The sequence below is a fragment of the Aphelocoma coerulescens genome, chromosome 8, assembly GCF_041296385.1.
Source record: "Aphelocoma coerulescens isolate FSJ_1873_10779 chromosome 8, UR_Acoe_1.0, whole genome shotgun sequence".
Taxonomy (NCBI): domain Eukaryota; kingdom Metazoa; phylum Chordata; class Aves; order Passeriformes; family Corvidae; genus Aphelocoma; species Aphelocoma coerulescens.
The window spans coordinates 31809468-31917252 of NC_091022.1; the positions used below are offsets into that span (position 1 = coordinate 31809468).

At 51.3% G+C, this 107785-nt stretch overlaps 2 protein-coding genes across 4 annotated transcripts; one reads left to right on the top strand and one right to left on the bottom strand.

Moving 5' to 3' along the window:
- Positions 1-19305: 19305 nt before the first annotated feature.
- On the bottom strand, positions 19306-22877 carry LOC138114327 (uncharacterized). 2 transcript variants are annotated; one of them, XM_069023642.1, is made up of 3 exons: positions 22305-22877; positions 20631-21270; positions 19306-20215 (listed from the first exon to the last, which is right to left on the bottom strand). In XM_069023642.1, exons 2-3 carry the CDS (start codon positions 20666-20668, stop codon positions 19306-19308), a joined length of 948 nt encoding a protein of 315 aa, XP_068879743.1. In that variant the 5' UTR covers positions 20669-21270; positions 22305-22877. The 2 variants fall into 2 exon arrangements, with proteins under 2 accessions (XP_068879743.1, XP_068879742.1); XM_069023641.1 differs by having other exon boundaries at positions 22300-22877.
- On the top strand, positions 20209-106037 carry PDE4B (phosphodiesterase 4B). 2 transcript variants are annotated; one of them, XM_069023638.1, is made up of 15 exons: positions 20209-20655; positions 46728-46922; positions 48740-48776; positions 48864-48934; positions 53149-53198; positions 78119-78231; positions 93602-93695; positions 97205-97383; positions 97758-97856; positions 97973-98137; positions 98374-98473; positions 99179-99333; positions 99425-99547; positions 100941-101123; positions 104013-106037. In XM_069023638.1, exons 1-15 carry the CDS (start codon positions 20609-20611, stop codon positions 104376-104378), a joined length of 1977 nt encoding a protein of 658 aa, XP_068879739.1. In that variant the 5' UTR covers positions 20209-20608; the 3' UTR covers positions 104379-106037. The 2 variants fall into 2 exon arrangements, with proteins under 2 accessions (XP_068879739.1, XP_068879741.1); XM_069023640.1 differs by lacking the exons at positions 20209-20655; positions 46728-46922; positions 48740-48776; ... (1 more) ...; positions 53149-53198; positions 78119-78231 and adding an exon at positions 80373-80538.
- The last annotated feature ends 1748 nt before the right edge of the window (positions 106038-107785 follow it).

Sequence of the window (107785 nt, forward strand, 5' to 3'; positions counted from 1 at the left end):
ATCCCTGCCCTCTGGCACTGGGAAGCCATTCCCTGTGTCCTGGCCCTCCATGCCTTGTCCCCAGTCCCTCTCCAGCTCTCCTGGAGCCCCTTCAGGCCCTGCCAGGGGCTCTGAGCTTTCCCTGGAGCCTTCTCCTCTCCAGGTGAGCACCCCCAGCTCTGCCAGCCTGGCTCCAGAGCAGAGGGGCTCCAGCCCTGCAGCAGCTCCAGGGCTCCTCTGGACTCTCTCCAGCAGCTCCAGGTCCTCCTGGTGTTGTTGCTCCCAGAGCTGTCCCTGCTCAGTTCCATTGGGTATTTTTCACACATCGCTGCTTTCAGCAGTGCAGGTTGGGTTTGGGATGTTTCTTGCCATCGTTCCTGCTGGAATTTGTTTTCCCAGCTGTTTGTGCAGCGTTAGGAATTCCATGGCTCCATGTAATATTGATGCCCTCTCCAGGGGGAGAAGTGGAGATTTTCAGAAGGAAAACGTGTATCCAATGTGTATTCCTCCTCCTGAGGAATTCCACGTGGCACGTGGATGGGAATTACTGGAGTTTCATGGCAAGCTGAAAATTGGGAAAAGAGGCAAATGCAAAGGGATAAAGAAATCTCCTGAATTTTCTGATTTTCTGGATAAGGCTTTGCCCCAAGTCGTTGCTATTATTATAATTATTAATTAATATTAAGTATTAAGTATTAATTAAGCACAACACATCCTTTCTGCTGTTGGATTTTCCCTGTCTTGCTCCTGGATTGCATCCCTTAGACTTCGAAAAACTCTCCGAATTTTAGGGATTAAAAAATAATCCCAATAAAAGAATCCAGCCATCCTAAATCCCAGAATCAGTTAGGCTGGAAAAGACCTTTAGGATCACTGAGTCCAACCTTTAGGAATTAAAGGAATCAATATGAAATGTTAATTAGCTTTTGATTTAATGAATTTTATGGACACCACTCTCTGTTTTCTGGGAAAGAAGCTCTGTGAGGAAACCAGCATCATTAGGTCACAAAATCATGGAATTATTAAGGTTGGAAAAGATCTCCAAGCACCTCTAAATGATATTAAATTTTTATTTGAAAATATCCTTTCTTATATTTTAATAATCAAACTGTGTTTTCCATTTCCATGGAAATTCTGGGAATCATCAGGCAGCACTGCTTTATTGGAAGTGAAGGCTGGGTGCTGGAGCCAAGGGAAATCCTGATTAAATCCTGCCCTGTGGATTCCCATCCGAATCTTTGGCTTTGTTTCCTTTTTTTTAACGTATTCAACCCAAATCTTTAATTTAATTCGGTTTTTTTTAATGAATTCCAAATAATTTTCTCCCTCCAGTGCCTCTTCCAGTGGTTATTTTTTAGGAGATTCATCCAGATAAACTTAATTTGGGAAGTTTCTATCCAGATCTCTGGATCCAAACCAGCTCTGTTATTCCTGGAATATTTAATTCGCCTTCTCCTGGTGATGGGGGTCATTCCAAGCCAGGTAAATTCTTGGGTTTTGATTCCAGGATGGATGAGCTGTGGGTGGAATTGTGTTCACCTTCCTGGCAGTAAATCCTGGGATCTGGCTCTGCTCTTCCCAACCTGAATCCCTCCTCCTCCTCCTTTTTTCCTGGAATTGCAGCAAGTTTTGACATTAAAGGATTGGGAGGCAAGAGGTGGAATCTCACTTCTGGAAAACAAAGGGATAAATGTGTTCCAAACCTGATTCTCCTGGATTTCTCTGGGAAAATGGTGCAGAATTCCAGTGGTTAGGGATCTTCCTGGTGCTGGAAGGAGCCTTTTCCCAGAGGGAGTATCACTAAAAAAGCTGCATTTTGGGGAATAAGGGGGGGCTTTGCATGAGAGCATTCCATGAAAAACAGAATTATAGAGCACTAAGGTTGGAAAAAAATTCCAAGATCATGGAGCTGAACCACCCCTGCCAAGGCCACCCCTGCCCCATGTCCCCAAGTGCCACATCCACAGGGATTTTAAATCCCTTTGGGAATGGGAATTCCACCCCTGCCCTGGCCACACAAACCAATATAGGGAAGTTCTTTGGAAAGGAGGAGAAAGCCAGGCTGGAAAACAGGAATTAAATACTCTGGGTTTGGCTGGGGCAGAGTTAATTTTCTTCCTGGTGGGATTTCCAGGTCCAAAGCCGTGGGAAGAGGTTTATTTAATCCAGCAGACAGGAATGAATTATTAAAGCCTGGGAAATGGAAGGATTTTGTTTAAGTTGCACGTCAGGGGTGGATGATGGGGTTGTGTGTCCTGTCAGGGCTTGGAATTCCATGTCCTTGAGCCAGGTCTGGATCTTTCCTGTGCCTCCAGAGAGCTCCGAAAAAACCATGGATGTGGATGACAGCAATGGTGTGTCCAAGTTTTCCCAAGTTTTAGCAGAGAGACTGGAAAGGAGGTGGAGTTTGGGGTTGTTTTCCCATTTTGCTTGGGCTTGGTTGGCATCCAGGGGTGTCAAGAAGGGAAGGGATGCTGGGAATGCCCAAACATGAGGATATAGGGAATATTCCTCCTGCCTGGCTCCTCTCCACCCACTGGATTCCCAACTTCCTGCATTCTGGGATGGGTTTGTGCTCAGTAATCCCCATGTGGGACATGGCTTTGAACGTGTCCTGCTGGTGCATTTCTCATTCCAGAATCCCGGATCCAGCAGAATTTACCTTCCCCTATTTCTTTCCAGTTTCCAAGGGATTTTTGGGAGGATCAAACCAGGCTGGCTGACATTTAGAGACTCAGCCCTGAATCTGTTCCCAGGTCCCCAGGCAAAGCTCTCCAGTACAAACCATCCCTAAATCCTCATTTTCCTGTCCCAGTGACCTCCTGGGATCCCATCCCTGGGATTGGGATTTCCCCACATTCGGATTTCTGAAGAATTGTTCTAGGAGCCCACTCTAAGCTGGGCTCAGCTTCACCACTTTAACCTGAGCCAGATGTACCCCACAAAGGAGCACTGCTCCCTCGGACTAAATGAGTCCCTCTCCATTGGAAAACCAGGAATTCCCCTGGAAAATATGGCCTGGGAATGGATTTTTTATATTTAGCTAAATACTCTGAAAAGTTGATTTTTGCTTTTATGGCTTTTTATTCATTTTTTGCACCAGACTCTGGGGAGATTTTCATAATTCCCCTTTTCAAGTCGGAGGTTCAGAGCTGACCTCACTTCCCTGCCCTGCTCTGCATCATTCCTTATGTTCAGATCTCAATTATTCCCAGCAAATCCAATCTTTTTCCTGCTTTATCCCCAAACCCTTTGCTTTCTGTGCTCTGTCTGGGTGCTCTGGTTCCCTTCAGCAGCAACAGAGCTGATAAATATTTAGTGTGATATAAATAAGTACCTCGATCCCACATTAAACATTCCATCAATTAAATTCCCTGCTAATTGAAGGCAAAACTCATCAGTCTGAAGGAAAATAGTTCCATGTAGGCAGGAAAAATGGCATTGGGGAGGATTGGGATTGTTTTGGCAGCTGTAAAACAATTGCAGGTTTTTCAGACTAAATGTAAGTCTTTTTTACTCTTTTTAAGCCTTTTTCCATGCAAATTGAGGGGGAGACCTTGCTGGGCTTTGGGAATTTCCCTGCCAGAATCCATAAACAGGAATGTGCAAACTCCTCCTTTTCAGCAGGAAACAGTCCGGCTGTGGAGACAAAACAAAGGGGTTTTTAGATCGTTTTTTGCCTTTTTTGGTGGTGTCAGGAATGTCTGGGGTTTGTGACTTTGATTCCAATTGTTTCTGTTTGTACTTGGATTTGTGGAGTCAATCCCTGCTTTGGAATGCCAGAATCCTGGAGTGCTTTGGGTTGGGAAGGACCTTGAAGATGATCCCATGGGCAGGGACACCTTCCCATTACCTATCCCAGGTTGCTCCAAGCCCCATCCAACCTCAGACAAAAGCAGGAATACTCCATGTTTAATTTTGGAATTGAGGGAAAAATGGGAATTACGTTACACAGCAGATCTGCTGGAGCAAGAGGAAGGGGGTAGTGACAGGATCCAGGAAAAGCTGAGCATGAGGGAGCAAAAGAAAACGGGGAGCGGGAAGATCCACGAGTGTGTGGGCTGGCAGAAAATGGGGATCAGAGGAGATGGAGCAGTCTGGGTGGAGGGGACAGGGCAGGGATTTAAAGCTGCAGCCTGCCACTGGCACAGGGATTTGCTTCCCAAATTCCCAGCTCAGCCCCGAGTTGGCAGCAGGAAGCAGAGCTGCTGATGTGGGGCTGGAAGCAGAATTTGTCCCTGCAGATCTGCAGGGAAAATTGGGATTTGTGGTGGAGACCTGGAGTGAAGGACTTGGAGATGCCTGGGAAAGTCATAACGAGTCAAAACATTCCCGTTTCACATCCTTTTTCCTGGAGAAGAGCAAACAAATGGATATGGGGAGGACACAGAAGGTTTCCTGTGCTGGGATACGAGGTGGATTTGGGCTGATGAGTTCGCTGAGTCGGGGAAGGGATCAGCCTTGGAATTCGGGATGTTCCCACTGCTCCCTGGTGCTGCCTCTTGTGGGCCCAGGGGGATGTGTTGGTTTCCTTCCACTCCCAGAGCTGAACCTCTGCCCCAAGAAGGGGAAGAGCTGGGAAATCTCCAGCTGGGAATTTGTGCTTTGATCACAAACATTGCCCTGTGCAAGCAGGAGCTGGTTGGGAAGGAGCCTGTTCAGTCCATGAATTTATCCCCAATTTAGGCAGAGTTTCCTCCCAGTGTTCCCAATTTTTATGTAATTCTTGGTGGCTTTGGGAAGTTTCTTCTCGGACTCTGCTCTGGCAGTTGGTGCAGCTGGATATTTTCCATCCCAGACTGGTTTGGATTGGGAAAGACCTTAAAGCTCATCCCATCCATGGGCAGGGCCACCTTCCACCATCCCAGGCTGCTCCAGCCTGGCCTTGGGCACTGCCAGGGATCCAGGGGCAGCCCCAGCTGCTCTGGGAATTCTATTCCAGGGCCTGCCCACCCTCCCAGGGAACAATTCCTTCCCAATCTCCCATCCAGCCCTGCCCTCTGGCACTGGGAAGCCATTCCCTGTGTCCTGTCCCTCCATGCCTTGTCCCCAGTCCCTCTCCAGCTCTCCTGGAGCCACTTTAGGCCCTGGGAAGCTCCAAAAAGCTGGAATTCTGGAGCAGTGCCCGTGGGATCACTGCTCCTGGTGGAGGGGGCTCTTTTCCGCCTGCTCTGCCCTCGGGATCTGTGGAAGCACGGGAACGAGGCGAGGCTTTGGAGCTGAGCTGTCATTCCAGGCTCTCTCCGTGTTATCAATCTCATTTTGGTGTTATCTGAATCAAATCAGGGACAGCAGCGGTGGCTTTGTCACGGCGGGCCCAGCAAATCCCATTTTTATAAAGCCCAGCCGTTCCTGTTTGTTCTGAAAACTCTGAGGTGAATATTCCAATATCCAGAGGAATAACCCATTTTCTCTTGGAAAAGAGAATGTGTCCCTTATCAGGCTCAGCAGAATTCCGGGATCAGAAATGTCAGGTGGAAAAGAAAGGGGTTTTTTTTAATTACTGAGGCCTTCGGTGACGTCTTTAATCTCCAGCTGAAACTCTTCCATCTTTTATGGAAGGAGATGATTAAATATCCCTGCAAGGTGCAGAACAAACTCTGACTTGCTTCCACATAATTCCATGGGGTCAATCCTCTGGAATTCCAGCCCTTTCCCACAGCCCTGTGCTGCAGGAAGCCCACCTGGAATTCCATGTTTGAAATGCCAAGCAAACCCTTTAATCTCCAGCTGTCCCAGCTGCTGCTTCCCTGGAAGCTGAGGGGTTATTTTGGGTTCGTTTGGAAGGAATGTTTGGAAAATTTCAGGATGCTGTCTGTGAATCCAGAATCCCAGAATCACTGAGGCTGGAAAAGCCCTCCAGGACCACCTTCCTACAGCACCAGTGTGGAAAGAGGAGGGAAAAAGAGAGAAGAGGGGGAGGAAGCAGGTGGAATACTCTGCTGCATCCACATTATTCCATGTTCCAAGTGTTTCACTTGCGTGCCTGACAAATGTGGGATTTTTGGAGGGAATCTTGGTAAAAACGAGGCGAAAATTGGATTATTTCCATGCTATCCTGGAGTTTCCTTCCTCCACGGTGTTCTGGAGAATCCCTGGGTTATGGGATAGCTCATCCCACTCTCCTGCCACCTCAAAGCCCAGTAGATCCCACCTGTTCTCATTTCCACGTAAAAAGCTGGAGAAAATATTCCTCCTGTTCTCCCCCAATTTAATGGGATACAGAATCCCCAGTCCTTGGAAGAGGCTGTAATTATTTAGAGGATCTTCCCAAATTTAAAATGCCATCCAGGAGAGCTTTATTCCACTGGGAACCGATCCCCTCTTGGAAAAACACCAGGAAAAAAAAGCTCCTGCACTTCATCCATCCCTGCTGTTACTTCAATTCCTTTGTGTCCTGTTTGCACAGAAGCATCACAATTCCATTTGCTGCCTCCCACACGGAGCTGGTGCCTCCCAAATGCAGCAGATTCCTCTGGAAGCAGGAGCAAATCCACCTGGAATCCCCCAAAAAAGCCAGGAATTTTGTTTTCATCCTGTTATCTGAGTTGCCAGTGAGAGGATTTTTGGATTTTGGGATTGGATTGGAAGAGGCTCTAAATTGATTTTAGATGTCAGTTCTTGGAATTGAATATTTATTCTTTCCCAGAATATATAAAAACAATATATCAATATATAAATATTCATACATCAAATTTATTGAAGTGTTGTTTAGTTCTGGATTTACCTCCCACTTCCCAGTTCCCATTAAATTATTTATAAATTACTTTGGGATAGAAGAGCAGGGTTTGGGCTTTAGGAGTTGTTTCAGTGCTTTCCTTGCGTGTGGTTTCCATAATGTTATCTTGAATTTCATGGTTTGAAAGAATTAAATGAATTTAAAATGTTGATTTAAATGAATATAAGATATTGATTTAAATGAATAGAAAATACCGATTTAAATGAATAGAAAATACTGATTTAAATGAATATAAGATATTGATTTAAATGAATAGAAAATGTTGATTTAAATCAATATAAGATATTGATTTAAATGAATAGAAAATAGGGATTTAAATCAATATAAAATGTTGTTTTAAATGAATAGAAAATAGTGTTTTAAATCAATAGAAAACATCCATTGAATGCCATGAAATTGTCACCACCAAAATCCAGGAGAGGTTGTGGTTTATTATTGGGTTTGAGTGAAGATTTGATTTAGATTTAACTGACAATTCCTGTTTAAAGTGCAGCAACTCATCCCAAACGTTGGGAATTGGCAGATTCCATGGGATCCTGGGAGTGGCTGCCAGGTTGGAGAAGCCAAATGCGTGGATCCCATAATATTGGGGTGGGAATTTGATCCAGAGGTTGTGGATGGATGCAGGAATAGGAGATGAGGCAGGTGAACATTCCTGGGCAAGAGGAGTTGCAGATTTATGGGGATCCGTTTCTTGGAAATGAGTTTCCTGGGTTTCCATCCATTTCAGGAGCTGTTCTCGGGAATATTTTGGACATTCCTGGCACATGTTATGTGTCATGGATGGATATTGTGGACATTGGAATTGGAAGTGACAGCGTTTCGCTGGGTGGGATTCCTAATTAACTCCCTAACGAGCTGCTGGGGCAATTAGCAACGCCAGCGCTGTCAGTGAGTCCTGTCTCTGGTGCAGGGAGAGCTGGATTCCATGGATGTGGGTGGGGAAGTTGGGCTTGGAATTAAATGGGAAAAGCAGAATTGATTACTCAGTGTTTCATTGCTCCGTTGCTCCAGTGGGAGACATGGACCCAGTGATCCAGTGGGATTATTTTTTAGGAAAACAGGAGTTTATCCCAGCAGTTGCCTTTGGCCAGGTCTCCAACTGGTCCTGAGAGATCAATCCCTAATTTTTAGCCTCCCTGAGGCAGAGTTCCAGGGATAGGCTTTTAAACTGAAGGGTTAAATGGGATATTGGGAAGGAATTCCTGGCTGGGAGGATGGGGAGGCCCTGGGGTGGAATTTCCAGAGAAGCTGCCTGGATCCCTGGCAGTGTCCAGGGCCAGGCTGGAGCAGCCTGGGATGGTGGAAGTGTCCCTGGGCTGGGAATGGAGCTTTAAGGTCCTTCCAAGCCAAACCATTCCAAGATTCCCTGATATTCTAACAGGATTTCATTGGAGCCAAAGGTAATTGGATTAATTAGCTTCCCTCAGATAAGGAGAGAGTTGAAAATGGGAACAGAGGAGCTGAAATCCCAACAAATCGAACAAATCCGGCATTTCCATTTCCCACATGGGAAGGAGAAAATTCCTCATGAAAACTGGGACTAAAATCCATATAAAGGCAGATTTGTCCAACCAGCTGAATTATTCATGGACAGCTGCAATGGGAGGGAGGGGCTGCGAGGAGATTAATTAATTAATTAATTAATTACCCCCCTCAGCCTCGTTAGTGCCACTGGAACCCCCTCGGTGGAATTCCTGCCGTGTCCAATTAGCAGCTCATTAATCCAGCGATGACTTTTTCCTATGGAATCACATCCCATTTGTTCAGTTCTGATTTCCTTCACTGGATTCTGATTCTCACTCGTTTGATTCCGATTTTATTCCTTTGGGACCATTTCCAGACAAAACAATTCCCAGTTGCTCTCCAAATCCCAAAAAAATAAACATTCCCAGGCCTAAAAATTGGGTTTTCCCAGTTTTTAAGTCGAAACACACCAATATAGGAGGCCGAGGTTTTCCAGGTGTGGAGAGCTCCTCGTGTGGAGAACTTGGGAAAAAATCAGGCTCGGGCCAAGTTTTTGTTCTCCTAAATTCAGGAATAACCTTGCAGCTGAGTCTGCCCCCCCTTGGAGTGGTAAATCCTCAGAGGTTTTCAGAGCTTCACCTTGGAGGTTTTGGGGGAGCCTCTGGAAAATTTGGGTGGTATCCATGTGGAATATGTGCAAGAATGGTGGAATCAGGGAATATTCTTGCAAGGATCCACAAGGATCATTGATCCAACTCCTGGCCGTGGGACAATCCCAAAATCCCCCCACCCTGGGCATCCCTGAGAGCATTGGCCAAACTCTCCTGGAGCTCTGGCAGGTTTGGGAACGTGCCCGTTCCCTGGGGAGCTGTTCCAGTGCCCAGCACCCTCGGGGGGAGGGATTTTTCCCAATATTTAGACGGGAATCAGCTCCAGTAGCAGAATTGAGACAAACTGATCCTGGTTCTGTGCTCCCAGGGATCCACATTTCCCTTCCCTGCTTATCCATGGCTTCATCTGACTCCAGCCTTCCTTGTCATCCATCTATGGCACAACAGATCCTAAAATTCCCTGAGGACTGTGGGAATGCCAGGCATTCCAGCAGCTCTGCACCCCATCCTTCACAACCCCCAGCAGCTCTGGAGTTCCATGAGAAGCAGGGCAGGTTTCCTGCTCGGCAGCAGGAGGGGCTCTGGCAGGGAGCAGTGCCATGGTCAGGAGGAGAGGGATGCACGGGGATGGAATCAGGATCCAGCCCCACTTGGAATAATGGGATCTTTTCCCTGGGAGCAGTGGGAGCTGAGCTGGATCTTAATGAAGCATTCCTTGGGCAGGCAGAGAAATGTCCTGGGTCAGCTGGGAATTCTCTCATTTAGGGGACAGAAACCATCCCAGGATTGCTGTGTTGTGCACATCCTTTCTGAAAATAGGGAAAATCCCATATCCAAGCTGCTCTTTGGGGGAAAACATCAATAAATCCCATCCTGCTGTGATAATTGGGATTTCAGCTGGCTGGGAATGGCAGGAATGGGGGGGGTGACGCCTGTGGATATTTGGGATTGTCTTGCTTCAAGCAGGGAGATTCCCCCCCAAAAATAATTCCCAAAAAGCTGAGGAATTCTGGGATTTTGGGGTTTGTGCAGTGTCCGAGTCCCTTCCTTTTAAGGGAAAACACAACTGGATGAAGAAGGGAGAGGATTTCTCCTCCTCAAATCAACTTCAATAGAAAAACCAGGAGTTCTTGGCTTGCAGGGATTTGCTTCAGTCCACAAGGCACAAAACCTGGTACATTTGGGATTTGCAACCCCAAATCCTGGTCTTTAAAAGGCCGGACTCTGTGGGATTGAGAGGATCAGAGCAATGAGCAGATTTCTGTCCAGGCTCTCCGATTTTCTTGGATCTTGTGGCAGTTTCAGTTATCCAGAACTTCCAGGAACAGTAGATTCCATAACTTTTCCAGTAGGAACTTCAAGGGGATTCTCATCATCTTCTTGTCCCCATAATCATAAGGTTATAAACTCCTGGGATGGTTTCTGTTGGAAGAGCCCTAACGAGGTTTTTCTGCCCCAAAAGCTGATAAAATGCTGTCCTAAATAGGAGAAAAACTCATTCCTGCTCAACAGGAATAAAAATTGCTGCTGTTTGGGATAATGTGGGGGGAGATCTGCAAAAGCACATCCAAATCCCACCCATGGAGTCTCTCCTTGCTGACTCAATTTTTTGTGGATGGCACGAGGTGAAATTTAGTCTGAAATCCCTTTTTCTCCTCTTCCCTCCCCTGATTGCCATGAATGAACATTCCCTTTTTTCCTCCTGTGAGTTGCCCACTCAAGATCTGCTTCTGGTTTTCTGTGAATTATTTGAGGGGTTTTGCTGCAGTCAGAACCCAATAATTTCCTTCAAAAGGACAGTTCAGACCCCCCAAAAAATTCAGAATTTCCGTCGAGTTTTCTATTTCCAAATGGTCATTCCAGATTTGGCTCCTCTCAGTGGCTGCGATGGTTCCCGGGGCATTTCTTTGGTGATGAAGAGATTAAAACTCAGTTTTAACAAGAAATTTCAGCTCATTTTCAACATTCAGCACAATAATCTTTACCCATAAAAGCCTTGAAGTTCCCTGCCCTGTGCTTCACCTCAACTGCTTCAACTCAAAAGTGTTGGGATGCTTCCTTTGATTGAAAATTCCTCGATTTATGGTGGAAAAAACCCCCTAAAATGCGATGTTTACTCCAAAGCCGTGATGGGCAGAGGATAAATCTTCCTCATTTCCAAACATTTATACAAGGGAAAGGAAAATCCATCCAAATCTGAGGGAAGAATCTCCAGAGAACAAATCAAACTTCAGGGCTGTGGAAGGATTTCACTCCCGGGTTTGTTTTTTTTTTTGCTGTGTAAAACACGAAGTTGGGATTTTGGAACTGTTGTTTTTCTGCTCATTTTTAATTTGATAAAGTTGTTTTTAATGTTTGATTTCCCTGAGCAGCCCAGCAGTGCAACTGAACAGAAACATTTGATGATCTGCTCAGAGCACAGCAAAAATACCCTGGAATTTATAAAAGTACCCAAGGATCCAACCCAACAGTGGAGCTGGAGAATGACCCAAAATTACAGATTTGTGGAAGAAACAATTCCCTGACTTTGGGTACTTTCTTAGGAGAAAATTGTAACTCCACAAAGGGTGAATTCTTTTAAATTTCAGGGTGAATTCTTGTAAATTCCAGAGTGAATTCGTCTAAATTGATCTTTCCAGGTGGTTTTTGAATAGAATTCCATTGGCATCTCTTTAACTGCAGTGCTACAGAGCTTTTCTCTGGGAAAACCAGCAAGGAATCATCAGCACAAAGGGATTGGCCAACATGTTTTCAGTTGAACTCTCCAATTCCTTGATCTAATTCCGTTATCCCAGAATCATTAGGGCTGGAAAAGAGCTCTGGGATCAAGCCCAAGCTCCAGGGACTGAATCGATTTTCCCTCCTGGTTGTTTCAGGTTTATCACCTCAAGTTTTTCTTTTAACCCTGCTGCAGAGGGTCCTAAAATCCAAATCTCCCAATTTATTTCGTATTTTCAAAGGGCCAAGCAATTCTTTTCCGTAGCACAATTCCGTGGGTTCATTGTTTGGGTGGATACAAAGATTCCCTCCTCCAATAATTGAGCTAAGTGTGTTTTCCTTGGGTTCCATTCCTAATAAAACAGTTGGGATTTCACATCTCGGGGGCTAAAAATAGCCAGGCCTTGGCTTTAATTACAGAGTTTTCTTTTCCCGAGGATTGTGTGCGCTGGAGGTTGGAAGGGTTTTGTTTCCAAGGAAACAAATGCTCTGCGCTCGCCGTGCATCCGATGGCTCCTGCAGGAAAACGCCATCGCCGGGCTCCCGGGACAGGGGAGGCCTGGGAGGTGGCATCACCTCTCTAACAGCACCTGGATCCCCAGGAACTGGGGATTTCCCAGGAACTGGGAGTGTTTGTCTCTGCTTGCTGTTGGGATTCCATGGAAAGGGTGGTGGTCCCATCCCAATCCCGGCCCGTGGGGTCGCTTGGTGCTCCGAGGGCTCTTGGGAGATGTGGGGCTGCAGGAGCATCGTTTACAGCTGGAATGACACCCCTGGGATGGATTCCAGCTCTGCTTTCACATGGAAGAGTAAATTCCAGAGTACAGAAAGGAAGTCAGAGTGGTTTTACACTTCTGCGTGGTGAGAGGACACCGGGAATGGCTTCCCAGTGCCAGAGGGCAGGGATGGATGGGAGATTGGGAAGGAATTGTTCCCTGGGAGGGTGGGCAGGGGCTGGGAGGGAATTCCCAGAGCAGCTGTGGCTGCCCCTGGATCCCTGGCAGTGCCCAAGGCCAGGCTGGACACTGGGGCTTGGAGCAGCCTGGGACAGTGGGAGGTGTCAGGGTTGAAACAGGATGAGCTTTAAGGTCCCTCCCAACACAAACCATTCCAGGATTCCAGGATTTTGGGAATGGTGGCTTTTCTGTGCTGCAGCTGTCAGGGGTACAGAACTGTGCCTTTGGCAGAGCAGTGCCAAGGGGAGAGGCTTCCCAATCCCATCCCCATTCCTCTGAAAATCAGGGAAATGGGAGCAATAAAAAACAGTGTGAAAATCACAGGAATGGGCAAACACCTTGGAAAGAGTCCAAATGCCAAAGTCCAAAGGTTTTTGTGTGAGTGGAGAGGTTTTTTGGGAAAACTTTGCGAAGAGCCTCTCTTCTCCCTCTTCTGAGCTAGGGATATTTAGAGGAGAAGGAATGTAAGTGCTAAGGAATTACAGTTAAATTCCTACATTCACCATGTGGAATATTCTGGGAATCAGGATTAAATCCCTCAAAGGACTTGAACCTCGCCCTGGAAACTGCTCTGGGAGCAGCCCTTCCTCAGCAGATCCGAAGGGGCTCCAGGAGAGCTGCAGAGGGACTTCCCAAAGCCATTCCTTTGTGGCTTGGAAGTTTATTGCTGAACCTCCTCAGAGAATAGGTGGAATTTGAAGGAATATCCACTTTTATTCCCAGTGGAGCAGCTCCAAGGCTCTACTTTTCTGTACTGGGGTCTGCATAACAAAGCTCAGCTTAACTGTGTGCAGCTAAGCCTGGGAAATGTTCTGGCACATCCACTCTTCCCAAATTATTTAAAAATTAGTGCTGTTGTGAACGTTCGCAGTTCCCAGCGTGCCAGAATCTCCTGGCTTGGCTGAGAGCATGGAGAAATGAATATTAATGAGCTGCTGGGGGTTGGAATGGGAGTTATTTTCCATGGAAAAATAACTGCTGTCAAGAGAAGTTCATTTTGTGGCAGAAATTTAAGGTAGAATTGAGAGGGGAGCTTCAGTGTGTCGAGGAAATGATCCCAGAATTCCAGACTGGTTTGGGTTGGGAGGGATCTCAAAGTTGATCTCACTCCTTGGGCAGGGACACATTCCAACCTCATCCAACCTCATCATCCAAAGGATGTATGGAACTAAGTCCCAGCATTGGTTGGTTTTTCAGTATTTTCACTTCTTCAGTTGTCAGAAAGGCTTTGGGAAACGGAAGATTCCCAACTTTTCAAGGCTTAAGAGCCATCTTAGAGAGAAAATCAGGGCTTGGAGTGTTTGCTAAAGGAGGATGAAGAGCTTTGTCCTTAGGATTGGAAGTAGGACCCTTCCCTCTGTCCTGCTCCGAGGCACGGGGGCCTCGTGTTCCCAGCTTTTCTTTGGATGCTGTAGGGATGGGGCAGTGGCAGCACCAGGCAGCCTTCAGGAGCTGCTGTGGCCGTTTGCAAAGCCTTGGGATCTCCTCCTGGGATTCCCCTGGGATCACCATGGCTGAGGCGGCTGTGGAGGTTTAAGTGATGAGGAGTAACCTCTGGAAAACGGGATTCAATTCCCCTGTCTGCTCTGGGCCTTCCTCCCCACCACAAAATCCGACGGAATGGGAAGTGTTGGAAAACCTTTCCGTGCGGGTGGGTTTGTGCTCCGAGGAGGGAGCTCCGGCGGGAGCGAACGCCGGGGGACGGAGCAGAAAGGAGCAGAGCGCTGCTCTCCCCGGATCCTGGCAGGAAACCCAAATTGTCAGCTGCTTGTTTTAACACAAAATGTGTGAAAATCCAGCCCTGCCTCGCTCCAGGAGATGGGAAAGCTCTGGAGAGAGCTTGGAGACAGGGAGAAAAAAACTGTGGAGGGCTATAATCACAATATTATGACCTATTCCAGAGGCAGTGATTTTATTCCCGTATAACTCCATGCTGTGGAGGAGGTGCAGGGAAACCAGGAATGTTTGGGGATGCTCAGGGCCTTCCCACCCCCATCCTGTTCCTTGTTCCCTGGCTGGAGATCCGGATCTTTGTGCTGGGACCTGAACCCAAGCCCAGCTTTGGATGCTCCAGGCTGGAAACGCCGTGTCAGAGCCCAGGGCTGTTCGTGGGGGTTCCTTACTCATCCAGAAGCATCCAGGGGCTCCACTTCCCTTCGAGCCTGCAGGTGGGAGTGGGAAGAGGAAAGAGAATTCCAGCAGCTGCTTTTCCAGATGGTTTCCCTGGTGGAGGGGGACCCGGAGTCAGGGCTTGGAGAGCTTGGGAAGCCTCAGGATGCCGGATAGGAGAGATGGCTCATCCCTGATCATCCCACAGGGGTCCTGATCCACAGGGAATTTGCAGCTGGACAGAAGGAGGCTCAGGGGGGACCTTGTGGCTCTGCACAAGTCCCTGACAGGAGGGGGCAGCCGGGGGGGTCGGGCTCTGCTGCCAGGGAACAGGGACAGGAGGAGAGGGAATGGCCTCAGGCTGGGCCAGGGGAGGCTCAGGGTGGACAGCAGCAGGAATTTCTGCATGGAAGGGGTGCTCAGGGATTGGAACTGCCCAGGGAGGTTTGGAGTGCCCATCCCTGGAGGTGTCCAAGGAAGGGCTGGAGGCAAGGGGGGGATCGGGCACAGCTTGGGCTCGATGACCTTGAAGGGCTTTTCCAACCTCAATGATTCCATGAATTCCAGCACTTTTCCCTGTTGCTTCATTTAGTTTCATGCAGAGAACAGGCAGCACTGCTGCTCCTCTAGCTGAGGGAATATCTGCACTCCAAAGATGTGGAGCATCAAAGGAATTTCATTTCAGGCCCCAGGTCCGTGGTGGTTTCTGCTCCTGTCAGGTGGAGGGGGCCGGGTTTTCCAGGAATCACTTCCATGCTGGGAACCCACATCCCTGCAGCAGCTTCTCCACAACCTGTGGCAGCTCCAGAGGCTGGAAGGAGCCAAAGTGGAGCATAAAAGATGCAATAAAACGGGAGGTCAGGATCTGATCCAGATGGGAACCTGGGAATGTGCCGGGAGCGCGCGCTGCTCATTCCCAGCTCCCGGGTTTGCCGTGCTCCCGTCAGTGTGCGCCGTCAGGATGTCAGCAGAGCTGGTGTTGATGGAAAATAGATCCAAACATTCATTAATTGCCAGCTCAGCGAGTCCCAGACCCCTTTGCTCAAAGCAGCTGCCGCTGTTGAGTCATTTGGTTGGAAAATTTTCAGGAACTTCGCAGGGAGGAGATGGTTTTCCTTCTTCTCTTTCCATGCTTTCGTTCCCTCTGCTCCTGGTACAGCTTTTCCTGCCTGTGTCCCGCTCCCCCCCCCCAGTCTGGTGGCTCTGTCTCTCAGTTTAGCCCCTCTGGGTGAACCTTCAGTCTGCTTGGAAACGCCTCCTCTTCCACGCTGAGTTCCTTGGATAGAGTGTTACCCACTGGAAAACGGGATTTTATTTATGGGAAGAGGGGAGGGGAAGTGTTGGTGAGAAAAATGCAGGGGATGTGTTGGCTTTGGGAAGATGAAGGGTCCTGGGGGCACTTTGGGGTCGGATTTGTGGAGCACAGATCAGGGCTGGGTCGGGAGCAGTGCTCCAGAAACGGCAAATTCCTGCTGAAAAATGACTTTTAGGGATCCCATTTTTGGAGAACATCAAGTGCTTGTGCCACCTCCTGCCTGTTTTTATCCAGAGCTCCATAAACCGAGAACAACCTTCTGGAATGAGTCCAGAGGAGACCCCGGAGCTGCTCCAGGGCTGGAGCCCCTCTGCCATGGAGCCAGGCTGGCAGAGCTGGGGGTGCTCACCTGGAGAGGAGAAGGCTCCAGGGAGAGCTCAGAGCCCCTGGCAGGGCCTGAAGGGGCTCCAGGAGAGCTGGAGAGGGACTGGGGACAAGGCATGGAGGGCCAGGACACAGGGAATGGCTTCCCAGTGCCAGAGGGCAGGGATGGATGGGAGATTGGGAAGGAATTGTTCCCTGGGAGGGTGGGCAGGCCCTGGCACAGGGTGCCCAGAGCAGCTGGGGCTGCCCCTGGATCCCTGGCAGTGTCCAGGGTCAGGCTGGACATTGGGACTGGGATTGTGGAAGGTGTCCCTGTCCATGGAATGGGATGGGAATTTAGGTTCCCTTCCCACCCAAACCATTCCAGGATTTAATGATTCAGCACCCGGCACACCAAATCTCCTGCAGGTTTCAAGCCACCCTATAGCAGGTACAGCTCATTAATCTCTGCATAGAATTCCAAAATTTCTGGAAAAAATAGATTCTGAGAATCAGAGTTTGTGAGCGAATTACCGTGAGTGGGTCTGTGTTCTGTGAGCTGCAATGAGTGTGTTTTTCAGGATGTCGTGGAGAGTGGGGGTGTTTATTGTAGGGTTGGCAAAATAATATTCCTGGAGCTCTTGGGCAGCCTGTTCAGGAAAAAGAGGGGAATTAGAATTGCAAATCAGGATTTCATCATCCTCAATCAGCGTGGCCAGCAAGGAGGGATGAATGAAAAGCTGCTCAGGAGCCCCAGCAATCGCTGCCTCCCCACACCAATCAATGGCTTTGTGCTCCCAGAGTGCCACTGGCATGGGGCAAAAAACCCAGGAATTCTGATATTTGGGAAAGGGTTGATGCTGCCCTAGGGAACAGAGAGTAAAATGCCAGGAGCAGCATGGGGGAAGTTCCTTTGGGGTGGTGTTCGTGTCAGCCGGGGTGGTTGTGTTATCCCGATCGTTCCGTAATTAGCAACGAGGAGGAAGAAAAACATCGCCCAAAACAAATGTGGGATTTATTTATCTTCCATTAGTGCAGGTCTTTCCTCAGGGGGGACAGAGCACTGAATACACACCTACTTTTATATTCTCTGCTCCTGGTTTGTCTCGAAAGTGCCAAAATATCCACTGCTGCTTCCCAGGCTGCTGGGAGGACAGGGAGCATTCCTGAGCCTCCACAGGATCCTGCTGCTGATGGAGGGAGTGAAGATGCCCGAGCGCTGAGGGCCTGGAGAGTTTCAAGGCAGCAGCAGAGCAGGGGCTGCCTTATGTAACTTTGCTGAAAGATGTGGGAAAAAAACCCATTCCGGGCTGGTTTTCCAGTTTTGTGTGATTTTTCAGGCAATGTCTGAAGTTTCCCTGGAGGAGCATCAGTGCTGGGGCTGCCAGGCTGGCCCGGTGGGAGGAGGGCTCCTCGTTAGCGCGGCTTGCGAAGGCTGCTTAATAAACAGATGGAATCTGGAGGTGCGGCTTTGGATCCAAATGGACAATTTGGGGATTTGGGAAGAGCGTGGGAATGGCAGGGAGGGAGGCCCAGGGGGTTCTGATCCCAGCCCTGGGAGTTTTATCCATTTCTGTCCTGTTGATCCTGCAATTCCTGCGTTTGCACTCGGGATAATTATTGAACTGTCTAAGAAACTACAGGAGAAAAATCCCAGGGAATGATTATTATCCTTCCCAGCCAGCCACCCTGTGATTACTGCCACGCTCCCTGCAATTAGCCACGTCAAATTCAGGATGCTGGATGCAGGGAAAGGCTGGATTGTGAAGGGAGACGCCAGAAAAAATGGGAATGGGGAGGGAAAACGCACAAACTCAGCGTGGTGGGGTAGGAAAAACCAACAGCTCGTGGAAGTGTCTGCTCCAGAATTAGCAGGGAATTAATTTGGGCTTTTTTTCCGAGAACAATGAGGAGAATGTTGGTGGCCAATGTGGCAGATGTTCATTCCTCGGGGTGGGGTTTTCCAAGGCATGGAGGGACAGGACACAGGGAATGGCTTCCCAGTGCCAGAGGGCAGGGATGGATGGGAGATTGGGAAGGAATTCCTGGCTGTGAGGGTGGGGAGAGGTGCCCAGAGCAGCTGTGGCTGCCCCTGGATCCCTGGAAGTGTCCAAGGCCAGAGTGGACACTGGGGCTTGGAGCAGCCTGGGACAGTGGGAGGTGTCCCTGCCCGTGGAATGGGATGGGATTTAAGGTCCCTTCCATCCCAAACCATTCCATGATTTGGATACGTCTGTGTATCTCTGTATTTACCTCTATCCATGGATGTTCAGCACCTTTTCCATGGATAAGATGCAGAATTCCATGGTCTCCACAAAATTCTTCACCACTGAGAGTAACACTGGCTCCTGCCAAACCAGACTGGAGATGCAGCAAGGCCAAGGAGAGGTGCAAACTTTCGGAGCATGGATTATCCATACTCCATCCTGACCTTTTCCTTATACCTTTAGTTTGCCCCTATTTTTATAAATATTTTGTATTTTTATAAATAATGTCAAGAGAAAAATATGAATAGAAATGAATAATAATGAATAGAAATGAATAATGAATAGGAAAATACAGATTTATGTCTCATCTCCCGGTTAGAGGAGAGAACCACACCATTTTTCCAGTCAGGAAGAGCCTTTCCTCAGCTTTGAGTGCGTCGGAGCAGCCTGGGAGTCTGAGTGGGGATGGAATGACACTGCCTCTCTCCCCCTTTCCTGTATTTTTAAATTGGATTTGGCATCTTAATTGCTCAAACAGCTCCTCATTCCTCCTTTCCTGCTCGGAGTTACCTGCAGGGATTGGGGCTTGGATTATGGATCCTCTGAGATCCACGGGGTGACCCCTGTTCTGTCCCCTCCTGTCCCCTGCTGTCCCCTCCTGCTGCTTTGGCACCCCTTCCTGGGGAATAGGGAATGTTACGGATCACTGATGGCTGATGGAATTTACCCATCACCTATAGAAATCCCGCTCACACATCACCTGTAAAATGCCATTTATCCGTCACCTACACAGATGCATCACCTATAAAAGTCCCCTTTATGCCCGTTTCCCGACACCTCCGATTCCAGCTGATGGATAAAATCCCTTCCCTTGGTTGTCAAGGTGAAACGCCTGGAGGATTCAGGGCCAAAGCCAAACGCGGCGAAGGGAGAATGTTGCCGTGCCTGCGGCGCGTTCGGTGCCCCTGAACTTTGCGCTCCCCGGGCTGGGGAAGCGCCGCAGCCGCGCGGCCCCATCGGGTCCCTTTGTCAGCCCCGCAAGGTGCGGGCGGGGCAGGGCGGCGTGGGCAGCTCCCTGCCGGCCTTCCCGATCCACCGCCCGGCGCCGCTGGAAGCGCTCTCCTTCTCCTCCATCCCTCCATCCTCGGCTCTCCCAGCCCTGCCTTTGTCCCCGGGTCCCCTCCCGGCTCCGGCGGGGGCGCGGGGGGGGGCCGGAATTTCGGGAGCCGCTCCCGGGCGGATGCAGCCCCATTCCCACCCACCCCTGACGTCTCCATGCACCAGGGAGCCGCGGCGGGTTTGATGTGGAGCGGCGGGATTCGGATCCTGTAAATCTTGTAAAATTCCATTTCATGCAGACAGAGCCGCGAATCCGCCGGCGCTGCGCGGGGCGAGGCTGCGGCTGGTCCCTGCTCCCGGGATTTTCCCGCAGGCACGGCACCTGGAGCCGGGCAGGGATGGGCAGGGCTGGGAGCCCGTGCGGAGGCACAGCCCCGCTGCCGGGTGACAGGAGGGACAGCGGGAGTGACAGCAGGAGCGCAGGGCACTCGGCTCGCCGCTCGCAGTGACCCCTGGCAGGGAGCTGGCAGCTCTGGCAGCGCTTTCCTGCCGTTCCCGCTTTGGCGGGATGGAAAATCCAGGCCTTTTCCCACCAAGCCCCGCTCCCGGCTGCCTGTAACCCCTCCGCTGGAGCCGCATCCCTGCTGCACCCCGGGAATCTCATCCCTGTGGATGCTCCGCGGGAGGGACCCGCCAGCGGAGTTTCTGCAGCGTCACAAAACTTTCGGCTCTGAAGGAAGGAGGGATGTGACCTGGAAAGGAGAAACAGGAAAAGGGCATGTTGCTGCAGCTTGGAAAAGCCTTTCCCCCTGTGTCTCAGGATCACTGGAAGGGATTATACAAATGAGAGCAGGAAACTGCTGTCAGGGGGGTGCCAGAAATAGATTCATTTTCTCTTTCTCCTGCTAGAAATGAAGAAATTTGGGAGTCCATAGAGGCTGCTCCACAGGCACCCCCACTCTTTGGTTCCTCCTCTAGAAAGTGACATCCACCTGCAATGGGAGTTGCCATGTAATCCCAAAGAATAAAAACTCCTGGAAACATCTGCGTGCCACTGAGGCAACTTCAGAGAGACACAAATTTGGGATAAGCAGGACGTGTCCTGACTCTTCTCGGATGATAGAAGGGAAGGATCAGCCGGGAAGATGTTAAATATTAATATTTTACCCAACCGCCGCCATTCGTGGATTTGGTGAGTATGCCATGGGTTTGTCCGGATCGCAGCAGTTCTGGTGGGCACAAAAGCTTGGAAATCAGGATTTTTCCTGGCTGGAAAGCAGCTGCTGGAAGGGAGCATGGATAAGGGGGTTCCTGGAGCTGTGGGGTTGCTGAATATTTTCTTATCCGATCTTCCCTGCTCAGAGTTTGATCTGAGACGCCCTCGCGACGCCTCTGAAGGGGGACTGTGGGGACAGGGTGGGGAAAGGATGGGAAACTTCCTGTTGTCCTGGTTTATTTTCCTTCTCAGGTGTTTATGAACCTCAGTTTTCCTTTAAAAATTAATGAGTCCCCAAAATGTCCTTTCCCTGGAGCAATTCCATGGTGCCACCTCGGCACCTTCTCCGGGCTGTTGGCAGCCCCTGTTGCATTATAATGAGCAGATGGAGCAGCTGCTGCTGCCTCTTCTCCGGCCAGGGCAGCACGAGAGGGAGAGGACAGGGAAATTCCAGAGGCATTTCCCAGGTTGGGGTTGGGAGACAGCACCAAAACATCGTTTTATAGGTGAAGATCTGCTGGTGGAGTTCAGGGCTGGAGTCTTTGGGTGGTGTGATCCGTGTGGTCTTTCAGTGTGGATAATCTATGGAATCTGTGAGAATAGGGAGATAATTTTATATTTTAGACATTCAAATCCTGCATTCTGGGATCTCACCTCTGCACAGATACTCTGGTTTTACACAGAACTCATTCTCTGTGATCTCATTAGGGCTGACAATCGTTTCACCCTGGGATGAACCTACAGCTCAATATTTGTAGGTAGGAATAAAAATATCCAGGCTCTGAGCCTTGGAATGCTGCTGGGGAGGGATGGGGCTGGGTTGGGTTCTCCAGAGCACATCCTGCTCCTCAGGGACAGCCCTGTGTGGACTTCAGGGACAAGAGAACGGGAAGGGAAACGTTTAGAGAAGAGGAAAAATGCAGGGCCTGGATTAAAGTCATGGAATCCTGGAATGGGTTGGGTTGGAGATCATCTCATTCCATCCCTGCCATGGGCAGGGACACCTTCCACTATCCCAGGCTGCTCCAGCCTGGCCTTGGACACTGGCAGGGATGCAGGGGCAGCCAGGGCCTGCCCACCCTCCCAGGGAACAATTCCTTCCCAACATTTCTTCCTTACATCCAATCTAACCCAACCCATCTTGGAATTTTTCCCACAGCTTCCTTTGATGTTTTGCAGGGGCAGTTGTTGGTTTGGTTTGGGAAGTTCCTCCTGAGGAGGAGCCCCAATAAGCCAAGAAAGAGGAATATTGGGTGGGAAGTGTTAATTAATTTACCAGAGTTACAAATGAAGGGGAGAGACCGTGGGGATGAGTTATGGACAGCTGAGGGAATGAAGGAAAAAAGCGCTTCCTTTGGAGAAAGGAGAACAAAGGAGAACCCCATTTCTGTGGTTGCAAGAGAACAGAAATAATTTTAGCTCTAGGAACTGAAATAAACACTGACCAGCCCCGAAATCCCAGCAGGGGAGGTTGGCAGGGATGGGGCCTGGGACAGATCGGAGCCGTCGGCTCAGTCAGGGAAGTTCCAGGTAATGGAAGCTGTGCAGCTCAAAGGGAGCCTTGTCAGGGGATGGATTTAGGAAGGAAGGAAGGGATAAAGTTATCCCATAAAAACTCACCTCACCTGTGCCCAGGTGGAAACAAAGTCAGTTCTTCACCCTGTGCTGGCCTAGCTTGAGTCAGACTGAGCCTTGCTAATCCTGACCTGCTAATCCAGCTCCTGGTTGCTGTTCAGAGCCCACATCGTGGGTGGGACTCATTCATTCCTGGCTGAAATTTCTTCAGGGATTTCTTTCCTCTGGAATAAGTTTTTGGGCTTCTTGAGAGCTTCTTCCTCCTCTGTCCCATCATCCAAAAGGAAATTTTTACCTGGATCTTCACCCTGGCCTGGGGGAAGGTGTCCTGCCCATGGCAGGGCTTGGATTAGATGAGCTTTTCAGGCTCCCTTCCAAACCATTCCAGGACTCCAGGGATGGCCTTCAGCTTCCATGCTGTCCCCCAAGTTCAGGAGAGGAGCCGGTGCCCTCCATCCCCATGGACAGTGTGGGACATTGGCCACTGCTGCTTCTGGGGTGCAGAGGGGAGGGCTCTGCTCTGTGCTGAGGGCTGGGAGTGGGGCTTGGGAACACGTTCTGGGCACATGGAAACTGGGATTGCACCATGGAGACGTGGGAATTCGTGGTTGTTCACAGGGATGGCTCCAAACTCAGGGCTGGCCCCTGCAATGGATCTGCAGAGGCTGAACTTTGGTGGGGGGAGGAGGGAGCAGAAACTCTGTCCTGATATGAAGTGGTGGGACCAAATCCCAGGATTTCTGACAGCTCAGGAATCTTGGAGAGGTGCTCCACAGCTCCCAGATAGCAGCTGGAGTGGCAGGTCCTCCTGGAACACAAACAGAGTTATCAGTGCAATGATAACCACGGGATCCGGAGTCACCCTGACCTTGATCCCCTCAGCTCCCCTGGGTCTGGCTGAGGTGTTGCAGGTGGGTGTGAGCCTGGAAGGGTTTTCCATAATGTGGTACCATAATCAGGGAATTACTGAGGTTGGGAAAGTCCTCTGAGGCCATCGAGTCCCCCAGCACTGCCAAGGCCACCACTATCCTGTGTCCCCAAGGGTCACAGCCTCAGGGCTTTGAAATCCCCCCAGGGATGGGGACTCCACCCCTGCCCTGGGCAGCTGTGCCAGGGCTGGAAAGGAAGAAATTTTCCCAAATATCCAATCTAAACCTCCTCTGGCACAACTTGAAGCTGTTTCCTGTTGTCCTGCCCCTGTTCCCTGGAAGAAGAACCCGACCCCCCCTCACTTCACTGCCAAATTTCACTTCGATTTTTGTATTGAGTTTCAAAATACTCGAGGTTTGCTCTGGGAATTAACACTCTCCAGACCTGTGGGTTAAACCTTCCAGTCACCTTATTTCCATGGATTTTAGCTGGATCTTAAACCATTTTGGTTTTCCTCAAGGATTAATTCCTCAACCTCCTATAAATAGGCAGGATTTCCAACAAAGCCATGATTTATGTGCAGGAGGTAGATTTGAGAGACAGAACTCTGAAATCTGTAGGCACAATTTAGGAAGGAGAGGCCAAATATTTCTCCTGTGCTCACAAAGTGCCTGGAGGAAGCACAAAGAACTCGCTGTGTCTGCAGCAGAGACAATGCCTGCCTGGAAGGGAACTGGGGATAAAACGCTGGGATTTACGTGGCAGCGTTCGGCTGGGTGGGAAGCTGGATATGGAGGGATCCCGCTGGAGGGATGGGGTTGGCATTTCGTGACCTTTCCCTTCTCTTCAGGCTGGGGCTTTTCAAGTTGTTCCTGGCTGTGTTTTCCTGCTGCTTTTGAAAGGCAGCAGATAAGAGTTCGGGGCTGCTCCTGACGTGTTTACATTTCCATATTTCCATTCATTATCTGCACTTCCAGGGAGAGGATCTGGGCAGCTTCACTGGGATGGGAAACTTCTCAGCCACGTTCATGGACATCTCTGCCTGTCATGCACACTGAGATGTTTTTCCAGGCTGTTCCTCCTCCTCCTCCTCCCTGCCTTGTCCAAGAGTTGCAGTCTGAGTCCTCCCTGACTGCAGAGACCCTTGGGATGAGCCTGGATGGAGGAGCTGCTCCCCAGCCTGGCTTTGGGGGTCTCCAGTGAGCATCCCCTGGGACAGTGACAGCCAGGGATGAGCAGGAAGCCCCAGGATGACTTTCTCTGGGTTCATGTGACTCCAGAAGGATGTGGAGCTGCTGGAGAAATCCAGGGGAGGCCCCAGAGCTGCTCCAGGGCTGGAGCCCCTCTGCTCTGGAGCCAGGCTGGCAGAGCTGGGGGTGCTCACCTGGAGAGGAGAAGGCTCCAGGGAGAGCTCAGAGCCCCTGGCAGGGCCTGAAGGGGCTCCAGGAGAGCTGCAGAGGGACTGGGGACAAGGCATGGAGGGACAGGAATGCATAGTTAGATGGGATTTTGGGAAGGAATTGTTCCCTGGGAGGGTGGGCAGGCCCTGGCACAGGGTGCCCAGAGCAGCTGTGGCTGCCCCTGGATCCCTGGCAGTGCCCAAGGCCAGGCTGGAGCATCCAGGGACAGTGGGAGGTGTCCCTGCCCATGGCAGGGGTTGGAATCATGGAATGAGATGATCCTTGAGGTCTTTTCCAGCCTGAACCATTCCAGGATCCTGTGAATACCAACTCAGCTCTCAGCATTTCTAAGTTCGAGGCTTTTCCTGCTCTCACATCTTAGCAGGATTAGGGATGCAGATTCCTGTTCCGAAAGCTTGATCAGGATTTCTTTCCTAACCCTCTTCTCCAGGGGCTAATAACTGGGATGTGGATTTCTTTTAGCTCCAAGCTGCCTGGCAGATGAGGCAATCTCCGGCGCTCAGTGAGCACCACGATGGAAAAGGGGTTTCTTTTCTTCTTTCCAGCAGAAAGAAGCCAAATTTAATAAAGGAAATTTGGGCTTCCTGCTGCCCTGGGGTTTGTCCCACACAAAGAATTCCAGAAGTTGAGCGAATTGTTCTGTTTAAACACAGCCTGCACGGGCTGTGATCCCCAGCTCTGCCCTCCTGAGAGCAGCTCCCTGTTCCCACTGAGCCAGGCCCCTGCAATTTATCCCCTTGGAGGGGGGAATAATGGAAGAGCTTTTCCAGGGGCTGGGCAACATTCCCAGCCACTTGCTGTGCTCCAGTTCTTCTGCCCAGGATAAATCCAGGTGCTTCCTGTGTCCGAGTTCCCGTCCCAACACAGAGCAGGGCAGGTGGATGTTGGGACCTGTCCTCTGCTCCCCAGGCCCAAAGCTCAGCCCAAGTTTAATGCTAAGAACTAAACAAAGGATTTTCCGCTGCTTTTCCCTGTCCTGACTTCCACAGGAGCCTCCTCAGGACTTCTCCAAGGAATCCAGGTGTGATTAAAAACCTTTCTCCCCAAACTGCAACCCCGAACCTATCATCATCATCCCTCTCCTGGTCCCACTGCCCCGGGAATTCTGGATTGTGGCAGAAGGATTCGGTGCCTGGATGCCACCAGAGAAGAACTCTGGCACCAGACAGGGAACCTCTTTGCTGCTCATTTTGAGGGCAGCAGCTACAAAACAGAGATTCTGGAGCTTAGAATCGTGGAATCATGGAATAACAGAATCATGGAATCCCAGAATATCCTGGAATGACAGACCATCCTGAGCTGGAAGTGACCCCCGGTGCTAAGCCCAGCCTGTATCACAGAACGCCTTCACTCCATGCTTTCTGAAATGGGATTTTTAATGAGGGTTGGACAAATATTCCCGAAACCCTGAGAACGCCAGTAAAAAGAGCCACTCCGTTACCTCTGGAAGCACACAGAGTGTCCTTCACAGCATTTGCTTTGTCTTGGTTCAGTTTATCACAGAATCCCAGCCTAGGGTGGGCTGGAAAGAGCCTTGAAGCCCCTCCCGCCCCATTCCCCCACCACGGGCAGGGCCGGCCCTCGCTGCTTGTTCCGATGGCGTTTTGATTGATTTAAGCACTCGATGAAGGGTGTGGAGAAGGGAAAACAAACCCGCCGAAGGTTCAGGGCAGAGAAAACCACCGCGTTTCGCTGCTGCTGAAGGAGCCGCCAGGTTTTGCAGCCTTTCCTTGCTGAGTTCACCCAGACGTGCGGGGCTGCTTTGAAAGCTCCCACTGACGTCAATGGAGCGGCGGAATGGGAGCATCCGCACATCCCAGCCCTGCCCTGGCACCGCTCCAGCCCCGGGCTGCTCCCAAAAACCCTCCCCGGCACCCAGGGAATCGGTTCCGTCCAGTACAATTAACACTGGTGAGATGAGGGATGTGTTACAGTGCTGAAGCTGCTCGTTAAATGCTGGGATTTTCATGTTTTCGGGGGAGAAAAAAGCAAATTCCAAAGTGACAAAATTGTTGCTTGGCTTAAAAAGGGGTTTAATAATCATTTTACAGGCTCTGTTCAGCATTTTACAGGGTCTGTTCCTCCCCAGCCCCAAATACTTGTATGGTTTTGTTGCTTTTTTAATGTAAACTCTTATTTAGAAGTCTCAGGTTTTTATGTAACTCGAAATTCTAGGACAGAAAATGCCTGCGAGCCTTTCAGAGCAGTTTCGCTTTTTTTAGCTTTTTGTTGGGAGGAAAAGCCTGGGAAAAACGTGTTAATTGTCTCAATCTGGGAATGCTGCGAAGGAGCTCAGTAAGGAACCAACCCATGACACTGAGCTGATGAATTCCTGCTGGGAGGCCTCATCCCACAGATCCTTTGGTTTTTAAGGGATTGTGCCAGTTCATCCAACCTTTCTTGTTGAATCCGAGCACGGGACAGCATCTGCTCGGGCCCCATGGAGCACGGGAGTGGGAAATGCCGGGAGAAACGGGAATCAGTGGGGGAAATGTGGCCGGGATGAGGTCTCCGGGCACGGCGGGGAAGGGGAAAATCGTGTAGGAAGAAATCAGATGATCTTCACTCTCTGTAGCACTACGGAAAATTCAATTCCCAGGTTTATTCACCCTGCTGATGAGGGGAAGAAAAACGGGATACAGAAGTTGGAGAGCAGGGAAGGGCATCAGGAGACCTCTGCAAACTGGGGGAGCATCCATCGGATACCCCTGGCTTGGATGAAACCCTCGGAAGGCATTCCTGAATCCTGGAATGGTCTGGCTTGGGAATGACCTTAGAGCTCATCCTGTGGGCAGGGACACCTTGCCCAGCCCTGGGTGCTCCTGGTTTTCCCTGGGGCTCCTCAGTGTCCCTTGGGAATGCTGAAGAGGCTCCAGTCAGTGCCCGGGGCTTGGATTCCCTTCCAAAAGACCATCCGTGAGTCAGCCCGGGTGTTCTTCCCGGGAAGAGGCTGCTCCTGACTGACGCTGCCGGGGCTCTCCTGCCGAGTGGAAAATGAAACCTTTACAGGAGAGAAAACAAAAGAATCCAAAGGCCGCGGCTGCTGCAGGGAGCAGGGGGAGCTGGGGCAGTGCAGCTTCGCCAGGGTTTATTCCCGAAATCAGCTCCCTTCGTGCAGGAACTTCCCAGGCACATTCCAGGGTTTATTCCCGAAATCAGCTCCGTTCCATAGGAACTTCCCAGGCAGATTCCATCCCAAGCAGGGGGAGCTTGGCCGGCTCTGGCATCACCCCTGGGATTGCAGGGGGAAGCTTTAGGGGGTTTTTGCTGTGTCTCCCTCAGGTATTTCCATGGGAATTCCAAATAAACGTGAACAATTCAGGTGAGCAGCAACTACAGAACTAAACCTAATTCTGTGGGGGTTACCACAGCTCTGAAACTTCATAAAAATTCCCACTTTTCTGATGGAAGGTTCCCACAGTTCCTTTTCTGGCAGTTTAGGTTTGTCTGGATTGGACTTCAGCAGGAAATCTGGAGCTGTAATCAAGTGGCACATGTGGAATTTGGGATTAGGACAATTCCCTTGTGTCTCCCTTTGCTTCCCTGGGAGCTGCTGGATCACAGGGATTGGGGGATCCTATGAAATGTCCCAGGCTGTGCTCCTGCTCATTGTGAGGGAATGATGCTCAGTGTTCCCTGGAAGCTCCAGGATATTCCAGCCTGATGTTTGTCCCTGTTTTCTTAGATGGAGGCCATAGGTGTAGGTTTGCTGGTGGAATGAGAGTGAAGTGAATTAATCCAAAGGGTTGGGTTCCTTTATGAAATATTTTTAGAAGCCATGGATGAAACATGATGGGTCGATAGGAAAAACTTCTGGGATTATTGCATTATTTGATGGGGTTTTGGGTAGGAATAGGAAAAAGCAGAGAACTGGCAAAAGCAAATATGGTTGGAAAAGATGCCCAGGGATGCCCAGGTGTGGACTTTTCCTCTCTCAGGATTAAACTTTGCCATGGCTAGCTCCCAAAAAAGCAGATTTGCCCCACTGGAAGCAGCAGATTCCGTGGTGCCTCCCTGGCTCGGGAGTGTTTGGATTTCGGGGCTTTGGCCCACGCTGGGAAGCCCCAGCAGGAGCCGAGCACAGCAGCTGGGATCGGTGGGATTGTTTCTGGGAGTCGGGGAATTGGGAGAGGAGCTGGCTGTGGCAGACAGGATATTTTTGGCTTTTAGGAGAGCACAAAATACAACTCAGAGTACTCGAGTTGAGGCTCCCAACAGGAGAGCTCTGGCTGGGAGCTGAGGATGAGAGTGGGCGATCCCGGAGCATCCATGGGATCCCACAGGGACAGGCTGCTCCAGGAAGCCTGGGATCACCCCGCCGGGAGGAATTCAGGCGTGCAGGGGGGTGAGCAGGACCCTCAGTGTGTGAAGGTGGGAAAACGAGAAATAAACACTTGGTTTGCTGCGTGTCGGAGAAGCAGAGGGAGCTGGGAAGGGCTGGACGTGGGTAGCGGGAAAGGTGAAATGAGGATGAACCCGAAACTGCTGGGAGTAACATGAGAAATAACGTGGAGTCTGGGAAGGAGCGTTCGGAGCAGCAGCCTCGGGATCTGGGGCAGCACTGACGTCTTTCCTGGGAAGGCAGAGCAGCTCTCAGGAGCTCAGGGCTGGGAGCAGCAAACAAGGCAGACCCAGCACAAGGCAGCCTGGGGAGGGCTGGGGGGACCTGCAGGAGCCCCTTCAGAGGCCCCACCTGCAGAGCTGCTCCAGCCTCGGGATTCCAGCACAGGGAGGACCTGGTGCTGCTGGAGAGAGTCCAGAGGAGGCCCTGGAGCTGCTGCAGGGCTGGAGCCCCTCTGCTCTGGAGCCAGGCTGGGAGAGCTGGGGGTGCTCACCTGGAGAGGAGAAGGCTCCAGGGAGAGCTCAGAGCCCCTGGCAGGGCCTAAAGGGGCTCCAGGAGAGCTGGAGAGGGACTGGGGACAAGGCATGGAGGGACAGGAATGCATAGTTAGATGGGATATTGGGAAGGAATTGTTCCCTGGGAGGGTGGGCAGGCCCTGGCACAGGGTGCCCAGAGCAGCTGGGGCTGCCCCTGGATCCCTGGCAGTGCCCAAGGCCAGGCTGGACATTGGGGCTTGGAGCAGCCTGGGACAGTGGGAGGTGTCCCTGCCATGGCAGGGGTGGCACTGGATGGGCTTTGAGGTCCCTCCCAACCCAAACCAGTCTGGGATTCCATAATCCAGTTAAGATCTCTGTCCCTGTGTAATTAGCTATTAGCTACCTGTAAGTGTTCTCTGGCCTTATGTGCCACACCAGTGTGTTTGCCACTTTCAGGGAATATCAGGAGCCTTTGGGAATTGTAGGACAGACTCCACACGGGGGAGACTGACAGAATGACAGGACTCAGAAAGGCCTTTCCCCACCTGACTTCACAACCTCATTTCCAAACAGGTTCTGTTCTTTCATCTCCTGGTGTTTACGCACATCTCAAAGTGTGTCTGCAGCCTTCGCCTTCCAACATATTCACTGGAAGGAACATTGGGAACATCCAAAGTTTCTTTTTTGGATGAATAAAACTCCTCTCCCTGTGCATTATCACAGAATCCCAGACTGGTTTGGGTTGGAAGGGACCTTAAGAGTCATTTAGTTCCACCCATGATGGAGGGACACTCTGGGCAGGGACACCTCCCACTGTCCCAGGCTGCTCCCAGTCCCAATGTCCAGCCTGGCCTTGGACACTGCCAGAGATCCAGGGGCAGCCACAGCTGCTCTGGGCACCCTGTGCCAGGGCCTGCCCACCCTCCCAGGGAACAATTTCTTCCCAATCTCCCATCCATCCCTGCCCTCTGGCACTGGGAAGCCATTCCCTGTGTCCTGTCCCTCCATGCCTTGTCCCCAGTCCCTCTCCAGCTCTCCTGGAGCCCCTTCAGGCCCTGCCAGGGGCTCTGAGCTCTCCCTGGAGCCTTCTCCTCTCCAGGCTGGGCATTCCCAGCTCTCCCAGCCTCGACAGTCTCTTCCTTTTGCATTCCGTGTATCCCATCCCTGGGTTTGTTCCCTTGTGTTTCCCTGATTCCATGACTGCTTTTCTCTCTCAGTGGTTTTAGCTGCTGTGTGCAGGACCAAAGTGTGGGATCGGGAATCCTTCCCTGCAAACCCCTGGGGTCGGTTTAAGCCGTTCCAATCGTGTGTGATGGGCAGCAAAGCCTCCGGGTGGGGCGTGCCCCTTGCCCGGCATCCCAGCGAAATACTGCCCAGCTTTTGTTTTTATGGCACGGCCACACGAGTGCTGACCCCAGAGCTGTTGCACTGAGCAGTGAGCCCCTGCTGGCTGATTTTCCATGCAGCACACACAGGAGCAGGACTATTCTGGGATCAGATCCCGGGAACAGCGGTGACTCATCAGCTGCAGCAGCACAAGGAGATGAGGAGCTATTTATTACAGCTCTTCCAGGCTGTGAATTCTTCTGAGCAGCGAGTTCAGCTCGGAGTTATGTAATTATTCCTCCTGGATGATTTCTCTCATTGGTTTGTAATTACAAAATCTTCGCAGCACACTCCTGGATTTTAAAATGAAATCCTGGGAATGACTTAATGTGAGGAGAAGGGAGGGATTCGATCTTCCCTCGTTTGTTTTGTTTGGCAGGGATGGGTTTGTGGTGGTGTTGCACAGACTTCACCTTTGCTTGGTGAAACTTTCACTCGTCATTTCCTGGTTTGGAAGTTTAGAAGCAAACGTTTGGGGTGAAATCCTCTGGAAACTGGCAGGAGGGGAATTCCATGGGGGAGTTCCCGGCTCGCTGGGTGGGAGAAGGGCTGGAGCTGTAACTGTTGGAGGAGTTCTCCTTACGCCTCCCAGATGCCGGCTCTCCCCAGAGAGGGATGAGCGGATCCAGGAGTTTCTAGGGAGGGGTTGCTGCCCTCCCCCAGCCGTCCTTGTTTCCATAAACAGCCGGCATCGCCCGTACGTGCTCATCCCAGGAAAAACATCCCCACTCCTCCCCAGAAGTGAGAGGAAGATTATTGGCAAAACCTTTTTCCTAAAAAAAGAGAGGGAAGTGGGTGTGAAACCCTCCCCGAGGCTCCTGGAACAGCCTGGGCGTGGTGGGAGCCTGGAGCCGAGCTGGGGATGCTCCTGGTGCCACCCACAGCCCTTGGAGCGGGAGGGGAGCTCTGAGCAGCATTCCCAGCCTGCAGTGTCCCTTTGCAGCCGTGGGGAAGCAGATCCTCCACTCTGATGCTCAGGAGAATCAGGATCCTGCTCCAGGGCATCCAGGAGAGCTGAAAGCGGGGAATTGGGGATCTGTTGAACCTCACCGAAGTGCTGGCTCCTGACAGGCTGCACTCGTGCTTTGCTGAGGGGTTGGATAAATATTTCTTAGTTGTAATCCCCATTAAAAGAGAAGAAAGCCGCGTCCTGCTATTTGTCAGCTCAGAACTGTGCTATAAACTCATCACAGCCTGAGTATTCCAGAAGTTACAGAGAGGCTGAGCTGGCAGAGCTCTTGGAAAGCTCTAAATCACGTTTTAGTGTCCGGTTATCTTGGGGAAGTCTGTTATTTTTACACTGATCGTGGATAATTAGGCTTTAATCTTTACTCTGTGCTCTGTTATGACATTGCTGGCCAATTTTTATCACTCCCTTAGGAAGAGACGTGTAAAGATGGTTTAGCAATGGGTTTGGAAAGGGAGATTGATCCAAAATCGGAAGGCAGTGATGGAATGGGTCTGTCTTGGGTGTTGGGTGTTGGGTGTTTGGGTGTTTCACATTAGACTATTTTCTTTCCCAAGATCATGTAGGATCATGGAATTGTTTAGGTTGGAAAAGCCCTCTCAGACCATCGGCTCAAACCATTTCCAGCACTGCCAAGGCCACCAGTGCCCCGTGTCCCCAGGTGTCACATCCACAGGAATTTTAAATCTCTCCAGGGATGGGGACTCACCCTTGCCCTGGGCAGCTGTGCCAGGCCTGGACAACCCCTTCCATGAAAAAGTTTTCCCAATATCCAAGGTGGGTAAGGAATGAGCCATCCCAGTCCTGATGGTCTCAGAGTCGCTGATCCCAGCTCTTGTTCTTTCGGGAGCCATTCCCTCTGCCAGCCCCTTATCCCAGCCATGGCATCAGTGGCTCAGTGTCCCCTGCCCGCCTGTGTCTCAGCTCCAGAAACCCCTGGAACAATCTTTGGCTTCGGCTGAGCGTTGTGTGGGGTGGGATTAGGGGGATGGGAACAGGGCCAGCCATGAGCCCTGGACAAACTTTACCAGAAAAACCCCCAGGGAAAGATCCTGAAGGCAGCCGGAGGAAGCGCAGGCAGGAATTTCTTTTAACTCATCCGTGTGTCAGCTAAAAGGAGATTTCCCACACACGTCAGCGCTTCCCAGCTCCGGCAAAAGCCCCGGGGGCGTTGGAGCCCGGTGACATCACAAGGATCAGGAATGAATTCACTGCGAGGGTGACGCCAGGGAAAATTCCGGGCTTGGGCAGCTGAGCTGAGCCTTGCAAAGCGGGGCAGGGAAAGGCTGAGCGCAGAGAGGCTCCGTGTGTGTCTCAGTTTGATCTGAGCCTGGTTTAGGGGCTGAGAACACCTTGTTCTCCCAAACAAACATTTCCTGGTGGCCTTGAACGAGGAGCAGGCAGGATTCTGTGGCTCTATGGTCCCACATCGATCCTGGTGCTGGATGAATTGTCCAGTCCCCTGTGACCACCTCGGCAGGGCCCTGGAGCTCCTGGGGCTGTGGGACACTGGAGCTGGGGAGAGCTGCTGGATCCCAGCTGTTGGCACTTAGGGACACTCATGAGGACAGGGATTTACTGGGCCAGAGTGGCACTGAAGGAGAGGCTCTGTCTCCATCTCTCCGTTTAAGTCATAAAAGGACTTCTGGAAAATCCAGAGAATAAATATTGGCTGGAGGAATAGAGGTCTGAGAGTGAAGGCTTGAAGTGGGGCTGGATTGAATATCCCAGTTTCCCTCAGATCACAAAAGGCTGCCGACATTTTTCATCCATAAAGACAGGAAATTGTTTGGAGTGGAGGCTGGAAGAACAAGCTGACCCCCTTTTGCTTTGCTGCGTTCAAATTGTGCAGTGTAAGAACCATTCCATTAAACTCTGCCCTCACTGCTGCTCCCCCAGACCAGTTTAACTCCAGAAAAGAAAGCCCAGCTGATGACAGATGGAACATTATGGATTTACTTCAGATTAAAAGTGGGAAAAAATGGATTCTGGCAGGAAAAAGAACCTGTTTTCCTGAGGAAACACAGAAAATTGCCAAAGCTCTAAGAAAAGTGTCACCTTCCGTGAGGCCTGATGTGTCACACAGCAGCTGTGGAGGGAGGAACTGTGTGATGCTGACAAAGGTCAGCTCGTTCTTCATGCAGGCTGGGAGGGGCTGGGGCTGCACAGGGCGGGGGGAGCATCCATGGAATCATGGAATCATCTGGTGCCACCCTTACCATGGGCAGGGCCACCTTCCACTGTCCCAGGCTGCTCCAAGCCCCAGTGTCCAGCCTGGCCTTGGGCACTGCCAGGGATCCAGGGGCAGCCACAGCTGCTCTGGGAGTTCCATCCCAGCCCCTGCCCACCCTGACAGGGAACAATTCCTTCCCAATCTCCCATCCATCCCTGCCCTCTGGCACTGGGAAGCCATTCCCTGTGTCCTGGCCCTCCATGCCTTGTCCCCAGTCCCTCTCCAGCTCCCCTGGAGCCCGTTCAGGCCCTGCCAGGGGCTCTGAGCTCTCCCTGGAGCCTTCTCCTCTCCAGGTGAGCACCCCCAGCTCTGCCAGCCTGGCTCCAGAGCAGAGGGGCTCCAGCCCTGGAGTAGCTCCTTGTATCTTTATGGAATAAGAGATGGAGTTTTAAGTATTGACCAGCCCCTCATGTCACCCTTCAATAAACTCCGGAGTTCCATCCTCCGTCCCAAAGAGGTGGAATTTCTCAGGGTAGTGCTGCAAGGCTCCAGGCTCCCAGCTGGGGATGGTGGCAGCCAGCACTGCCAGCCCAAATCCTGTCTCTCTCTGCTTCTCCGAGTTTGTGCATTTGCCACTCACCTATTCTTATGCAATTTAATATCTTTTCTGTGCCTTCATTTTCCCTCCTGTTATTAGGGAAGCAAAGGAAAAGCTCTCCTGGGCATGAATGAGGAGCTGTGTAATGGGTTGCAATGGCTCCATCCAAACCATTGTGCTCTGTCTTGTGAATATCTATTTAATCAGTGCTTTTAAAAGACCTGATTTGTGCTAAGTGATTTTTCTTTCTTAGACTGCAGCAAGAATCTCATCCTCTTGTGAAGATGCAGCACAGGCAGCCCAGCTATTCTGGGCTTCAATGGCTCCATTGAGCCGGGAAGAGGTTCAAGTAGCAGACATCCTATTCAGATGATTGTGGAGCTGCTGTGAGGAGGGAGCACTGCAGGATGCTCTGCTGGGATGGAGTACCAGGGTTTATTAACTCATCCATCCCACTCAAGTCAATCAGCAGCTCGGTTATGTTTTCTACTCCACACATCTGCTGTGCTTTGGGAGTTAGGCCAGCTCTGGATGTCTTGGAGACATCCAGGTTTCAGCCCTCGCTCCTGCAGGGAACTTTGCTCCATCAGCCCTCACCCAGTCAGAGCAGTGGATTCTTGAGGTGGCACTGCTGCCTCTCTGCCACCTCAGGAGAGTCACAGGGGGACGAGACTGTAACCAGTGTGTCCATGGTTACGTTCTCTGGCTGTCTCAGTGGCTTTTTGCTTCCCCCTCAAGAGAAGGGATTGGGGTTCATTGTGCCTTTGCTCCCTGCAGGTATGAATTTAGCCAGAATTGGGGGTTTGTGAGTTAATGGCACACAGAGAAGCACTGATGGGTTTAGATTCAATCCCAGGGAACATTCCTTACAAAGCACAGTTAGAAGCCGTCATGAGCGTGTTGTGAGCAGCAATAAACCTTTCACCGAGGCAGGGTGAGCCCAGCACAGCTCCCCAGGCTGGCACACGCTGTTCCCCCCTCACTGCTGTCACTGAGCCCTGCACAGCCTCCCTGCCCAACTACAGCAGCACCTTGGCAGAGGGCAAAACCCCCAACTGTTCCGGGCTGAGTGCTCAGCACAGAAGCCTTTGACACGAGGGTTTTGTTGCCTCTCCTGCCACCCAGCTTATCTTGTTTGCTCCTCACATGATCGCCAGCAGGCCCTGGCTATCTGCGTGGCATTTGCTGTCCCCTGCTCAGATGTTCTGCTGGGTGACACCGGGGTATTAATAGAGAGCGTCACGTTGGGTTCTGGCTGAGGGATATCAGGAGAATCCTGTTGTTTGCCTCCCACCCTGGCTCTGGATGTTGATGGGTCCCAGATGCTGCTGGGACTGGCACTGATCGGCCTCTTGGCCAGCAGCCAGCCCCAGGGATAACCACACAGTGCCACAAAGGGTTCCTGACCCGAGAACCCAGAGCTGGCCCCAGAAGGACAAAGGAGGTGGATTTCTGCTGCAGGCAGGGTCACCCAGAGCTGCAACACAGGGACACATCCAGGTGGGTTTGGAATATCTCCAGAGAGAAACTCCATGACCCCCCTGGGCAGCTGTTCCAGTGCTCTGCCACCTTCAGTGTACAGAAGCTCTTCCCGATGTTCAGGTAGAACTTGTGGTTTAGTTTAGGGCCATTACTCCAGTCCTGTGGCTGGGCACCTCTGAAAGGTCTGGCACCATCTGTTCCAGCAGCTCCTCACCAGTTGCAGGTGTTTTTTTATCGGCTCCTCACCAGTTCCAGGTGTTTTCACCAGCTCCTCACCAGTTTCAGGTGTTTTTATCAGCTCCTCACCAGTTTCAGGTGGTTTTTTATCAGCTCCTCACCAGTTGCAGGTGTTTTTTTATCAGCTCCTCACCAGTTGCAGGTGTTTTCACAAACTCCTCACCAGTTCCAGGTGTTTTTATCAGCTCCTCACCAGTTCCAGGTGTTTTCACCAACTCGTCACCAGTTTCAGGTGTTTCCAGCAGCTCCTCATTAATTTAATGTGTTTTTTCTCCTCTGTTCCATCAGTGAACTCAAACATTTCCTCCTCCCCCAGGGAGTGACCCTTCAGTGTCTCCTCTCCAGATTTCACCACACCAAATGTTTCCACACAGTGAGTCAATATTTTTAAATGGATCCATTTTGGCCATTGATTACCTCTGCCCACTTATTCTTCATTAGCTCAAGTCAAACCCTTTATCAATACCCTTTATTAATACTCTTTATCAATACCCTAAAACACCCAGGATGGCTCAATTCTTATTAGCTCAGGAAGGAAGCTTTAACTGCAATCAGATACAATGATTTTGTGCCAGGCCCACACATTTGTGCTTATTCACACTGCAAACTTCACCTTCTGTGTAATTAAGCAGTAATTAATCGTAGCAAGTGCTCTGCTCATATTTATTCCAAATTTCCAATGGCTGTTACTGCTTTGTTGCCTTGTTTGAAGCTCCTGGACTTGATGACTCGTTTCAGATATTAGGTTTGGGGTGATTTCGCTCAGTGCCCCCACATCTCTTACTTCTTTTGAAAAGCTTTATGGTTTGGAGGAAGTGACTCCAAAACAGCGATTCCAGCAAGTGATTTTCAACATGAAACAGAGCTTCTAAAGGATCATTAATTAAGGAAGATCAAAATGAGCCCTGGAGCAGGTCTGGAGAAGTTTTGCAGGTCTAGGGAACATTAGCAGTGTTATTAAATGCTATTTTGGGTGCCAGCAGTTCTCTATCTCCTTTCACATCAGCGAAATCAACCCTTCCCAAGAGGGTTTTTAGGAGCTGGTGGAGGTGGGGTGTGAGGAGGCTGCAGGAGACTTTCCATGATCACCTGAGTTAGGGCTTGAGCAAGGAATTATTTGGCAGGGAGAAGATGGGGACTGCTGCCAGCACAGATGTGTTCTGGAGGAGTCACAGCGTGGTTGGGAAACTGGGAGGAGAGGAAGGGGCAAACTGGGTGTGTGCACTCCAGCAGTGCAGCAGAGATTCCTGCACCAGGGAGAGTGGGAGAACTACGGTGAGGATGGTGATCCAGGCTCCCAGCAGGGTTTGCAGGATTTGCTTTGGATGGAGGAGCTGGAAGGCTGCTGGAAAGGCTCAGGGGGAATGAAAGCAGATAAGGGATGTGTGTGCGGGGCGATGGTGTTCGCTTCTTCCTGAAGTGCTCCGTAGCTGTCAGACCCGCAAAGATCGATATCCTGAGCACACCTGGAAAATCCATGGCCTTGTGTTTGCTGCCTGACCCCACCATTTGGCACAAACCACATGAAATGTGCTGCAGGAGTTTTGCCCTGCCTAGATTTTTGGGCTCACAATCATTCCTTTAGAAGGTTTTGTTCCTGCTGCTCACCACCTCTGTCTTCTCTCCACGCTGAAGAAGCTTTTCCTTCTGCTAAATCCAGTTTGCTGTCCTTAGTGATTAAAGTTCATCGCAGACCGCATGATTTAATAGCAGAAAATCGAAATCTGGGCTTTAACTTGACCCTCTTTCCCCCCTTTTGTTTTGCAGCTGCCTGAGGAGGAGGTGGGGAGGTAGTGTGGGCAGGCAGAGCCTGTCTCTGCCGCCTCCTGCTGAGGGGTCCCTTCCGCCTCACTGGCGGTAGGAAAAATGCAAATTTATGGAAATACTGTCGGGCCTGGCAGGCTTTGTGTTCCTGGCTCTGCCTGCGCCTGAGCTGGGCTGGGCATTTCACAGGATCGTGGAATCATGGAATGGTTTGTGTTGGAAGGGATCTTAAAGCTCACCTTGTTCCTGCCATGGCAGGGACACCTCCCACTGTCCCAGGCTGCTCCAAGCCCCAATGTCCAGCCTGGCCTTGGACACTGCCAGGGATCCAGGGGCAGCCACAGCTGCTTTGGGAATTCTATTCTAGGGCCTGCCCACCCTCCCAGGGAACAATTCCTGCCCAATCTCCCATCCAGCCCTGCCCTCTGGCACTGGGAAGCCATTCCCTGTGTCCTGTCCCTCCATGCCTTGTCCCCAGTCCCTCTCCAGCTCTCCTGGAACCCCTTTAGGCCCTGCCAGGGGCTCTGAGCTCTCCCTGGAGCAATGTTCCATGAATTACGCTATTAATCCCACCAGGAATGTCATCAAGTTGGTGTTTACCCCATCACTCCCACGGGAAAGCTGTTCACTGCTCTGGCTGCTCTCGAGGCACAGATTTCCCTCTGATTTCCAACCTCAGTTTATTCCTGTCCATTTTATCCCCCCTTGTTTTCACACCAGCACGAAGATCCTGTTTGCTTTGGTGGCCTTTGCCTCTGGCACTTGTGACCTGCCTCCATGGGGGAACAGCAGGTGCCATTCCCAACATCCCTGTGATCCATGTGCCAAACCCCTCGGACAGAGCAAACACTTCATGCCAAAGGGCCAGGATTTTCCATCCTTAATATTGTCCCCTCAAACAGCACCAGGTGGCAGCTGCTCATGATTTAGATGAGGCAACTTGTGCATTGAGCTTCTGCTGGCCCTGAAATGATCAATGAGAGCTATAAAAAAGATTGTCCTTGGAATCACATCTGTGGGCTCTGACATTTGCTACCGCAGTGTCCTTTCCCATGGATAGAAAAGATGGAGAGTGCAGGCATTTGAGAGATGAGAAGCAAGGAAAATTTTGCTGAAATGTACCAGACTGGATTAATTCTTGTTAAAGGCTGAGTCTCCAAAGGATTTAATGATCTGAATACCATCTTAGGACATTTCACTGTCTTTTTACTGACAGGCTCCACAGATCCCAATTATGGAGATAAATCCAAAAACCAGGTCAAATAATTATTCCATGAATCAAGTGGAAAGGCTGGATGCATTTCCGAGCGCAGCAGCTTTCCACGCGCTCACTGCTGGACTTTTGGGTACTGTGGAAGGGCTGGGGGGAGTTTAAAACATTAGTGCAGAGAACGTGTAAATCTTCCACCTGAAAGGCTGCCTGTGCAGCTCAGGTAAAATGGAAACTCTGTGGCGTCTGTGAGTTGTCAGCACGGTTGTCACTTTGTTCCTGTCTCCAGCGTGGCTGACAGCAGATGAGAGGAGCTCTGTGAAGTGGGGCCGGACGGAGCAAAGCAGCTCTGAGCTTCCCCCCTGCTTGAAAAGGCAGAAGTGCCTCTGGACTCATGCCAGGAGATCCTCTGTTTAAGGGCAGGATGGAATAAAGCCTGGCTCTGGCCAGCAGCCTCCTGACGCTCCGGCTCCGTGCGGATCCGGGAATGCTTTCCTGAGTGCTGGAAGCAGAGGTCATTTGTGGATGGGACCCTTGAGACTCCTGCTGAAGGCTTGGCTTTGCCATCAGTGCTCTGGGAGGGGAGTTAAGTGCAGATTGCACTTAAGAGGGGTAGGAGATACTTGAAGATGCATCAATAAAAGATGGGATATAGGACTGGGATTCCCCTTCTGCTGCCGGTAATATCCCGGTGGGGAAAAGGCAGGGCTGGACCCCGTGTTCCCACTTGCTGGGTGGAATTATCCCCCCAAGCTGGTTCTGGGCAGGGAGCAGGGCTTGTCCAGAGGCAGAAGGGCTGGAAGGTGTCCTGGAGCCCCACCAGAAGGCACCAGTGTCTCTGTCACACGAGCCAGGCCACCCTGGGCAGCCTCCTCCACGGGAGGCAACATCTGTGTGCTGCGGATCGGGAGAGGCAGTCTGAGAAATGCTACAGGGCTTAGCTGGGACTGGGGGAGCTGGAAAAGCTGAAGTGACACTGAACAGAGCAGCCAGGCCAGGCTGGGATAAACACTGCCCTGGAGCTGGCATGGAAACATCTGTGCCGTGGGACAGCGGCGTTTCACAGAGCAGGTGCTGCCAAAATCCAGCGTGTGGAGCACCGTGCTGTCCCTCTGCCACCTGTGCCACTGGCCACAAGCCATTCCAGACTTTCCAGCAGGGAAAAGTGGCAATTTTCCCCCTGGGGAGGATCAGCTGGGTTCTTCCATGCAGCAAAAGCACAGCTCATGTGCTGGAGATTTGGTCCTGGTGAGCTGTGGGTGGGTGGAGGGTGCTGGGCAGGAACACCTGGAAGGTGAGGAGAGCTGTGAGTGCTGCACAGGGAGGGGCAGCAGAGAATCCTGGGATGCTCTGGATTCGGAGGGACCTTAAAGCTCATCTCCTCCCACCCCCTGCCATGGGCAGGGACACCTTCCACTGTCCCAGGCTGCTCCAAGCCCCAGTGTCCAGCCTGGCCTTGGGCACTGCCAGGGATCCAGGGGCAGCCACAGCTGCTCTGGGCACCCTGTGCCAGTTGTACGTGATTATACCTTAGCTGGGCAGGAAGGGAAGCAACTGCTCCATCAGTTGTTAGCTGGAATATTTTCAGGAGCAAAAAGCCCTTAGGAAATGGCATTGCTGCCCATGTTGGGAATGATCACTCTCACATCCATATGTCTTTCCAAGCTCTGGAAGTAAAAACAGAGGTGGGGTGTCTGGTGTCTGCTGTGTTTGACTGTGCCTTGCATTTTCCAGACATTAATGGCAGTGAACCATTGGAAGAGGATAAAATAGCCCAGGGTGTACATTTGGAAAAATAACAACTGGATTTTTGCACTCAGGATTCCTTCTCTGGGGGACTTAAACAACCCCATGATGTTCACTTGTTACAGGATAGTGTCAAGCTGCTTATCTGTGGTAAACATGAAAAGGATTACATTTTTTGGAACCTTTCGTGCTAAGAGAGAATCCAAACTCATTTTCACCTCCCGCTGTACTTTTCCAACCATCTCCTGGTGGCTGCTCCAACCTGGCACAGTGCTGGATGCAATCCCTGACATTTGCTGTGCAAACCAGGAGCCTCCCCAGGGTGCTGCTGATGAGTTCTGAGAGCTGGGAGGGCTCTGGGGACTCATTTTTATCTTGGGGCTCTGCTGAAGGTGGATTTGGGTTGCAGAGGGAGCAGCAGCAGCTCTCAGGTCTGTTTTGGGCTCTGGGTGGGAGCAGGGCAGGGGCTCTGGTTGTTCTGCCTCTGTTGGACCCATTGAGCAGGAGAACAGCAACAGAGAGTGAATTAATGTCACAGAATGGTTTGGGTTGGCAGGCACCTTAAAGATCATCCAGTGCCACCCCCTGCCAAGAGCAGGGACACCTCCCACCAGCTCAGTTTGCTCCAAGCCTTGTCCGACCTGGCCTTGAACTTCTTTATTCAGAGATTACAAAGTCAAGTAAACACATATTTTTGCTTCTGGATACATGCAGAGGCTTAATGATGTGTTTAGCAGCAGCTGACAGTTTCTGTTGCAAACACTTCAGTCAGTGCTGCCGGGTTCCTGTGCCAGGCAGCTGTGACAGCACAGGGAGGGGCTGCAGGGGCTGCTGGCACTGGGTGGGGACACCGAGCTCTGGAGATTGCAGGATCCTGGAACCACAGAGCAGTTTGGGATGGATGGAACCTTGAAAATCATCCCGTTCCACCTCTGCCATGGCAGGGACACCTCCCACTGTCCCAGGCTGCTCCAAGTCCCAGTGTCCAGCCTGGCCTTGGGCACTGCCAGGGATCCAGGGGCAGCCCCAGCTGCTCTGGGCACCCTGTGCCAGGGCCTGCGCACCCTCCCAGGGAACAATTCCTTCCCAATCTCCCATCCAGCCCTGCCCTCTGGCACTGGGAAGCCATTCCCTGTGTCCTGTCCCTCCAGGCCTTGTCCCCAGTCCCTCTCCAGCTCTCCTGGAGCCCCTTCAGGCCCTGCCAGGGGCTCTGAGCTCTCTCTGGAGCCTTCTCCTCTCCAGGTGAGCACCCCCAGCTCTGCCAGCCTGGCTCCAGAGCAGAGCGGCTCCAGCCCTGGAGCAGCTCCAGGGCCTCCTCTGGACCTGCTCCAGCAGCTCCACGTCCTCCTGGTGTTGGACTCTAGGGCTGGAGGCAGCTCTGCAGGTGGGGAATTGCCTGGATAAAAAAGTTAGGAGCCACATGAGGGACAAATCCAGCAGAAGGATTTGAACTCTTAAGAGGTTTCTGAGAACAATGAGGTTTTCTCTAAGTGGGAGAAGTTTGGAAGGGGAAGGAGGTCAATAATGCCTGTGGAGCTGTGAGCTGTCACCCCAGGGAGCCCATGCCAGGGCTGTGCTCAGCTCTGTGTGTCCCACCCTGGGCCATTAAGTGCTGATGGTTTCAAGCTCAGCCCTTTCCACATGGAAGATCATTCAGGAAAAGCAGCAAGCTGTTCTGATAATGGGGAACAGGTGCACACCATTAGAGAGCGGCCAGGCAGTGGAAGGAACAGCATTTTTCCTTTCTTACGGTTTTAAGAATGCTGAGGGATGTCTTGGTAAGATTCACAAATCTCAAAAAGGATCTTTATAATTAACAAAGTCTGCCCAAACCTCTGGAAATATTTTGAAAACGTACTTGATATCATAAAGGTGGTACTGTAGTTTGGAGATGGGGAGTGATGTCCTCAGAAATGACTCTGGGAAGGCAAAGCAGATGGTGAACCTTCTTGGAGAGTCAGTGCTGTCATGCTCGGGAAAAGTGTAAATTCCCAACATAAACAAAGATCCACGAGCCTGCCTGGGCTGCTGGGCTGAGATGTGTTTGTGTTTCATACTCCAGAGCAAACTGTGGGGCGGTGCAGCTCTCATGGAAACCACTTGACTTGCACTTGACTGTTCAAATGACTCTGAATTGCATCCAAATCATGGCACATTCCTGTAACTCAATCTTGTTGCTGAGTTTTGCCATGTTCCAAGACTACTGGTGGGCAGTGCTAGTCCAGGGACATCAGTTCCTGATGCTGGTGAAGGGTCTGGAGTGGAACCTTATGAGGAACAGCTGAGGACACTTGGGTTGTTCATCCTGGAGGAGACTGAGGGAGACTCACCAGGGTTTGCAGCTCCTCCCGAGGGGCAGTGGAGGGGCAGGCACTGATTGATTCTCTCTGTGACCAGGGACACGATCCCAAGGAGCGGCTGGAGCTGTGCCAGGGAGGTTTAGGTTGGATATCAGGGAAAGGGTCTTCCCCCAGAGGGTGCTGGGCACTGCCAGAGCTCCAGGAGCGTTTGGACAGCGCTGCCAGGGATGCCCAGGGTGGGATTGTTGGGGTGTCTGTGCAGGGCCAGCAGTTGGATCCGTGATCCCTGCGAGTCGCTTCCAGCTCAGGATATTCTCTGATGCTGTAGCTGTTTTACAGGAACGCTGCAGCATTTGAACAGTTGGGGGTTGCTGTTATGATTCCCTTTGTTTGCAGAGTGACTCACGAAGCCTCGCTGTGTTGTACAATGATTTCTCCTGGCTCGCCGTTGTCTGTTCATTACCGTGCCTCAGCACAGCTTAGCACGGGTCCAAGGCCGGTGCTCTCTCGCAGCTAACTCCTGCCACCTGCTGTCTCCTTCCTCCTTCCTCGCTTCCTTCAGATCCCGGTTTGCTTCGGAATGCTGAGGGATAGAGGAATGGAGCTGCAGCTGCCCCGCGGCTTGGGCTGAGCACTGCTGTGCAGCCCCTGCCGCTCCCTCTGCCCGCCCTGCGCCTCCCCTGCTCCACCATCCCACCGGCATCGCAGACAGCCTGCGTGTGGAGTCCCTGGAGAGAAACCCAGGGAAAGGCCACCCTTCTTCCCAGCTCTGCGGTGCTGACAGACGGAGTGGCTGGGTTAAGGCCCATCCCATATGGATCGTGGAATCACTTAGTTTGGAAAAGATCTCTGAGATTATCAAATCCATCCATTCCCACCACTGCCCCATGTCCCCAAGGGCCACATTTACACGGCTTTTAGGTCCCTCCAGGAATGGAGACTCCACTGCTGTCCTGGGCAGCTGTGCCAGGGCTGCTGTCACCTTTCCTCCTCTGGAGGCAGTTTGGCTCTGGCAGGGCTCAATTCCCTGGAATTCCTTGGTGGCCTCCAGACACACGGTCACCCCTGAGAGTGTCCCAGCACTAGGAAACGTTGGTAAACAGATCTGATAACCCAGGGAATGGCGTCAGCTCCCACGTGTCTTAGATCTGCTACGGAGACAGGGATTTCGGAAGGATTTATAGGGACCTTAGATACCACATTTCTGGCCCATATGTTTAGATAACACAGTTTATATCACAAATGGGGTGTCTTGCTGTGAGTACTGTCGCTTGAAAATAAACTGCAAAGGAAATTTTGGGTTTTTTGGTGCTTTGTACTCTGCCATCCTTATTTTAAAGTAGGAAAATGCAGCTTTTTTTCCACTTGGACAAAGCCTGTAGGGTGTGCAAACTTTGGAGAGGACCCTCACAGTCTGTGCAGTGTTCTGAACATGATGATGAAGTTTTTCCAGCAGAGCTCAGCAGTTAACTTCCAATAAAAAAATTTAAAAAAAAAAAGAGTGGGAAATGCAGGTCTGAGAGGGCAGCTTTAGAATACAGTTGCAGTTCTTACCAATTACAGAAAATGTTTGTTTGGGGGATTTTTTTGGCATCAGGACACAGTTCCAGGTGGGTGTTGTGCACCAAGAGTAACTGGTGACAAACACAAGGTTAAGCTCTTGCTCTGTGTATCTCAGGTCACATTTTCCTAACGTTGGATCATCCAAGGGGAATAGTTTCCCATATTCCACTTCTTGTAACTATTAAAAAGCCATGGAAGCAGAGTTATTCCTGGGTTTTGAGGATCTTGCTCACACGCTCTACCTGCGGGAGTGCCTGTTCACATGGAATACTCCTGCCAGAGGTAACTCCAAACTCTGGTATCTGTCACTTTTTGGGGAATTTTCTCTTAACTTCTGGCTGAGCACATGGGTGGCTGAGTGCTGGATCAAGGCCGAGGAAAAAGAGCCTGAGGAACGCTGGCATGGCTGCACGTTGAACTTGAGGAAAGGAATAAAAGCACTTTTCAGTTGGATTAACCACGTGATCCGTACGGCAGCGTTCCAGGTGCTGGAGCAGGGAGCACGGGAAGCAGGCAGCCAGGAGCTGCAGCAGCCACAGTATTCCCAGCTGGGCATTGGCTGTGCCAGGCGTCTCACGGAGGCAGCCTGGATGTGTCCAGCTCGTCCCAGTGCTGTAGAAATGGGGAAAACTTGCAGGATTCAGGCAAGTTCAGGGATTAATACTTTATGTGCTCTTCCTGCCACAGTTAAAGCACTCTGCAGAGGAGGGAGAGCTGGGGTCTTCCCTGCCACTGTGTTCAGGGAATCTTCTGGATTAAAGGGTGGAGGGATGGAGAAAGGCATGGCAGGTACCACAGCCTGGTGTCCCGGTAGAGTGGCATCGGGCATGGCAAGAGGCACTGGAGAAAGCACTCAGCTCCTACTGCAAGGAGACAAAGCCTGACTTCCAAAGGCAAGGAAATTCCTCCTGAGCGTGGCCATACCTCACTTGGCTTCGCTGGGCCACGGTCACACAGCTGGTGTTTCTATCAGGCCCCAATGCCCAGGCAAAAGAGGCTGCCTGCTCATTTTCAGTGTTTACGAGGGGTGTCACTTGCTAGAGTGGCCAGGGTGACTTCAGCCGCAGGTGGCAGCAGCCAAGTTATGAAACCACAAGGAAGTGGGTGTAAAATGGAAAAGGACAGAAAGTTTAGTGCTTTTTTTTTTTTTTTTTTTTTTGGTTTTTAAACAGCCCTTCATTTTGCAGCCCAGCTGTTTAAAATTCACTGAACTGATACCTTGAATGGCTAAAACACGATTTGGGCATCCAGCTCCCACAGCTGCCAAGTGCTTGCCCGTCTTGCAGGATTTCAAAGGCTTGGCTCCAGGGCTGGGCTGAAGGGTGGTGTCACTTTGTGGTGTCTTTAGTCCCTGTTGTGCTTGTAAGGCTTGGAGTGAGGTTTGGCAAATTGAACCCCAGGGCTTGTGTAAACGGCCTTGAGGGTGGAGTGGGGTGTTTAAAACCCTGGAATCCTGGAATTGTTTGGGTTGGGAGGGACCTTAAAGCCCATCCCATTCCAGGGACACTTTCCACTGCCCCAGGCTGCTCCAAGCCCCAATGTCCAGCCTGGCCTTGGGCACTTCCAGGGATCCAGGGGCAGCCACAGCTGCTCTGGGCACCCTGTGCCAGGGCCTGCCCACCCTCCCAGGGAAGAATTTCTCCGTCATCTCTCATCTAACCCTGCCCTCTTCAGCTGCTGTGTGGTCATGCTGAGAGCTGTGCTGAGCCGGGAGAAATTCATGCTGAAGGCAGCGTGAGGAGGCAGTCAGGACAGGAGCCTCCGGGTAAATGTGTACGGTCCCGCAGAGTCCTGCTTGCACACAAGAGAGACGTGCCAGCGGGCGGCTCCGGTGGCCGCAGGCCGGTGGTGACACGGTGTGAGGCGCGCTGAGGTGACACATGCCCTGACAGCCCTCTTGTGGCGACGTGTGACACGCAGTCTGTGTTCCGTTCGCAGCTTCGATGTGGAAAATGGCCCGTCCCCAGGGCGCAGCCCGCTGGACCCGCAGGCCAGCTCCTCGTCGGGACTCGTCCTGCACACCACGTTCCCGGGCCACAGCCAGCGCCGGGAGTCGTTCCTGTACAGATCCGACAGCGACTATGACCTCTCACCAAAGACCATGTCCAGGAACTCCTCCCTCCCCAGTGAACAGTAAGCATCAAGTCAGCTCGCATTTTACACTCTCTGGGAGCTTTCCGTGCTGCTCTCATCCTCAGAGCTCTGTTAACAAGAGCTTATGGGTGGTACACACACATTTCGTAGCTGGAATGCACAAAACAGGTGCTGATCCAGCATCCTCTCCCATCCTTCAAATATTCCCGTTTTCTCCAGAATTTAGCAAAAGAGCTTTCAAAGCTGTATCCTGGGATAATAGAGAAGTTGTGCTGTACTGTTATTTACAGGATTGCTGTTACTCCATCCTGTTTTGGGGGCTGTTCCCTAGAACCGAGAGGAAAACAAGCCAAGACAGATGGCTGAGCTCGAGAGGATCAGTACCCACAGAGAGTCCTGGATTCCCAGCTCTTTATTTTGAAAGGCACAATTTAAAGTTTTAAAGTGGTCATTAAGTGATAAAAAAGTGCTCATAAAAAGAAGTTGAACCGTTGTGAAAGTTTTGTCACGGAATGGAAATCTGAATATTAGCCAGATCCATGAGAATTTGGCAAGAAAATATCCCTGCTGTGAGTTAAAATGGAGTAAATATTTATTGAAGGAACCACTTCAAATTATGCAAATAGTGTTTGGTGTAAACGGTGGGTTGTAACAATTCCCGGCAGTGTGCAGGGGTGGGGGAATCCCATAATTTCCCCCAAATTCATGGCTCTCTGCAGAAGCGTCCATCCACTGTGGGCATCGAGGCTCTGTTAGCACTCGGGAGAGAGTCTCCATCAGTGTGGAGACAATTTTAATTAAGTTGTGGACTTAATAGCACTGATACCCGAGGCAGGACAAGGGGATGAGCTCTGTGGCAGCACAGCAGGGACAATTCCTCTTTGAAGGACACCTCTCCAGAGGGTCCTGTGGCAGCCTGAAGCCGACTGCTGCCCCCACTTAATGAATCCTGTTATTGATTATGGGATCAATAATAGAATTGTCTACAACACTGCTCCTAAGAGTGCCTAAAGGGGCTCCAAAAGAGCTGGAGAGGGACTGGGGACAAGGAATGGAGGGACAGGACAAGGGGGAATGGCTTCCCAGTGCCAGATGGATAGTTGGGATATTGGGAAGGAATTCTTGGCTGAGAGGGAGGTGAGGCCCTGGCACAGGGTGCCCAGAGCAGCTGGGGCTGCCCCTGGATCCCTGGAAGTGCCCAAGGCCAGGCTGGACATTGGGGCTGGGAGCAGCCTGGGGCAGTGGGAGGTAGCCCATGGCAGGGGGTGGGACTGGATGGGGTTTAAGCTCCCTTCCAACCCCAACCATTCGATGATTCTGTACTCTGCCATCTCTCAGTTAGGTGAATCATAAAGGATTTTCCATACACGCACAAGTACCGTATATAATACAAAAAAAAAAAAAATTCCCTCTTATTGCTGGCAATGGTGTATTTTGCTCAGAACTTCTGCTCAAATCTTCCATGATGAAAACAGCCGGACAAAACCCGGCGTCTGAACAAGATTAAAGACTGCGACAGAGATCAACAAAAGCCAGGAAATTCAAAGGTGACCTTTCCCCACACCACTGCAGTTGGTTTTTTTCCGCCGCGGTGCAAGCGTGAGCCTTAACTTTTGAATTTCCTGGCTTTTATTGCCTGGCGTTCCCGGTCCTAACGCTCGCTCCCGCCGGTTGTTTTGGATATACACGGTGACCGTTCCATTAGGAACAAGTTTTTATGTGGTGTTAACTAAACGCTGCATGGGTTCATTCGTGAGGAATACCCCTTCGGGAAACCGCTCCTTCCCTGAGGTGAATTTCACTGTTTGAAGGTAAATTTATGCAGAAATTTATACATTTTCTCCGTTTTTCCTTAGGCATGGTGACGACCTGATTGTCACACCTTTCGCCCAGGTGAGTTGGTGGCATATTGGCCTCTAAAATAGTTTTTATAAAGCACTTACATGGAGAAGGTGATGCCTGCGGTTTTGTCTCCCTCAGGTGTTGGCCAGCCTAAGAAGCGTGAGGAACAACTTCACACTCCTCACCAATTTACACGGCACCTCCAACAAGTAAGCCTGGCTTTTTAAGCTCCTTTCGTTCACAAGAGGAGCCGGCGGGGGCTGAGCAGGGGCGGCGGGGGCCGGGGAGCCGCGGCCGCGGTGCCTCAGGCTCCGCCATGGCCTCACGGCTCCGCCGCGGCTCGCGAGGGACGCCAGGGGGCGCCGTCTCCTCTCCCCTCATGGCGTCCGTCCCCTCAGCCCTTCGTCCCCTCGTCCCCTCATCGCTTTGTCCCCCCATCCCTTCATCCCCTTGTCCCCTCAGCCCTTCGTCCCCTCGTCCCCTCATCGCTTTGTCCCCCCATCCCTTCATCCCCTTGTCCCCTCAGCCCTTCGTCCCCTCGTCCCCTCATCGCTTTGTCCCCCCATCCCTTCATCCCCTTGTCCCCTCATCCCTTCGTCCCCTCCTCCCCTTGTCCCCTCATCCTCTCAGCCCTCAGGTCCTCCCTGAGGAGCCAGCGATGTGTTTTGGCTCGTGTGATATCTACTGCGAATCATGGGGGCAGTTTGGGGCCCTGTGCCACAAAAAAAAAAAAATTGAGGGGTTGGAGAGTAAGAAGGGAATGGGTCTGGGGAAGGGTCTGAAGCACCAGGAGCAGCTGAGGGAGCTGGGAAAGGGGCTCAGCCTGGAGCAAAGGAGGCTCCGGGGGGACCTTGTGGCTCTGCACAAGTCCCTGACAGGAGGGGGCAGCCGGGGGGGTCGGGCTCTGCTCCCAGGGAACAGGGACAGGAAGAGAGGAGATGGCCCCAGGTTGCACCTGAGGTGGTTTATTTGAATATCAGTAAGAGTTTCTTCCTTGAAAGGGCTGTCCAGCCCTGGCACAGCTGCCCAGGGCAGGGGTGGAGTCCCCATCCCTGGCAGGATTTAAAAGCTGTGTGAATGTGGCACTTGGGGACATGGGGCAGTGGTGGCCCTGGCAGTGTTGAATTGGACTTGGTGATCTCTGCCAACCTAAACAATTCTGTGATCTTCATCACGTTGCCACCTTGGCTGTCCCAGGTGTTCCACAGGTGCCCAGCTCTAAGCAGAGGCATCATCTCTGTTCAAGCTATGGTCCTGCCCTGCATTTCCACCATTGCTTCACAGAGCAATAATAATCCCAGAATTGTCCAAGTTGGAAGGGATCCAGCAGAATCAAGTCCAGCTCTTAACTGAATGGCCCATTCAGGGATGAAACTCGCAACCTTGGTGTTATCAGCACCAGGCTCTACCCAACTGAGCTGATCTCATGTGAGTTTTCATGGCCAAAGGGCAGATGCCAAGGCAGGGGACATCCCAAGTGTGAGGCTCTGGGGACAACAAGGATTTCCCAGCAGGACTGGCAGCAGCATCCTGGAGCTCAACTCTGAGGGGGCTGACCAGAGAACCGAATCCCACATCACTTCCTTTGACACTGATTGCTCTGAATGAGGAAGGTGATGCACTTGGGAGGAGGATGTTGTTTTTTCTACCTGCTGAACAGGAGAAACCAAACAAACTCCTTTTTATGCCTTTGTCCGGAACCACCGCTTCCCCTTGGCTATTTATACTGAGCCAGTCATCGTCATCCTCTGGCCTGCTTTGCCCCAGGAGAGCTGTTTTGCCTCAAACCAACATCATTCATTCCTGGCGAGATCTGGTGTGCACCCACCCATCCCACTGATCCCACCCTGGGACCGGCAGGCGCTGCTCACACCAAGCGTCCTGCTGGCTCCAGAAGGGCAGGATGAGGTGCAGGTGTGAGTGGCATCACCTGGTGCCCACCACCATCCCACAATCTTTATTTTACATAAAGCCCAGCAGTTTATCCAGGAGTGAAGTTTTCCTCCTGTTGATTCCCATTGGCAAATTTTGATGGGAAGGAGCTGCTGCCTTCCAAGATGGAGGTTAATGAAAAACCAGATGGCTTAAATATTCCTTTTTTTTTAAGCTTTGCTTTTTTGGACAGCTTGGGCATTTTGGCAGTTCCTAATGAGGAATCTGAAACTGGATAGGGCCAGAAGGAAGTGAGGGCGTAACCTGTAGGACACAAAGGCATCTTACAGTGTCCTTTGGAAAACATTCCCAGATTTGATTGAGGAATAAAGTTGTTTGCCCAGCCAAAGTAAAAGTCACTAAATTTTTAAACCATCCTGTGGCAAACATCCCAGTCCATGGCGGAATGTGCTTCCAGGTGCCGCGGAGCTTCCCGCACAGTTTCCAAAGAGCTCTGCTGGGTTACAGCCATGCTGCCAGCTCATGATTTTATCATCTGTCTTATGATATGTGATATCTGACTTCAACTTCTGCTCTGGGGACCATGAGAATCTCAGCTTTTCTTTAACCCCTCCTCTCCACTCTTTTTTCCTCCTCCTCCTCCACCCCTCCTGGCCCAAGCAAGGAAAAAGAGGATGCTGTCCCACATATTTGCTGGAAAATATGAATGCTAAGGCCTGGAGGAAAAGAAAACAACTGGCAGTCATATTTTTTGGACTTTAACGTCAGGGTTCTTGAGGCAGTTTCCTGATTGGAAAAGAGGAGAGGATGATTAATGGGTTTGGAGTGCCGGAGTTTGGCAATTGCAGCCCAGGACGCGGTCAGAAAGCATCCGGAGCCTGCTCCTTGTAATCCCCTGCGGCAGGAGGGAAGGAGCGGGCAGCGGGAGCCCTGTCCACTGGAGCACAGCGGTGGCTGAGAAGGGACAATGCTGTCAAAATCCAGATCTCCAATCCTGCACCCTGGCTGCCTGGAAAACAGGATGGGCACGGCCAGGACATGGATTTGAGGATGGCAGGAGCGGTGCCAGCTGTGGAGCGGGGAATACCCTAGAGAACAGCAGCTCATCCCTCCCCACCCCCCCAAAGGCATGTCTGTGCAGCTCAGGGTTTGGAGATCCCTGGAGCATGGATCCCTCGGTTCTGGGAGTGCTGCAGCCATGGCGTGGTGTCCCTGTCGGGGAGTTTCTGTTTTTTAGAGATTTCAAGATCTGGCTTTTCAAAAAAGGCTCGTCAGAGGCAGGTCGGGGCACATTTGCAGGGAATTCAGCACCCAACGTGTGTGCCCTGTGCTGAACCTTTCAGAGAACCTGGGTCCTGCACATCCTGCCAGCACAGCCTTTGAATCGCAGGGAGGCTCCTGCTGGGAGCAGGCTGTGGAGCCCGGTGGGGCGGGAGTCGGGACGGAGGGCTGGAAGCAGGGCTGGAATTGCGCTCCTTTCACGCAGACCTCACCTGGGCAGCGAGGCCTTCCCAGAACACTTCTGAAGAACCCCCCGGAGCTACAATTGCAGCACAATTGAGCCGCTCTGCCTGCTTTGATTCAAGCTTCAAAGGAGAGCTGGCGAATAATGGATGTTGCAGTTCAGTGGCTGACTCCGAAATTTGGGGTTAGGAAGGAGGTTGGCGAGGGGAGAGTGCAGGGAAATCTGGCTTCAGTTAAAATGGATCTGAAACTTCTTAGGGAAGCAGAAGCCCAAAGTTTCATTTTTGGTCAACCTGAAGTACTGCAGTCAGTCCAAACTGAAGTATCTTGATTTTGGTGTCAACTCTTTTAAACTCCTTTAAAAAACAAGTCTCTGATGATGGTTTCAGCTTGAAAAATTAACAGTTTTGTTTGGCAAGTCTCACAGGGAACTGTGTTGACATATGGAGAGGATCTGCACCTTTTTCCAGTCAGACCCTGTTGGCTTGACTTGAACCAATTTTTTCAAATAGGTTTTGGCCCCTCCAAAGTCCAGGAATTGCTGCTGAAATTGTTGCTCAGAGTCCAAAAAGTGTCCTTCAGCTGTTTCAGAGCTAAACAGTAGTGACTGCAGCATCTTCTTCCTCACTTCAGGAGCAATTCCAGTGTTAACTGGAAGGTAGAAAGACACATTTCTGACCTTACCTGTAGCACTGCCTTGCAGCAGTTTGAGATCACTTCAGGGTCCGTTCCAGACTCTGTAGGGAAAAGCTTTGTGGGAAAAGGCCTTGACCATGGGGGAGCCACCAGAGCCTGGCCCTTGCTGCCTTCTGGCAGATTTTGAGCAGAACATTGCAAAGGCAGCATGGGATGGTGGCACATTTCTCCTCATTTCCAGCTCATGGGACAGGCAGGGAACAGCCATCTCTGGCTCTTCCTAACACATCAATCAATACTGCTCAACAAATCATTGTGAAGTGTTTGGGTTTCTCTGGGAGAATGAAAAAGGATTTTTAACTGAGGGAGCTGGCAGGGTTTGGAAGGATAAAATCCTACCTCTTGACAGAGTGTTCTTTATCCCTCTTAGGAGATCTCCAGCCACGAGTCAGCCCCCTGTCTCCAGAGTGAACCTGCAAGGTACGTGTGGGATTTGGGAATCGGCTGCCAGGCCAAATGCACACAACATTCATTGCACAGTTCTGCTCACAGCTGCTTCTCTGCCCCCTCCCTGGTGCAATTCTGGGTTCCTCCTGCAAAACCAATAGGAGAGAACTATCAGGCTCCAAATATTGTTATTTTAATTGTTTGGTTTGGGGTTTCTGCTGGTATATTAGCACAGGAGATGAACATGATTTTGGTTTGATAGTCATGGCCACAGTGGCTGCTGTTCTTGTGAGTCCCTGTGTGCACAGGCCTGGACAAGCCCCAGCCTACGAGCCTTGAACAGGCTCAGACACAGCTGGATCTTTTTTTTTTTTCTGTTTATTTCAGTTTGTTTCCATGTAATCTGTGTACTCAAACCTTTCCTGGGTGAGACTTCCTTGGCTTCCTGCTGGGAAGGGGGTGTCATGGCAAGGTGGGGTAGGCAGCACTGTGAGGGCTGCTTGGGCAGAGGGAAGGATGAGGGTGAGCAGCCAGAAGCTGATTACTTAGGACAGGTTTATTCATTTTAACAGCTGGGTTTAGCCAAGCGGAGGGTCTGTAGAACCCCTCTCAGGATCAGAGCTGGCCCTATTTGCACTAATCCAAAGGTTGCTCCAGAGAAAAGGAGATAAGATTTGGAGCAGTGCCCATTTGTAAGGTTTAATCTCAGCCTCTCCAATAATTACATGCTTGGAGGGACTAATAAAGCTTAATTTTTACAGCGTGTGAAGCCTGGATAGCTATCATTTCCTTTCCTGCTGTGTGTTATTTGCTCTCAGGGGACACACAGAGTCCTGGACACTTCCAGATTAGGTTCCTCCAAAATTGTTAATGGGAGGTGGAAACCTCTGATGCAAAAACAAAACTGGACAACACAAACTCCTTGTCTTGCTGTCAGAGCCAGCAGGAATGCAGCTCATCACCTGAATTAAAGTTGGGTCTAGCAAGGCTTTGAATTTGTGCCTGTGTGAAAAAAAAAAATCATGGAAAATTTCCTAGGCTTTCCACAGATCTGTTTATGTAAGTCAGAGAATCTAATAATGAGGAGAGAATGCCCTTCCAGGAATTTTTAGGTTCATTTTCTTAACACTTTCCCTGGAAAAAATTGCTCTCAACTTTTTAACACTTCGGGGATATTTTTCTACAGTATTTCCAAGGCAAGCTGTAGAACACTTGGTACTTTTTAGCTGATCCAAGCTTCTAATGCTGGGAATACATGAAAATTCCTTTTGGAATGAAGTGTTTGACACACAAAATTGTAGAGCAAGTTTTGTGTTACCATGGAGAAGTTGGATTTGAAGCCCCTCAAGTAAATGGGTTTTTAACCACAAATCTTAGCTGCTTTTAAGTGAAACCTTCAAATAAAATTTTAAGAAGTGAGTTGGATCATTACAATTTAAGTAAATCGTGACACTTTGTGGGTAGGAAGGAGATGCATTTTTGAGATTAATAAGAATGATGTTATTTCGTACGTCAAACCAGCCAATATTGGCATTATTGGTAGAAAATCCCAGGATCCTTGGTTAAATTCAGGTGATTGCCTTCCTCTGTCTCTTCACAGCCACTGCCACACTCTGTGACTCCTTTCCAGGCAGCAGAAAACAATCACAACCCTTGACTTTCTAAGGAAGTTTCCATGTAAATGCAGCAAGAACAGGGATTTTTAAGGAATTTTTTTCAGTGTTTGCACCTTTTTTTTTATCCTTGGTGGCTTCTGCTTTGGAAATTATGGACGGAAGGAGAGATTTTCCTATCAGAACCCTTGCAGTTCTGTGCCAGTGGCTGAGAGGATGCAGAGTGTTTTTCCTGAAGGTTTTGCAGAAGGAAGCAGTCGTGTTTTGATTGGGACTAGGCTGCCTCACATCTCTCTAGATAAAAGACTGTGTTTGGAATGAACTGGGTTTAGATTCTCTAGATTTGTTGAAGCTTGGAATTTGATTTTAACCCTCCAGTGTCACCCATTGATTCATGGCTTTACCACAATCCATTGACATCACTGTGAGCATCTCATGGATGTCTCCTTTGATTTGTCATTAGTGGGGTGATTTATATCCTGTTCTGAGAAGTACAGAACCCAGGGTTTAAAGCAAACAAGCCTGCATTAATAAAATTACCCCGGAGGGAGGCAAATTACATCCAGCATTTGCACTGCAAGGAATACATGCCAGCTGTTTAGTCCAGCTGGACTATTCCAGGATTTTCCAAGCAGCAACAGCCAAATTTATTGCTGGTGTTGCATCACTGAGGACCCAGGCCCGTGGTGAAATAAATGAGCTGTGGTGAAATGAGGGAATTCTTTTTTGCTTTCATTTTCTTCAAAGTAGGAAAACTTCTGGCCGGGTTTTTCCTGGGACAAAGGGCTTTGAAAGGCACTGCTGGTGTCACCGTGAATTTCAGAGCTTTCTTAACCTTGCAAGCACAGCCAGAGAAGGAAGGGGAATATGGATTGAACATCCTGTGTTTTGTCCCTGGTATCAGCTGAAGTAAATCTGGCAGATTTTTCCTGTTATTTTGTTATAACTGCAGCTCACAGGAACGCACAAAATCGCTTTTATGAATTAACTGAGAAACCATCACATGGAAATACAAAGCCATAGCAGAAGTCCATCAATCCCTAATTATCTGGGGAGGCCACAGCTGGGCAGGATGATGGGAATGCTGTGGGGTTCCTACGTGGCGTGTGGCATCCCCAGCAGCTGTGCAGGGCCGGGGCAGGAGCGGTGCTGCTCAGCCACATCTGGGTTACAGAAACAATGAGGGACACAGTGTCACACAGTGTCCCTGACGGTTCTTTCTCCTGATGTTTCTTTCTGCTGTTTCCCTTTGTTTCTGCTGAGTGTGGCCTCTGCCACAGTTACTTTGGGTGACCTTTGTGCCACCTTGGGCTCAGGAATCCATCAGTGCCTTCCCTTCTCCATCCAGCTCTCCCCTCCCCTGGCCCCAGCCAAATGTCTGCAGTTCCTACCCAATGATTCAACCAATAACATCTTTAACCAGCAACAATTCTGGCTTTTCCTGCTTGGTTTTGTTCCTTCTTCCATATTTATTCCCTTCAGTGACCCTTATTCCCTCTGAATTAAATGGCCTTTTGCTGGCTGCCACCATCAGTCGAAGCTTCACGTTCTTCCACGAATTTAGTACAAACTTTTCCCAATCTGTTTGGCCCATGTGCCACACCATCAATCCGGGGAGGGACAGTGTTTTCCCATTCCTGTTTGATCCACTGCCACGTTTAATGTCACCAGTGGTGACAGGAGCAAAGCACGGAGTTATGGGTCAAACAGCACCAGGTTCTTCCCAGGCTGTGGGGGGTTTGCAGAGGCTCTTCTCAGGAGCTCCTTGGATACTTTCAGCACTCAGTAATGACAGTTCTCCTCACAATTAATGATAAAATATCGCTGATCTGCCTGCAATATTTTATTGCAGCCCCAGGCTTGGGGGATGTAGCCCTTTGGGATATTTACCCACAGCATTTCAGGGCTCACAGGATTAAAGCTTTGTTCAAATTCCTCTCTGGGGATGGGAGGGAAGGATCGGTGTTTTTCTTGCTTGTGCCTTAGCTCTGCTTTCCTGTACCTCGGCACGTTTGTCTGCACCTCTCACATGCCTTTACACGACCTCCAAACTCGTACTCTTTCATTTTTCCTGTGGGTGTAGGATGTACACAGACTCGTGCACGAACCTTTGTATAAAGCATAAACAAAGACTGGATAATGCTTGTGCTACTGAGAGCCCCAACTTTTTGTAGGAGTTAAGGAGCCTTGTGCATCCAAGTGAGCTCTGGGTTACAAATATCTCTAAGTCCCGGGTAATTAGCACAGAGCTGCTGCTCTTGCACCATCCTCCTCTGCTTGGCACGTGGAGAATGGCTCTGGGCACACACAGAGTAGAGGATTCATTTTGAAATTCTGTTTCTTTGCTGGGAGTTTGGCTGAAGATTTGACCTTTTGATTTGGAGAGCGATTGTAAAAGTCAAGTGGTTGTGGTGCCTTGGGCTTTTACAGGAGTTCAGAGGAAGCCCGTGTTCCTGAGCAGCTGAGCTCAGAGTAACTGGCTGTGTGCACAAATGGAGGCTTGTTAGCACCTACAGATACGATTTTTAAAGGATGCAGTGCTGGAATGAGGCAGATTATTCAGGAACTAAACAAAACCGTGTAAGAAATCAGGTAGATAATGAGCTTAATGACGCGACTAAACGAGGGCTGGTGAGTGCTGAAGTGATTCTTGCTGCTTGTCAGGTTAAAAGAGCGTTTCAAAGCGATTTTGAGAGTGGGGCTGATGCAGCTCCAGCCAGCACGGGGCCATCCCGAGACTCTTCCCGGCTCTCCGGGGGGGAGTTCATTCCCGCTGGAGTCCGTTCCGCGTGTTGCGCCTGCCTGCCTCGAACACACCCCCCGAAAGTTGGACTCATGCATCTTAGTAAGTATTTCAGTTATGCTATTGACGTCAATGCAGTCATTAAATAGATTGCCGGCCCTCCCAGCAGCGAACCTGTGCCAAAGACCTAGAGGCAGACACATTTTAAAAGAAGAACATCAGGTTTGCTTTTAGCGTTTGGAGAGAATAAGGGAAAAGTTTCTTCTGAAGTCACCCTTTGCAATAAGGGTGGTTTTTTTGCTTCATTTTCTAAGGCTCATTTTCGGTGAAGATAATTGCTGTGTTTTATTGAACACACGTTTGTGATGTTGCTGTGTGCATAAACAGCTCCAAACGAGACTAAAAAGTCATTTTTGTGACCAGCTCTGGCTGACAAGTGACACTTGTTTCAGGTCCCCTGGCTAGATTTATTTGTGTATCAAGTGACAGGAGGCACTCAGGCAAACCTGCTTAGCCTTTGACCGCCGAAATTCTGCCAGGATTGATTTCATGACATCTATATAAGAAAATAGCCTTCATTTCTCCTCGGCAGGCTCTGAAGACACACAAGCTAATCATGACTCCATAGCAACGGATAAAAACTGTTTTCCCCTCCGCCCCACCTGTGGATGTCACATGAAGATGCTCCACGTGCTGCTGCCATCAGGAGCCTGTCACTCCCCGGGGCCAGCTGCCTCCTGCAGCCGTGGGTGAGCGGGACTCCCTGAGCATTCCCGCTGTCCTGCTGTATTCCCGAGGCAGGCTGGGCTGCCTGAGACAGTCGTTCACCCCCCGTGGGAGATACCCGGGGCTGGAGGCAGCTCTGGGCGTGCAGGTCCCTTCGCCTGGTCAGGAATGGCTCTGGACAGAGGCTCCCGAGGGGCTGGGAGCTGAGCCCTGAGGACACACATCCTCAGGCAGGGGCAGGAAGCAGCTTTGCTTTGCCAGGAGGAGCAGGTATGTTGTGTTTTGAAGAGGTCACAGAGCCAAACCTCTAGGTTTTGGTGCGGTTGTCATTTCACTGATGATCCCACCCGCAGCTACGTAGGATAAAGCATCAATCCAGTCCGAGTTATTAAAAGGGCTTTATCTGATGGGTGGCTTCTCTCGGAGTGACCCAGGCAGCTGAGCCCCACGGTGGCGGTGCCGGCACCTTCGGGGTGGCACGGCCGCGTTGTGTCCCTGACTCCACTCCACTTTTTAAGGCCGGGTCAGGCCCTGGCGGCTCCGCTCCGCTCCCGTCCCGCTGCATTGCGCAAGGGCCCTGCGGAGACAATTGGGCTCTGCCATCGCTGATATCAGAGCTGATAAAATCTGTGTCTCTTTTGTTTGCTGCACAGAACGATCAGGGCTGCTGGGGGGAGATTCTGACAGCGCAGTCCTCAGCACCCTGAATCAGTTCCAGATGAGAATGAGAGATGTGTCCTCGGTCAGAGGGAAAAACAACCCAAACCAAACCACCCAAACCAAACCTCTGGCAGGCTAGGTTACTGTTTAGGTCGCGGGGCACAGTCTGTGCATGCCTTAGGGATGAGCAGCGTCCTTCATTGCCCCACTGCTTGAGCCCCTTCCATGTCACAGCAGTTCCAGGTATCTCCATTCGGGGAGCTGAGAGGGCTCCCCAAAGCCCTCAGCAGCAGCTCGGACCCGCAGCTCTGTAGAAGTTTCTCCTTCCTCCCCGAGCCTGAGCTCAGTGCACAGCGTTGTGTCCCCAGCACAGCCGGCCACGGCAGTGGGAGAGGCTGCATCCAAAATCCGTGTGGAGACATTCCCAGGGAAACGCACTGCTCAAATCCCAGAGCCGGTCCCAATGGCCAGACCTTTGTTTTCCTGCAGGGTCTGATTCCCAGTGGAAATTGCTTTCTTCTTGTGTTTTAAAAAGTGTTTCTAACGTTGTGTTCTGATTCTCAGCAGCCAAATCGTTTGATTCATAGATGGGCAGGAATTCCCAAATGTTTTCTTGTATTTATTCGTCTTGGTGGGAGCAGGGGTTGGTTCCAGGTTGGAGGGGAATATACAGAGGGGAAAGAGCTGTTCCTAATGGACAGAATTGGAATTTGCTGTCCTTGGCAGGGACATTCTGCCCAGCAAACTTAACTCTACAATCAAGGTAGATTAAAATCAAGGTAGAATTAAAAGAGGGAGCAAAGGGTTGCTCTGGAACTTTCCCCTCTATTCCATATGGAATTGCATCCATTCTGATTCACACTCAGCAGTTGCCAAACAGTGACACTGAACAATGAACGTATTGATTGTTTCGATGTTCAAATCAGCCAGAACTGTTCTGGTTTTATCACCAGTTTCATCTCCTGATGGACTAAAAATGATTTCTGTAGCCAGGCAAGATGTGCTAATTACTGTAACCATCATTGTGCAACCGGGCAGGAATGTTACACCAAGAGTTAATGAAACATTTCATTGTAATATTTGCTCTAAGAAGTGCCTGTAAATGACAGCCTTAAGGATGCTATAATTGCAATACCTTTTTTGACAGAAAGGAAACAGCTGTTAATTATTTATGGTTATTAATCAAACCTGTCAGTTTATTCGAAGTTCATTCAGTTCACTGTAAATATGTATGATTACCAACATTTAAATGTTTTAAGCAGTAGCCTTTTAAAACTATTTAAATACACCTCTCCCTGTGGGATATATTCTCACATCTAAAGGTTGCATTGATTGGCTTTGCTGTGCACTCAAGCACCGAATCATTTTAGGAATTCAGGATAAAAACCCCTCCAAAATCCTGCAGGGTGTTGATTTGACAATTAATATCTTTTGATTTTGTAATCAGGACTGTGCCTCTGGAAGTGACAAACGTGAGCCAGGAGCAGGATCTGACCCAGGGTTCGGGTATTTGCTGAGATCCACGATCCATTATTCGGTGCTAAGGAACTTCATGGTTAAAGGGAATTTTAAAGGACCTGTGCATTTTAATGTAGATATTCCAGTATAAATATCCTGCTGTCAGAAATCTCCCTTTCCAGGAGCAAATTAATCATCTGTGCATGCTAAACTCCTCCACCACACCTTCACACTCTTCAAAAGCTTTCTGAAACAGACTTTTTCCCTGTACCTCAAAGCCTCCAGGTTCCAAGCATTTGGAGAGAGGCTTTGGATGCCACTTGCCAGGTCCCTTGGAGCATATTCCAGACACCCCAATGTTTTCATTCCAAGTGAGTTGAATCCAGTCAGACCTTTCATGCCTCAAGCGTGTGTTTAGGGAGGTTTGACAAGCTTAGCACTTCATTGCAAAATGCTTCTGAAATGTCACATTTTACAAGCAATGTCTTTTTCTTTAAATACCATATATTAGGCTGACAAAAGCAGGAGCTGGTCAGAGCAGTCTTTGTGTTCTCTGAAAAACCAGGGGAGAATTCTGGAAAGTGGAAAAGCCAGCCTGTTTTCCTGCACGTCTTTCCTCCCTCTCTGCCTCACTCCCTGGATAAATTTTACAAGAAGTGACCCAAAATCATGTCCCTGCTCTTACTGAGTCAAGAACAGGACGTTTGGATCCATGCTGGGAGCATTTGTGCTGGTCTGGGACAGCCCAGGAGGATGTGGGATAACGGCTGTTCGATGGGGATTGTCACTGAGCACAGCGTGGGGCCAGTCCTGCTCAGAAAATTCCAAGAATAAACACACACGAGTGCAGGGTTTGTTGCAAATGGACTTGGCTGGCATTGGACAGCTGTGAAATGTTTTCCTCCCTTTTCTTCCCAAAGATCCTCTTGAAGAAGAGAACTCCAGGGAGAAGTTTCCAGTGGAACTGGAGTGTTTTTGGTTTAGACTTTATGGGACATGCTCCCCATCCAGCTCCTCCTCAAATACTGCAGGGCCTTCATCTGAATCCCAGCTCTTTGGGCAGGGTATTTCCCAAAATTCCTGTTGCTGAACTGTTTGCACCTTCCTGGGTTTCAGCTCTATTGCATGGAGCCTTTCACCATTTCCATCCCCTTCCAGTGGGAAGGTCCTGTGCAGGTAAAAGCCAGAAAGCTGCACCTCACCCTCTCCAGATCAGGAAGGAGGAACATGAGCAGAGATGCTGCTCACACCACATTTTCCAGCAGCAGCTGCTCCCTCTTTTGTAACACTTCCAGATGTGGCTGCAAGTGCTGCTGGAACAGCTCCTGGTGCACATTGCCTCGAGTGGGGAGTCGTGTGCTGCCTAAAATCCACAGAAATTGTGTGAATTGTGCTGAATTAATGACAGTGTGAGTGACAGTGCAGAGACCTTGGCCAAGGCTGACACGAGGTGCCTCTTGTGCTGCTAAATGTAAGAACTTCTGGAAGGTGCCCCAGAGTATAAGACTTAGAGCAGGAAAAGTAACCCCTGGGATAATCCCCTGCAGGCCAAGCCATAGCTGACCTTCAGTGGGGAACATTTCCATTTCCATGTCTGTTCAGTCTGATATTTGAGCTGGGATTGTTAATAAGAGATGCTTTTAATGCTGACATTTTGATTTCCTTGAACTCAGATCAAGGTGCTTAAATAAATGTATTTTTGAGGGCTTTAATCAAATGGTTTTTGAGAGTGAAAGGCTGTTCTTACCTCTGCTGGCTGCAGCCATCTGGGGAGTGGTTACACTTTCAAGTCTGCCTGTCATTACTGGGCCAGGTTTGTCCCCATCTGCCCCTTCCAGGCATCTCTGTGGTGTAAACAACCTCATTTGGATCAGGACTGACCCCAGGTTTAAGGAATGTTGTCATACAGGACTCAGACCCTCACATTTGGCTAAAATAGTTCAGATATAGAAAAAACCCTCTAAGTAAATTAATATCTGGTGTTCTGTAATATCAAATTCTGATCATGGATAACCAGGGAATGAATCTGATGTCGTTTCCCTGGTAATTTCAGAGAAAATATGGTCCCATGTCCCAAACACCCCTTTTAAAATGGCAGGGTGTGCTGGCCTCAGCTCACAGGTGGAGATCAGCACGTGCGAGGTTTAATATGGAACATTAAAAGCTGTCAAAACAAATGATGCTGCTTTGTAGGATCCTGCCATCTCCCTCTTCCTCCCCACCCCGTTCCCCGTGGGACTCACTCCGTGATTTTCAGCAGATTATTCCAAAAGCTCTACGTGCACTTGGGGAAACAGAAAGGCCAGTGAGTCACAAGCTGTGCACAGAGGGAGATGAATACCCAGGATTAGCACAGGGATGTTTTAGCTCTGCTGTCAGCCACTGAGGAGTTGGAGTTTGGGACTTGAGGCTCACCCCAAAATCAGAGTCACGGTGTGGGAGTGGCAAAAGCTGTGTGTTTTGGGGAGCCACCACAGAGCTCTCTGGCTTCACATGCAAAATATTTTGCATTTTTAAAAGCTGTAGGATTGTGGATTAGGAAACAGCTTTTAATTGCCGTGCTGTGGGATTGTCCAAGCTCTCTGTGCTGGTTCTGCTCCCTGACTTCGCGCCGTGTCCCGCGCTGCAATCCCAGATCCGCCGATAGCGCTGACTCACGGCTTCACCTCACAACCCACTAGGTCCAAACAGGCCATTTTTTTGCAACATTCTGCATTCTTGGGTGACTCTGCTCTGTGCAGATATCCCTGCGTTTCAGCTGGGGGATGACAGTCCCAGGCATCTCGGTGAGAGGCAAACCGAGGGCACAGAGTTCAGCTGAGGTGAATCGGCGAGGTTGACATTTCCCCTTGGGTACACAAAATATCTATTGGAGGAAAACAGATTAAAATTCCAAACTATAGCAGGTTTTTAAACTGCCATCCTAAAGGATAATGCTTTCAAGTAATTACGTTTAGCCATAAAAAAAGCACTATTTCATTATATTTTATAATTAATATCATTGAAATGCTCACTCATAATGTAAGGGGTGACTTTATGTCCTGTCTTTCCATCATGGCTTGAGCAAGGCATGGGACACAGAGGGTGCTATGTGTCCTAAAGAATTCCTATGGATTATAGCTGGGATGCTTCCAGAAACCACACACTTAACTTTCATATTGAAAACCTCCAGGAAATTAAAATGAGAGGAAATAAAGGACAATTTAGTGTTAAACTGTGACCTTTTAACCTTCCCAGGAGCCAAGGAAGCTGATTTAAACAGGTCTAACATTTTACTCACGTGGCTGAGGTGATGTGGGCAGCCTTGCTCTAACCCTTGTTTAACATTTCTGAATAATTTTCCTCTTGAAGAGCTAAGGATTGTTAATAAACTTTGTCTTTGCATCCAATGCCAGTGGCCAAGTGGAGCTTTTCAGGTAGATCCAGCATCGTGCTTTGAACTTCCAGGATTCATCTCTGAGGTTCCTTCTCCATTTCCTACTCCAGCATTTGTTTCACTACAAAGGACTTTCACTCTTGACAGACTCTTTAGACCATCTGTTTTACTGTCTCCAGGTTAACCCAGTTCAGAACCCAGTTTAATGGCTCCAGATGGGTCTGGGGACGAAAGCAACACCTGGATTCGGGGGCAGATGCAAGCGAGGACCTTTCTGCTCATGGTTTGCCAAACTCTTGTGAAACAGTGACATGGAGCACAGTTAATCCTCTGCACCTCTCAGACTGTGGGGTTGTTTTTTCCTCTGGTTGAACTCAGATCGTTGCTGTGTGGTCTGGCTGAGGAGTTCCTTCCGTGCCGTGGGCCTCTTGTGAAAGTCAGCTCGGAGTTTCAGAGGAGGAGTTTCTGGGGCGGCTGCAGGGGTGCAGGAGGTGTTTTTGCACAGATGTGAGGATGGAGGGAGCTCGGGATGGAGGAGTTGGGGATGGGGAGAGCCCCTGTCCAGCACAGCCAGCTCCCAATAGGAATCCTCGGCCGGGCTGTGGCTGAGCCAGCTCCAGAGCCGGAAGCCGTCCAGCCACAACAGCCCAGGATGGTGCCCCACCTAATTAAGGCTGTTGAAAGGCAGGGCTAATTAGTTTAGGTGGAGCACCTCGTTAGCACAAGGATGTTGCTTCCAGGATCCAAGTTGGTTTCCCTGCACGTGTGAGCTCCCCAGTGCTCCTGGAGCCGGCCCACAATGAGCAAATGAGATAATGCAGTGCCCAGGTAAATCCTAGGTGGGTACCGAGGTCATTGCATCATCATATCCTGAGTTTTCCAGGGCTTTCTCACACTCCTGCACTCACGTGTGCTCGGGAAGAAAACACTTCTGCTCACACAGTAAAATGTTCTTGCTGTGACCCAGCCTGGCCTCGTTTAGTTAGAGAAACAAAAACACAGTGTGGGCACACTGTGATTTGCAGGAAGCTGGGATTGGGATTTGAAATCCTCAGGCTCAACTCCGGGGCTGGGCTGGAGGCTTCCTTCCCATCCAAGATAATGGACATCTCCATCCCAGCCTGCAGCTCTCTGGGCTCTTTTCACTGCTCTTCGAGGATTGTGTGGAGTAAAGGTGGGATGGGGATTCACTTAATTTAAAAATTCATCATGACCTTGGAAATTCTGTCTTCAGAAATGTGTTCAAAGTGTGTTAAATTCCCTACAAAATCATCCCCAGTGTTCTCCTTGCAGCTCCCTCCCTTGTGTGCACTGTCCGTCTTCTGCACTCATTGCTAGACCCTGAGTAGGAGAATTCCTCTCTTGCTTCCTATTTTTCCTCCTGTCTTGTGATTAAGGCAAGAATCCTACAGGGCAACGAGGAATCAGTGTGGTCAGTAAGAGGATAACGTGCCAAACCCTGAGATAAAGTTGGAACTGAGGAATCTTTCCCGTTCATCCGACAGGCCAAGATTAGATTCTGCCCCTCTTGCCATTTCTGCTTCTCCCTCTCGGTGAATCGAGGAATTCCTACTATGCAGGCAAATCCCGTTCCCGGATTCCCCGGTGATGGCGCTGCTAAGTGACATCTGACAGGATGCTTCCTGCATTTTGTTACTTCCATTTGGCACCATAAAAGCACTGTCACTTACCGCTCTGATTTGTGGCACCTCTGCTGCATTGTTCCCTCCGGGGGGAAGGACAGTGGGAAATGGGATTGCCTTGTGGTAAAACGCTCCATCCCACCCTACAGGAGATGCTATCTCCAGTCGAAATCCTTCCTCAGAAAGTCTCCAGTTCTCCTTCCTCGTTAGCATTTCAGATTAAACCTCTAGGCTTATCTCCACATCAGAAATTACCTCTCTGGGAAGCTTCAACTTCTGTCAGCCACCTTTAGGTGTTCTTGGTGTTCACGCCTCGTTTTTTCGCCTCATTGTCATGCAGAAGGTGCAGTGGAGCTTTGCTTTGGGAATCTGGAGCTTTCATCTCTTCCTGTAGCATCTTCAAAGCTGAGCTTTGCACGGCTGATGTACAGTTGGACACATTAAAACACACAAAATAGATATAAAAGTGCCTTTTTAGTTTAATTCAGGACCAAGACTTTTTATTAGCTGGTCCCTTCCAAGTGTTCCCAATGCTCTGTTGGAGATGTTAGTGTTGTTTATTGTGTGGCAATGAAGATTCCTGGTGAAATATCTTCTGCAGTTCCCATTGAAGCTCAGGTCCTTCACTCCCAGCAGCATCTGGGACATCCAGATCTTGGAAAGACAATACTTGAGTAGCCTCATCTCTACATTCTTCAGTCTGTTCTTAAGGTGTCGGGGGGGTATCCCAGGGTGTCCCTGAAAAACTACAGCTGGAGCCCCGGTGGGCTCTGTCGGTTCAGAGCTTCAGTTTGTGGTGCTTGGCCAGGCACTGATCCAGCTGGGCTTATCCAAGGTGATGTCCCAGCTCCTGGCTGCCTCTTCCATGTCATCCTCCTCTCCCAGAAGGAGCCTTCCCATCCTCTCGCAGAAGGGGCCATGCTGCTGGCACTCTCAGTGCCCTGCTGCCCACCCTGGGGGACCCTGACCGCTGCCACTGAAGGACTGCCTCCAACGGGAAGCGCCGTTCCCACCAAGCCTGGCCAAACCAGGGACTTCTCCAGCTCCGGAGATAACCAGCTTCAGTCCCCGTGCTGTGCACTAATTGCAGAGCAATCCTGGTTCCTCTAACAGCCAGTGGGCTGTCAGTGAGCTGCCAGCCCGTGGTGGCCTCAGTGACCCGATTCTCATGACCTGGGTGGTGATCCACCACCCCAGCCAGTACTGGTGGGTACAGTCAGGACTCTGCAGGTTTGTCCAGTTCTGCCCTAACCGGCTTCCTCGGGGCTTGGCTCCCGCTCCGAGCTGACCTCTTGGGATGAGCTCCCTGGAAATGCTTCAGTTCTGCTTCCAAACCGTGGCTGGGCCCCCATGACTGATGTCCTGCTGCGCACCCTGGGATGGGTTAAGGAGCTGGGATCAAACTGGGACTGGCCAGCACCAGGGCTCTGCAAGGACTCCTTGGTTTGCTGCCCAGGCCTTCCACTCCTGCTGGCTCTCAAGACTGGCTGTCATTGTCATAAGATTCATTTCACCTCACTTCAGCCACCTAAAAATTACAGACCAATCTTAAGGGATGGCTGCTTTTTGAAGAAAACCTACTGTGAGCTCGGGAGCAAACCATCCTGTTGTGCAGGAAGATCAGGAATTTCAGTGGAAGCCAACTTGGTGAAGCAAGGAGCTTCTCTGAGAGTAAAAATGCAACAAGAGAGCAGGCAAAGAGTGAGAAAAACTGGGAGCAAGGGAGGCATGGAAAGCTTTGGGCATGTGGGGTGAGTTGGGCTGACCAAAGGCTGATGGAGCTGTGAGTGGTGAGGGGACTCCAGTGTGGGTATGGAGTAGGGAAAGAAAATCCAGAAAAAAGTGTTGGTCCCTGGGTGAAGCAACCTAATGATAACTGGTACAGGAAAGGCCAAAATACTCGGTGGTTTTTTTTGTCTCAGTCTTCATCCCCCAACCTGCTTGGGAGGATAAGGGATGGAGGACAATGAGGGAGCAGCGGGTTAGGGACAACCTAGAGGAGGTGGAGGTGTCCAAGTCCACGTCATTGGATAAGGGTCGGAGCTGTGAGGTCAATGTGAGTTGCTCATAAAAATTGTGGTGCTTAGGAAGGTCTGTGACAACAGGAAAAAGGTGCATCTTTGAGAAAGGTGGAGCGGATTTGGGGAACTATGGACCGGTCAGACTCTTCTCATCACCGAGAGGTCACGGAGGCTGTCCTGGAGTCTATTTCCAAACACGAGAAAGACAAGAAAGAAAATTGGGAATGGTAGATGCTGACTTGTCAAAGATACTGTGTTGCAAAGGCCCAATCTCCTCCTGCAAGGGCTGGAGGGTGGCCTGGCCCTGGGGCCATGGAGGGCCGTGGGTGGGTGTGCAGGGAGCACTTTGGCACCATTTCCCACAGCGTTCCCACATGGCAGCTGCTGACAGGGCTGGATATTGCTGGACACCAGGCTGCAGGGTGGGGATGAAGGCTGTGTGTCCAGTTGGTGGCTGCTGACAGGGAGGCTGTGGGGTGTCCAGCAGTGCCCTGCAGCTACTCGGGCATCAGGCTGGTGCTGGGACTCAGCTGGCATGGTCCTGCTGCGGGTGGGAGGCTGGGACGGGTGACCTCTGGGGGCCCCTTCCTGTGGCTGGGGCAGAGAGCAACAGCACCTGCGGAGGGTGATCCAGCCCATCCCAGGGTGCTGAGAATAGACCAGGATCACCCCTTGGAGCTCCCAGCCACTTTCCACTGCTGTGCGGGGAGCTTAGGTGATTAACTTTGGGCTGGCTAAAGATAGCCCAGCTGGGCCCCCCACGGCAGTGACATTTCTGCAGGCGAAGATTCCTGCTCAGATTACCCCGCAGCTGGCCCAGGGCTCAGAGCTCGGGCTCGCTGTTGACTCAGAAACATCACTGCTACTATGGCACTGAGCGGCTGCCCAGCTCTGCTGCTCTTCTGTCCCAGCAGAGTCACACTGCAGGAATTCCTGCCCTCGCTCGGAGCCTCTGCTTCCCAGCTGGGCCTTCTTCCTTCTTGGGATGCTGCAGCCCTTTGGTGTTGTGGCATTCCCAGCAGACAGGAGGTTTTTCCTTCTCCTTCTCATTCCCCATCATGACTGGAGTTGGGGCTCCTTCTTGCAACCGTTTTGTTCTGTGGCATTCCCTGCATCCAGGAGATTTTTCCTTCTCCTTTTCCTTCCCTCTGCCTTCACTTGGTGAGACATCTCCTCCTGCTTCCCAGAATCTTCCAGTTTGAACCTGGATGTGTCCTGGATGTTCTTGGTGAGTGCTGTTTAATCACTGCCATGACGTCTTCAGCAGTTTGGAGCCGTTTTTCTTGGGGCTGAGTTTTCCCAGCAGCTGGAATGGTGTGTCCCAGAAAGGAGCTGTCTTTAATTAGGGAACTTAGAATGCCAGGCTCCTCAGCAACCCAACAAAAAAAGTTAATTTCTCCCGCTCCCTGTTGTTTGGAAAAGAGAAAAGAAAATAAAAATCCCCCCAAAATCTTGGCTGGATTTTACCAGAGGCTGTAGCTCATGTCAAACACTCTCATCCCCAATTTCAGTCTCCCACATTATTCCTGGCAGCTCCAGCTCACTCATTTCCTGGCATTTTTCGCAATTAGCAGTAGAAAGCTTTAGTTTCATTTTTTTGTCTCTATCTTCCCCTCTCATCTCTGAACCCAGCCTGAATACAGGCTCCATTGTTCCTGCTGCTTTGGAGCCCCTGTTAGGATTTTATCCCACAGCTGGATCTCCTCCAGTGCCACCTCCTCAGTGACCCCCTGCCAGTGGCTTTGCCAGTTCATCCCATCGCCTCTCTCCGCAGGGATTTCACTTCCCAGGCCTTCCTGCCCACATCTCATGTATTAACGCTGGGTAACGGAGAAAAATCTACATTTCCAAAGTATTTTTTTGTTAAAAGAATAACTCTGAGACAACTCTGTGCTCATTTGCAGGCAGTGCCCGAGCCCGCTCTGGCTGCAGCATTCCCAGCTCCTGCCGAGCTCTGGCCCCACTCCACAGCCAACAAAGAGCCCTTCCTCTCACTGCCACCTCCCCTGCACGCCGGAGGGAGGCTGCAGGTGTGAGAAACCTGAGAGGGGACAGCTCGAGTGACTGGTCAGACTGGAGTCCCAAAAATACGACGAGGGGAGAAGGGCAGGCTTGTCCATTTGTTGGGGAATTGCTCAAGAGCGTCGTGGCTCCACCTGTTCTGCGGGCGCTGGGGCTTTGTGCCTTTCTTGGCACATCTGCACTTATCTTTGCAAAAGATATAATTAGGCTGCGTTGCACACAATGGGACAGTGGGGAGGAGGGGAAGTGCAGCTAAAGGCTCCGTGGTTCCCATGATTTTAGCTCACTCCTCATTCCAGCCCTGCGGTCCGGCGGATCAGGAATGCGCAGTGTCCGTAGGAGCTGCAAGAGGGAACACGCAGGGCTCTGGCAGCGCTGCGGGCACGTGTGGGGCTGGGTGGTTCTGCTGGATGCAGCTTGCTTTTCAGTCACATCTTCTTCAGGTGCTTGTGTGGCTTTTGTGCTGGGAAAAAAAGGCTGGGAGTCTGTTCCATAGATTGCCTGGATATTGGAAGGCGCACGGGGGATCTATAAAAGAAAGCTGCAATTACAGGATTTTTTTGGTGCTTGCAGTTTGGGAGATGGTGCTGTAAGATTTGGACATTTCATTGCAGATTTAAAGTGAATCCCGGGGGTTGTGCTCTGTGCCTTTGGTTGTTTTCCACGTGAATTTCCAAACCCGTCTAACAGAAGGATTTCCACAGGAATATTTTCTGGATCTGGTAGAACAATGCTTTAATTCAAGGAAACAGCTCTCAGAATGCACTAACAGGATACATTAAACAAATAAATCACTCAGTGTCAGTTATTCCCTCGGCATTGTGAGGGATAAATATGTAAACATGTCCACACGATCCGTGAGCAACCACAGCTCCATTAGGGAAGGCAAAGGGTGAATGGCTCCCAGCCTGCACAAGGCCCTTTTCCATCAAGTTTTGGCATGTCCTTTGTTGACAAACCTGTTTTACTCAACGTGCTCCGGGCTTTTAGAGTGATGCTAGGCACTGGTAGTAATTAACGTGGGGCAATATTGCTGCTAATGAACCTCGTGTTGTGGAGGTGAAATAGCCACTTTGTGACACTGGTTAGTAATTAACGTGGGGTGATATTCCTGCTAACGAATTTCGCATTGGGAAGGTAAAAGAGCCATTTGCTTTTGGTGAACGGGAGGGCCTTTGGTCATCTGGATTTGTGGGACTTCTATCTGAGCCATGGCCACATGGGTGCCTTGGTAAATCACTCAGAGCACCCTCCTCCTTCCTCCTCCTTCCTCCTCCTTCCTCCTCCTTCCTCCTCCTTCCTCCTTCTTCCTCCTCTTTCCTCCTCCTTGCTCCTCCTTCCTCCTCCTTTTTTCTCCTTCTCCTTCCCCTGTCCCTGGCCCTTCCATGTCTCTTCTCCATCTCCTTCTCCTCCTTCTTTCTCCTTCTCCTTCCTTTCCTTTTCTCCTCCTTCTCCTTCTGCTATTTCTCCTTCCCCTCTCCATCTCTTTTCCATTTCCTTCTCCTTCCCTTTCTCTTCTCCCTCTCTATCTTTCTCCTTCCTTTTCCTCCCCTCTCACCGGCCTCAGGAGTTAAGATCCCACAGTTCCCAGCTAAGTCCAGGTGGGATCAGCTGCTGGATCAGTTGGGATGGACTCTCCCACAGAAAGGCCCTCTCCCACCTTCCCCCCACACGAGCTCTTAGTCATGAGCAGCCAAGGAGTGAGGAATGCAAACGAGGCCCTCAGTGACATTAATGAGATCTATCAGCTCCCAAATACTCATCTGCCATTCACGTGATCAACTCCAGCATCTGCCTTCTCTTCTGAATCTTTTGTGTCATCTGCAATAATGACAACAATTAGGATAACTATAATAAATAGAGATTAAAAATGGGCTGGTTTAAGGTCCTCTGATGAATGCAAACTCTGGGCTTGTATCCTATGCCTTCACCTGGGAATTAGATACATTTTCAAATTGCACCCTCAATGTATTTTCCAGTTGGGAGTCTGGGATTGTGCTGGCAGACTTTTCCTAAAGCAGAGTTTTCGTGCACCAGGATAAACATTTCCACCTTCCCCTACAAGGACACGAGGACTCCAAAATCCTCATCTCGCCCAAGAGCTGTGGTGGAGCTCCGGTTCCCAAACCTGCTCCCTCTTCACCCAATTCCCTGTCCCTCCTGGAGGGAGGGAAGCATTTTCCCATTTAATAGTTGGATTTTAATCTCTGGGGGTTTATGAGTGTTTGTCTGCTTTAGGTTTTGTTGAATTTGATCAGCTTGTCCAACACTGGGGGAACATTTCAGTTCCATGTTGTCTGCACTGGATTTGGGAATAAATCCAGCATCAAAACCCTACCAAGGCAAAAGGGAGCAACTGCTCTTATTAATTTTCCTTTTAGAGGAACAGATTTGATCCTGAGTCTAAACTGTTGAGGTAGGGTTTAGATAGAGTGATAATATTTTATTAACTCAGTTGGAATCACTGGAAAATGACTTTGGTGACATCGAGTCTCAGCTGTTGTTGCTTCAAAGGCAGCTGGAGCTTGGGGTGGGAAGGACGGCCCCAAACACTGAAGAACTTTATAAATAGTCCCAGTTTGTTGCAGCCAGGATGCAATGAAAAGTAAATAACTTAGAAGATGTCTTATGACGCTGTAAACAAGTGCTGTGCATGTGGAATAGGATGGATAGACTGGGTAAAGTTGGGAAAACTGCTGCAAGCTGCAGGGCCTTGCTTTCAACCTTCCCTGTGAAAGTTTCTCTTGGAATTTTTGGACAGCCTGTTTTGACAAAGTCTATCAGGATTTTTTTAGGTTTTAAGCTCCACATGCCCAAGGTTTACAAGGAAAGTTGTGATCCATTAGAAGGAATTACTCTTTTTCCTTGCAGAAGTAGAAATAAAGACTTTTACCAGTAGAGCGAGCCCACAATTTGATCTTTAAGAGTTAAGGAGAGCTGAGTTTGAAAAGATGCTGGCAAATATTTGTCTTCAACATTTCTTGTCCACCAGATTGGAAAATCTGTTCACGACTCAATCCCACTGGGAATATTCCTCCTAGGTTATGGAAAGTTTAGTTATTTGGCAGCTGGAAAGGGAACTGCAACTACTCTCCAAGGTTTTTAACTCACCTGGTTGGAATGGGGCATTTTGGCCATTGTTAAAACTCTTACAGCTTTATGGCCTTTGCACTTCCCTCCAGAAGAAATCTTAATGTTTTTCTTTATCGGGACTGGGGTGACAGGAGAGAACCATGAGGGAATCAGGACAGAGAAAATAAACCCCACTTGAAATTTTGGCATTTGGATCTCATTTCAAAATGTTTCCTAACTCGATTCATCTCCTGTGGCAGTCGAGGGCAAGGCCACCAATCCCTCCTGCAGACCGGGGACTGTGCCCACCATCCTGCCTGGCTGTGGCACTTGGCCACAGGATGGGGACAGTCTGTGGCTTAAGAGGGGAACTCTGCAGCTCCAGATAATGTTGGCCTTGTGCTCAGATCTCTGTGGGCACCGAGGGGCTGGAGCTCTGCTGGGAGAAGGATGGCACAGATGGGATTTGGGGGGAGCCATGGGTGAGTGTTTGTCCCTTTCACCCCCCTTCCCAGCTGTGACACTTCATGGGCCTCCTGATGAAGTGTGTGCCTGCCCTTACACTGAAGTGCTCCCAGAAAAGAGGATGTGCTGCACAACCTTTCACTTTCCAAGTACTGAAGAAAGACAAAAGGCCTGAAGTCCACATTGATGAGCAGCTCTCACTTTTCCCCTGTGCCCAGCACTGGTGAGGCCACACCTCAAATCCTGGGGTCAGTTTTGGGCCCCTCATGACAAGAAGGGCATGGAGGGACTGGAGCGTGTCCAGGGAAGGGAACAGAGCTGGGAAGGGGCTGGAGAATTCCTGAGGGAGCTGGGAAAGGAGCTGAGCCTGGAGCAAAGGAGGCTCAGGGGGGACCTTGTGGCTCTGCACAAGTCCCTGACAGGAGGGGGCAGCCGGGGGGGTCGGGCTCTGCTCGCAGGGAACAGGGACAGGAGGAGAGGGAACGGCCTCAGGCTGGGCCAGGGGAGGCTCAGGGTGGATATTGGGGAAATTCCTTCTGGAAAGGCTGTCCAGCCCTGGCACAGCTGCCCAGGGCAGGGGTGAGTCCCCATCCCTGGAGAGATTTAAAAGCCGTGTGGATGTGGCACTTGGGGCAGTGGTGGCCTGGGCAGTGCTGGGCATGGCTGGATTTGATGATCTGAGAGGGCCTTTCCAACCCAAACAATTGTGTGAGAAAAAGACAGCACGGAAAGTCAGTTAGTGGGAAAAAGCCTCTAAAAAGGGACTGCTAAGTCACCTTGCACTGAGAGATTCCATGTGTGCCATCACCTTCCAGAGCTGCAAAAGGAACAGATGGCAGAACATACCAGAAATGCAGTTGTTGCAAAATCCTGGCACGTAAAGGAGCTGCATTTCAGGACATTGGAGCATTCCAGGTGCCAGTGGAGAAGCACGAGGCAAGGGCTGCCTCTGTCCTCGGAGGGACTGGCAGCAGCTCAGGTCTTGTGAGGAAATGTCACCTCAGTTCCTGCTGGAGTGCCACCAGCACCAACCCTCCTGCACAAACAGTGGGTAGGATTTAAAAACTGAAACTCCTGTTGTTCCTCACTTCCCTATTCTCTGTCAGCAATGATTTCATGCAGGGCCCTAGAAGACATGAGCAAACCATGGTTATGATTTACGGTTTGGGTTATGCAACCCCCAAATATAAACTGAAATGTGATCCAGTTGAAGACGCATCCTGAAGTATTCCAGGAGCCCAGATCCTGAAATTGCAGGGTGTTTCTGTAAGTGACCATGTGCCTCGGCTGTACCAGGAAGGGGATCGAAGTCAGCCCCTGGCCGGGGTTTAGGAGCGATTCTGGCAGGGGGAGTTGCTCTGCTGATGTCAGTGGGACGCTCACATTGGGTTCAGGGAAAGAACAAGTCATGGAGCATCTAAACTCGTGTTTACTGTTTGTGCGAGTCGCTGTAGCAACAGCAGATACCACTCAGGGAGAGAATCCCAGGGCACTTCATCCCTGTCCTCTGCTCTGGAGCCAGGCTGGGAGAGCTGGGGGTGGCCAGCCTGGACAAGAGAAGGCTCTTGAGAGCCTCCTTCAGTGCCTAAAGTGGCTCCGAGAAAGCTGGAGAGGGACTGGGGACAAGGCCTGGAGGGACAGGACACAGGGAATGGCTTCCCACTGCCAGAGGGCAGGGATGGATGGGAGATTGGGAAGGAATTGTTCCCTGGGAGGGTGGGCAGGCCCTGGCACAGGGTGCCCAGAGCAGCTGTGGCTGCCCCTGGATCCCTGGCAGTGTCCAAGGCCACGTTGGATGGGGCTTGGAGCTTCCAGGGATAGTGGAAGGTGTCCCTGCCTGTAACTGGATGGGCTTTAAGGTCCCTTCCAGCCCAAACCATTCCCTGATATCCATGAATATTAAATATGAAGAAAGCCAGAAAATATTTGTTATTTTAAGATCATTCCCACACGAAGTTTTTAGATTGGTAGAAGAGCAACTCCTAATGGATTCTATATCTGGCTGTTATTTTGGGGTAGCTGTGGCTCTTAAAATATTTCACGGGGGACTTGGAGGATATATTTTAATTTCACATGCTGGTTTTAAAAGCAGATTTAGCTTTAGGAGTGGGAATGGAGCCTCTGCTTTCATAATTTTTTTGTAAATAGTCCCAAGTTCATCACTGAGAGTTCGTGGAGTTGCACAGAGCCAAGGAGGGCTGGTTTGATAAGAGTTGGGGTTTCCGGGGTGCTGGGCTCGGACTGCGTCACTCGGTGGCTTTAGGGACAGTTCTGAGTTTCTAAGAAGGGTGGAACTGGGCTCCCTTCCTGCTATGGGCAAGGACAGTGACTCTTCTTGTCTTGCCTGCCTGGTTCCGTGAAATGAGCGGGAATGTGGCATCTGTGACGTTCTTACTGCCCGAGCAAAGGAGCCAGAGCTCGGCAGCAGGTTCAGAAATGACTGCCCAGTGACCACAGAGGGCAGGCAGGAGGAGCTGGAAGACACACACCCCATCAAGCATCATCTCACCACTGTTTACTTGAGAAAATGAGTGAAAAAAACAAGATTTAGATGAGTCAAAAGCCAAAGAGCCCAAGCAGAGCTGCACAGGGATGGAGGTGCTGCATCTCGCTGGGTGCCAAGACCAGAGGGAGCTGTGGGCAGGCTGGCCAATGTCCGAAAAAAAAGCAAATTCTGAAAGAAAGTGTTCATGGTGCTTTTTAAAACCCACTTCTGTGCTGGAACAGCCACAGAACTCACCCTTTTCCCTTTAAAATGACCCTTAGCAAGAGCTGTTTGCTCTCACTTTTTTGTGTCTTTGCTGTTGAAATGACTTGAGGTATCTTCAGTGGCCGTTTTCAAAATATCCACGTTTAAACCGTGAATCCATTGGCCTCACAGTGGTTTTGGTGCAAAGGCTCAGGCAGGTGACAATGCTCGTGTTTCACATGGGTGAACCCCCTGCAGCCTGGAGGGATCCCCGCTGCTCCCAGGATTCCTTCAGGGAACCTCACTGGAGTGAAGCAGGAAGGCAGAAACAGAGGGAGGGAAAGTCCTGATGCACCCTGCTAAAAATTCTGAGGAACACTGCAAATGTGTAAAATAGTCACTCTTTATTTAGTTCATCTTCTGAAGCCCAAAAATAAATATAAAATACTTACAGCCAAACCCTCTAAGCCCTGAAGTTTCCTAATTCACCTCAATCTCCTTAATATGTAATAGCTTTGCTTGTTTTGGGCTTTTTTTCCCTTTTATTACATAAAACTCAGATACAAAGTAAAGGGATATCCTGAATATCAGCTCTGGGAAACTGGTATTATTAACTGATATTATGAATCCTTCAATATCAAGAGTAGATTTCTGTTCTTGGTCCTGCATTGCCCTGATGGCTCTTTCCGAGGGGAAGATTGAAAGTGAAGTGACAGTGGCAGCGGGTCCTGCCGACCTGGGCAAGGCTGGAAATCCCCCAAAAGGCTAAAATTAGGGTCTGGTGTCAGAGTCTCTGTGAACCTGTTCCTTCTCCTCCTCCAGGAATGCACACATGCCATGGCTGTGCTTCCTGAGGAGTCTCGGGGCAGGAGAACAGCACAAGAACTCAGGATTTTATTGAAACATACAGGGTTTAGTTTGGCTGAGGAGATGGGTTTTACCTATTCCTAAACTCATGATTTTGCCTGTGCTGGTTTTCTGTAACAAGGGATTTGAGCCCTTCCAGGTCAACTAATTTACATGATAAAATAGTTGAGAGGGAATGCTGATGGTAGGAAGGAAAATACACTGAGCTTTGTGTGATTTTGGCTATTTTCACCTGATTTTTGATTATGCAGGAATGAGATGACTTCCTATGTTTGGAGCTCAGAAAAAAAACCCATTAACTTCCAACGCCACAAAGATTTGGATTCCCCAAATCTTTAAAAGGTGTCTGTGCCAGGTTTACGGCTGCATTACCCTTTGGCAGGGTTTATTTTACATTGGTGCAGCTTCAAATGTTTAATGGAAGGTCTCTATCCAGTGATGCTTTATTGATGTGGTGAGTGACAGAGAGGATCTGTCCCTGGGAAGAGATCCCAGCACAGGGTGCAGTTGCTTCCCCTGGGGACACTGGGACACCTGGGACACGAGGTGGGGAGGGCAGGGGGACATGTCTGGAGCTCCAGCTCAGCTGCTGAGTGTGTCTGAGCAGTCCTGCCCTGTGATGTCACTGGTACCTGCCAGTAGAAATGCTGAACCCATTAGCTCTGACAGATTTATGGGATGAGCATATGTCACCGGGATTATGAGAAGCACTTACATTCATGGGGAGATTTTATGATTCACTGTATCCGCTTGTGGAAACCTTAACTTTTACACCAGAGCTGCTGGGGAGCGCGGTGTCCTGCTGGCAGGGTCAGGGAGCTGAGCCCGGTGGGAGCAGGGAGCAGGGATGGTGGGTTTGGGGTGCAGGGCCTGCTGCAGAGCACAGGTGGCAAGTGGGACTGGTGGGGTGTGAGGCTGATGGGGACAAGGCCAGCAGAGCTGGGGAGCCAGGAGTGACAGGGAGCAGGGCCAGGATTGGGGAACAGGGCCAGGACTGGGGAGTGGGGCTGGTAGGGACTGGGGTTGAGGAGCAGGGCTGGAGGGGTTGGAGAATGGATGTAGGGAGCAGGGCTTTTGGGGCTCAGGGCTGTTGAGGTGCAGGCCTGTTGGGGTGCAGTGCTGTTGGGGTTCAGGGCTGTTGGGGTGCAGGCTCTGGCTGCTGCAGGGAGCGGGGCTGTTGGGTTCAGGGCTGTTGGGGTGCAGGCTCTGGCTGCTGCGGGGAGCGGGGCTATTGGGGAGCAGGAGCAGCATCCCGCGAGCGCTGGGGGAGGCCGAGCCCCGCGGCAGCCGGGGCGGAGGGGGCCGGGATGACGCTCCCCGAGCCTCAGCCCTGCCCTGCCCTGCCCCGGGGGCGCCCGGTTCCCCCCGTGCGGCGGGGGCAGGGCCGGGGCGGGCCGGGGCGGGGGCCGGGGCCGGGGCCGGGCCGGGCCGGGGGCGGGCGGGGACTCGCTGGCGGCGGCCGGGGCAGCGCAGCGGCGGCCGCGTGATGAAGGAGCGGAGCGGCACCTCCGGCGGCGCTGGCGGCGGCTCGGGCGGCCCCGCCATGGAGAGGCGGCCGCAGCGCCAGCCCGACTACATGTCCGTGTGCCTCTTCGCAGAGGAGCCCTACCAGAAGCTGGCCATGGAGACGCTGGAGGAGCTCGACTGGTGCCTGGATCAGCTGGAGACCATCCAAACCTACCGCTCCGTCAGCGAGATGGCATCCAACAAGGTGAGCCCACGTGCGGCACCGGGATGCGGGACGGGGATGCGGAGAGGCGCGGGGCTCTCTGAGCCTGATCCCGACCCGTCTTCGCGTCTGTCCAGGACAGCGGCTCCAAGTCAGTTGCGGTGACGGGGCTGCGGGTTCCCCCGCGGAGACGCGTCCAGGGAGAACTCGCGGCGGGTGGCGTGGGGAGAGCGATCCGGGATGGAGCGGGGAGCGCGATCCGGGATGGAGCGGGGAGCACGATCCGGGATGGTCTGGGGAGACCGATCGCTGCCGCAGGCTCATTTCCGAAAATTAAAGAGGTTTCAATTAGCGTCGGTCCCTTGGAGCCGATATGAGCAGGAACAGTGTGCAAACGCCCGCGTTTAGCGAATCATCACGCCAGGAGTCAATTAACTTCATTGTTGTCTGGCCGTAATAACGGCGAACTGTAAACATTGTGGTCCGGTGCTTTACGGCTGTTTTGGCTTTCGGGAACGTTTTAATTTGGTTTTTAATGCCCTGGGCTGGCTCGGCAGCGCTTGGCGGCACATGGTGAGGGTGGGCAGCAGGGATGGTGCACAGGGAATCAGCTCCGGGGGCTGCTGCTCTGCGGAGCTTTCCGGGGGAGCAAAGAGGAGTTGCGAGTTTGTCTGCACAGAATAAAGTGCTGAAGTAAAGCAAGAAAAGCCCGTTGTGTTTAAAGTCAGGGAAGCAGGAGAGCTGAGTGCCAGGATTATCCTGACAAGCAGCAGAGAGCGAGTTCTGAGTGCCTGTGTGCAACTTTTGGGAGTTGCTGTTCCAGCCTGAGCCCAGCTCGGCTCCAGCATCTCCCGGAGCCCGGCCGCCTCCCCGCCCGCTGCCCGCGGCTGCAGCGGAGCCGGGCACAGCCCCGGGCCAGCCTGGCAGCTCCCAGCCCGCTCCTGCCCCTTCCAGCCCCGCGGTGCCCGCTGGAGTTGTCACAATCACAAATTCCCAGCCCAGTGCCCGTCGCATCCACGTCTTTGCCCAGTTGCGATGGTTTTAAACTTAGTTCTGCAGCACTCCGATGTTGTTATTGTTTGGGCTTTTTCCCCCTAATTGGAAATTACTGCAATCAGAAATGCTGAATCAGAAACTGAATTTATGGAAAAAGGTGAGCAAAGAAATCCTGTGTTGTTTCAGCTTCCTCTGCTGGTAGTGGTTACCACGATGTGCAGGGGCAAAGGAAGCAGTAAAAGTTTTATAGACCAAGCTTTCAATAAAGAAATATTATTTTTTCGTTTGAGTTTGTGTTGAGGGAACCCTGGATGAAAGTTGAGAGGGGTTCAGGCTGCACCTCCAGTGTGAACGTGATGCCCTTCAGTTTGAGGTTGAGTGACAAATCTGGCCTCGTGAAGGTGAAACTAAATTGCTTATCGTAGCACTTCAAAGTTGCGATTACTCGGGGTGCAGATGGCTTGCAGCTGGCTCGAGCAAAAGCTTCCTGAAACTTTGTTCTTTCACAACCCGTTTCTGAAATGTCTGCACTTTCTGGTCAACTTCCAGTTTCACAGTTTTCAGCTGTGAAAGAGAAGCATAAAATGGCCTCACACCTCGCTTGCCTTTCCTCTGGAGCTGTAAATATTGTCACAATTCATGGCACGGTTTGGGCTGGAAAGGACTCTGAAGATCGTTCTGTTTCAGTGCCTGGTGATTTGGGGGGTTCGTGGCTCTTTGAGGGGTTTGGTGGTAGACAATGTGCAGAGTGGTCTGGCTGTGCAAGGAGCTGCTGGGTCGCTCCTGCATCTTCAGGAGGAGGCTGTGGCAGCCCTTCCCTGCTCCGAGCATCCCGTCCCACCGCCAGCTCCGCTCCGAGGCATCTCCATTTGTCACCGGTAAATAGCGAAGCCGGCAGATGTTTTGAAAACAGGATGCTGGGGCTGCGCATTATTAAAGAAAAAACGGAAAGAGAAACAGTCTAGATAGGAAGAAAGCAAATAGGCTCGGCATGCTCCCAAGCGCAGGAGCAGAATAAACACTGACCTATCTTCCTGACCTCCGCTCTCGCCAGTTCCTGGCCCCGCGCCACCCAAGCCAAACTACGTCATTTGAGCCTGATAGTAGGCATGGCACAGCTGTTGCAAGTGTGACTCGAATTTCCTGTCTCCTTCCTGACAGACGTAGTTTAGAAAATCCAGAGTTGCAACAACAGCACTGAGAGAGACGGAGAGGGAGGCTCTCGGCATCCGTGTGCGCAGGGGGATTCTTGGAAGCGCTGCGGCAAAAAGGAGGCAGCGGAGGGGGAAGAGCCATGCGGGACGGCAGCCGGGCTTTGAGCTGATGGGGTTCGGAAGGCAGCGCTTTAAACATGTGCGTATTGTTCCTTGAGCCGGGAGTTAATGACAGGAGAGTGAGGGAATGAGCGGCTCAGCTTGCTGAGGGCTGAGTGACATCAGGGAGCCGAGGGACCCCGCAGTGCCACCCGCAGGGATCCCACGGAATGCTGGCAAAGAGGGAACTCTGTTCCCTGGGATGCTGTCGGTGTTTGTGAGTCCTGATGCATTTCCAGAGCAGTGCTTGATGCGCAAACCAGCCTGGGCTCTCTGCAGAACTCACCATGCACAGCGCCTTACCTTTCTGATTTAGAGAAAAAAATAACCTGCAAAAATACCTGGCTGCTGCTGCCATGAAGGGATTTTATTTTCCCAACATTGAATTTCCTAACATCTTTTGCTTGGGAGCTGATACAGCCCTGCAGCTTTGCACTGGAGCAGAGTAACCTGTGAGGAGCTCTGCGGGCACTCGGTGCTGCCTGAGGGAGCAAACCACACTTATTTACATTACTGCTACACATATACTCTATTTTTCCTGCATTTATCACCCTGTCCAGCTTCCAGCTCAGGCAGCTGCTGTGTCAGAAGGGTTTGTGAGTCAGTGATGATAAAGAAGGGGGTATTTTCTCTCTTGGTGTGGGGTTGTGTTGGCGTTAAGCTGCTGTCCTTAGCCTTGCTTCCCTGCAGATGGGACCTGCTCTAGTCCCTGATTTGGGATCTGGGGCAGGATGTGCTCAGTGCATCCCCTGGATCATAAGGAGGAGCAGGCTTTTTTCCCAGCTGAAATACTGGGCTTGCCAGCTCCAGGTTCTTATGGGGCCATCACATCATAAAATGGAGGCATGGAGAACATGGGTTGTTTCTGCAGAGCTGCCTGTCCGTGCGGGATGCAGCCCAAACAGAGGTACCTGCATGGACCTGAGCAGCACCTTTGCCTCTCCTTAAATTAGACCGGGCTAATTCAGAGCTTTTTGCAGTCCATCGAGTCCAGAGAGCAGAATTTGGTCTCTGGGGATATTCTAAGTTTAAATAGACAGTGTGAGTGGTGTCCTCAGCCTGCCGGGTGCTCTGATGACTTTGCAAACCCTCTTGTCTCTACCCAAACTGTCCCCTGGGGGACCCTTTCTTGCAAATCCTTAAACTCTCTTATTGCAACTCTTAAAGACGTCTCTGATATTCCCAAGTGCTGGATAACCCAACTCAAGCCTTGCCAGCCGGGGCCGTGTCCGGCCAGCGGCTCGGGACAGCAGCACAAGCGCTCCGTGCTCCTCTCTCGCTTGTGAGCCACAAGATAAACACAACTGATTTCGTTTTGACTGGATTTCAAAGGGCATTTCGGTCAGAAAAGCGGAGCAAGGCCGCACCTCGCTTTCGGGAGAGAGTGGCTAAATAAACATCTGGCCATTAATGTAAACTGCCGGGGCCGCGCTGGAGGTCGCGGCCGAGTGCCAGCCGTGGATGTGCCGGGCTGCACAAAGTCCCGCTCGTCCCCTCCCTCCTGCCAGCCTGGCAGCCCCCAGCCCTGTCCCCTTCCTACGTGATGTTTCCCTTAAGTGGTGCCGAGCTGTTTAGTCTTCCCCTGGCTTTGCGCTGGGACTTCCTTTGTTTAATCGCCGCACAAAGAGAGGTTTGTTCGCTGCGGCAGCCGGCGGAACAAAGACACTTCCACGTCTCCTGTTTTTCCAAGGCGGGATGAATCACTGAGCTCCGCACGCCGGTATTCCCCTCGCTCGCCCGGGGATTTGCGTTGGGGAAGCGGCGATCGGAGCGCCCTGGCGGGGCTGGGAGAGCCGCGGAGCAGCGCTGGCAGCGCTCCCCGCAGCGCCGCTCCTGCAGAGCCCCGCGCACATCGTGGCGCTTTGACGTCGCTCTTTAACCATTCCCTGGCCGTGCAGCCGCCGCTGCCGAGCAGGACCCCGCGCCATCGGCATGCTCCAGGAGGTAGGAGCTGGTTCTGGCTCAGTTTGGGAATATTCCCCCCCAGCTGGGTGTTATGGGATGGGTTTGGTCCGTGCTGGGGATGTCCTTGTGCTAGAGGACAGGGCACTGCGGGAGCGGGGTTTGCAACAGAGGCACTCGGAGGGGTGAGCAGGAGCTTCCCGAGAAAGCTGCTGGATTGGGAGGGAACAGCTCGGGATGCTGGCTCTGAGCCAGGCTGGGAAAGCCCTCAGGATTTGGGGAGCTTGGTCCCAGTCAGCTCCTGTGTATCAGTCTCATCACCGTCATAAATGGACTTTAGGGTGACTGTCTCTGTATCCATCCCGTTCCTCCTCCCGTGCTCATTGCCCTCTAAAGTAAATCATTCTGGGGGTGTCAAATATGCCCTAAAAGCAGGCTGGGATATTGGGGCCAGACGCATTTAACAATCTAATATTTTGTTCTTGCGAGCCTTCTGGGCTGTCTGTCCAGACATCTTGGTTAAACTGCTTCAAATGTTTTAAAAACAAATATTGGAAAGCTGCAGTGTTGGCTGTGGGATGTGTGGGAATGGGATTAGGAGACAGTGTCACCACCTGGGATACCCTCCTGGAGCAAAGGGATTTTGAGTGCTGGATGATTTCCCATCTCTTGGGGTGTTGTGGAAAATGTGTGGGAAAAGCCCTTCCAGGGGGGATCCCTTGGCCACTGCTGGTGCAGAGATCAAGGCTTTGGGGGTAGAATTTTGGTTCAAATCTTATCTTTTGGGATCTGTCACCCGTCCTCCGGGCCACAGCAGTGCCCAGGACCTTCCAGCGTGTCCTTTAACCAATTCTGGTTTTCCTGGGAGGTGATGGGGTTATAAAAGTTCTGCATTCTCAGACTTTTACGTTATAACACATCAGGGTGGGGCTTAAATAAATAATAGCTCAAAGGCAGGTTCAAAATGAATCATGAGCTGAGGGCAGGACTGGAGAGTGACTAAATGCTGGGAGCAGGGACCTCTCCGGAGTGAAGGATACTGGTGACATGCGACATCCCAGAGGAGCGGCATCACTTGGCATGAGGGAGCTGAGAAGGATTTCAGTGCAGTCCTAATCCTCGCCCTTGAGTCTGAGTGATTTTCTGGACCAGGCCATTTCCCACAGGCTCCAAACTCTAACTTTTTTCTCCAGCTGTGTTCCATGGGGCAGCTGCCGATGCAAATATTTGCATTAAGTGAAATTCATTGAAAGTCATTGAGTTAGCAAAGGCAGGACAAGTTGTGGAGATGGATCGGGATGGAGATTCACCCTCAGAGCTCTGAGAGGGAGAGATTCCCCTGATTAAAGTCTGGCTTAAAGCAAACAAACCAGAAGTGCCTCACCTTGCTGCTGGTTTAGCACAGCTGGGCCAACTGCAGCAAAAGGATTCTGAGGAGCATTTGCCTATCTCTGTGTGAGAAGGAGTTTTAATTTCATTTTATCTCCGTTAATTAGTGCCTTCTGTATGGGTTTGATGCTTGCATTAGGCTCATTTTCTTTTTGGCAGGACCAACTGTCACAGCTTTGGGGGGATGCTGAGCTACAACAACTTCTTCCCAGGATTTTCACTGCCCTCTTCCCAGGACTCTGTCTTTATTCCGTGTTTTCCGAAGCAAACAAACTTCTGTTGATTCAAAGTTGCCAGAATTTTTTTTTTCAACACGGGCATCTTGGAAAAGTCATCTCAGGGCACAAAGTTATTTGAATTTTCCAAAGCCTGTTCTCCTACTCAGGTAAAACCCCATCTGGATTTGCCTAAATGATGACTGCAGAGCTTGATTCAAATTTAAATTAAATTTAAATTGCTGCTTCATACGATTAACAAAATCCCATGTTTAATTGCATGGCTCTCTTGTTAAATGACAAATGCTCTTCCCTCTCTGTTAGTTGATATTTTGGGGGTGTTTGTTTCTGATTGAGGGCATAATCCAGGTTATTCCACCCAAATTCCCAGCATCTCCTGGCTCCCCAGAGGAGCAGGGATGGCTGTGTGAGCACAGGGGAGACTCTTTGGTTTGTGGGCTCCCCTTACGCAGTCACTTGGCCTCCTCTGGCACCGAGGCCCCGGTGCTGTGGTTTGCAGGGGTGTGACTGACACAACGTTTGGGGCTGAGATCTGCAGCTCCTGCAGCTCTCTCTGCTCTCAGGGCCACAGATGCTGTCAGCTGCATCAGGGCTTGCTTTAATCAACTTTGTGTCAACAAACGAGCTGCTGGAGGTTTGCATTTTGTGCTGCTTCCTGACCTTCAGCACCGGCTGGTTCTCAGCAGCTTCTCTTCCTCAGCCTCCTTTTGCTCTCAACACGACCGACATTCTTCCAGCTGGTGAAATTGTTCTAAAAATGATTTTGCAGAACAAGTGTTTTGGCCTGTTTCTGCTTTTATTTGCTCTCCTCTCCCCAGAGGGAAGAATAAAAGCAGTGCTGGGATGAGAAATTGGTGTGGACACTCACCGTGCTGCTCTGGGAAAGGTGGGACTGATGTGGGGAGTTATCCCTGGCCTGGATGTGCCTTTGGTGTGGTTCTTCCTCTCAGCAGTGCAATTTGTGTCATAAAATGCACCTTTTGGTGGGGGAGAGAGAGGAAATCCATACAAAATCCAACCTGATGAGCTGTAGACTCCAGGTGTAGCTGCCAAGATAATTTGGTAGGAGAGATCTGTTTTGGATATTGGAAAAGCGTTTTGGATGAAGCAGAAACCAACCTGAGCTTCCTCCAAATGATCCCAAAGCTTCAGACTGGACCAAACCTCCCTGCTGGGGTTTTTCCACCCAAGGAGACAAACAGTCTGTGCTTTGTCACATCCCACAGCGAGAAATGACCATCCAAGGCCAGGCTGGACAGGGCTGGGAGCAACCTGGGATAGCAGAAGGGGTGGAAGGGCTGGAACGAGATGGTTTTCAAGGTCCCGTCCAACCCAAACCAGGCTGGGCTTCTCTGAGATCTTAAACTCTGTCAGTCCAGGTAATTCATATCAATCCAGACAAAGGAAAACCCAACCGGAGGGTTTGGGCAGTGGTGTTGGACACTCCAGGGCTGGGATCCATGGGCACTGGTGTTGGATGCTGGGATCCACAGGCAGTGGTGTTGGATATTGGGATCCATGGGCAGTGGTGTTGGACACTCCAGCGGTGGGATCCATGGGCAGTGGTGTTGGATATTGGGATCCATGGGCAGTGGTGCTGGATATTGGGATCCACAGGCGGTGTTGGACACTCCAGGACAGGGATCCACAGGCGGTGTTGGACATTCCAGGACAGGGATCCACAGGCGGTGTTGGACACTCCAGGACAGGGATCCACAGGCAGTGGTGTTGGACACTCCAGGACAGGGATCCACAGGCAGTGTTGGACACTCCAGGGCTGGGATCCACAGGCGGTGTTGGACACTCCAGGGCTGGGATCCACAGGCGGTGTTGGACACTCCAGGGCTGGGATCCACGGCAGTGGTGGTGGACACTCCAGGGCTGGGATCCACAGGCGGTGTTGGACACTCCAGGGCTGGGATCCACGGCAGTGGTGTTGGACACTCCAGGACAGGGATCCACAGGCGGTGTTGGACACTCCAGGGCTGGGATTCACAGGCGGTGTTGGACACTCCAGGGCTGGGAGCCACGGCAGTGGTGTTGGACACTCGAGGACAGGGATCCACGGCAGTGGTGTTGGACACTCCAGGGCTGGGATGCACAGGCGGTGTTGGACACTCCAGGGCTGGGATCCACAGACGGTGTTGGACACTCCAGGGCTGGGATCCACAGGCAGTGTTGGACACTCCAGGGCTGGGATCCACAGGCAGTGGTGTTGGACACTCCAGGGCTGGGATCCACGGCAGTGGCCGCAGGAGCAGGCAGGAGCGGATCTGGCCCCGCAGGGCACACGGGGATTTCTCCAGGTGCCAGCACAAAGGCGGGCGGGCTCACCTTGCCCACACATGACACACCGATTTTCAGGGAAGCACAGCGCTGGTTTCTCCATGACCTGAGCCCTTCCCCCGCGGCTGAGGGGGATTTTCCTCCGCAGTGAGTAACACCCGGAGCCTGCTCGGGAGTGGAGAAATCCGATCTCGCTGTGGAGCAGCACAAACCCCCGGCGCTTTCCCTGGGCAGGCTCCTGTAGGGAGTTTTTCCTTTCCGGCATTCGGAGCAATTTGCATATTTCGAGTCTCATTTGGCTGGAAATGAGCTGGAAATGCCCCAGTGCTGCAAACACTCAGCTCGAGCTTCCAATTCATCACTTTTTTTTAAGCCCCGTGTTGCGTAAATCCCGTCCCACCCAAGGGAGGTTCTGCTGCGCTCAGAAATGCTAAACTTCACGGGGGAAAATCTGAATATTGTTCTGTCTACATCAGATAGATGTTGTTGCTTTCATGAGCAGCCACATGCTGATTTATGGCAACCTGCTATTTATTTATCAACATTTACATTGTGGATTCCTAAATTATTCTAATAACATCAGGCCAACAAGTTGGTCATGATGTTGCTCCTTTAAAGTCTTCCTTTGAACATCTCTATAAATCAAGGCTGCTTTGATGTGAAATTGGAGATTTCATAAGCCTCTGTTTACTTTTGGGTTTCAAAAATCAGCTGAAGGGAAAACAAAAAAACCCCAAAAAAACAAACAGTACTTTGTATCTCATTAAAAAGAGTTCCTAGTGCATTAAACGCGATATTGTTTTAGGAAATAAGAACTAGAAAGAGCTGCAAAAGAAATTTGATTTTTTTAATGACTGATAGTTGACTGCAACCATTCCACTTTTCTCCAGGCACTGAAATATGGTTGGAAACTTTCTCCTTTAGTGCTGTTTAGTGTGAAACAGGCTCTTGTTGTTTTTTTTTTTTTTAATTCGAGCATTAAATGCACCTCCCATCATTCTCCATGGAGTGCTCAGGAAGGAAAATCAATGGGAATTATGAAGTAACAAGGACAGCTGCAAATTTGTTTGCCATGGTCCTTTCTGTAAGTGATGTAACAGCAGGAAAACACAGATAAGCGGGGTTACTGCTCCTCCAAATCCAGGAATTTTAACTCTTCACTTCCAAACTTTCGAAGAAATGCTCCACACTTCCAAAACCCAGGAGTTGGGTTCGGTGCCTCTGTGCAACGCAGGAATGACATGTCAGGAAGAGAGGGCTGGGAATAACAAATGTTCCTTCAATGGGTGCTATTAATCCCTTTTTTTTTTTTAACCTGGAGTAGAGCGTCACATCCATCCCATCCCAGACAAAAGCATTACACATTCCCTGTCTGAGCCCGCTGCCGATTGCACGGGTGAGTAATTTCCCTCCTGTGTGTAAATCATTTCCGACGGGACGGGACTCCCGTCCCTGCTCCGGCACTCGGGCAGGTGAGGGGCGGCTCTTCCCAGAGCCGGGCATCCCGCGATTCCCAGGAACAGAGCTGCTCAGTGGAGTCCCACCAAGCTTTAATTGCGCCTCTGGACCTGCAGTAATTACCTGGGTAATTAAGCGAGGAGGATTCAGCCCGGCTGCCTCAGCGAAAGTAACCCTCGGCCCACAAATCCTTTTGTTCTGGGGATTTCTAGGAGCGCTGGGAGAGCCAGGGATGGAAGCTTTGCGTCAGAAGGGTGGGTCGGGAACAGAGTTTATAAACACTGGAGATCTGCAGCGAGATTCCTCCATCAAAGTTGGGGTGGGACCCCTCTCTCCAGAGCTTCTCCAGGCCGGAGCCCCAGAGCATCCGAGCTGCTCTTTTATCTCCAAATCGCCCTCAGTTCCTGCAAATGACTCCGACTGGTTTTAAGCAGCCTCTTTGCATAAGGACTCTTGGCCTCGGGGAACCCCAGCTGGTCTAAATCGACTTCAAAGGATTTCCATCAGCAGCAGATCCCTGCTCCTGTCTTTATTCTCCCTGTGATGCGCCAGGAACACCTCTCCAAGCTCCAGAGGGAATGGGAACAGGAATAACAGCAGGATTCATCACTGGAGTCAGCGTGAGACTGGAGAGGCCAAGAGCTGTGGCTGCTTCTTCATGGCTGTCCTTAGGAGGGGAACTTAGGAGTTGTTCTTTCCATAAAGAGCCAGAAAAGTGGAAATTTTCACACAAAATCATCAGGGAGGTTTTCCCAATCCTGATCTGGGTCATAGCATGGAATCCCAGAATGGTTTGGGTTGGAAGGGACCTTAAAGGCCATCTCATCCCAAAATACCAGGCTGCTCCAAGCCCCAATGTCCAGCCTGGCCTTGGGCACTGCCAGGGATCCAGGGGCAGCCCCAGCTGCTCTGGGCACCCTGTGCCAGGGCCTGCCCACCCTCCCAGGGAACAATTCCTTCCCAATCTCCCATCCAGCCCTGCCCTCTGGCACTGGGAAGCCATTCCCTGTGTCCTGTCCCTCCATGCCTTGTCCCCAGTCCCTCTCCAGCTCTCCTGGAGCCCCTTCAGGCCCTGCAAGGTCATGACAAGGTCACCCTGGATCCCCAGCATGGTTGGGCTCCTAAATCTGGCGAATTCGGTCATAAATTAGGCCAAATTTTCTTCCTCTGCACAAAAATGAAGCACACTTGGTCAGGATGGGGTGCCAGGGCAGCTGCCAAGGGGCTCCAGGAGCTGCCATGCCCTTGGTGCCAACGTCACCACCCTCCCACGGGCCCTCACCGAGGATTTCCATGTCTGGAAGCAGAGCTCAGCAAAGGAATAAAGGTGGGGAGAAGCCCTGAGCAGTGAGGGCCTGGTGTGGGCAGCAGGAAGGGAACCAGGAGCGAACTTTCCCACTGGTAATCAAGGAAATTCCCGCCCGCACACACGGCTGGAAAGCTGCAAAGGAACTGTGATTCCCTGGAGCAGAGGATGCATGGAACAGGGTCACTGCTGGTAATCAAGGAATGATTCAATTCTGGGAGACTTAATTTGGTGCAGATGAGTCCTGCAGTCAGGCAAAACTGGAAAGCTCCACACGATGCCGGGGCCGCTTCTCACACAACGCTCCAGATGCTTCCAGACTCGCTGGGAACGTCGGCTGAGCTGCCACGTGCCTTTGGATATGGCACATGGCACTTGGGCTTCATCTTACTTGTGTTCTCTGCACTGCTCTCATTGGTTAAAGGTGTCCACGGCGTGGTCCTGTGGGCAGAATTTGGGGTGGGGGGAAGAAGCACTGAGCCCATTTCCTGATTCTCTTCTTTTTAAGGGAAACCCCCTGGAGCTGGGGCAGGCATGCCCTCCTCATTGATGCACTCCATCTCTCAGCGAGCTTATCTGTGCTGATTTCCTTTGGAAATGGCACGGGGATGATTATTAATTACAAAAATTAATGAAAATAACAGCACGGGTCCGCGTGCTGCTAATGGGCATTACCGTAATTACCCGCGTGGCTGCCGGGCGTTACCGTAATTGCACGCGGGGCTCTCCAAAGCCCCAATCCCAGCGTTGGCTCCACGTGGAGCAGTTGGAATTTTCTCCTCTCTTCCTGCAATCCGTTTGTTTTCCCCGTCGCTGTCGAACCGATTTAAGGAAGGGATTGCCGCAGGGCTGGGGGGTTGCTCATGACCTCAGCCATTGATCCCTGCAGAGGCAGCAGCCTGCTTGCTCCCTGCAGAGCAATTCTCAGGAAGCAGCATCGCTCCAGAGCATCCTGACATCAAGGAAGAATCCCAAAAACCCGCCACGAGCCGTGGAACATCTGGGATGCCTCACTGTTTTTGAAAGGAGCTCGTGTGATTAAGTAAATCCTGCTTAGGTGCCAGCATGGTTGGGATGGCAAATCCCAAAAAACTTTGCAAATCCTGTGGGAATTCCCACAGCTCCGGGAAGCTCAGCTGGGTTTGACCCTCCCAGTCCTTTTAGCAGTGCTGTGACTCTGCTGCCTGTGTTTGTAAAAGGCTGCTGATTAAAGGGCTGGAAAAGCAATGGAGGTTAAGGCTGTGGGGGGCAGATTCCCACTTCCAGATGGGATACGAGAATCCCAAGGATTTTTCTCTGCTGCAGATGGCTTGGGTGACCCTGTGGAGGCCAGTTCATTGCTCTGTGCCTCTGTGGAGAGGCCGTGGCCACCCTTTGTGCTTTGTGGGGCCACTTGTGAGGTAAAGCCATTTTTATCAGCTGTTTGTCCACCGCCACTCGGGCTCACTGATCTGAAAGGGGCCATTGTGAGGAAACCCGAGTGATTCAGGGGTGCTCAAACGTGGTTTGTGTGATCCATCTGCTGACGGTGTTCTCCCGGTGCGGATAAAGGCCTGGATGCAGGGAAGTGCTGCAGCACATGCTTGGCTGTAGGGCCGTGGGAGGGCTCACGTGTCCTGGCTGCCGCTTGTGACCGCTGCAAAGACGTCACTGGGAGGGGAGATGGGGTCAGGGCTCCCCTCGCCTGCCACGGGCTCGCCCTGCCTCGGGTTTCACTCCTGCTGCCCCTCCTGCGCCTCCTCCAAGGTTGTTCTTGGTGGTTTCAGAAGGGCTTTTGTCCCTCGTGGTTGGCAGGACGTGCAGGGGAGACTCTGTGGGACAAAATCCATGGCCCAGCGCTGTGGGATGTGTTCCTGGGCAGCCAGAATCCTTCACATCCCAATCCTTCCTGTGTCCCGTGAGATTCCAACCTTCACATCCTGCTCTTTCCTGTGTCACATGGGATACCAGCCTTCTCATCCCTCTCCTTTCTGTATCCCATGAGACAGGATTTAAGCTGCTTGAGTTACCTGGAAAGTGAGGCCTCCCTATGTGATGGTGAGAGTAGGATTGGATGGAATACTGGGGAGAAATCCTTCCCTGTGAGGGAGGGAAGGCCCTGGAATGGATTTCCCAGAGCAGCTGTGGCTGCCCTGGATCCCTGGCAGTACCCAAAGCCAGGTTGGATATTGGGGCTTGGAGCACCCTGAGATAGTGGAAAGTGTCCCTGCCCCTGGCAGGGGTGGAATGGGATGGGCTCTAAAGTTCTTTCCAACCCAAACCATTCCAGGATTCCCTGTTTCAGTGACACTGGCAGGACTGGGCAGGAGGAGACAGCAGGCACAGAGATGGCATTGTCCCAGCAGGTTGCCCCCCCCGTTGGGCTGCTCAGGTGAAAGGGAGGTGCCATCAGCTTCCCACCTCTGCTCATCTTGAGTTTCAGGAGAGGAGAAGGTGGGTCACAACTTCCTTCACTCCACGTGACCAAAGGTTGAGCTGGAATCCCATCTGGATGTTCTGGAGCCGTGCCTTGGCCAGCCTGGGCTGTCCATGGGAGCAGGGACGAGGATTCCGGGCTGTGCCCACACCTCACGTGTCCCACAGCACGTGGGGACGCCTCGTGCCATCGTTCCAGGAGAGGCTGATAGCTGTGAAGGCAGCTGGAGACAGGAGAAGGTTTCACAGCAAATATGGCCCTTTTATTTTGGGAATCCTGGCCTCTGGCATGTGCTGTGTTCCCGGCAGGATCAGCAAGGACGTCCTGAGCAGCAGAGCTGCTCATCCCGGTGATCCCGTGCTGGGAGCTGTGCGCAGGCACGGCACAAGGGATTGTCTTTGGATTCCATGTCAAGGACAGCTCCAGCTTCCTCACAGCGGGATTGCTTGTCCATTTGAAAGAAAAACTGCAGGAATGATTCAATCTTGAAATTTGGATTGTGGATCACAGGAGGGCTGGGGCTGGGAAGGACCTTAAAGCTCGTCTCGTTCCACCCCCTGCCTCGGGCAGGGACATTACAGAAACATTCTTTCGAGAATGAATGTATGAATTTATGAACTGCAGTTACAGGTTTAAGGTGATTATTTTTCATGCCTCTTAGCTGAAGGATATTTCCAGTTTGGAAAAGGACATTTTGCTGCGTTGCTGCATTTTGCCCTTTACCACGTAAGAGGAAAAACCTGATCACACTGAAAATGTGCAAAATGCTTTGAAAAATCCAGCTGGGAATACTTCAAATATCCCAGTCTCCATAAGGAATAGGATTAAAGCAAAGCAGGAATGGAGACGAGACTGCTGCCTGCTTTTCCCTTATTTAAATATTCCCGAGCTTCCTCCATTTTAATTTTCCCTTAAAAACATGGCTGTGTTAGCAGAGCTGGCAGCCCCTCTGAAACCAGCATCATTTTCCTGGCACTGCTCAGCTGAGCCGGGCTCATGTGGAGTGGGGACCCCCTTCAGGAGCTGAGCGAGCAGCACGATCCCAAATTCCCCAGCGCTTCCAGGCGCGCGGCTGGATCCGTGCGGCTCCGTTCCCGTTCCTTTGTGCATTCCCGGATCTCATCCCTCTCTCCCCGGCGAGCGCATCCACCCACGGGCAGCCTCGGCAAGGATGCGCTGCCAGGCTGGGCTTTGGCTGGGATTAGCAGCTGCCAGCTTTTGCGGGATCTCTGCCTTAGATGAACGCTGATTTTCTGGGATTGGGAAAGGGTCCGTGTGCCACAGGAGCTCTCCCGTCGGAGCGGCGATTTCTCCGGGAGGATTTGTGCTGGCTTGCGAGGAGCTTTCCAAAATGCCTGAAGCCAACTATTTGTTATCTGTGTCTTGGGGTTACATTAAGGTGGGTTTAATTCCTAAGGATTATTAATTCCCGAATTATTAATGGCTGCTTTTTTTTGGTGCTGTGTTGCTCGGAGAAAGGCGCTGTGAGGAAAATCTGCTTTAAAAAGGCTGATTTCTGTGTGTTCTGGCTAATCATGTGTGTAGTGTGCATGCAGAATCCATGGATGTCATTTTTTGGGGAATTCATTGTTGCAGGATAAAATGATGCAGCAGTGAAAATGTTGGATTATAAAAGCAGGAGCATCACAGCGTGAATATCTAAGGGAATAATGCCCGAATCCCACATTTTGCTGTGTGATCTTCAGATTTAGGGCTTATTTCTCCTCTGGATGTGCAGCTGTGTGTTTGTATCATACAAAATGGAGCAACTTTAGAAAATCCAGAACAAAAGAAGGTTTGGGGATGGGGAATCTCAACCTGAGGTAAAAATCTGAGCTTTCAGAGACATTCATCTGAAACGTTCTCTCCTCGCTTGTGCCAGCGACAATTAATGAGCATCTTTAGAGGAAATCAATCCCGTGGGCTGAAAAGAAATATCCAGTCATGGTGATGCCGAGCAGGATGGAAATGAAACCATCTGCCACTGACTCCATCCCGAATATCCCCGGAATTTTGCTCGCTGGGGGAGTCTCCCGCGCGAACGCTGTGTGGATTTGGGAAAGGATTCCATAAAAATGCCGGTTTTGTCTGTGCTCTTCCCCCCCTGCAGTTCAAGAGGATGCTGAACCGGGAGCTCACACACCTGTCCGAGATGAGCCGCTCCGGCAACCAGGTGTCCGAGTACATTTCCAACACTTTCCTGGGTAAGGAATGCATCCCAAGCTTTTTGTGGCTCAGGGAAGGGTTAACACAGCCCGATTGCCCCCATTCACAGCTTCCCTCGTTGGGTTTTCACTTTCAAATGGCTTCGGGAAGGGAAAGAATGGTGTTTGGATAAGTGTATCCACAGAGGAATTCCTTCCCGAGGCATGGGATGTTTCTGGGAGGATTCCATGGGGCTGGCGGTGGCTGCCTTATGCAATGCTGGGTTTTGTGGTGACCTTATGGAAAGGACAAAGTCACACAAACCCCGCTGCCGCCTCTGCCTCGCTCAGGCGCATCTCCCCTTCAGAGATGGGGTTCAGACTGAACCACTCCCAAAGTTTTATTCATTACTGTGTGTAAATCTGCTCATTTTGCACCAGAAGTCAGAAAAAAAAAGGGAATATTTTGCATTTCATTCATTGTGTTGGAGTTCACAGCTCTCCAGACATGAATGAATCCTCTGTGTCAACCTTTGTTAGGAGAAGTGGGATTTTCTCAGGGAGCAGCATTAGGATTTGTGACCATTTGTGTAGAAAATGAGCAGCCTCATATTTACAGCTATCCCTGAATCCAGCAGCTCTGAAGGCTGAGTGTCCGTGGGTGCTGGTGCTTGTGGGGATTCATGCCCTGAGGTTGGAATGGCCCGGAATGCATTCCCTGTGTGACACACAATTATTCCCATTACGGATTTCAAAGTGATCCCAATAGGCAGCTGCAACTGGAACCTCTGCCTGCATTTAGGACACAGCACAGCATCCATAATCCATGGAAGTTTGGAGCTGCTTTGTGGGAATGCACTGGGCTTATTGCTCAGCTAAATTGTGACATCCAGAGCATGGATTCAAACAGGGAATAGGAGCAAGGCTGGGATGCAGAGGGACAAATCCAGGGATTTGGCTGGAGGTCAGCACTTTCCAGCAGCCACGTGAGTGTGGAGCAGGATGTGCTGAGCAGGAATTGCCCATGTGGCCACCAAAAATAAACCCCACAAACACTCAGGTTAATGGGGCCTGAATCAATCCCAGCAGGGGCTGACGAGCCAGAGCTGCTGCTGGTGCTGTGGGGGTTGTTTTATCCATGGAATCCCAGACTGGTTTGGGTTGGGAGGGACTCTAAAGGATCATCCAGTGCCACCCCTGCCATGGCAGGGACACCTCCCACTGTCCCAGGCTGCTCCCAGCCCCAATGTCCAGCCTGGCCTTGGGCACTGCCAGGGATCCAGGGGCAGCCCCAGCTGCTCTGGGCACCCTGTGCCAGGGCCTGCCCACCCTCCCAGGGAACAATTCCTTCCCAATATCCCATCCAGCCCTGCCCTCTGGCACTGGGAGGCCATTCCCTGTGTCCTGGCCCTCCATGCCTTGTCCCCAGTCCCTCTCCAGCTCTCCTGGAGCCCCTTCAGGCCCTGCCAGGGGCTCTGAGCTCTCCTCTCCAGGTGAGCACCCCCAGCTCTGCCAGCCTGGCTCCAGAGCAGAGGGGCTCCAGCCCTGGAGCAGCTCCGGGGGCTCCTCTGGACCTGCTCCAGCAGCTCCATGTCTGAATTCCTGCTATTCCCCATGCTCGGGCAGCTCCGTTTCCCTTGGCAGGGCTGGACAAGGCTCTGTCCATCGCTGTCCTGCTGCTCCTCACGTGCCCGTGCCGGTGCCAGCCCCGTGTTGGGTGGCAGCGTGAGGCCACTCGGGGCCCCGGCACTGCTGAGGGGGGTTCTCCAGTTTGGGCCAGATTGCAGCCTGATTGCTCATGCTAAAAAAATTGAGGGAAGCTTTTAAAAGGGTTATCAGCTGTTCCAGGAAGTCGTGCTGCTATGGGTTTTATGAATTAGCTTTTTCCTGCCTAAAATTTAATGAAATTAAATGAACACACAAAATAACAGGAGTCTGCAAGTGAGGAGGTTGAAGGAACAAACAAACAGAAATCTGTGGGTAGGACACTCATTGATCTCCAGAGATGGGGATAATTCAGAGATGTTAAACCCACATCATGTGACTTCATTCAGCTTTTTGATTTTATTAGGGCAAGGACACAGGGAATGGCTTCCCACTGCCAGAGGGTAGGGATGGATAGGATCTTGGGAAGGAATTGTTCCCTGGGAGGGTGGGCAGGCCCTGGCACAGGGTGCCCAACACCCCTGGCAGTGTCCAAGGCCAGGCTGGAGCACCCTGGGACAGTGCAAGGTATCCCTGCCTTTGGCAGGGGGTAGAACTGGATGATCTTTAAGGTTCCTCCCATCCCAACTTACTGTGTAACTCCATGATGAAAGGAGCTGAGAAGGCTCCAAGAAGGAGCAGAGGGTCCAGCCCTGCAGCGTCCATCGAGGACACGGCGTGGGAAGGTCAGAGATGACCAGCAGCAGTGGTTTCACAGTGGCCACGTCACTCAGAGGCCGAGCACGCTGCCCTCGGGTCACAGCTCCGGCCCGAGGGCTGAGCCACGCTGCTGCCACCCCCGCGGGGACACGGTGGAACAAATCAGGGATTTCTGCTCCAGAATGGCCATTTGATGCTGCCTTAGTCATTGCTAAGGAGATTATGGAGAGGAAAGTCCTTGAGTGGTTCAGCAAAATCCAGGGAACACCCAGTGATGTCAGCCAGGCTTTGCTGTGAATAATGACTCCTTTCCTAATTGCGGTGCTGCTGTGTGGGATTTCAGAGGGGTTTAATTAAGCCCAGGCAAAAGCAACTCATGCCTGGAAGCCTCGTCCCTCTGGAGGTCCTCAAGGTGCACAGAGGTTATGGTGAAATCCGTGAAAAATGGTTTGGATGGAAGTAATGAGCCACTGGATCTGCACTTCAGTAAATCAGCTGTAAATAACACACGGGTTTAAGGTTTATTTATTTACTAAACACATCTCCACAGCCAAGTTTGGGCCTCTTCATGTGCACTAAAACTGTGATTATCCCTGAGAATGGCAATGGGAATTTGGCCTGTGCTTTGAATATTATTCCCTATAAATTTGTGAAGGATAAACCTTTAATAAATCAGTGACACCCGTTTGTTATTGGTTTTAGGAGCAGGGGGTATTGACCCTAAAAAAGTGAAAATAGCAAAAATAGGTGTGGTTTTACTTTCTTCAGGAAAAATGTGTTGTTTGAACACATTTCTTTTCCTGAAAATAGGTAATGAAATTAATTGGGATTTCTCCCTAAGGAGAACCTGGTGCCCTTCTGGCATGGAAAATCAAAGAATCATTTATGTTGGAAACCACGGGGTCCAACCATTCCCTCAGCACTGCCATTCCCAGCACTAATCCATGTCCCCAAGTGCCACATCCACACACAGAGAGACATTCCTGGACATGTCCTGTGTCCCCAAACCACACAGTGGCTGCCAGAGAGCAACCACAGAGTTTGGGACTGGGTTTTTTTAATTTTTGGGTCCCAAAATGAGAAGACCCTCAGCAGAAACCCCTGGGTTTGAGCAGGGCTGCAGAGGCAGCAGCTCAAGGGTTGCTTTTGGGGGATGTGCTGGGAGCTCACGTTGTGCTGACTCATTTCCCCCTGTTCTGTTCCAGACAAGCAGAACGATGTGGAGATTCCTTCTCCCACCCAGAAGGACAGGGAGAAGAAGAAAAAACAGCAGCTCATGACCCAGATCAGTGGGGTGAAGAAATTAATGCACAGTTCCAGCTTAAACAACACCAGCATTTCCCGGTTTGGGGTGAAGACAGAAAAGGAAGATCACCTGGCCAAGGTATGAGGGATTCCTGCTCTTCTGGGAGAATCTGGAAGCTGAGGATGGATTGTTCCCCCTTGGAATTATTATCCCTGAAATGATGTGGCCATTAGAAATGCTGTAATTAATGGTAGCAGGCCCTAACAGCATATTTTATATTTAAAAAACCATGAAAATGGCCCTGAAATAAAAAGGAAAAAGGTGATGAAGGCTGAGGAGAGCAATTATGAAACACAAAATCAGCCCTTCACAGCTGCTCTGTGTTCATTAATTCACACATTCAGCACTTACATAATTACAATAATCATGAAATTTGCATATTTGTGAACTGTGGGGAAATGCAGAATTGCCTGGGAAAACACGAAGCCATTCTCTTTTTGTGCCCTCCAAAGGAGCTGGAAGACCTGAATAAGTGGGGCCTCAACATCTTCAACGTGGCCAGGTACTCCCACAACCGCCCGCTGACCTGCATCATGTACGCCATATTCCAGGTGTGTATTCCCAGCCTGAACCTGCTGCTTCCAGCACTGTTTTCATCCCTAATTCCTCTCTGCCTCGCTGCCCTGTCCAGCATGCTCTGACACTCACTTGTGCTCTGATGCCACAGGAGCGGGATCTGCTGAAAACGTTCAAGATCTCGTCGGACACGTTCGTGACGTACATGATGACCCTGGAGGATCACTACCACTCGGACGTGGCCTACCACAACAGCCTCCACGCTGCTGACGTGGCCCAGTCCACCCACGTGCTGCTCTCCACCCCTGCCCTGGACGTGAGTGCCCTGCTTGGCTTGGTTTTGAACGTGGGGTGGGCACTGGTGGCTCTTCCGAGCGCTCGCTTCGCTCCAGGGCCTTCGTCGTTAGGGAATCTCAGCAGCATCTGGAATCTCTGCTTTATCTCCTTGTCTCAGAAAACCGACTGAAAAAGCACAATTTGTGTCCCTAAACCAGCTTCCCCAGCTGTTGAGAGGTAAAACCCCTCTGACAGATCCCTGTTGTTCCATCCTAGGCTGTCTTCACGGATCTGGAAATCCTCGCTGCCATTTTTGCAGCTGCGATCCACGATGTGGATCACCCCGGGGTCTCCAATCAATTCCTGATCAACACAAGTGAGTTTTGTTCTGAATCACTCAGAATTTCACCCACCAACTTAGAAATCAATGGGAATGCTTTTTCCATGCCACAAATGATGACTTGCAGGCCGTGCTGCCCTCTCAGAATATCGTGCAGTAAACGAGGGAGACATTTTGGAATCCCTGCCAAAGGCAGCCACTGTAGCACAATTTGTAAAGTCAGTATTTACTACTTGCTAACACATAATAATTCTGCCAGCCCTGGGTGCAAACTTCACCATTAAGATAAGATAAATAACCCTATTGCTACTGGCAACCAGAATGCCAAATACTGGGCTTCATCTTGTGTTCTGCCACAGGCTGAGCACGGATCTGGACTCTAAAACATGAGGGTTGTCGTGTTTTGGGAAGGGTTTTTGCAGGATTCTGTTGTCAGGGATTTGTAACTGAGCATTATTTTGTCACTAGGACTGAGCAAAGGCTGGTTAAGTGCTGGGGTTGGCACTCATGGAGCTAAAAAGAATCCCAGAATCCCAAAGTCATCCAGTGTCCCATGGGCAGGGACACTTTCCACTACCCCAGGTTGCTCCAAACCCCATCCACCCTGGCCTTGGACCCTTCCAGGGATGGGGAAAGGAAACTTTCCCCCATTAAAACATTTCAGTGCCCAGGGCAAGTGCTGGCTGTTGGAAATCCCACATTTCCCAGGCTGGAGTCCCACGTTTGGTGTTCCTTCCCCAGATTCTGAGCTGGCCCTGATGTACAACGATGAATCTGTGCTGGAGAACCACCACCTTGCAGTGGGCTTCAAACTGCTCCAGGAGGAGCACTGTGACATCTTCCAGAACCTGACCAAGAAGCAGCGCCAGACCCTCAGGAAGATGGTGATTGACATGGTATGGCCACTCCCTGAGCCTCTTCTTAACCAAAAATGCTCATTTTTGTGGATTCCCCTCCTGAAATCCTGTTTTTGCCCCTTCTGGAAAGGTGTTGGCCACTGATATGTCCAAGCACATGAGTCTGTTGGCTGATCTGAAGACTATGGTGGAAACGAAGAAGGTGACCAGTTCAGGAGTTCTCCTTCTGGACAACTACACAGACAGAATACAGGTGAGGCAGCCAAATTCCCTGGATTTGGGGTGTTTTGGTCAGGGTAAAGAAGACATACTCCTGGTTTTTTTACTGTGGCTTTTGAATTGATCCTATAGAGAAATTCTCAGCAGTCATTTTCCTCTGCACTAAAAGAAGCACAAGGTGGTCCCTTATTTTTTAGGGGAAGGGAATTGGGGTTTTTTTAACACCTGGAGCATGGAACTGCAAATGTGGCACATTCTGAGGTCAGTTTTTGAGGGCTCCTAAATTTCCCTGCTGCTTTCTCCCTTTTGTTTCTCCTGTTACAACAGGAGAATTCCCATATCTGAAGCAACTCAGAGGGAGCTGGAATTACTGATGTACAGGCTGTTCCCTAAATAATTCCACCTTTGATTAGCAGAAATGACCAGGAAATGCTGGAACAAGGATGTGTAGTGAGCAGGACAAGATACATCCTGCTCTGCTCTCCACTTTGATGACTAGCTTCTTAAGGCCAGGCTCCTGGGAAAACTCTTTAAATCTTTATTTCAGACACTCTGTTGCTGCCTAAATCCTTGTGGCTGCTTAGTCAGGCCCGTTCCATGTGTGTGTGTGGAAGGGATATTACTCATTCCATAAAGTGGGAGTGTTTAACTTCTTTCCCTGAGAGCGTGGAAGTGGGTTTTGAATGGTGGGAAGCAGCTGGATTCCCAACCAAACCTGTGTGATATCACTGACACTTCCACAACTGCCCCAGGTGTGAGGCTTGAGTTGTGTGAGCACCAGAGAGCACGTCTGGACCTGGGGCTGTGGCAGCTGAGCTCATCCCTGGAGATGGAATCAGACAATTCCAGACTGGTTTGGGTTGGGAGTGACTTAAACTCATCTCATCCCACCCCAACACTTCCACTGTCCCAGCTCCATCCAGCCTGGCCTTGGGCACTGCCAGGGATCCAGGGGCAGCCCCAGCTGCTCTGGGCACCCTGTGCCAGGGCCTGCCCACGCTCCCAGGGAACAATTCCTTCCCAATCTCCCATCCAGCCCTGCCCTCTGGCACTGGGAAGCCATTCCCTGTGTCCTGTCCCTCCATGCCTTGTCCCCAGTCCCTCTCCAGCTCTCCTGGAGCCCCTTCAGGCCCTGCCAGGGGCTCTGAGCTCTCCCTGGAGCCTTCTCCTCTCCAGGTGAGCACCCCCAGCTCTGCCAGCCTGGCTCCAGAGCAGAGGGGCTCCAGCCCTGGAGCAGCTCTGGGGCCTCCTCTGGGCTTGCCCCAGCAGCTCCATGTCTTTAACGTGGTACCATGGAATATTTTTGATATTTTTATGGTCTGTTTCATAACCAGAGACTCTTCTGGTGCGATGTTCCGCAGATACAGCTTAAAACCCTCCTGGTTTTGTGGCTGATCTGCTGAGTTTCCTGGTGGATGTAATTGCAGGTTCTCCGGAATATGGTGCATTGTGCAGACCTGAGTAACCCCACAAAGTCCCTGGAGCTGTACCGGCAGTGGACGGACAGGATCATGGAGGAGTTCTTCCAGCAGGGAGACAAGGAGCGGGAGAGAGGCATGGAAATCAGCCCCATGTGTGACAAGCACACGGCCTCCGTGGAGAAATCCCAGGTAACTGGCCCTGAGCTGCTGCCTTTCCTGCCTCAGCTTGGGACTTGGAAGCAGAGACAGAATTCAGCTGCTTTTGCAGCACAATTAGGAGAGGAGCCAGCGGTTCAGAGCGTGGGTTCAGACCCAGCCTGACACCCAGCTGTGCCTGGGGCTCTCACAGGCTGGAGAGGCTCTTCCAGCTCCTCTCGTCCCCCTCAGCCTCTCCTCATTCCCTGCTTGTGTCCCAGTTTCCAGAGGGAGCTGGGTCCTTTTGTTCCCCAGGCTGGAAAAGGGCAGTTGTGCTCTGCCCACCCTCTGCCACGCCTGTCCTGCCCTCACACCCTCCTAACCCCTGCCAGCCCCACTGACCTGCAGGGCTGGGAGCTTCTCCCTGCTGAGATCCACCTTGGGACCCTGGAAAACCCTGGATGTCACTCATTATCCAGGACAATTTTGCAGTGCACGTGTCCAGTTGAATTAGAGGCCTTTGGAGCTGCCCTGTGCGGGGTGAATCCCAGAAATACTCATTTATGTCCATGCAAACCTTAAAACGAGCTGGATTTGCCCCTTTTTTGGGATGAACTGGCTCATCCCTAGTTCTGATTCATAAAATGGTTTCGAGGTCAGATTTTGTTCTGACCTGTGTAGCACAGGCCATAAAACTTCGCCCGGATAGTCTGGAATGAAACCAGGAATTTACGTTTGTCCAAACAGATTCCAGCCTTTATATAATGCTGTCTTGGATGTTGTTTTTGCATGACTCCAGCAAGTCATCACTGAGGTTTTTCAGCTTGAACAAGTAACAAAATTGATGATAATTATTTCCAAATGTCCTCTTGGGCTCAGCCAAGTGGTTTCAAAATTATTCACTCAAGCGCGTGGTGATTTTGTTGGAAAAATCTGATTCCTTAACCTACCAAGAAACTCCACACGAGAGCTCCAGTTCATTCTTTGCTCCACATCTGCACTTCCCAGAGGCTTCCAAATGGCATTTTTGCCGTGCAAAAAAGATGGGAATTGCACAAAATGGCCATCATGGAATGGCACGGGAGAAAGGGAGGTGGTGTGTCCGTGCTGGAGGGAAACAAGGAGTGGATTGCAAAATCATTTGCAAATATTTCAAAGCTTGAGATGTCCCCTCTTTACATGCCAATATTTTAGGATCAGTGCTGAGCCATGTGGCCAATTATTCCAGGATTTGGGATGTTTTGAAAGGAACAGTGACCTGAAACAACGATTTTAAAGAAACAGTGATTAATGAGCGCTGATTTTTATCCACGGGTGCCGTGCAGCCCTGGAGCATTTTGGGTTCCAACCATCCCAAACCCATTTTTTCCCCACTTTCCCCCCTGTGCAGCAGGAACTTTTCATCACCTTTTTGCTGGAGCTGCCTCCCCAGCCCGTTCCAATTGGATGGTCACGGTGCTATTGACATCCTGTTGTGTCTGAGGGAGCCGGCTGTGATTCCAAAGCAAACATCTGCACGCTGAGCCCGGCTCCTGGGAGAGCCATTTCCCTGCTCCACACAAAGCCATCCAGCAGGGCAGGGAGCAGGGAAAGGCTCTGCCAAGACGGAAGAATTCCAATCCCCTTTATGGCCGTTCCGCCGGCTCCATCCTGGACGTGGTTCCTCCCTGAGTCAGGAGGAGGAGGAGGAGGAGGAGGAGGGCTGAGCTCAGCGGAAGGGCTGAGGGAGCAGCGCATCCCTCACTCTTTCCACCTCTGGAACGTCACTCCAGGGGGCCAGGCAGCGGCTCCCGCCCGCCCTGGGCCGGGGCAGGACTCCCGGGATGAGCAGACTGCCTCTCCGTAGAACCACCTCTGTAGAACCTCTGCTTGGCAGAGGGCAGGAGGAAAATGGGAATGCTGAAAGTGCAGGATGGTGGGACAGGTCACAACAGGGACAAACTGCACCCCGCAGCAAAATACACCCAAAGCTTGAAGTTCAGCCTGTAAAGGCTGCTCCCCTTGGGAGCACTGGGGCATTCCCAGCTGCCAGCCACGTGGCAACCCTGGGATGAGGCCATAAATGCACCGGCCTTGTCCCCAGTCCCTTGGGAATTCTGTCTGAGAGGAGCAGACTCTCAATGCTGAGAGTCCCATCCAGGTCCAGCTCCATGGCAGGGACACCTCCCACTGTCCCAGGCTGCTCCCAGCCCCAGTGTCCAACCTGGCCTTGGGCACTGCCAGGGATCCAGGGGCAGCCACAGCTGCTCTGGGAATTCCATCCCAGCCCCTCCCCACCCTCCCAGGGAACAATTCCTTCCCAATCTCCCATCCATCCCTGCCCTCTGGCACTGGGAAGCCATTCCCTGTGTCCTGTCCCTCCATGCCTTGTCCCCAGTCCCTCTCCAGCTCTCCTGGAGCCCCTTCAGGCCCTGCCAGGGGCTCTGAGCTCTCCCTGGAGCCTTCTCCTCTCCAGGTGAGCACCCCCAGCTCTGCCAGCCTGGCTCCAGAGCAGAGGGGCTCCAGCCCTGGAGCAGCTCTGGGGGCCTCCTCTGGACTCTCTCCAGCAGCTCCACATCCCTGTGCTGTTGGTCCCAGGGCTGGGGCAGCTCTGCAGGTGGGGTCTCACCTGGGTGGGGCAGAGGGGCAGAATTCCCCCTCTCCTTTCCTGCTGCCCACGCTGGGGGATCAGCCCAGGGCTCCATGTGCTGAGTTTCCTGCTGGCTCCAGCTTTTAGTGAAACTTCCATCCAAGGTTTGGTTTTGGACAAGACGTCAGCCCAACCCAGAGTTGTGGGTGGGTGCAGCTCTGGGTGTCAAATGATTGTGTCTGCGTTAGGCTGTGCTGGTTTGGGGACTTGCCCCTGGTATTTTGCTTGTAAAATTAATGCAATGTGAACTTTTCACACATCCACCTTTTCCTGGTTATTCCCTTGCCCTGAGGGTGTGTCCCTTTGTTTTCCAGGTGGGATTTATTGACTACATCGTCCATCCGCTCTGGGAGACGTGGGCTGACCTGGTGCAGCCCGATGCCCAGGACATCCTGGACACTCTGGAGGACAACAGGAACTGGTACCAGAGCATGATACCTCAGAGCCCATCCCCTCCCCTGGAGGAGCGGGGCCAGGACTGCCAGGGCCTGATGGAGAAGTTCCAGTTCGAACTGACGCTGGAGGAGGAGGATTCGGATGGGCCGGAGAAGGACGGCGAGAGCCTCGGCTACTTCAGCAATACAGAGACGCTCTGCATGGCCCAGCCAGGGGAGGAGGAGCCCCAGAGGGAGGCAACCATCGAAATTGTGACAGAAGACACATCTCCTGTGGACACATAATGGCCCGGCCCCGCGGGAGTGGCTTTTAAACACTTGCGGAGCTCTTGCAAGCGGCCTCCGACAGCCTCTTAGGCCGGGTCTGAGGCCTCTGCCACGGGGGTGACAGATCCTCCAGCTACTTGAGATTGGAGTCAGGGTTACAGATGGGGTAGGGAATGATTGCTCAGGAAATGCACGGGTGATTGGCGTTGTGGTTTGAGCCTTGTCAGCCAAGAGCATCGCGGTGTCCTGGAGCTGGCTTGGGTCGGGCCTGAGGCGGCGGTGACACACAACTGAGAGATTTTATACTGTTAGCTCTGGAGTTTATACCAGTTAGACTGATAGAAACTACTGATCAATAACTCATATCCAACCTGTCCACCCGACCACCTGTCTGCAGACCTGTGTGCCTTCTTTGTAAACACTTTCATGTCTTTTCAAGAGTCTTTCAATCCAACACACGGAGTTTGGTAGTTCAAAAGCGACACAAAGTGTTTCAGAATTGATGGCTCCTTTTTGGATTCTTCCTGTTACCAGAAGCAGTCTTCCTTTTTTTCCATGGGCAATACCTGTCACTTTATTGCAGTTAATCACTTTGACAGACTAAACAGAAGGGGAAACCCTCTGCTTTGCATTACTGCACCTTTAACGTGTTCTCAATCCCCCCAGTGACCCACTGGGAGTCACTTGGTGCCGCCGTGCACCGTTCCCTCGCTAGGAACAGCAGGATTTTTTCCACCCCGGGGTTTGGGTTTGTGGTGAGCAGGACAGAGGGCAGTTTTTTTTCCCTGGCACAGCTCAGTCCATCCCCGAGTAAGCGTGGCAAGGCAGCGTGTGACACGCCTTCCCCCTCGGCAGCTCCCTGGAATTTGCACGCTCGGATATTTGTGTTTCTCTGGCCTCTCGTCCACGTTCCCTAGGTTTAGGTCCACCATCCTCCTCCTGCACTGCCTCAAGCTCTACCACCTCCATTACTGTTTATAACAGTGTATTTATTACCTACTGTACATACTGTAATGTTTTGTAAGTTATTAATTTATATGAATTAGCATCGCCTGTCGGTGGCGATGTTAATGGGGTAGAAAACTCGGAATAAGAGTTGCCTTTTTTTTCTTGTAACCTTTTGTATTGCATAAAGTCCAAGAACCTGAACATAGCTGAAGAGACAGACACAACCCAAGAAGGGCATTCGGGTGGCAGCCGCCTGTGGGGAGGGAACACCGCATCCCAGGGCAGCAAATTTGGGAATTTGCCGGGAACGCAGAGAGGGGGAACCGAACAAAGAACTCCCCACGCCTGGGCCGGCTTTTCAATGTCACAATGTTCCAATTTCTGAACAACCCAATGTGAATCTCTATGACAAAAAAAAAATGTGAACTGATGTAATAATTGTGCTGTGAAACTTCCTCTGACAAAGCTTGTCCGGCATCGTGAGCGGTGTCAATCTCAGTTTGTAAAATACGTTTCAAGCTTTTTGGTCCAACTCGTGACTGATTAGTTCATGACAATAGCACAGTTGTGCATGATCAATGGGTTTGTTTGTCTGTTGAACACTGCATTGTTCCAGGTGGTTATTTTATTGTTCCCCAGAGTTTCACACGATGTATGTTATAGTATTCTATATTGTGTTCAGATGCATTCTTAAGAGATTTTTATATGAAGTGAATAAATGAAAGCATGACCCAGCCTGTGGCTCCTTGGGAGGCTTTTGTCACCAGTGCTCAGGGGACAGAAAATGGGACCCTCCAAACCCAGAACCCTCCCCTGGCCCAATCCCAGAACCCTGCTGCAGCCCAAAACCCAGAACCTCGCACAGCTGAAACCCAGAACCCTCCTGTGGCCAAAACCCAGAACCCTTCTGTTGCCAAAATGCAAAACCCTCCAATGGCTGAAATCCAGAACCTCCCTTTGGCCAAAATCCAGAACCTCCTATAGCTGAAATCCAGAACCCTCCTGGAGCCGAAACCCCAAACCCTCCCGTGGCCAAAACCCAGAACCTCCTGCAGCCCAACCCCAGAGCCTCCCGGGGCCAAGCCCCAGCGGAGCCGGTCCCTGGGCACGGGCAGAGGAGCGCTCCCGGGGCGCCGGGCACCGTCCGTGCCGCGGCTGGGACCTCGTCCTTCCTGCGGGGCCGTGGCAGCGCAGGCGACAGGAAGGCGAGCGCAGACAGGAAGCGGTGGCCGCGCACGGCCCGGCCCGCGGGAGCTTTCATGTCCCGGCCTGACCCAAAACAAGCGACTTTCCAGTAAAAAACATCCTGTGCCAGGGCAGGAGCTGCAGGAGAGCGGGGCCGCTGCGCCGCCCTCGCCACGGGTGACACCAGCACTGTCCCCTGTGGGGCTCCACAGGCGTTCCCTGGATTTGCTGGCTCCGAAGGGAAGCCACAGGAACAAGTGTGGATCTCATCCCACGCCCGCCCTCCCGCCCAGCATCCGTGGGAGCAGCCACTGCCAGGCCACCTTCCAGCACATCCCTTCTGTCCCAGCAGAAGGGGCTTCAGCCAGCAGATCCTGGGGGATTCTCCCAGCTCCTGGCCAGGGTTTGAACCTCTGGAACTCCTTGGTGAAAATTCCTTGGTGGAACCTCCTTGGAAGGGCCAGTAGTGATTTGTCTTTCCCAGTGGATTGATGGAATCCCAGACTGGTCTGGGTTGGGAGCGACCTCAAAGCCCATCCAGTGCCACCCCTGCCATGGCAGGGACACCTTCCACTGTCCCAGGGTGCTCCCAGCCCCAATGTCCAGCCTGGTCTTGGGCACTGCCAGGGATCCAGGGGCAGCCACAGCTGCTCTGGGCACCCTGTGCCAGGGCCTGCCCGCCCTCCCAGGGAACAATTCCTTCCTAATTTCCAATCCAAATATCTCCTCTTCTAGCTTCAACCATCCCCCCTTCAGCCCAACTCATCCTTTCCATGTCCCTGTGCTGTGGCAGCTGCATCCTGCCCGTGGCTCGGGGATGTGCAGGGATGGGAAGGGGGGTATTGGGATGGGAAAGGAGTTACTGAGATGGGAAAGGAGTCATCGGGATGGGAAAGGAGTCATAGGGATGGGAAAGCACCGGCACCTCCGGGGAGCAAGCACCAAACCAGGAGAGAGCAGCAGCGCTGGGGCTGCAGGGGAAGCACCCACCCCGTGACAGGGGCAGGCGGGTGCCAGGGTGGGTGCCCGGGTGGGGGAGTGCCCTCCCCTCCAGCCCTCGCTGGCTTCATTCCTGTCCCTTCCCTGACCTAGTTCTGCCAGGCAGCTTCCTCGGGATCGCAGGCACGCGGCGGCGCAGCTCCGGAGCCGGGAAGAGCCGCCTGTCCCTGCCCCTTCCCCGCAGCAGCAGCAGGGAAAATGTTCCAGTGGCCGCTGCACGGCAAATGCAACCCGGACCCGTCTGTTTCCCTTCCAGTTTTAGGGTGGAAATCCCAGTTCAGGTGCTGGGAGGT

What these genes read in the sequence shown, in the direction of transcription:
- PDE4B (XM_069023638.1), top strand. Translation starts at nt 20,609, where the DNA reads ATGTTAAATATTAATATTTTACCCAACCGCCGCCATTCGTGGATTTG. An exon ending in TCCTCCCTCCCCAGTGAACA is followed by an intron (nt 46,923 to 48,739) that starts GTAAGCATCAAG and finishes GTTTTTCCTTAG; the next exon opens with GCATGGTGACGACCTGATTG. An exon ending in CCTCCGTGGAGAAATCCCAG is followed by an intron (nt 101,124 to 104,012) that starts GTAACTGGCCCT and finishes TTTGTTTTCCAG; the next exon opens with GTGGGATTTATTGACTACAT.
- LOC138114327 (XM_069023642.1), bottom strand. Translation starts at nt 20,668, where the DNA reads ATGGCATACTCACCAAATCCACGAATGGCGGCGGTTGG. An exon ending in CCACGAATGGCGGCGGTTGG is followed by an intron (nt 20,216 to 20,630) that starts GTAAAATATTAA and finishes TCTCCTTTCCAG; the next exon opens with GTCACATCCCTCCTTCCTTC.